The sequence below is a fragment of the Parus major genome, chromosome 7 (assembly GCF_001522545.3).
Source record: "Parus major isolate Abel chromosome 7, Parus_major1.1, whole genome shotgun sequence".
NCBI lineage: Eukaryota > Metazoa > Chordata > Aves > Passeriformes > Paridae > Parus > Parus major.
Window position 1 is genome coordinate 18,854,839 of NC_031776.1, and position 144,179 is coordinate 18,999,017.

The window sequence follows — 144,179 nt, forward strand, 5'->3', positions numbered from 1 at the left end:
TGAATATAAACATAGAATTTTGCTTAGCACAGAACCAGGTCTGGAGACTAACTGCATGTGTAAGGGAGTGGGAGAGAAGGGACGTTTCCAGCCTTTTATCTCGTGGGACTCCAGTGTGGGCTTTAGGCCAGGAAAGCTGTTTCCCATCCTGGCAACATATGCTTTTTGTGCCAAGAGAACAGGAGCACATCTCTTCCTTCTGACAAGCGCTGACCTCAGATCTTCCCACCAACATGTACAGAGTTGTGCATTCAAACTGCAATTCAGCTAGCTAGTTGTGATAAGTATTCTTGTTTTCTAGAATATTATCCTATGTACTATCACAGTTTCTTCTATTGCCCTAAACACCATTTGCGAATGGGAGTGGAAGGAGGAGCAGGGAAATAAGTCAGGAAACATAATTGAATTTTCTCTTGCTCACATTCTCTCCTGAGATAAAGATGTGTGCTTTTTCACATAGCTTGGTCCAATGTCACATCTCCAATTTTGGGGCTTCCAGAGCAGTCCTATGAAATTTGATTGTGAGCCATCTCTTCAGAATGTTTTTAAACACTGCTATTTCTTTGAGAGGGAATGCTGTGTGCAGCTTGTAAATGGTGTGCCTCCCCCTCATGCTTTTCTTTAATCAGAGATCTGTTTTCCTTTTCACCACCTACCTCTGCATAATGATGTTGAATGGTGAGATTGGCCTGTGCCTGAAATCAGTTAGCTCTGATGAGGGATCTGACACAGACCTAAAACACTGCTAATTGAGTGTATTGAAAATGCTGATTTCTGTTTAGCAGGGAGCAGAGGATGTTGCTGCCCAGTCCCACCTTTCCCTCCCAGATTTTATCAAAGCAGCAAAAAAAACCAAAAGAGAGACCTTGTTGATAAAAAATAGCAGTTGGTCTATTTTTAATCTGAATCGATTGTGATAGAACTTTATTCAGTCAATTGTTGTGGGTTTTTCTGCTGCATCACGTGGGCAGCCTTCCCACCCTCTTGCAATGTACATGTGCATGCACAAAGAATGCTAATTATTTTAAAATGAGAAGTTGGAAAAGCATCAGGAACCTACATCTTTGAGTACCCTGTGCATGAACTGCTAATGAACAGCTAGGTTTACTCCAACCACAAAAACTCTTAACAAAGTCTGGTTTTCTTGCATTTTATTGCACAGTGGCCCAGCTGATGAAATAATCCAGGCATATTAGTTGAGCATTGTGACATTTTAGTTATTCATTTTCCCTCAATGACTAAGAGTAACATTGCAATGCACATAAAAATGTGGTTTTATAGCTGCTTTATGATTGTTAGATTGGTGCTCATCAAGCTGCTTTCATAGTTGTGTTCATCTGAGATGTTGAATCAAACTCAGTTAGTTGTGAAGTTGTCTGCTGCTTATAACATTGAGAATATGGGCAATGGTGGCTCAGTGGGAAATTATAGAGACATGGAAGAGTATGTGGTAAGAAGGAGAAATGTAATTTTCCCTGCATAAACCAATAGGGAGGTAATCTTGTCCTTTTTGAGATATGCATATTTTGCCATCTAATTTTCAGGCGTGAATTTGAAAGGCTATGCTTGTTTATCGTCTCAGTAGGGTGTAGAAAATCACTTATGCAAGTGGATGTGTTTATGTAGAGGAGCAGCTATACAAAATAGAATTGGAGTAGATGGAAAATACATGCCTTACTCAGTTTTTTCCCTATGGGTATGCTTCTAAAAATTAATAAAAACCAGCTGTGTTTCAAATAAGGAAATATTTATTTATTTATTTATTTATTCTTATGGAAAGAAACCAGATTGTTACCTGGTTCTTTTTCATCCATGTAATCATTCAGACTCATTCAGGAAAGCTGGTGCTCAGGAGTAGGAGTGCTGAGGTTTTTTAGATTAACTTTACTTTTTTTTTGAGCAAAAAGGCTTTGCAAAAAGGCTTTTTGAGTGGTGTCACATTTACACGGTAGACCCCACCAATCTAGCTTTCTTTCCTTTGAGGACAGTTGAGTTATGACATCTCAAAATATATAGGAATGTGTGGTTATTTGGTAATACAATTGTCTTTTCACCTAAAAAGCAGTGTACGTAGCTGTCATCAACAGACAATTATAAGTAATGAAGCAGAAGGACCACAGCCTGTCAAGAGGGTTTGAGCAGGTGGACTTTGTGCTACTTGTGTCCTATAAAAATAAATTAATAGGCAAAAAGACTTAACCTCACAGTAATAAAACTGCTCTGTTCCGAAAGAAAGGCTATGTAGTTTTAGCAATTAAAGCAGTAAATTGCTGCTTTAAGGCATAGGCCTGCATTTGTGTCTTCATCTCTGTTTTTGAAAGCTTGGAACTGGTTTTATGAAGCATTCTGGTATTGGGGCGGGGGAAACCCACCAAGTTGCTTCTCCCCCCTCCAACCCCCACCTTTACTGTACCTGTGATGGTTTATAATGTAGAGGGCACGGAAAGCTTTTGAAGACTGTTACTTTAACCTTCTGGTATTTTGTATGAAGGTTGTTTCGTTCTGGCAAAATCAAAAATCAAATGGTCAGCAAACACAAGTTTTTCAGAACAAGGGAGGTGTGGGTATTAATGCTTCTTCTTCTCCCAGGCCTCCCTGGGGTTTATCAGTCCTGCTGCCCACTGCTCCCCTCCTGTGCTGGCTGGTGGGAGCAGACTCTTGCGCCATGGTGTACCAGCAGCTCCTGGCCTCACCCAGTCTGCTCATTGCTCCCCCAAGGAGAGCTGAGCTGAGGTCTTTGGCTCTGAATGTACCCTCCTGTCACTAGAGGACATGAAATGATTCACACAAACAGCTCTGTGTGAGAACAAAAAACAGTGTCTTTATTCTCTGACTCCAGTACTTATAGATTCTCGACAATGGCTAGGGATTGGATAATTAAGTTAGCACCTTCCCAAGCATACTGGTCATGAGAAATGTCCATCAAAGGACGTTTCTTAGAAGGACGGTGATAAACTTATGTTTTTTACTTTCATGGGAAAGTAACTAAAACTATGAAAACATTATCAGAATGGTACAATTTCCAGGGCAACACCCTCCTAGAGGTAAATTTATTATGCCTTTTTTGCAGGACTTTGTACTTGGACAAAGACATTGATTTTACAGTTTTCCATGTTGCTTCTGTTGCAGAGATCCTTTAGCGTAAGCTGAAAGCTGCAGCTTTGTGACAGTGCAAGATGGGAAATTTGTGAAATTAAATGAAACTCCTAGCCACTTTTTCCAGCTCTGTGGAAAGGTTTTTGTGAAGTGTTTGCAGTGAGGAAAAGTGCAGTAGTTACCTGGTTGAGGTTGTTAAACCTGAAACTATTGCCATCATCTCATAGAATCAGCTAAGAATCCTGTTGCATTCAGGATCTGTTTCTCTCTCTCTTCTCTCTCCTTGTTAGATCAACAACTGTTTATTATTATTGTTTGTTGTTTATTCCTCTGATTAAAACAAAGCATTGGAGCATTTACTGTATATCATGAGAAATAGGAAGAGGGTGGAGAAATCCGCCTTGAATTAGAGCAGAGGATCCAGAGGGAAGGACCATTATTGAAACCTCAGCCCTAGGAATTAATAATACTTCACAATAGCTTCAGTGGGACTAAAATTTCACTCCCGATCTGTGTCGATTATAAGCACCTCAGTTTACTCTTGGGGCTATAAAATGGAAAAGGATCCAATCGTGATTAAAGAGTAGGTGTGATTTGAATGGAAGGTGATTACTAAAATATCTCTAAAGTCTTCTACCCTGCTTGTGCTGCGAGCTTTTCCTATTTATAATAGCATAGCAGAGCTATCCAAGCAGAAAATTACACCAGCGAGAAAGAGTTTTCTGATTATCTCTGATTAGGTTCAGTGCTAACCTTGTAAATTTGCCTGTCAGATGGGGCACTGCCAAATCACCCATAAACCTGATGTTTTACGAAAGATGGAAGGGGTGAGGAAACTCCCGCACTTTTGTATTGCTTGATACTTTCTTTTTTTCTCTTTTCCTCTAAAAGGATTTTTGCAAAGATGAATCTAGACTCTTGGATGAGAGCTACTGAGCTACAATTTAGTGTTACATTAATTACTCATTTAAAAGTGCTTTATGTGCATGGATTTAAAAGGCCAGCAAAGGTCCAAGTCTCTGAGTTCTGTGCTGTTTGAAGGTAGTGTAGCTTGGATTGGCCTGTGGAAGTCAAAGAAGGGCTGTGTTTAAGCAAATGTGTGAGTGTTACCCTTTCCCCTTTTTTGTCATATTAATATTCTGTTGTCAGCTTAGCTGCGCTTTTTTATAGACAAATATTTTAATTTTTAGTAAAGTAATTGCAAAAGATGTCTTACAGTAAGGCTGTACGTATTTAAATCCAGGTAGGGGTTGTTGGGGGGGCTGTTATACTTGCATATGCCCTATAAAATGTTTAGGCAACATTAAGAGTTTATACTAAAAGTAACAGTTCTGAAGTTAATTTAACATTCCTTCCCTTTTCTGGTATAAGCTGAAGGCCTAAAAATACCCCTTGGAAGAGTCCTTGTGTCATACCAAATTGGTGTCTGAGGACAGCTGTTGGATACAATTACGGTAAAGTGAATTAAACATTCTGTTTCAGTTCAAAGAGTAAACAGGTTTGCTTCCCAGATTAGGGAGTGTTAGATGTGTGTCTTTAGTGTTACAGAAACGTGACAGTGTTTTACTTGTTTTGAAATTGGCATTTTGAAGATGCTTGGTACTGTTCTGGTTTAGCGAGGGATATACTTTGACATACTGAGATATGCAGATAATATGTTCTCACAATGATTTGAGGCAGAGTGTGTTTAGCCTAAGTTGAAATTTTGGCAGGTTAATAATTGTAAAGTCTCCTGTTTTATTGAATATGTGAGGTTTTGGTGGGGCTACCACTGATCAAGTATTCCTTCTTACATCTTTATTGTTATTAATTTCTGCCAAGGCAATGCATAGAATAAATTATTTATACCATATTATTTTGTAACTTTTATTTGGTGTTTTTGTGGCTGTGTTTTGTGGAGGTAGCTGAGCTCTTGCAGTGAAGGTGGCCCCAGCAGGACCGATCTCTCGCTGTCCATGGGGTGCTGGTTGCTGCAGATTGCAGAGCCTCGTGTACAGAGTGCAGGTGTGATGGGTGTGGATGGACCTCCAGAACATCACCCGGATGCAGTCTTGCTGCTCAGCCTGTGCTCATTATTTATTCAAAAGGAGAGGAGGAAATTCTGTGGAGCAGAGTGGCAAGTGCAGCGTTGCCAGTAGATGCAGGGAATATTGTTACCTCCTAGTTTATATTTAGACTGTAAGTGCCTGAGAGCAAATACCTGGGCTCTGATTCTCTCACCCTGCACTAGCATGTTTCTCTTGTACACTCCTTTATTTTCACTCAGTAGTTTCAGCACTCACTTTGTAGGGAGGCACATGACTGAAAACCTCAGGGTGAAGACAAAGATCCTGATAAACTATTTAATACATCCTCGAGGTTTATGCATCTTTTTTCTCCTGCTCTTGCTTGTTTATATGCTGTCCTTGTTTCCTATCTAGGAAGTGCATGGCAGCAATTTCATAAACAAACAAAACTCTGCTGTCTCACATACAGATTAAATTAGTGGCCTTTGATTTTTCCAAAAATTACATCAGTAATGTAGTTCATCTCTTTGTGTTATTTCTTTTTCTGTCCCAATTTATAGGTACATAAAACTGTTGTGAACCTTGCAGTTCACAAAATAGTTTGTTTTCTTTTTCCTCTGTTCTGAAATGTTCTTTTTTTACAAAAACATTTTTGCCTGGGTTCATGCATCCCAGCACTTGACATGAGAGAGGTGTGGGGCATAGGGCCCCTTGTTCTGTTTCCCTAGTCCCACTGTTTAATGAGGTCTCTGGGACCCACAAATGCCGTGTTGTGGTTCATGCAGAGGTGTATGTGCAGACTCTTTTCAGAACTTGTAACTACTGTTGCTTGGAAACTGCCCCTTCTAGAAAATAATTTCAGAACTTGCTCACTTGCTTTACATGATTTAGTTCTTCATAGTCAGCTCTGGAGCCCAAGGTGCAGCTGCATTAACTGTTGGGCTATTCCTAAATGTTCTGTACAACAAACTCTCCTGGGTCTGACTTACTCCAGCAGTCATTTGTGGGTTTTAAAGCTACCATTGCAACTGTGAAAAAAATCTAGCAAGGCTTTGATATCTGAAGTTATCTTTGGTAAAAACCCAGACCTGTTCTATAGCTGTGAACCTGACTGGTTCTCTCTTACCATATTGAGCTTTTGGTATTTTCTGTGCTGTGCTTTTCATTTATTGTCACCTCTGAATTTTTATTTTCTTACTAGAGGTGATTTATGTTTTTCTGTCAATACAAATTAAGCTAATGGAGCATTACTAATGCTTGACAAAATAAATCTGTGGAATTTAGAATTTGTTACTACTTTTAAAGGCATTTGAAAAAACAAACTAAAACCACTTCAATCCTGTACATGTTCTGATCTCAATGAGATCTTTCAAAAGCTTCTTTTGGAGATAAGTATGCTTGCATCTTAACATTAGCTAATATAAATAGGTAACAAATGGTGAAAACTAGGGCTTCTGCTGCTTATCTAACAATGATCACAATCCTTGTCTTATTCACAAAAGAAATCTCTTAACTTTGAAAATATTTTTTTATACTTAAATGCCAATTTACTGCCTTCTGGAGAGGATTTCAGAGCTGATCTTGTAGAACTGACTTTTTGGGACATCTGAATTTTTGGTAAGTTAACACTAAGATTATTTGTATATTATGCAGAGATATTGGCAGATCTTGGAACAAGGATATAAATGCACTTCACAAGACACAAAATGGTACCTATATCCATTCCATTGTAACAGTCAGTCAAGTGAGGCTAAGTTATTGGTGTATGCCATTTACATTTCTATTACTTCTTTGTGTTGTGGATGTTTTTTCAAGCTAGCATGGAAGAAGTTTTTAAAGAAAAAAAATTACGTAACTTCAGTAATTTTACCTGTTTGTGACATTATCTCGAGGAAATGTAATGTGGTTTATGCTGTGTTATAATTTAAATTTGGTATATCAAACATGTAATTTTGGCCTAAATGCAGTGATCTGAATTTACTGGACAAGATATTGGAGTTGTGGGAAGAAGACAGAATGTATACTACTCTTGAAAATGCTACTTTTCATCATGGTATGTGTCCTGATATGATTAAAACTGTAGTTTCACAAATATGTGCTTTCAGAATGGTTAAGATAAATCTGTTGCCAACTGTCTGATGTATTCCAGGCAGCTAAAAATCCCACAGATGATGATGATGTCTCACCCATTGTGAAGTATTGCTTAAAGCAAATACATGTCCTGGCATTACAGCAAACTGAGAATAAACGCGCAAATTAGACGCAGTAGTGTACATGAAATTTCAGAACATGTTTATTTTTCTAAAGCTTTGTTATCTGACAAAGGTGTCAAACAATGAGTATTTTTGTCATCTGTAGTGTATCACTCCCCCTAAAATTTCTGCTGTTTCCAACTACATAAGGCCCCTTTGTTCCCTCCTCTGTGTAGAGGTTCTTCACCTATGCATGGTGATGATTTGATGTTCTCTTTGCTTCCTATCATAGAATGGTTTGGATTTCAAGGGACCTTTAAAACATCATCTAGTCCACCCCCTGCAAGGAGCAGTAACACAGAATCATAGGCTGGATTGGAATGATTGCCCTAATCTCTCCTCATGAGCTGTCATTCATCCTCACAGTACTTGCTGAGGAAAATGCAAATGTTTCTCATTTTATTTCTGTATTTCATGTCCAAGTTGCCAGCCAGCCATGTGCATGCAAGTACAATTTTCCAGATGCTTTTTTTATGGTTTTTCTTTTAAAAGTTTGCATTACATTAAGCATTTTTCTTTTTTCCATTTAAACAAAATGCAGCTTTACAGAAATTGTGATGCATATAAAAAATAGTAAATTGTTAGGTGCTATTGAAATGAAAGGTATAGAAAAGAAAATAATGAAATTATTGCTGGAAAGGGGAAACATGGCCAGGTGGTAGTATTAACACTGACAATTCATATGCTTTTTAGTTTTCTTACTGATACATCTGTCCCAGCATTCAAATAAAATGTAATGTACTCCTTTGAAGTGGTGTATCTCTGGTGCTTAGCAGAAGATAAAAGTGCAGGCTTGTTTTCAATGACATTTCATGCACAGCAATTTCAAAACCATGAAAAATATTTAAAAGCACTTCATTTTAAATGTTCTGGAAATAGATGATTTGTCACAAATGAAGTATCTTTGTCTGCTAAAGTTCACTCTCCTTAGTTCATAGAAATCCTAAAATGTAACATTTTGGGCCACCATGATCTTTTCTCCAAGTTAAAATGAGCTCTAGTGTAAGCTTTGTGCCAAAGTGTAACCAAAGATCCTGGAAGGTTTTTGCCTGCTTATGCTAGAAAGCTTTCCTAATGTTGCTCCTACAGAGTTCAATGACCATTATTGCCCCGCAAATTTTGTTTGGCTAATACAGGTGTACTTTGCCGTGGTACTTAACAGGCTAGACATTTTTCTACTTGTTGACTTTAGGGGATTTGGGGTATTTCTGGAGTTCAAGACAGGAAGCAACATCTGGAGCTTAACCCTTAAAAAAGGCCTAGATATGTCAAAAGCTATTACATGTGCTTGTAGACCTCCTTCCCCAGGTCTCATGTTTCAGTAAATGTCTTTCTCCTAAAGAGGGAGAACAGTAATCACCCCACACTAGATAAATTGCACACAACCAGTGGGGGGTTTTTTGTTTTTTTTTGGTTTTTTTGGAAAATAAGGGTAACCCATTTACATTTGTTTAGTCTGATTGTTCTTCTAGTATATGGCTGGATGTATAATCTTCAACATTCACTTGTCTCTGAGATACAATTATACATCAATATCTATCATATTAGGCACAGTGTCTTGTGTGAATAGTGGGCTTTTTTGATCTTGTTTATGAACTGATAAAACAGCCAATAACCGTTTTGTCAAATACTGACTGGCAGGGCTCAGTTTGTTTTCCCATAGATACTACATGTTCAAAGTCCTTTTTAATGGAATCTGTGAACCACTGTGTAGTTTATTGTACCAATTAACACAAGCCAATACCTTTTCAGGTAATTAAATCAGTTTAAAAATGTTGCACAACTCACCCATCTGTTTGAAGTGACAGCTAAATTGCAGTATAATACAATTTAAAAAGTATACTTCCATAACCTGTATTTCTGTGGCAGCACCTGCACTTGTGTGCATGTATATTCCCCTATTAAAAAATGTAATTTTAATTACATGCTGTATATATTCTTTATTCTAGCCCATTAGTTTTATCCCCATGTGTAGAAATGCTGAATCCAAGAAACAAGGCAGTAAATAATACTGCCTCTTAATGACCAATTAAAGCAGCCTATCATCAACCTTGGCATCAGCTGTGTTACTAATTCAAAGTACAGCTATGCTTAGAATAAAACAGAGCTTGGGAAGTACAGTCAGCCTCATCTTTATGGGATACCACTCTCCACAGGCAAAAATTCTTCATTTCATAACCCATCCTGCCAAAGCGATGGGAAACACAGTACAAAGCCTGAGTGCACTTTGCGAAGTTTGTCCTGAGCGGTCTGGGCTTTTTGTGACCTTTGTGAGGGGAGCTGGTGTCCTCTGAAAAATCCATTAACTGCATGCTTTTACAGGGCCTGGGGCTGTAGGCACCTGTGGAGAAATGTCCCGGTGCAGGCAGCTGGGGCCGGTGCAGCTCTGCTGGAGACAAGACTGTGCATGGCAAAGGCAGGTGGGGCCACCGGGGCAATGGGCACAGGGACACAGCAGGAGCCGAGGCTTCCCCGTGCTGGGGCTGGGCAGGGATCAAAGCCCAGGCTTCCTTTGCTGGGGAGCGCTCCTCGGAGGCACCGGGGCAGCTGTTCCTGGGTTACCCCGCTCCCAGCTCTGCCTTGGGACTGCAACTGCCAGAGCCTCAGGAATGGGCGCACCGGGAAGTTTCCTTTCAAAACCTACCATGTCCATAGCTCCTGTAGCCTTGTATACTTAGTGTCTGTTCCAGATGCTAGCAGAAGTTCATTTTCTGCTTTAAATGTGATAATAGTAAGATAAGCTGTCCTGTCTGGTGAAACAAGTCCAATAATGCAGTTTTTGATACGTCAAAGACAGGGACAGAGAAAAGTAATGCGGTGTTTAACCTTCATGTGAATACTCTTGTAACAGATTCAGATGTCTACTAGGAATATACGAGGAGAGCAGAGGCAACAGAGAGAGCAGAAGCAGATAAAAAGGTTAAAACATTGAAATTGTGGAATAAAGTATACTTGATTAAATGGGAGTTAAAGTGAAACATGAAAAAAATGCTCTTTTGAATTCTGATGAGCTATCCAAGGTTGCGAGGAAAGGTAAAAGGAATAAGGAAAAAAAGCCAAACAACCTTAGATTTGAGATAGTGATTCTACAGACAGAGGCAAGGCAAAAGATGATAGATCATTTTTTTCCCCCATGTACCTGACCTAGGAAATGTCAAAGAAAAGATTTTTTGAAGAAACAATTTCAGATGTTACTTGTCCCCTGTGAAATCATTTTGCCAGGTATTAGACAGTGTAGGACTGTAAACCTGTCCTACAGGTCAGGGCCCTCTCTTCAAAACAACACCGTTTTTGTGGCTGGTTTGAATGGACACTTTTAAATGGGAGTGTGCCGAGTTATGAAAAAACAGATGAGGAAAATGGAAATAACAGAGAAATGTACCAAACTGAAGCAGATTAAAAGCACAGAAGAGCAGAGCAAGGCTAAGTGACTTCTGTAAACCAAGGAAAAAGCTTGTAATGATGCTGTAGGGTATTCTCTGCTTCCCCCTTGCTTTTACTGCTATCCTGAGGTACTTAGAGGTCCCATTTCTCTTTGAAGAAAGTTGTCATGTTAGAAAATACTCCAGAGAAAGAAACTTAAAGAAAAAAGGGATGCTTGATAGACACAGATATGGTAGGTGTTAGCCAGCACACCTCAGGTTTTGGTATTTGCTTCACTCAAATAAAAGTTGTCTGCTTTACAAAACCACTGTATTTAATTCTGTCCAACTTGTTAGGTAATGCTGCCTTTGCAGAATAAGTGCTCAAGGATACATCTTGCATGACAAATAAATGCCTCTTGCTCTTGGCTCTTTCAGGTGAGGCAGAGATATAATGTAGATTCAGCTAACATGCAGACCTAGCAGAAAAATGGATTTTTTTCCTGTGTTAGGCAAGTCATCAGAGGAGATATTTGACACAACTTAATTGCAGAAATAAGGTACAGTTTTTTTTTCTCCCCAGATGACCTCTTCCACTTCATAAATTCGTGTTTTTAACAAGAGAAAAGGAAGCAGGTGCTATTCAGTACAATGTTCCATGTCATATAGATCTCCTTTTTTTGGTGTGTTGCTGCTGTAATAGGCCAGCATCAGCACTTTTAAGAAGGTTTTCTACATACTATTTTCACTTAAGGCAGTGCAAATTTCTCTGGAAAATCTATGAGAATCAATTAAGTAAATGAGAAAATAGAATGCTTGTAATTAAGATAATCAAGCTACATGAAATCTACCCTGCTAGTGCTAATATCTGTATATCTCCAAGCTGTCTATTAATTAAACACCATGTAAGTGTTGCAATTAGACTCAGGCTGCTTTGGTGGAAACAAGAGAGATGAAAACGATTGGAAGGGTTTTACTGTATGTGAAACTCTTGGATGCTTTAAAGCATCTCATTATGCATCTCATGGACTGTAAGGTTGCTGTGTTGCTGCAGACACTCCTGGGATGCCTGAGGACTCTGTTGCAGGCTTCAACTACTTCTGGAATAGGTGACCCAAGGAAATAAACTTTGGTTTGCAAAAGCTACATTTCTTCTCAGGGGTGGGGCTATTTTCCTGTCCATTTAATGAATAAGTTTTGGATATTGAGCTCTAAAGAGAGTGGAAAAGAGGTTAGATAATTTTTTCTATGTAGGAAACTGCAAAGGGGAGAATGGGTAGAGATTAATTGTTTTGATGTTCTTAGAAGAAAAGGGACTTCCTACTTTTGTGTTATTTTTTTTTTTGCTTTTGTTTTGATATGAGGACCCTAAACTTGCCCAGACCTCCCTCAGAGACAAAATAATATTTTAAGATATTTGTGTTGGGAAACAAAAGCTATGTGAGATTTACTGGGTGATCTGAGTGTACTCAGACATTCAGAGTGATTCTTCTTTTATTTTCTGGCACTTTGCAGGGTGTAGGGGGAAGCAAAAGGCTCTGTCATGATCACTGTGTGTCTGTGAGAGACTGGGCAGAACTTCCCTCTGCATGGGTAACCCAGGTGGTCACACAGCAGCTTTGAACAACTTTATTGTGGTTTTATGAGATTGGGTTTTGGGACAATGTGCCTTTTCTCCTGTGTGTAGAGTTGATGGCTGCAAGCCCACATGTTAAAACACCATGCAAGTGGAAGAAGAGCCATGCTGAGGGTGTCAAAAAGCTTTGCCTGGAATTTGCCTGGTAATTTGCTCATTACCTGGGCAGATGGGCAAACCTGGGTCTCATTGGCTGGAGATGCCAAAGCAGCTAAATAGGGCAGAGCAGATGAACCCATCTGCTACTTTGCCAGATATTTCCATGGCTGCATTAATATTACTTCTTTGAAGTTCAGAATCTTCAGATGAACTATTTTACCTGATCTGAGCGGACATCAGCTTGATGAAGTTGTTGCACAAATAATTAATAAAAGTAGTATTTTGTTTTGTTTTTTCTTTTCAATTACTTTTTAAAAATCTGCTTTTACAGCACAGTCTTTCTCATGACAAGTGAGCCAATTCACTGACACTGTGTTTTCAGGTAATGCAATTTACATTTCTAGAAAGAAGTGAAGAAAACTTACAGGACGCCTTTCATTTTTCACCTGATTTTTTTTTTTTTATTATTATTTGACATTGATACAAAAAAATAGTATCTTGATTAACAGCTTTGCTGGAAATCCCACAAAACTGTAAATAATACATTAATCTAAAAGAATGCACTCCTACAGACACTATAGATAAAACAATATATACAATTTAGACAAATAAATACATAAGTACAGCCAGTCATATATAATGATACACCTAAATTTCATTTACTTTTGACAAGCTTTTCTAGTTAATTACACTTTTCATTTACAAATTGTCATTGCCATCTACATTATAAAGACAAAAAAACATCAAAGAATCAAAATTGATACTTAACATTATTATTAGGAAATGTGGAAAATGAACCTTGAGGCTTCTGTTTAAACACTCTCACGGTTTTAGCAAAATAAAAAAGAAATAATGCTTTTGTGAAAAAATTCCTCCTAAAGAGAGGCACTTCCTCCCCAGCTGCTTTGCTCAATGTGCTTTTTTCATCTGCATTTTGGAATAAAAATGTAATTACAGTCACACTTTAGAAGTGACTAGAAGCTAGCATGTTTAACCAAGTTGTCATTTGTCCCATGCCAAATGAAAGAAAATGACCTTTAAGTAATGCAAATATTTTTTTTTTATTAAAAGAAGTCTATTGAAAACATTTGTTTCTTAACGATATCCCACATGGCGCAAATACTACTGAGTGGAAGGAAAAACTGTCCCTATGAGTAGATGTATTGCTCTATATCCATTTTCAGTTTCCAATAGTGAAATTTCTGAGCAAAGTGAAAACAATAAATGTAAGTATAATGAGCTAATGAAATCTAATATCAAAAAATTAATAGAAGTAGAAAAATTAGGATTTTGTTGTGTTGTTTTCAATTCACTTGACAGAAAAAGAAAAAGTTTCTTGTACATTCAAAAGTTAGGGCACACATGCTTAAGGCTCTTGAAACACTGGACAAATATAATGCCTCACTCAGCTCCATGCATAACAGAATGCTACATAGCAAGCAGACTGACACAGATATACAGCTGAATACAGAAGAAAACGCGTTAGAAATATGTACATCAGTTTCAAGATGAGCATTTACATTTCTGGTGAAGGCCTATTTATAAATGGCAGGAAATACACTATTTCAGGTACTGTTTTCAAGGTGTACCTTGCAATTATTAATGCAGTCTACTTGTACTAGGAGAAGTTCAAGGCTACCATGCTACTTGAGCCCTGAGGTACCTGGATTGGGAGCCCTGCTGTCCTCCTGGTTACTAACCAAAGGCCACAGAAGCATCAGCAGAAATAAGGCAACCAAATCCATTTGTTTGTGATTCAGAACCCCTAAATTACTGCACAGTGCAGAGGGATAGCAGAAGTGATTGCAGCCTGCGGGTTGAAATTATTAAAAAATATGTTCTGGGCAGGATGGCATCTGTGCTATCTGATTTACCCAAGGGCTGGGGATGAATTCCACCGTCATTTCCAGTCATAAACAAGAATATTATGGGACTTGTGGAACGAAGTCTGAACTTACCAGTGTGTTATATTCACTTATGTAATTGTACCTTGGAAGTTCTGGATTTGATAGGGCATAGCAGCTTTAACAAAGACTAGATCAACTAGGGAAGGATAAGTCTTACTTATGCTGCAAGAGATTTAGTGTTTTTATAGAAATTAGTGGGGTTTTGGTTTGGGTTATTTGTATTTATGAAGGGTACACAAGCTCCCATTAACAGCAACTCCTAGGCTGACTGTTGTGTAGCTTCATCTTTAGATCTGACATAAATTTGCTTGAGATGGCTCCTGCTAGTGGCTTAAAAGCCAGGTACACTTTACCTTGTTTACAAATAGTTTTTTTGAAAAGATAGCACTGTGTCTGTGAACAAGACTAACAATTTGCTATGAAACTGCAAACCTTCTAGGATAGCATCTTCATTCCTCTGTTACTATTGTAAAGTGCTGTGTACATCTATGGCAAAATCAGGTCAAAGTTCAAATTCTTCTTCAGCTAATTTCCGACAACTTTATAGACATTCTGAATGACAGAATACAGACAACAATTTAGCATATGTTACACATGATGCCAGCTGCAATGAATGAGACTGTGTGCCAAGGATGGTGTGAGTAATCTACAGCTGATAATATATTTGGTTTTTTTGTAACTTCTGTGGGTTCTTCATTCTAAGTTATTTGCTGAGCAATGTCATATTTCACCTCCTTTTTAAAAGGTGGTACTGAATAGAGATGGCCTGAATTTATCAGAGTTTTCATGACATTTCATAGACATATTCAAAATACATAAAAGCATATTATGAAACTAGGATAAATCTTGTGTACTTGATTTCTGTTGCATGTCTGGGGGATCTTCTGAGTGGGATGTCAGTCCCACTGTATTGACTGGGATGAGTAAACTGAGAGCTTTAAAAGGTTTTTAAAAAGGCTAGAATTTGGGTTTAATAAATTTTTTAATAGAAATTTAATAGATTTTCTTAAAAAGCTCTCTATTTTGCTGTGAAATTTGTACATAAATGTTATGTACTCTCTTGTCCAATCAACAGAAAATTGATTGCATTCTTTTATTGGACTAAATTCCTCTTACTACGCTATTAAAAATCTGTTAGAATCTTGTTCCTATATGTACTGCAGCAAAAAGTAAACTTCCCCTTAAAAAGCTGCTCTTGTTTTACTTGTTTTTAGGTAAATAGTGCACTGACTGATGTTAAAGAGATATGCTGCCTATTGACACTTTTAGCATTCATTATAATTATATATTGCTATTCAAGATGTTTAATGGAGAATCCATTGATACTAATGACACACATTGCCTTGCTTTGAAATTAAAAGTTAAGATATTCATGCTTTTCTCATATTTTTAGGGATAGTTTTTCTTACATCTCCCCTGTCTTATTTCACTTACAGATTCTACTTAATTTTTAAGTTGTGTTACATATTTTATGGGCTATTTTAGGAAGTGTAAAGAAATGGGTTATTCTGAAACAATTTAAAGATATACCATTTGGTGGATGAAAATATATTTCAGTGTGTGGGTTTGTTTCTAAGGCCAGTGAAACTTTGATGTTCCTACCTGTCTAAATTCTGCTATTACACCATTAGTAAGCTATTTGGGAATTGTACACATACTATAAAATACACGTCAAAGTAGGTATATAAGTTCAGTGCAAATGTAGGCTGCTTAATTTATTAACAAGGCTCTAAATAGAGACAGCTGCAGGGTGTCAAGAGAAGAATGAAAGTATATTTGTAATTTTTAATTTGTTAGAGCCTGAGTCTTATCTCAGAGGCTGGGGTGTGAATTGTTAAGCAGCTCAGAATAGTTTATTACTGTCCTTTTACACACGCAAGAATAGATATGTGCAATAGATGATAATATACAAAATCTGAGATTTGACTCTAGATCCTTTCAGTTGGCATAATGTCCTTATGAAAAAGAGCCTGAAGTTTGTAAACCAGTAGTCAAAGCGAGAATGAAAAATCAGTCATTAAAAATCCTCTCACAGTTAATATCCCACAGTTTAACCTGTAAATCAGCAGATCACTTTGTCAAAAAATAACCAAACTCAAACAAAATTTTAAAAAAAGGTATTTACATCTGTAAAAATCTTAGCATCTAAGATGCTTCTTGCTGGACATGTCATTCCAAATTCTGTGCATTTCTTCTGGTGTTATCTGGTGCACTGTGATCACCCTGCGGTACCTGCACAAGCTGTAGGCCATTTTCCAGTGATTGAAGCCACTGTTTTGGAAGGGGTGAATGCCCAGCTTCCGGAGGCAGAGTCCAACGTACACATCTTCAAGATGAAGAAGTCGGGTATGAAGGGAGGTTTTGTAAATCAGTTCTGCTACATCAGCTGAAAAAATGTAGCCAGTGCCTGAACAGAAGGGTGGGTAATTGCTGTCGGGATACAAATCTCTGGGCATGTACCACTTACTGCGAACATCTCTTATTGGTCCTCCATTTATAACATAACCCGTGAAGTACCTTCTCCTTGGCTTGGTGTTAGGTTTGAGCAGCTTATAAATAAGATTGTCCATATTTACAAAAATATCACTGTCTGTCTTCATAACGTACTTTGCTTTTGAACAAAATGTTGCTACCCACCTCATCCCCATCAATGTTTTCAGAGTGAGGTTATGGTAAGAGTCGATAAAGTCTTCCACAATAATGTCATGAAAAATTTGGCTTTCTTGCTCTACCATTTGATTTAACACAGGATCTGCATTTTTTCCAAGAAGAAATAGTGTAGCGATTTTAATTCCTTTAAAGTTGTTTTCATCTCCCCACGTTTCTCGAATGGCTTGCCTTGCATCAAACTCTTTGTGAGTTGTACTGATAAGAATGACCAAGAACGGGGCACTCTTCTCACATTTGCTGGGTTCATTGATAAGGAAGTCAAAGGAATGTGGATTTATAGGTCGAGTTCTTATGTTGCCAAAGGAAACATTTTTTCTGGCTATGGATATGCTACTGACCTGTCTGTGGCCCGTGTAGGAAGAAGTAGGACGAGTTATACTTAAGTACCAAAGAGCGCTTGCCCAACAAACTACTGTCAAAATGTATAAACATGAGACCTTTGAAGCCATTGTTCCTCTAGCTCTTCTATTCCGTGTGATGAGCCAATAGCCTCTGTACCGTGAGTGCACCTGTGTCCTGGAGAGGCAGCATATTATTAATGAAACTTGAAAGTTCGATATAGAAAAGTAACTTTGTAATCATTCATGGATCTCAAATAGGAGCTATTAACCCTGATGATACTCAGCTTTTCTTCTTTTACTATCAGCGGCTTCCATTTCTTGTAATTTTCTGTTATTTCTGAAAAATATGAAGAAAAATTTTCCATTGCGGGATCATAAAAGCCTAGGGCATGAAAACTGAGCTTATATATGGTTGGCCATTAATAAGCTAAGTGTCTTAATGCATTTCTCAGATACTCCTTTTTTTCTTGTGAGGTAGCAAAATGCAAGGTAGTGTACTGGAATACAGCAGTGTAACTGAAGTAATGCCTTTATGATTGGTAATTTCTCACTGATGGTTTTATATAAATAAGATAAGCATGCATAACATGTTGAGCATTTAGATAATTTTAAAGGTATATGAAAATAATTTTATGCTTTCCAGCATTTTCTTGCTTCTTAGCATTTCTTCTGGTCAGTCTTTCAAAATATGCTGTGGAACATTGTAAAATTATCTAAAGAACGAAAAATTCTAGGATCAACAGCATCTGTGGCAACTACGTACACAAATACTTATAAATCTAATTTGGTCTAAATGTTAGTATGTGTCCTGCTAACAAGAACACACTTTGGTGGAAATCAGACAATGGAACTGACTGGGAAAGGTACAGAAGAGTGAGAGAGAGAGATATGTATACTGTCTTACCCATGTAAAGATCAGCTCTCGAGTAGACTCCGTAAAAGTCTAAAAATAAATTAACACAGTTCAGTTATTCTTGTTGGCTTCCTTCTCCTCTCCCCCCAGACCAATCTTTCCATGAGCAAACATGATGTGTGGACCATGTAAGATAAGTCACGATGGCAGCCTAGTGATGGTGGTACTTCACTGGCTGGCGTGCAGAGAGTTGCCTGCCTGGACAGGGTTCTGGAACTGGCAGCCTTACTCTGGACTGTCCCAGTCTTGCCTCCAGCATCAGGTAGTTTTGGGACTTTCCTGGATGGAGGGAATGTGCCAGCCCTGAACCTTCCATTGCTCTTGGCAATTTTTCTGGGAACCAGTTCTGTTTATCATCATTTTGTGGAAATGAGACAAGCTGCCTCAAGCCTGCCAGCTCAGTGCTGACTCCTCCAAGGCACATCAGTAGCTGGAGAGTGCCTGTAGGCTCTACCTTCCTGGTGTTACTTCAGAGCTAAAGGACAGTAGAAGCATACAACAGATGAGCTTTTTCCAAGAGTCTCTGAAATATTTACTTTGGATAGAACAAAATATATATTCAGATAAAAAGATAGAAGCCTTGTCTTAGAAATGTCCTCTCTGATTTCACACCACTGACATTGCAGTCAGACCACCCTCTAGGCAGGCCATCGGAATGAAAGGACTGTTAGGTACCCTGTGTCATTATTTCACACTGAGTTTTGAGAACAACAGAGAAACATCTGCTAAATCGATACAGACTGTAATCTCCTTATAAATTCTTATAGCTAGTACTGTCCTGCTAGTCTTCATTACACGCACTTTTAATTATTTAATGACCGGAACTAACATGCTGCTCTTCCCTTTGACAAAATAGGGTATTGTGAATTTTTTGCCTGTTTCAGAGCTTCATCACTTTCAATTGGTTTTGCCTTATAACTGGGGCAATTTAATGAGGTAGGGGTGATCTCCTTCATTACTTGTCACAGAACTCAGCATTTGCAATCTTTGCCCACCAAGCAGTAGCAGGAAATGTTTGGGAGCACTGTATTAAAGTAAGACCTTTAAATGCTCCACAGGGCTGCAGAACACAACAATCTTGGCAGGGCAGACACATCTACATCCTTGTAAATAAATATGGTTGTAATAAATAGATACACAGATGCTACTGTAATGTCCAAAGAGGGGAATGTATCCTGCTTTAACAAGCTGTTGTAATACAGTTCTGAGAAAGGCAAAACCCATCCCTGGTCTGGTAGGCTGGTTTTGTTTCTGGCTTCACTGTGAAGCTCTGCTAATGCTCCCACTGGAAATGCCAGTGAGGAAAACCACCAAGTGTAAAAAGCCATAATGTAATGAAGACACAAGAGTGTAAAGTCTAGAAAACTGTGTTAATAAAGAAAGAAACAGAGCAGTCGTGGATTGGAGCTATAGAGAGAGAGATATGTAGGTCAGTGTGTTTAATGGACTCCAGCTTTAAGGTCTCACAAATAAGTGTAGTATTCTGCATATGATGTATTATTTTAGGAAACTATATATTGCATTATCTAAAATGTATGATGTTCTACATATTTTCTTTCATAAGGATGGGTGCATTAGTTACCATGAACACTGTGCAGATATCTGAGGGGAAGGAAAATTGTAACCAATACCTCTTACAAACTGCAAAATTACATAAAATAGCTTTTCAGACCAGCAATGTCATGGCAATGTTATCCAATCTTGTGTGCTCTGAAAGGATTAGAAGCAACAAAAGCCTTACTCCATTTTGAAGAAAGATTCTGCGTTGTAGGGAATTTTTTTCTCAGTTATGAAATCTGTAGGTAGCTGTGAGGGATGAATGCTTCTTATATTGACCCTTGGACTGCTCTCCCTTGAAACAAATTTATCTTTTTCTGTTGTGTATCTGGTGGGGTTTTTTTTGTTTACTTTGCCTTTTAAAAAGAAAAATAAGAATTGAAATGGTTTGCTTTGGTTTGGAGTGTTTTACACCTGCCCTGTAGAATTTTTGAACAAAGTGCAGGTGAAGGGGAGGCTAAGAGATAGCAGGCTGTAGTTTTCCTGATGAGTGAAATTTTAAAGTTACTTATTTTTTAGGAAGATTGAGGGGAAGACCAAAATGAGAGCTCCCTCCTATTCCAGCTCTTAATAAATAAAAATTGGTAAAGATGTAAAAAATAATGTTCATATTCCTTCTTTACTTGAGCTTTATGCTATACATGGTGAAGGGATTTGAAACAAAAGAGCATAAGCAAAATTGGCAAATATTGTAAATGCCATACCAAATTAGTTGAGAACTCTTGGTCTGCAATTTAGGTGAGATTATTTTTGCCTCCAGGACTGATCTCGCTTCCTCTTTGTAGTATCACAGAGGGTTTGGATAAATAGCTATGTTGTGTATTTTTTTTGGCCACAGGGCAAATGCTCCTTCAGATAATTTCTGGTAACAGTGGCCCTGCCCAGCAATTTCAATAACGTGTAGCTAGCATGAGCAAGAAAATACATAGCTTGATTAGGCACAGAAATATGAACTAAGCAGTGAAATACTTACTTTGTAATGTTTTAGCAGCCAAGAATTTCAGAGGTTGCCAAATTCTATTATTAAAGATGATGCTAATTAATCAAGATCCTAAACAAGCACCTAACTCATGATTAGCTGCAACACAGGAATAATTCTAGGAATTTTGCAAAATTATTCATAGTACCAAAGTCTGTGACAGCAAACCTTTTTGTTGTCATGTGTTGTGACCTGAAACAAATTTACGGTCTTGTGGGACTTGTATATCAAGGATGTGAATTATAAGGAATGAAATCAGTGTAAAATTAATGTAGTCAAATTATAATGAATTAAAAATGGTGTGTTAATTACTCATTTGGAAAAGAGGAGGAATAAAGCATGTGAACTAAGATCACTGTGATCAGAATAATGACTGAAAGCACTTCAATGCCCACATTACTTTCTTTAGCAGTTTTCCCAGAATATTTTTAACCACATCAATAGTAAATATTTCGAAAGTTGCCTTCAATATTGAAGTGTGTAGCAAATTCATTTATATATTGTGTTTTAGTCCTGATGATGGATTCAGTATACAAACTCATACAAGTAAGGATGACTTCTTTTTTCAGTTGTGCTATCATCTTTAATTTGGTGTTGAAGTTCGAAGACCTTCTAACCGGGAGGATATGGCATGTCACAGGGAGAGTGGAAAGCTTTTATCAGCTTTGGATTTTGTCTGTTGGAATAAACTGTATCACATTTGGGGACAATTACATCGGCAAAGGAAGTGGTTTCCTCCTTTCCTTTCTTCTTTGGACTGAAAGAAAGCTTTCTAGCAGGGCATTAGCAATGTTTAAGCTCTTGGATCCTTGTTTTTAAAATTATTTTAATTCAGTCTGTCCCTTTTACAAACCTGGTAGTCATACTATAAGTAATAAAAGGCTCAAGCATTGAGGATAGACAGTTGCAAAAAGCAAATGTTTAGTATTGTGTTTCCATACTGTGCCATGAAGTTGTGCATGTTAATTGCACTATTCACGGCTCATGCTGTGCAAGCCAGAGAAGCCACCCATTCAGAGCACAGAAAGCTGTGCTGTGGAACTTCTGTAAGTAATTGTCTTGAAGAGGACTGTATTTGCAGCAAACCTTTTATGAGCTGACTGCACATCAAGAATAATCCTCTAGATAATGAGCACATTTGAGAATCTTGTTAACTGTTCATGGGCAATTTTCAGGCAGACACCAAATGAGTTCAGCAAACATTACTCATCAACAGCAATATTTTGTCAATATTTTGGAATGCTGCTGTCTCTGCTGAGAGGCTGTTGATCTTTCTTTTAAGAAAGCCTGTCCTATTTAAGTGCAGTTGCATTAATGTGTCTGGATCACAGTGGATGCCCGTGATTGAAGCCACAGCCCTTGAAGCCTGGCTGGTTGTCACAGTTGTAATCCATGCTGTGTCACTACTGCTGAGGGAGGTGCTGAGTGCAGGCAGTCAGGATGCTGAGTCCTGGGCATGACCCTGGGAGAGAAGCCAAGGGAGATCACAGGTGCTCATCCTGACACCCTGGAGTCTGTTAGGCAGAGCACAACTGAGTCAAATTAACACTGTGCATCTCTGGAAAATGTACCTTTTCCTTTCCCTGAAAAAAAGAGGGAATGTAGCTGCTAAATTACTTAGTAAATGTAAATCTCTTCTCATTTTCCCTGAAGAGAAATTTTTGTAAATTTTCTATGATCATGGCTTTTATCTGTATGTAGACCAAGATGCTGAAATGTCTTCACCATTTATGAAATCCTTAAATTACCTAAGGAAAAGTCTGTGATTATTACCAAATCTTGTTGAGAAGATAATTATACTGAACATTAAGAACACATCTACATGGAAAAGTGGGGATCTGTTATGTTCTAGGCTGTATGTTTTCATAGTAATTTCTGGAGGAAATTTTCAACAGATGGCACAGGTGATTTAGCAGAAAATTGCAACCTCCTTTCTGGGAACTTCATTTAAAGTTTCTTAAATATTCTGAATGCATATTCTGCCTGGGTGTAATGGATCTGTAACCAAATCAGTGGTGCTTCTTTTCTATAACATTGTGGAAAGGGGCTGTAACAGATGCAGAAGCCACAGTCTTGGGCTGAAGGGAGGAAAGTACAAGCATTCATATCAGGTCCACGTTTTTTAGAAAAATAAATTCTTTTCTTTAGAAGGGTCATAGCTGTCATATGTTAAAAGGAGCTGGTGTCCCTTCTCTTCCTCAAAAATAGGGAGGACAAATATTTTCTGAATCATCCCTTGTTCACATATATTGATGACAGGGTTTGCCCTAGGCAGCACCTGGATGTGGAAGTGCACATTTCATGCTAACGGTTCTCTTTTCATGGGTACTGATTTGCAGATAGATTTTATTGTAGTTCATCATTAAATTGAAGAATTGATCTCTGGAAATAAGTGTGGTATTTATAAATAATTTTTCAATATTTACTACCTGCTCCTAAAGTGAACAAAAGGAAAGAATGTACTGTCCCTTAGGGAATCTTACCAAAAGCTTCTATAGGGAAAATGAATTGTCAGCTAATGTGCCTGTGCAACTGAAACTTCCCTATGCTTTAAAGAGCTACTGTAGTCTTTTAAGAGTTAAATGTTGTCTCTATCAAAGTAAATCTGCTTGAGTGACTTCTCTGTATTTTCCACTTTAGATTTTTTCAGTGAACCTGTCTCTATAAAAACAGGATTTTCTCTTTGTTTTGAAGAAGTGCTGAAACAGCCCACATAAAACAACTAAGTGTCAATTTCATTGCTTTTTTTCTCATGTTTAAGAACAAATCATGTGACTTTTTTTTCTCAGCAAAATAATTTACAAGTTAGAAAAGTAAACAGTGTCCACCATGACTAAGCTGTTAAGTAAAATTTTCAGTTGTTGACAATGAAACTGTTGAAAAAAATATTTAGAAATATTTTGATTAACAAAACCACCATATTTACCATAACTGAGGGGAATGGAATACATCACTTATTAGGAAATGGAGCTTAGCATGAAGGACCGTTCCTTGGCTGTCATTGTATAGAGGTGGGATGTCAGTGTTGGTTTGAGCAGCTTTTCTCTCTGGCTTGGTTTGTGCATCAGGAGTATTATAGCTATAATTTCCCCTTCAAGTTTTGCAAAGTATGATTTTGTAAAATTTCATATTCACTGAATATTGAATATCATTGAAATGGGATTTTATCCCATTTGGCACATCTCGACATTACATTTTCAGTAGCCCTCTTACTGTTTTGGTCATATTTTAAACCCAAGTTTCTCTGTCATAAACATATGATGACTGTGACCACTTAGTCACTGGTGGTATCACACAGCTGATTCCACATGGAGGGAGATGAAAGGATGAAAGGACAGACCTGGCAGACACAAGGACTGTCTGTACAATGGATTTCTTAAGTTTTAGCAAATCAGCTGTGCTTGGTCAGATACTAATCTAGAATAGTTATAAGCTACGCCTTATCAACTCAAAATAATACTAGAACTCGAGACATGCCAGTCAGGTGTTTTGTCTTGCTGTAATGCTGATTGCAAGTGATTTACCTGGAGCCAGTGCATGGGAGTTTCGCTGCTGTCTTTAGTAGAAGGCGTTTTAAGCATGTATCATTTACACTAACTAAAAGGGAGAGAAAAGAAATTAGAAACAGAAAGTGAAAGAGCAGAATATTTTAAAGCAGAAATATTATAATTTTCTTTATCTTTACTTTTAAATCACCCATGAGATGTCAAGGGCCATATCTGTGCATTTTTCCCCATGAATGCTTTTCAGAAACAAATTTAAAAAGCACTTTGTGGTTTCATGTTGTGATAGGTGATTTGTGATTGCATCAATCATGTCCTGTTACATCAGTAATGTGTAAATTGCATCTCAGTATGGTTATAAACTGATGCAAATAACATATTTCACTTTGGGTTACCGTAGCTGCAACTGCTATTTTTTTTAGCTGTTGTGCTGTGTTCTAGTGTGAAATCTCACAGCAAGATTCCTTAGCTCATGTCACCACCGAATTGTTTACATTTAGTGAAAGTTCAGGACAAGAAAAAAAGAAAACAAGCTTTCAGTTTAAAAAAAAAAAAATTCAAGGGGGAAAGCCTTTAGAACTGCTTTGATATAGAATTTTTATTACTCGTGAAACAATTGCACAGAATTTAAGAGTCCATATCTTTAATTAGCTTTGAGTAATAGTGTTTGAAATCAAGTGTACTGCTGTTTTTGTCTTAGCCTTCTTAAATGTTACTACTATGTTTCCTTTGCATTTACAGTGATGCCTGTGAAACTGTGGTCTGAGTTTTGACACCAAGAATAGATGACAGTGGCTTTGATTATATAAATACCTACCCTAGTGGCAGTGCTTTTCTCACTTAATCTTTGTCAAAAAAGGAGGAGTAACAATTATGTGAAGACCAGAACATCTGAAATCACAGTGTCTGTGGTGATCATAACTCATCAAACTGGATAATGAATCTATTTTCAATAATTCACATGCTCTTGTGGGCACTGAAAATAAAATACAGTTAAAGCTTTTGGATTTACTGGGAAAAATCCTAAAATAGTTTTGAGTTTGCCCATTAAGGTATCAGTCATGATGCTTGAGGAACTTGGATTTTAACTTCATCAAAACTGGGGCTGCTTCAGCCTGGAAACAGCTATATATAAATAAATTGTAATAAGCTCATATTTATAGTCAGTAACTGGAAGAATTCCCCAATATCTCAGCCATATGTGTACAATACCTATGTTTATTGTAATTATGTATCTTTACATGTGATTGTTGGAGAGATACTTCTTTTTAAGGCTGAAAAGTAGCTAGAATTCATGTTATTTTCACATTTCTTCCACAGCAGTGAGACTAGAAAATTTTGTAACTAGTGAATTTAGCTGACCATATAATAGCATAGATTCAACTTCTCTGTTTAAGGAAAAGGTTAGGTATTATCAGATGCCCAAAAAAATTGTTGGATACTGTGACACTGTGTCTATGTGGGCTTTTTTCTTTCTTTTCCCTGTACAGTTTTTTTCATCTTTACATTACAGTAATTAATGAGAAGCTGTGTTGTAAATCATCTGTCCCCATGAGCTGTTTGTAAAGTCAAGCTTCAGGTTTCTAATTCCCATTGTGAAGTTGTGATAAATTTAACACAGGCTATTGCTTTTAAAATTGCATGTCTCTCACAGAATTGTAACTTTAAAAATCCACAACCAACAAATTACTTTTATCTTCAACAGACAAATTACTTATGCTCAGATATGTGAAAAATATTTCCTAGACATACATTTTTTTTTCTTCTTTTTGTCAGTTGATTAGTCATGATTGAGATCCCTCAGTTTATGGGGGCTCTCCTGGTCAGGGCTTTCTGAAAGCATTGTCTTAACTCTGGCAGAGATAAGCAGGTTCAGCTGGAACAGCAGGTGGGGCTGCCTGCAGCTGCCTGTGCCCCCTCCCCTCTGCTGGTCCCTGTTCCTTGCTCTTTGACTGAAGTGGAATTATTGCCTGGGATGTTGGCCCTAAATACCTGGAGTGGCACTTTCCTGCGGAAGCGCTGATGTGGCCACCAGCCAGCGTAGGTGCTCACAGACCCACTGACCTCAGTGCAGCTCAGGGCCAGCACTTCTGGCTCTTAGCTGTACATAATTGCCTTAGAGCAAAGAAACAGGTTTCTTTTCACTTTGTCATAACTAAATGATAGATGAGGTTTTTTCTCAAACTTAAATCAAAAACCTACTTTTATTGGGGATTGAACAAGAAAAATTTCTGCTGCAGACGAGGGAGCGTTGTTTTTGCAAAGCTGTTAACGTTTGAGAGCAAGCTAGCCTCAGACTCTTTCAGCTAGTAGATATGGAGCATTTCACAGACATGACCCCAGTCTATTTGTCAGCATTCAGTTTTCTGAAGCTTGCAGTTGAATAGATGGTTGAGCAATGTTACACTTAAACATTCACTCGACTCAAGAGGCCATATCTCTTGTGGCATGATTTTAAAATGGGCTCATAATAACCGGAGTTTTTTGGATGAATCAAATAAAGGAGTGCATGCTGTAGTTATTTGGTAAATATATATCCTGGTGAATCCATGGGAGGGAAACTATCCTCATTCTTCCATGGTATTTCAAAAGTGCAGCAAATTGTGTCTTCACCTGAGACACAAGTTTGAAAACAGGCTGCTTGGTATCATAAATGGGTTGCTGTCTCCTTAGCAAAAGTGAAAACCCATTCTGGGTTATCAGCTATGGCTATCTAGTCCATCCTCTTGCTCAAAAAACTGTTTAATTTTCCTGTATCTCCTTTACATAACAGTTCCTTTATGGAACTGTATCTCCTTTACAAAAGTTGTGAAAACTGTGTATTAATATCAGTGAAAGAAACTTGGTGTCTCTGTAGAAAGCAATCAGTTAACAGCTTGTCCATTTGTGCTCAGATGAGAATTTAACCTGACTTCTATGAGGATTGCTAAAAGCAAAGATTGAGGAATTTTTCTTGCAAAGTGTTATTGATGAATAATTTGTAAGAATTTCTTTATTAATAACTCTCATATCCCAGCTGGGCAGAATATAACTGATAATATTAGGTATCTGGTAAAGCAGCAGGAAGGTAACTAGGAAATTAGCTAAACAAACTTCTTCCTAATGTTTGTGCATATATACTTGTCTGTCTGGCAGTAAATGTAACAGGGGCCATTTCTGTGGGCTCATTGTGCTGGTAGCACATTCTGCTTTCTCTTTATCGTATCATGACTAAGGAAGCATAATCAGAACTTCCCAGAATAATTGGAAACTCTTCAGTTGGCTTCTCCACCTGTAATTGCATTGTCTGTAGTGGGCTGATGTATGAAGACTCATTTGTCCATACTAAAGGATTTCTCAAAACAAAGGCAAAGAACTGTTATATAAAAGATGACCTCGAGCATATACAGGATTGAAAAACAAGGAGAACAGTCTTGCTCCTCTGTGTTGACTCTTACTGAACCTCTGCTGTGGCATGGGTAAAGTGTGTGGCTACAGGACTGCTCCAGAGAGATTATGCAGCATCTTGTACACAGTGTTGCTCAGTGTTTTCTGTTCTAGCTCCTGGCCCTGCACGCGACACCCCAAGAGCTACACCATGTGTCTGACAGCATTGTCCAAATGCTTCTTATCCAAGAATCATAGCATTGGTGCTATGAACACTTCCCTGGAGAGTATGTTCCAGTGCTCAGTCACCCTCTGGGTAAAATAACCTTTTCTTGATACCTAAACCTCCCCTGACTCAGTTTCATGCCCTTGGGTCCTGTCACTGGTCCCGAGAGTGAAGAAACTGATGTTTGCCCCTCCAGCTCCCCTTGTGAGGGTGTTGAACACCACAATGAGGTTTCTCTGCTTTGGTGTCTTGTGCCTTGATTCTGATGCAGCTCAACAGACTAAATTGTCCTTGTATCACCCACTTTTCTTTGGGATGTGTTGGCGCCTGCTAGGATAGGAATGTAATGCACTACTGACAGAAATCAACTTTGTGAAGCAATGAACAATAAATATGTTCTGTCAGTATGCCCAAGGGAGTCATATGAAACCTTAGTTATCCATGTGTTCGAGGCCAAGCCTAAAGGAAAAAGAGGATACATGAATATACAGTGTAAAAATATAGATTACTTCCCTTCACTCTCCATCTGTGGACCTTCAAGAACTCTATAAACACAAGCTCGCTGAGCAGCTGTATACCCCAAGGAGGCAGATAATACAGTAATAAAATATGCCAAGCACTTTTAGGGTCCAAATCTTGATACATACCTCAGGGTTGAAAGAATTAAATAGAGTAGTTTTAACAGAGAGACATTCTTCTGGGAGGCTTTTATAGAAGCAGCATAAGATCAAACTCTCCTTTTGATAATTTTCCAGACTTCAGGGGTGCTTAGTCTGAGCAGAATCAGAAGAGATAGCTATATAAATAATGTGAACCTGGACCTCTGGAGGAAGGTGTTTGGCTTGTAAGGTGGCTGGAAACAACAGGGATTCTCCTGAGCTTGTTTTAACTCTTGTCTAGGGCTCCCTCAACATCCTAAACCCTTTTCTCACTTTTAGCAGTCTCCTTTCAGCATTATTTTAATCTGAAAGATCTCTTGAACAAAACAGATTTTTAAAGCAGTCTGCAATCTTCGGTTCCATTTATTTCCTGGCTACTCTGATATCAAAGGCAACATGAAGCAAAAGTGAAGAGAAATGCAGTAAAGCAGCTGTCAGGCCAACTGTTGTGGGATCACACAGGCTGCAGAAGGAGCCCTGCTTTGCTGTGTGACCAAGCGCTCAACGTGGGACAATGTTCCATGACACAGCCAGGGTCTGTCTCCTCTGGCACTCTCTCCTTCAAGGAAGAAGGTGTGCTCAGGTTCATTCTCCTCATGTGGAAAAAGACAGGAAATGTGACAATTGATGCAAACATCAGTAATGCTTTGTCCTGCTGCTTGGGAGAAAAGGATTGAGATCCTGGCACTCTCAGGAAAGCGGGGCAAGAGCTGCTGGAGAGGCAGGTGGTGTCTGGCTAAACCCTCCTGGGTACACAGAGGAAGACAGGCAGTCCTGCCTGGATTGCAAAGTGAAGCCTCCCCGTAGGGAATGGCTCAAGGTGAGAGGAAGACAAATGATCTAAGAGTGCAAAATTTCAATTTATTCTTTAAAATCCTTTCTTGCTAGATGTAATGAAGGGTAATGCCACAAAACAAAGGGATTTAAATATTTTTTTTTCCTTGTCCATGTGGTAACAATGTAACCAAAAGCTACCCCAGTATTTTTAATGAGAATTTCACTGCTTTGTTATTCTTTCTCATTCTTCCTTTGTGTTTTTCTTTGAAACTTCCTTTGTGTTTTTCTTTCTCCCTGTCTGTATAGCTCAGAGTGTACTTTGCAAAGATGCTGCCATCTGCCATTTACTTTCCTTTCTGAGCTGTGATCTTAGACATATATTTCACGGAAAAGGAAGTCAAGTGGTTGAGTTTATTTTCCTTTTGTGTGAACAACAATGCAAATAATTCCAAAGCCAGGCAGTAAGGCTGCCTGAAATGCCAACTTCAAATCACCTTTTCAGTGAGGCATTAATTCATTCTCTGAAAAATATGCTGGGTAAAAAATTCCGTTTCAATTCCTCCTCCTGTGCACTGGCTGGACTAATTAAATTCCATATAGCAAGTTTTTGAGATTAAGTCAAATAATTTTGTACTTTTTCTAGCCCTTATTCCAGATCATTTCCCTCTCAGCTCCTTGTAATACATGCCTCTTGCAGCAGACAGGAGAGCAGTGGCGGATGCTGCTGGACACATGGCAGGACTAAGGCTGCCTGTCCTTGGGGCAGCCTCTCACCTCCAGCCAGGACATGACCCTCCCAGAACTCAGGAACCCCTCGGTGGGCAAGGGGGATCAATGGTCCCCTCCTTAACAGGGAGAGTGACAGCAGGAGAAAGGGGCTCATCTTGCTCCTTCTCAACTATTCGTGCCTTGTCTTTGGAGAAGAGCACTTCAGGAGCTGAGAAAAATACTACGTGAGATCAAGCTGGAAGACATTTCTTTGCATCTGAGAAACTAGACTCAGTGTCTGTAAACCAGAACTGCCACAAAAATATCCATGCATTCATTAATACTTTATGATGATTTTTAGTCTGATCAGTTCCCTGGTCAGATGTGCCTCATGGTCACACAAAAACCTGGATCAGCACAGCCAAGGGCCATCCTTAGCTTGAAAAAAGAGAATGAGGCAAAATGGGCAGACCTGTTTTCATGACCACACTCCTTCCTTAAATGAGTGATAAAGAGCTGAGGGCCCCCCTTATTCCATTGGGAAATGTAGCAATAGCCCAGGATTTCCTTATACAAGAGTAGGACCAAGTACACAGTTCCTTTCCTCCTCTTGCATCAATTGCAAACAAGTAAAAAAACCAAAAAGCTTTTGCTTGCCTATTTAGGTTTAAATGTCAGTGATTACTGGAAAATTTTGGAAAACAATTCAAGGACTTGTTGAGAATTAAGAAAAATACTCTCCCTTTAAATTTTTTTTGTTTTCACAATACCAAGTGATCCCTTGGATCCTTTAACTCTCATGAGACCACTCTGAATTTAAACTGGAAACCTAATTAGATTTTAACAGGAAATCTGATCGTGCATCTAGCAGCATTAAGGGGCATGAATAGAATAGCATTTGAGAATGTGCTGCTATTTTGAAGATTGATGTGATTTTCTGATTTTGACAGAAAATAAAAACATAGTGAGAGGCTGTCATAAGCCTCTGAATCAGCCAGATTCTTATTAGAAGCCAAAGACATCTTGGCTCAGGTAGGCTATTCTCCCACACATGCCTTTGCCAAAACAGAGTGTATGCCGAGGCTTTTTTGCTGTTGGTTTTTTTTTTTCCCTCCAGATGGTGTAATGAGGGATAGACTGCTGGTTGCTTGCCAAGGGTTGTACAATATTGTGGCAAAATGCAATCCCAAGCTGCAGTTCTGAAGGGTAGCATATCAATCACTTACTCATCAGGTTCCTTTACTTCTTGCATGTGGGGTCAAACCTTTGTCATTGGGCCAAGCCTATTAACAAGTTTAGTCCAAATGTTTTGAGAGTGACACAATTTGGTATGTTTCCTCTCCAAATGTTGATTAAAGTGTCCACTGCTAGGAAGGTAAGAGCCAATATGCAGCTAATCCTTTTTAAAAATCTGTATCTCAAACCTAAATTGCTAGATCCCTCAGGTCAGCTAAAAATAATAGTGCCTGTGATTTTGCTCTATACACATCTAAAGTAAAAGCAAGAAGTTACTTGATGTCACAGATTATGTGCCTTTATGGTTGTGGTTTTAAACAGATTGAGATTTTTTAAGTTTTAAAAAATTTCTTGCACTTCAATGAAGTTATAATAATAAATAGAGCTAAAGATGAGGATTTTTTACTAAAGGGTGTGCTGTTTTTCGCCAGATGGATGATGCATACATCTTCCTTCTGTTGACATGCTTTTTCAAAATAAACCTGATATTAATTGCACCTTCACTGGGTAACACAATGGCAGAATGATCTACCTTCTGGCTGTCAGGTGTTTGAGGGGGATTACACACACACATCTAGGAACAAAGTTACCCCCTGAGAGTAACACATATGCACTATGAAGTCACTGTACTTGAGAAAACTTCAAGTCTAGATAGGGTTAGTGACCAAAACAGTCGAGGAAGTCAATCTGCCTCATCATCCTTTAGGTGTAACTTATTTTACACAAACCATTCTTGTTCTAGGTGTTCACTTGACCTTACAGCAATCCAGTATACCCAAAGTGATGGTGACATAAAATAAGTGCACGGGCAGTTATGATAATAAAAGCAATTTTAATATGGCAATATGCTGCCATTTTAATAAACTACTACAAGCAGTCTCTCCCTTGTAGCTGGAGAGGGCAGGGTTGGTATTGAATAGCATATTTGTAAAGATTTCAGAATGACGGCATGTATGAAAAACACATGTAAGAAAATTGCTTTACTATGAGTTATAAAACATAGGAAAAAGTTCTCCAGAAACCAAGATCAGTTTTTAAAAGTGACTTGACAAGCTAAGTATGAGAAAGCTTGCTCTCCAATTTAGGCTGTTTGGAAGAAGCATGGATGAGATTTTTAGTGTCATAGTGATATGACAACGGACAAAATCTACAATCACTCTTTAGGTTCCCAGTACACTGTATTTGGACCACCAAAATATTTTCTTCCTCAAGCAATAACAGATTATTATCCTGCTAGCAGGAAATAACCTGTACATTATATCTATATCTAGAACATATGGAACAAAAGCCATCAGATAGTATCATACATGAAAAATTGGTTGCCTTGCTCTAATAACAAAAAGTTTAGGCATAACATCTTTTAATTTGAGAAATGATGAAACCAGCAGTGGCAAGAATAACATTGCTATTTTCTTCAGGTAGATATATTAGATTGAGAGGTAGGTCATTTGTCAGCCACCCCTGTAGATAAAATGAAATGGCAGACAAAAACATCTGCTTAGTATCACAAAGCCAGAGACTGCAGCACAGTGTTCCGTGTCTGTATAAAAGATTACGTATTGTAAGGCTTCTACCTCTTTTTCTTTATACCTCTAGAGACACTGAAGAAGGCCTCAAATTTCAGCATGCTCTAGCATCTCAAGTTCTGGAGGGAGAGAGAGATTGCAGGGAGTTGTCTTATACAGCTGACATCTGTATCCTTGAATGCCATTCATAAATTAGACTCCTATCAAATAACAGTGCCCCTAGGCACCTGCTGCTTACAGACTGCCCTTCAGAGGGACTGAGCAATCTTCTGCAGCATGGATTAAGCATTTTACAGTGCTCATAAGAAACCAATCTGAAAAATAGGTACCAAACCAATTATATCACCTCTGTTGGTAGATCTCCTTCAAGTTTTTTCAAACTTGCTCTGTGCAGTTCTTTTTGCAGTATATTTTAGAAATTGTCTAGCTATAACTTTAAGTGATAGACACAGAAAAGAAATGTAGTGGGCCATTTAAATTCTGCCTTTCTTTGTTTGCCAGTTGATCTTGAGTGCCCACAGAGCCCATTAAACTCATTTTGCCATAGCCTTACTTTTGACATTTGAGATTAAATGCCAGGGTATGAAAGAATTTTTTAAGGACTTATTTTTTGTTTAAATACAGCATTGTCAGGACCACAGAACTGTAACAGCCTACTGTGGTGTATTATTTCAATCATTTCTTCTTGCCTAGGGAAAATATTTCTGATTAGCGTAGTTACTGTCCCTTTGTTAGAAGGTTTATACAAAATGCAGCAATGTTGCTGCAATTGAACTTAATAGGAGCTGTGAATGCTTGGTCCTGGCTTTTTCCTGTTGGCAGTGCTCCTCTTGTCTGATAAGCTACAAATCAGGATAGCTCCTTTACCAGAGCAGTGGTGAATTTGGTGCTACAACTCTACAGTAGAAGGTTTTTCAGTCCCAAAACAATGCTTTACACGTGGTCTTCTCACCCACCCAGTTGTTACTTGGTCTGAAAGAGATGGAGGCTGGAGACCCTGGGGTCTCCAGCTTTAGGGGCTGGTCCAAGAGTGCCCACCTGGACTGCCCTGCCCACAGCTGGCAGTGGGGGTGGGTTCAGAAGGAGGTCCAGAGCCTGTGTCTCATGGTTTTACCTCTCATGTTGGTTCTGGGGCAGCATCCCAGCACATCTGTGTTAAGGCCTGGGAATCTAATTCTGTGTCTTTCTACAAAATACCCAGGAAAGTCCATTAAATGAAACACGTTTTTCAGTGTTTTTTCATGGTCTGAAATGATCCAAAACTTTCAAGGGCAACACGTGGTAGAAGAGGTCTCATACGGTGTTTATATAATTGTGATTGTATGCAGCCTAATAATACACTTCCTGCTCTCCTGCTTGATGGAAGCTTTTTCTTCATGTCCACTGGCTATTAAGCAATTTAATGACCTGATGACTAAGAACAAGGTGATTGCAGAAATAGTCTCAGCCAGCTAAAAGTGAGCATGCATCTCTTTTGCTGCTCTACTTTCTGTCTAAATGGTGCATTTAATTATAGGCATCGCATTTGGGAAGACTTGTTTGGTTTGCAGCAGATACTTGACAATGTCATCTGGAGTTTTCTGTTACAGCAAAGACTTTGCCTGAGGGTTTTTCTGAACAATGTTGTATTTTGTATCTTACCCAGTGCACAAGAAAAGACCTTCAGGGGAGCAAACCCAGCCCAGGTTCAGCATCTATTGCTGAAGTCACCTGAAGTCACAGCTTGCATGCAGCTTGGAGTGCAGTGCTTTCTCGGTGCTTAAGAGAGGGGTTTTGGCCAAGATTGTGGCTGTCTTTCCTCTTACTTTTGTGAGGTTATTGCAGTCTGCCTGGGCCTCCCAGTGTCAATAGCATTTACACAAACCTTGTTGTCAGCTGTCACTTGAGGAAAGGTTCTTTGTTTTTGGTGCTCATTCATTCTCTCTGCTCCAGGTTTATGTGCACATACAGCTTCCAGTTACAATTTTGTTTTCTAAATTTATAAATGAGTGTCAAGCTTCTTGTACTACTGCTGTTGCTGTCATCTCTCTTTCATCTCTATTGGGATGGGTCTTGTGACATTTGCAAGCTTTTTGTTGCTTAGTCTCCTTCCTGAAGGATGCTCAAGACAGTATTAAATACTTCTGAAATGGCTCCATATTTTGTTTCTAGTATGTTTTTATTCCTCTGGTTTGTCTGTTTTTTTGTTTTTTAAAGTATTTTGAATAAAGCCTAGATTTGTTTGATAGATACAGTTGGAAAAAATAAAGTTGTTTACTGTGAACCCTGTCTTTCCCCATGGCAGCCTAGTTAACCACTGATGAGCAGCTACAGCTGTAGATTCCAAACATGAGAAATCCAGAATGTGTTCTGAGGAAAGGCTAATTTTCCAAGGATGATTTAGAAGTCCTGGTGTTGCCCTGGTTTTCTGTCTCTGATGTCTATAATTGGCCTGGGCAGTGCATGGCTGTTTGTATCTCATGCCATGCATGGCTTTATTTCTCTGGTAAAGGTTAACTGTTTAACTGATTAATTATCCAAAGCAAACTGACTTGATTTAGTAGTGGCATCTCTTGGATTTTGAGAAGATGCAGGACATTGACTTTATAAATGTAGCATCTGGCTTTTCCTATTTTATCATGTGATAACATTTAAAGAGCTTCTGGAATTTTAAATACCAGATGGGAATTTTTTATTCTCTGTATACTTTATTACGTCTAGTAAATACTGAAAGAAGTGGTGGCTGTCTCACAAATGTCCCAAATGACTGGGAATTTATTTCTGTTGCTACTTTTAGCATTCTCATTATCACCACTATCTCTTCACCACCCTAAGCCTTGTCCATGTCCAGCATATCTGCTTACTGCTTCTATAACACCTTTTTTAGGGGCAGGATGCTGCCTTCTTTTGTTGTCACAGGAGCTAAACTTAAGAGAAAATGGCAGATAGGAACTGGGCTGTGCCCAGATCAAGTTTCTAATGTTCTCAAGCATTTTAATATAAACACAATTACTATAATTTCTATTAGTATTTTTCAAAATTGAATTGAGGAAGACAGGCTTTTTATTGCTATATCCAGACACTTAAAAATAAAGACTCCTAATATATTCCTTAGTAGTGGTAAGCTCAGGAAGCATTCAAGGAGGACGAGAGTCACTGTAATGAGAATGAAGGTCTTGTCATCACTTATTTTATGTTTCTCTTGGAAAAGTTATTTTTCTGGGAGTGATTTTCCCTCCACTTTTCAAAAAGGAATATTAATAAAACTTGGAAATTTAATGTAGATTACGAAGATTTATATTTAAAAATTTAAAATCAATTTAATTGGGCAGTTCTGACCAAAACTGTCTTTTGTTTGGTTTCTTGATAAGAGAGTTTGGAGATAAAATGAACAGAACATTGCTTAAGTTGATGGATACAGTTTCAGATTTAGAATTCTTTTAAAACATCAAAATACCTCATTTTGCTCTTAAATGCTCTGATATCCAGTAATTATTTAAAAGTAGGAGTCTGTCTTATTTAGAATCAGTTAAAGTTGCATTATCCTTATTAGACACAGCTCTCACTGGAATCATCATGAACTTTGCTTCTGTGACTAGTATGAGACATTGACATTTTCAGGAGGCTCATGGTTATACTTCTACTTTGCTGTATCTTCTGTTCCAGTCCTTTATTGTGGCAGACCTATTGTCCAGTTTATTTTTGTTCCAAAAATCTATTGATTCTTTTTTTTTTTTTTTTTAAGAGAAAAGAAATAGAGAGGGAAAAAAAAAATCTCTGTATCAAAGGAAATGAATATTTGTGTCTCAGGGATTACTTAATTTTAAAAGTTCCTTAAAAAACTTCATTAAAACAAAACCTGAGATAAACTCTCAGTTGACTGTGATGTATAAATATCTGTATTTTGGCCCAATCTGTTTCAAGCAAGTCCATTAACAAAAACATAATGTATTTGACTATTACATTGGTAGAAAACAGCAATCAAATTAATTAGATGCTGAGTGTATTTAAACTGTAATTTCTCCTTTCAGTAGGTCATACAGTGAAATAATTTTTCCAGAGATCCCTCTCCCTGCCCTCTAACAACATTCTGGTTCTTGCTACTGTTAAAAGTTCTTACAGAAGAGCATGTGAGAATACAGCTTCATCTAACATCATAATTTCATATAAGAAGAGTTTGGAAAAGAAATTTCTCAATACTCTTGGGTACAAATCATGTGTTTAAAAGATACTTTTTAATGATACATTGAAGTTTTCTGTGTAGGACACCCTCAGTGTTCCAAGGATAAAAATTAATTGGTTGTCTGTCAAGCTAATCCCACAGGACCTAATCATCTCCATTTTTTGCTAATACTACGTTCTTCTCCAAAGGTGCTTCTTCTTTCAATTTTAATAAATGATTGCCATAATTAATTTAAACGTGGAGATTTGTTTGCAAGTTGCCCTTAGGCTGAAGTCTGTGGCATCTTTTTCAGGCCTCACTGGTGTTGCATACCTAAAATAACGTCTGTTCTTTTGTCTGCTATGTAATATCATCTCACAAACAGTGCTACCTCTCTCTACTAACTTAGGCTTACTTAGAAAATACACTAATTAGTTTCCATTATCCTTCTACTTTGCATATTTCCTTCTCTACTTATAGTTTGAAGTAATTTGCTTTGCTGGGCTTTGGTTTTTTTCATTGTGCTGTAGGCTTTTATGTTTGGGGATATAACTTAATAGGATCTGGTTTAATAAGATGCCGGCAGGTAGTACAGGACATACATAGTTGAAATAATTCTTCATAAATGCTTTAAATGCAAGTATATCTCCAGTACTTACTGTAAAGCATTTTATTTCAAATTTTCTATTTTGATCTAAAAGTTCCCTTTGCATTAGACTCTTGCTTATCCAGCCGTGTGAAATTAAGCACTGAAAGTTCTGCTGCTGCCAGGGGATCAAGGGGAGAAGTTGCCAGCTAAAAGTCTGACTGAGTGGTTTTAATTGCTATGTGTGACTGATTTGCCACATAGGACAGGTGTAATAGGACATTTATTCAATGTTTCCTAGCTTTCAGGTATCCCTGTCATGTCTAAACAAGGTGCCGACTTTGCTCTCATCATGTTTTGGGTTAGAATCTCAAACTTAAGCTAGTTTGAAACAAACAATTCTGTGAACTTTATGGTGATGATTAAAGACAAAAGAGGTTCTATCCTCTCCAGAACATTAATGACAGACCTGATAACATTTTCCATCCTAGAAATGAGGTTAAGCACTTTGAAAGCCAAGGCATATCAACAGAAGCAAAATTGAAGTTTTCAGAGCAGACTATCCAATCATCTCACATAGCAAGTGAATCACTGCACAGTGATTTTATAATGTGGAATGTTTTGAGTGCTATTGCAAACTTCATATCATCCTGAAGCATAAGCCACAATAGGTCTGCTATAGAAGTGACCCTATTAGGGACAGCTGAACAAGTGACAAATCTGCACACAGATTTCCAAATGAGGTGGTACAAATTCTGTGGGTAGCTGTGCTGTTTAAACCTTTCAGTTTTGTGAAATACCCATGAGGATGCTCATGTTGTTATTCCAGGCACAGATTACATCCAATCACTTCAGGATTTGAAAGCTTGTCTGGGAAAACATCAGAAAATGTAATTTATCGTGCATTTGCTGTACTGGTTGAATTGACACATATTTCCTCCTCCTACAGTCTTCTGGATCACTTTTTAAAATTTGGTCATGAATTTGGGTAGAGCAGTGCCAAGCAGTGCCACTCTTCCCACAATTGTGCTGATGTTTGCTATCTTTGTCAAAGGGGGATAGAACAATATTTATTTTTCCAAAATAAAGACCCACTTTAACAAATTACAACCTGTTTTTATACTTCAAACCAATCAGATCTATGCTGGAGCAAAATTCAGTGACCAGTCCTCACCAAACATCCCAGGTCACTAAGCCACTGGGTGCTTGGCTTTTTTAAGCCTTCTGATAAAGAAACAGTGACATTTCAGCATACATTATTTAAATCCAGGCTTGAGATGCAACTTCTCATGTTTTTAAAGTTTTCATATTTTTAAAATATTCCTCTTCATGGCCAGGTAATTTTGCAGAATAGCATGAAAGGATATGGCTGTATAGTTACTTGTTTTTACTTTCTAACTTGCCAGCAAAAAAGTGTCATTGCTTTTAGGATATAAAACTGTGCTGCAAAATTGGAGACTTGTGGAAGCTGTGGCATCTGTTTAGTGTTTCTCAGACAGATCTGGACTTCTGTTTCTACTTTGTGGCCAGCCATAACCATGTGGCTCCAGCACAGATGATGGACAGGGAAAGCTTAACGTTTGCCAGCAAAATACTGTTTTGGTTTAGCCATTTTGAGGTTGTGCCTGCAAGCTGACTTCTCCTTACTGTGACCTGCTTTATTCCTCCCAATTCTATCTAAGGAAAATGGGTTTAAATTCTGCATATGTTATCTAAAGCACTTTGAATGTTTGTTTCACATTGTCTTTGGAGCCTTACTGGAGCTGTTTTTAATCCTTTGTAAACATGGTTTAATAGAAAGCACAGAGAAGAGAACAAAGTAATCCAATCTCCATGAGGATTTGCATCAGTGATGTAGGATAGGCAAAGGACACATCCCCCAAAGCTGCAGATCCCCAGTTACATGACTCGCCTTGTGCATGCTGAAGCAGCAGGAGCTGTCAGGTCTGCAGCTGCCCTCTACATCACTGCTGTTGGCTCCCAGGGCAGAAGTTGTGTTTGCTTTGAGCCCCTCCTACAGTTTGATTTCCAAAGGGATCTTCACCCTGCAGTGTCTGAGAGACATGGTGGGTGGATCAGCTACTTCCTTGCTTCTCCTCACTCTCAGGCTGTGCCCGTGTTTGAAAGCACCAGTAAATAGATGTCTGTGTGGGGAAGGCAGAGGAATGTTCCCTTTAAGTGTCTTCCAGTTTTTCCATCACTGAAGGCTGACAGAGACTTCATTATTTATAATTACTGTAATTTTCTCTTGTTGAGCTATAATGCAAAATGCCTATGTGGGTATTTTTATACATTTACACTATTGTCTGGCAGTTGGGGACTTTGTAAAGATGTAACTTGTGAATTCTGGGTGATTTTATGAAGCCATTGTATCATGAATGCTGTGGGATGCATGTGACCCATGACAAGCTGTTGAGACAGAACAGGGCAGAGGGCTGGGTGAAGAGGAGGTGAGGTGGCTGCTCTTCAGAATGTGGGTGTGGGGATGTGAAAATTAAACCTCTAAAAATTGTCTAAAGAGCTTGGAGCAGTTATATCCTGTCACTGGAGTTGCAACAAGCAATTGTATTCATTATTTAGTATTCTAATATTTGAATAATATTCTTACAATATTTGAATGAATATTCTAACTTGAAACACTGTTTTATTGGTTAATTATATAGCATGCCTTTATGTGTTCTCTCTACACAGAAAATATTTCCAAAAAATGTCATAAGATTTCCAGTCCCTGATTTAAATTAAACAGGAGAACCTTAATGTGCTGTAGCCATCTTTTAACCTTGCAGCATAGCACTATGGTAGTGTTAATATTTTTTGTGAACTTGATAGTTTAGATCAGTACCAAATTAAAATGCTAACAAATGAAAAACACTAAAGAAGAACTCAGTAACACATCATGTGTTACAGCTTCTCCTTTGATGAAATTATCTTCTTGTTCTAATGTAGCAGGGTCAGCTTTACCTCTCACTCCAGAATGTCATCACATTGTAAATAGCACATACAGCATTCTGTAAACATACTGTAATTGCACTTAGACTTGACTTGTTCTCCTGCTCCATGTTTCACTGAAATCAATGAGGTTATGTGGATCAGTGAGAGCAAAATGTACTCCTTTCATTTAGACTAAAATGGCAAATTACAGCTGTGAATGCTTCTGGGAGCATAGTGGAAGTCACAATAAAATTTAAATATAATTTATCCATTGATCTGAAACAGGAAACTTTGAGTGCTCAGGAAAGTTGAGTGCTCAGGAAAATTGGAGTGACTAGTGTTGAATTTTGGTCCTGTTTCTTCATTGCATTTTCACCACCTCATTACAGCTCATTACAGAAATTGAGATCTGGTATTCCTTCTTACAAAAGAGGAAAGCAGCTTTTGTCTTGCTACTCAAATAAACATATTGGACTCACTCTTTACCGTAAGCAATTTTTAAAAAAATAAAATTGTAGGGAATAAAATTATTTTTGTAAGATTGTTTCTTTTTGAACACAGATATGTACTGAAATTAACAACATTTCATAATAAAATACCAGAACAGTGACTTTATCTTCATTATGATCGTGAATCATCATTATTTTAAATCTGAATGAAGAGGGGCTGTGATTTGCACAAGTCAGTACATGCTCATGCGCATCAGATGTACAACCAAGACTTGGCTGTTTCCTATCTCAGCTTTTCCTGTTCATACTATGGTGGTATTTTCTGCTGTGACACATTGAATAAAACGGAAGATTATATCCTCAGATTCTAACACCCAATCTAAGTGTGAAAAATCACTGACATGTAAGTTTTAAAGACCAGATTGTAGGATATCTACTAGCTTTTTTTATCTAGAAGTACAGAGCACTAGCAGCGTTTGTGATTTATCAGGCACTGCAAAGAACAGGCTGGTTTCTTAAACACACTACAACACTTGCCTGTCCTAGGCCAGAGCTGGTTCTTGGGCCGCTGCTGAATTTTCAGATTAGTGGGATAGATGCTGCATCCTCTGTGGGGACAGTGAGGTCAATGTCCTGATGATCAAGTGAGGAAGGCTTAGACAGCCTCTGAGAAGCACTGCTTGGTATGATGGGACAGGTGGTGCTCTGGGGCATGTGTGAGGGATAGCAAGTGAGGGGAGTCGTGCAATGAGGATTTTGTTTAGATCCAGAAATCTGGAGAGTGTGGTTTAAGGTACAACTTATGGTAAACTGAACTGAGATATGAAGATGAATTGGTGATGTGTCAAAAGTTACAGGGATTAATGTTGATTCTCAGTAGAAAGGCATGATTATCTGCTTTTCTTTATGTGTTTAGCTTGATGTAGAAAAAAGAAATTTAGTTCTAAATATCAGTGTAATATTTCTGCAGTAGTGAATATTGTGCATAGAGAAAACTGGACAGATCAACTGCACTGACTCACCTCTAGGTAAGTAACCACTATTAACACCACAGTGCAGGACCTCGCAGGGAGTGGCTGGGTGGGTAGCATTGACCCAGTTCTGCATTGTGTGAAAGTGGAACACAGTGTCCTTTGGGTCTAGTTGCTTTGTGCTGCACTCTCAGAAGCTGTGTGGAGCCTTCTGAATGCATGCTAGGGAACTATAGTTTTACATGGGCAACTTAGTTCCTTTTAAAAATTTGTAGAACAAATAAATGCCCCAAGCTATGGCTCGATTTTTCACCTCATAGAGACTAAAGGTAGGCTGGTTTAATGCATGAAAGGAAAATGTAGCTTTTTCTTGTAGCTTGGCCACAAGAAAAATAAGTTCTCTAATTGATTGGGTCAAGAGGACCTCAGGGACCTCTGTTTGGACGAAAACAGAATGTCATTTACATCAGAGATAGGAAATCTGATCTAACACAGCTTAAAAATATCATAACCCTCAGAGGTTGAAGTTAAAACTAAATTTAGAGGTAAATGTGAATAGCTTAAGCTGTGGAGGGCCAAACTTTGTATGCTCTAAGGCCATATTAATTCCCAAGCTGATAGACAGGCCAAACCACTTTAGTTATACTTTCCATGAAGAGCAGTTTTCTTAGGAAACTGTACTAAATGACGCCAGAATCTCTCACTGGCTCTTGTAGCTGATCCCTCTACTTAGCTGCCAAATCGGGCAGGCAGATAGGTAAAGTCAGGATCCAGAACTGATTTGTTGGCAATTTTTAGTTGAAATGAATATGAATTGGTGAGGACAGGTGAAGCAACGACAATAAAACCAGTCACATCTTCCTATACAATAGAGATTGAGGAAATCATGGTTTAAAGTTACAGTTTTCAGGGAATGCTCTTGCATTCTTTCAGCTGCATGTTGCTGAGGAAACTGAACAATATATTCTTTGTACACTAAGAGCAACCTGGAGTATTGTTGATAATATAAGCAAAAATCTAAAATCAGTTACTATGCCCATAATACCAAGTATTAAAGCCTTTTATGTCTCTCCTTCCCATACTAATGTTTACATATTTTTCCACAAATGGTCAGGTTCAGGCCCCCAGTAGGAGTCTCCTGGCAAGCAGAAACTGATGCAGCTCTTGCAGATGCTTGTAAACATCTAATGTTGGTCATGGGCTGTGGCAGGTGAGCAGGGTGGTTATGTATGCTGAGTTATAGTCTCCACTACTGATCTCGTGGGAGGACAACAGGCACCTGGAACAAATGGGTGCAAACTTCTGTGTTCCCAAGAGGGGGGGCAGAGACCCAGAGCCCACCCAGGGGTGGTGTAGCTACAGGGAAGCCCCGGCAGCCTGGGGCTCTGAGAGGTGAGGAGTGCTTTGCACAGCACTAGATCAGAAATGCAAGGGAGGGAAGCAGCAGCTACACTGATTCCAGCTTGTGGGTTGCACAGCTATAACAGTAAAGGATTAGCTTGTTCATATTAATTATCCACACATTGTATGGGACAATTTAAGTCACTAAACCTATGGGTAATTGCTTATATAACATACTTATATGTCTATGTACCTATAGAGCTCTCTGTAAGTATATAAATACTGATGGTTTGCTATGGCTGAGTGATGTGACCCTTTATTTTGAACTTAGGGAAAAAAAAATCCATTTCAAACTAGGATATTAATGATCCTGCAGGAAATTCTTCCTTTTCAGAAAGTCTGTGATTTTTAAAACAGTTTTCTCTGAATTAATTGGCAGAAACTGATCTTGACCTCATTTTCCAGACCTTGAAAAAAATTAAACTGAAGCAGTTGACAGCTACATAAAAATGACAGCTTTGCACAATAATTTATTAGTTATTTTTTCCTGCTTGGAGATGACTGTCCTTGTACATAAGGATTATTAATATTTTTCTGTTATCTGCATTTTCTATTTAGTCATTATAAACGTGCTATTAGTGTTCTATACATTGCTCTAGTCACATGAAACTTATTTTGTTTGAAGCTGTTAATTATTTTTCTACACAAGTTTTTAGTGGGCCTTCAGGAAAGAATGGTTCTGGTTTTGATTTATTTTGAAGTATGATTCCTGAGGGCTGGATCCAATAATACAATCCATTTGTCTTAAGCACTGCAAAGGCTCATGGCAAAGCTCTAAAAATCAATTTTTTGAGAGACAGAGAGAAGACGTATAGCTGTACAGCAGTTATAGTAGTCCAGAACTGTGAGGTGTATTCTTTTTTTTTAACCAGTCTTTAAATGTTTATAAATTTGTTATTTCAATAATATTACAATCAAATATTTAAGTCTCAGAATATAGATCCTGTAGGCAGAAAAAAATGGGCATTGTTTATAAAAGCAAATAAGATATTAATGAATTAAAAATAAAATCCCATTAAACCACATTGATTAGGGTCTAAGAGCTCTCCTACAGAACTGAACATAAAACCAGAACTAGAATGTGGCATTAACTAGAAATAATTTAATATTTTGGTTCCATTCTGACAAAATACAAAATATGAGTGGTGTGGCTGTCAAAAAGTGAATTTGGAAGCAAATTCTGGGATAATTTGAAAGGCTGGTGGCACAGCACACATACGGAGATGGGGATAGGGGGAAGGAAATATTTTAGTCTTGATGGTGTTGCCTTGAATTCAGGTGTCTCCTCAGTGTGGAGATGCTCTCAGTGAAAGCTCAGCTGGTGGCTGGGACAGAGCAGCCTCTGCATCCTCCTCAGGGTGTGTGAGAGGTGAGGCCCTGCCTGCCCATCTGCTGGAGCTCTGCCCATCTCCTGTCACCTCTCTGGGGCCTCCCATGCCACTGCCAGGGAGGAGGAAGATGCTGGCCCCTTCTTGGGGGCCCAGCCAAATGCTGGTGCACAAGTGGCCTTGCTTGGTCAGCAGCATAGAGTGAGCCCCTATCTCACAGGGTTAAATCAAATTATAGGGATTTATAAAGTAAGTCACTTTGTGAAATGGTTTCCAAATTTGTGATACAAGTTTGGGAATGAAGGTTCTGAGTCCTCTGAGTTATTCAGCCCTTTCTGCAGGGAAAGAAGTTGTGGTGTGAGACAGGTTGATTGTAGATTTGAGTAAGGCCTGACTGTAATAATCCTGAAAAACAAATGGTGAAAGTGTTATGGATAATGTTATGCAAAACAGAATGAGGGAACTGAAGTATGATTCTGACTTGCAATACAGCAGGGGATATACCAAAAGATGCAAAAGATTATGTTTTGCTTTGCTGCTGTGGGATGTTCAATATGTGTATTGGTAATATAACATAAATCCTTAAAATGTTAATTCTGGAGTGGATTTGTTTGAATAGAATAGAGATATGTTCAGTTCCTTGGAAGACTTTGCAATATTCATTTATAACAAAGCTGAAAAATAATTTAAGTAGACTTCTTATTAAACATGGGAGACCTAATCCAGGCTTCAAAAATGTATTTGCATGGTTTGAGGGAACTTCTGGGACCAAAAGATGGTGAAAAAGAGGTTTAAAAGTAAAGAATTATACGGTTGTGAGACTTTAAAATAACGCTGAATTTAATCCTATAAATCCTGTAAGAGTTACAAGACCAGACTTCAGCTGATAACATTTTTTGTTGCCCCATTAAAGTAACTCTTGTGTATTTATGGAGGAGATATGGAGGTTTATGTTTTCAAATTGCATTCCTATATAAAAAAAATAATCTCTGAATAAAAGTCTGTGATGAGGGATTTACCAAAATACAGGTTATATGGCACTGCTGTCTTGCTCTTCTTGCAGAGCTGCCCAGGGCTGAGGACAAGGATTGGACAGTGGAAGGGAGGGGAAAAATCAGATTAATTTGATAAATGATTAAAATCAGCAAAGAATCCCACCTTCAATTGGGGGTGGGATTTGCACTTGACTAATGCCTTAAGAGGCCTGTTACCATCTCACTTGGAGTCATGGGACACAATGATCACCGAAATCCTACTTTTCAAAACACCTTTCATGTCCTCAGGCCCCACTTCAAATGGAAAAACCTGAAGCATCAGGTGAGTCTGAAAGAATGACTGTTATACTATCAGATATATAGATCACAATTAGGAAGCCAAGAACAATGCAACTGTTTCCTGGGCAATGAGGCATGAGATTAAAGTCTCATGTCCAAATGTAAGAATACAATTAGTAAGTGACTTAAGTTTGTGGTGCAAAATCAAAATACTCCTATTTCAGTTGCATATTCCAGCACTGTGTAGGTTCCACTCCTTGTAAACTACAGAAGAATTTTTTGTGACTAGTTAATTGTGTATCTGGAATAACAATATGTGGTGTCATAAAGAAATGGCATACGAGAAGTAGTGTAAAGTGGTGCTTTCTTCCACTTCATGTTTTCCACACTGAATGCTGTACACCAGGGCCTTTTAGTGATACAAGTTATTATGGATGTTGACTGCAGTTTCATAGCTTCTGTTAAGTTTCAGGATAAGCCAACTCAGTAGTTACACATTGGGTAGGAGAAGCATGCTTTTGAGAGGATGCTGTCAGTATCAGACTGCAGCATTTTGCAATGGTAACCAGTTCTCCACAGTCTAATGGTGCTTTGGACATTCCTGTAAAGTTTCTCCTAAACCTAAAGTAAATAGAGGGGAAATAGTACTGTTCCTTTGTGATATGTTCCTTGAGGAGTGAATCTATGAAACTTAGATTACCTTATGAAAAGAATGTGGTCGTGTTAAAGACTTGAGAGATTTTGGTGGGGGAAAGATGAAGGTTATAGACTAATTTAGATAGAAGCTTATTTCACAGGTCATTTATTTGGATGATTGGGATTTTACAAAAGGAGTCTGGGGAAATACATTAATTTCTTTGAAGTGACTAAAGTGTATGGTTTTATGAGCTCACTTTATTGGGTAATACACCTTTCTGATTTCCTTATAACAGCTCCCCAGAATGTATTTATAATTTACAGGATCATGCCTAAGCTCAGTATCTAAGCACGCAAGTTCATTGCCTGCATATAACAATAAATGATAAAGGAAGAGGTTGTAGGGATTAGAAACCTCTTCTTTGATGACCAAGAATAAATCCAGCTGATGGAAGATAACTGAATTCACACATCTGTTTACCCTCACAGAAACACTGGGTATAGATAATGAGACACATATACACATAGAGAGGGGAAAATAGAGGACATATGCTGGCCTTTCAAACAATGTAGAGAATATGCATTTAAATATATACTTACATGTAGGTCTGAAAAATTGACCTAAACACCAAATAAAAAAAAAGTCAACCAGATGTGACCCTGTATGCTTTGTAAACCCTACTGAATAACTGCTTTTATTGCTTTGTACACAGTGCCTTGCTAAATATGATTATGGAGATCTTAAATCCACATTGGTTTAGGGTAATGCGAAAAGAGCTCTGTTTAAAATCAGCAAGTAAATACATCCCATGGTAATAGAACCTACGTCATCTAAGCATGGCCTTGTGATTTTTATTATCATGGTTGCCTTCATCCTAGATTTGTATAATTAAAATGTTTCTAATTACTAGCTTATTAGAAGGGGCTTTGAATGAAGAAATTGCGAAATTTGGATAAGAAAATAGAACAATTTCATGCTTTCATTGTTCTTTATTCTTAGTGATGCTTGGTTCTTCCTCACAAGCTATCACCCTTTGTGGTCACTTTGCTTTGTTGTAAGGCTCTGTTCGCATCTTGTCATGACATCTGCTCGCAGTCTGTGCTATGGGTTTCACTACAGTGTCATTTTTCCTGATGCTGTCAAAGTCTCTTTTTCTAAAAAATATAATTCAGAAGGTAACAAATGTGAGAGTTAGTGATCATTGTCTTTTATGTGAGGTTTTCTTTGCTAGATTTTCTGGGTTTATACCATGAAACAAAACTTCATTAGAGAGCATGTAGTTACTGTGACCTCTCCTGACACTGTTTGCTGTTTTACAGTATTGCTGCAAAAATTTACAGTGAATGAGAACCTCCTGGAAGTATTCAGTGTCAGTATTAGTTACCACAGTACCCCTGGCTCTATAAAGCTGCCAGAGACTAAGCTTCATTTTCCTTTTCTGTTTCTTTCCTGCTGCAATTGCATTTTCTGAAATTAAGACCACCAAACTTCTAGGGAAAATGTAAGATTTAGTTCTTCCACTCTTCCTATTATAATTTAGGGAAATATACTCAAGAGGTTGAGAAAGTGATTCAGGTAAGGTGTCAGAAAAATGAATGAAATGAAAGCCAAAAATTTTGTCTCTGAACTCATGGATAAGATTGCCACTCCTTATAGATAGACCGTATTCTATTGGCTTGTACTGTTCACTATGGCTTATAAAAAAGCATAATACAAAGGATGACTTGATTATTTTTTTAACCTTTTTTCCTTCTTTATAACTGGTACTTCATTCTTTCAAACTTCTTCTGCTTAAACTTCAACTTTTAAAATTCCCAGTAAATAATTTTTTTCTGCTAATTAATGTACAAAAAGTAGATTGAGTTTGGCTGTAAACTGCACGAATCCTTGTCTATACAGAAAAATTAATAAACTTCTCTGTAAAAGGAGGAGGGATTAAAACGAAAGATGGGGAAAGGAGCACAAAGTCATAGGGAAGAGAGAGGACAGACTTCTTGATTTAACCATCCAAAGTATGGGAGGTTTTGCAATATTCTTTGTTCAAGAGATTCAGTTCATTGTTCCAAAATGCCTGGTGCTGTAATATCTATGGTGGAGTTAATTTCCTTAATTTCCTAAGATTTCTGCTATTTCTTGAGATGTAGGGAAAAAAAAATCAATGCATTTTAGAATTTATATTTTCTCCATTTATTGAATAAATCATTCTGACAGAAGAGGAAATATCTATCTCCCTGCTGTGGATATAAAAGATACAATCATCTTTCTGCTGAACCTCTAGATCTCATGCATGTTATTGTAATAGACTTTGTTACTGCTGAGACATGGAATAAAGCTTTCACCAGAAGTTTATTTTAAATGCACTGGTTTTTGAAGCCTAAAGTAAGTGTTAAAGTAATGAAATATTTTATATTCAGCTTTAACAATGGATGGTCATGGCAAAAAGGAAATATTGCTGCATTCAGCCAGGTATTTTGTAATTCATATTACTTGTGCTAGTCAGGGAGAATAAGAGATGCAGAGATAGCATAGCGATATCTGTGATTTTCCTAGCATTTTGGTTTTTGGTGTTTGTAGAAACTAATGTGATTGTAATATTTTATTAATATTATTTATAATATAGTAAACTTTGTTATTATTATTATTATTGCAACTTGTAATTGTTCTGTTAAATTGTGAAGCTCTGATCAATTTCAGCTTTGTTGTAACTTAGGGTCAGATTCCAAGCTCTGCATAAAGTGCACATCCTTCTGCTAAACTGGATGGGATCATCCTTGAGAAATCCTTAATGTCAAGGTAGTTTCTATAAATAGCAACAGTAGTTGTTTGAACAAATGGAAAATGTCTGCTATTCCCTGGAAGTTCAAAGTAATTTTTCATTTATTGAGATGTTTTACCACTTCTTTAGAGAGGTGTGCTTCTATTCAGTTTGCCTGGCATCTAAAGGGTGTGTTATAAATGTTGTAAACAGTTATAAATGAACCTTTGGTTTAAGGAGAGATATTAGTCAGACTGAGAAGTCACTCCCATTGGACCATCTGCTACATAAAAACAGAGCTGAATTAATGTAGACTTGAGTAGCTGGACTGGCAAAAGCATAATTTATGAAAAATAAAATATAAACATTTCATTTTATGGGACTCTTACAACTGGAAGTGCAGAGAATACTGGGAAATGACAGTGCCTGGAGGGGCTGGTACCTCATAAGGGCTGGAGATTCAATGCAGCCATCGTTTGTATGACTTAGATTTTATTAAAATCAGCAGGCATTTTACCACTCATATTCACTACACTATCCCCTGTGGTATAAAAGCTCTCAGAAAAATATAGAGCATTTTTCAAATCTCACCATAAATTGTACATTTCTGTGAGCTTGTTGCAGCACATAGTTTCTTTAGAATTTCAGTCATCCATAGCAAACCAAAGCATGTTATCAAACCTTTGTCAAACGAGTATGCAGTGATGCACAAAGCATGTCCTTTAGATTCCAGATTGTTAGGAGGTTACGTAGGCTTACATGGACTAATATGAAAGTAAGCTCTTTCACATCTGTCCAGAAACTAATGTTATTGTTAAGTAACACTTCAGTATTCTTGTATGGTTTTTGCTGGCAGTGCCTTTCCTTCTGTTGCAGATATTTACAGAGCAGTCTTTGAGAACTGCAGCCACTGACTACTAGAAAGTGTGAAAAGAATTGTGTAGATCAGGTCTAGTAGGAAAAACACAGGTTACAGTACTAGAAGTGGTATGTTAAAGGAAGTAGAAGTTTAGAATTCAACATGCCGTTTTTCCTGGAAATGTTTAATTTTAAAGACAAAAATTAAAAAGTAAAAGTCCATCAAAAAAGCCAAGGAAAACAAGGAAGAGAGTCCTAAATGTTTAGGTACTGGGAGAGGCAAGCTGGTTTCTGTTACACAATTCATCAAAATAAATTTTAAAATTTCTTAAATAAATCCTTCTTTTCCAAGAACCTTGGAGGATTCTTCAGTCTCACCTTTAATTGCAGTCTTGCCTTTGACACAGATAGATTCAGTAAGGGGCTATAGTCAGCTACCAAAAAAAAAAGCCTCAGTGTATTGCTGTGCAGTGTGGCATCCCAAATTCCCACCATCAGGCTCATTCACTTGATTCAGTGCTTCTCAGTGGTGGTCATGTTCACATAGGAGATGCTGCACTAGAGGAAAGTTGCAGATCTCATATCTGTTCTGTTTGAGCCCTTCCAAGTTAAGATATTCATCTGATCCTTTCTATTCTAAATATAAAAGAAATAAATAGTCCTGAAAGTAAAAATTAAGAGCTCCCCGGTCTTAGATGACATGACAAAATCCTTTTCACCTTTTTCATATCCATAAAAGTCTCTGGAGAGTGCAAGAGTTTTAACTGGCCAGGTGGGTGCGGTGATCTCATGTGACATTAGAGACAAGCCTGGATTTAGGGTTGCTCTAATGTAAATCACTTTGGAAAAGCAAAAGTAGGCTTCTGGACCAAACTTAATTCCCAGGCTGATGTCCCAGCAGGACGAGCTGTTGGGCCAGGGCAGGCAGCGATGGTGGAGAGCAGGCCCGGCTGTGAGTGTGGCCGTGCTGCTGGCTACGGCGTCCTGCTGGGCTGGGGCTGCCTTTGTGCTCAGGAGCCGCTTCCTTGCTTGATGGCTGCCGTTTGTGGTGTGAGGAGCAGCAGAGGTGTGGAGTAGGAACAGAAGAGACCAACTTGTGAGAGCCATTAAAGCGGAGTTATCTGCCAGCCCCATGCTGGGTTTGTGTGCTCTGGGCTGAGCATCTCAAGTAGTGTCATGGCCTGCTGCTGTTAGGAATTGAAGATTTTCTCTTAGTGACTGAACCAAAACCCTGTTGTTAGCATATACCCATACCAGGCTTTCTCAGGGCAGACACAGCTTTATTTAAAAAGAATCCAGATAGGTGCTGCTCAAGCTGGTCTCATGAAAGGTCTTTGTTAAAAAATAAACTGAACCCTTGGTAACCAGAGTTGCCGGTGTCTGTCAGAAAGAATAATCTGAAAAACAGAGGTAGCTACTGCTTTAGTATTATCTTCCAGTGAAACATTTCCTAGAAGCTAAAACAGGAATATATTTTAGGAGATATTAATTGTGCTGTAAGGTTTCCTGCTGATTTGGTTTATGGCCTCTGCTCTTCTCTATCTACAGAACTTGGGTGGTCTTACATCATTCAGTTGTTCATGATGTTTATGTCATTAATAATTCTCAGAAGCTCCTTGGGAAAATTGCACAGTAGGATAAATCTTCTATGTATTACTGTACCGTTTGTCAACAGGGAATTCCAGTCTTTTTTAAAAAAGTATTTCTCTATTAAAATGAAGATGGGTCAGGAACACTGATTTTATGATGATGGATGCTGAATGAAAAGCTTTAGAATACCTAGAGATGTATATAAGTTATTTGTTGTTACCCATTTTCTCTTGCGTCTTCCTCCCCTCATAATTTCAGGATGGATCTCTTTGGCAGGCTCCCAGAACAGCAAGTATCTATACTAGGCTGTTGGATATATGCTGTTAAAACATATTGTCCGTGGCAGTGTTCAGACAATTTATATATTCTCTAAAACTTATTCTAAAAGGTCTTTTTGTTCACTCTCTATCTTAAAAGCCAGTTTCAACAAGCATTGCTGAGATTTTGATTTACTGTTATGAGTGATGTTTTAAATGTGCTGATGCTTTCACAGGAAGATGAAAAATACACTCTGGTGTTATTTTTTTCCAACCCTGCCTGCGATTTCAGGTACAAAAGGCAGATTGTTCTTTTGCTATTCAAAGACCTTTCTGAAACTCACAATGACATTTAGGTATGGATTAATATTTTGTTGATTATTTTTAGGCTAAGCATTACTAAATACAAAGTCTGAATGTGCTGCAAATCTTATTCAGTGATTATTAATTCTTATTATCTGTAAAACTATCTGTCACTCCATAATTTCATTACAGTAAAATAATCAGCAGTTATATACCTGAATGGAATTATAAGATACTAGGAATGTATGATTGCTACAGCTTTTTTAATAATAGGATTACTGAGATTCTGAGGATTGTGTCCACCAATTGTTCTATAGAAAACAACAGAGGTGACAAATCTGGGGAATGCTGAATCACTGCTGAAATATTTGCACTAGGAAAATGCCAAACTAAGTTTAAAAATATTTTGTATTCATTACAAATAAAGATATATGGGTATATATGCAGATTGGGTATAATAGAAAGATAATACTATTAACCAGTCACTAGACACTAGTGCCTCCTCCATCCTTTTATCTAAACCTTTGAATTACGGTCCATCCTGTAATATGGAGTTAGATATTGACCAGCTACCTTGTAAACTTGCCATGTCTTTGTCATGTTTGCTGAGTTTGCTAATAGTCTTTTTCAAATAGCCTCTGCATTCTTTGATAGAGAAGCGAATGCCTTTGTGGTTCAGTGGTGCAGATTTTTAAGTAATGAAATTTCTAATCTGTGTGCATTTAGACAAACTTGATGACTGATTGAAGTAGGAAATACACAGAAATTACAGCCCATTGAGTGGCCTAAACATCCAGTCACTTGTGTTTTTCCTTTCACTTTATTGTTTAATTCTAAATGCTATGTTGCTCCTGAAATGCACACAGAAAGTTGAAGTTCTGTGTGGTTTATATTTTTATAGAATAGATGTATAATATCTGATTCTTAGCACCTCGACTGACATAATCCTCTCATGCAGCAGGCAAAGTTTGATCTTTGAAGCACTGATTTGCATGACCTACTTATGCACTAACATGTAGCTAGAGATACAATAGATGTGCTCTGTCATTATAATGACAATATAAGGCTCCGGGTGGCCTCTTCAGACAAACAGAGCTTTCAAATTAACACCTTGATAGTACATACGGAATGAAAGGACCTTTCCTCTAATAATGTGCACAAAACCTGATGCTTTTAACTGCATACATGTGCAATAAAATGAGACCTAATGTTGACATAGTTCTGAAGTGAAAAGATGATTATATCATTGCAGGTATTGACTACTGTGCATTTAAATGACTTGCAGATGGCATTCTTCTGAATGTATTCTGCAACAATTCTAGTTAGTTTATGTTCTTTTAGATTTAAAAAGAAATTCCCATCATCTCTTTTCCTAGCCTGTTTGCAAAAATAGAAATATACCTAAATGCGAAAAAAATGAAACCTTTCTAGTAAACATGACCACATATCTGCCAGAAGCTATCCTGAGGTAGGACATATTTACATTATGGTTAGCCACAATGGTATCAAATGTTTTTAATCAATACTTTTGTTCTGAGTCAGTATTCCATTAGTGACTTGTGTGATATTAACTCAACTTTTTGGGTCAAGGAACCTGTGCAGACCTTGAAGTTTCCAACCCCTTTCTGAACAATTAATAATCTGTGCAAACCAGGAAATTTGGTGCTATGGAGACATGAAGTAGTGTTGCAAATTTTAAATTAGAAAATAGCAAACAAAAATTTTTATGTCAGGGTAATTAGGCGCATCAAGACAGATGAAAGATGTTCAATGCTCCCCATTCCTAATCTCACTGCTCATGAAAATGTTTCAGCACCACCTTCAGCATGTTCAGTCACCGTAGTGGGAAATGTTTTCCTTCCTTACTTTTCTATCATGCCCTGATGTAATTTTAATTCTATAGTTATAGTCAGTCCCTTCAAAACTAATAGCCATATTCTGTTTTCTTCTTCAGAATTATTAGACCTGGGACATGTGCTTAAGCCATTTCCATGTAATAGCAAGCAGGGCTCATGGGGTCTGAAGTATTTGGTAGCTTCAATGGTTTGAATAGTTATTGAAACAACATAACTCTCACAGCAAACTGGGAATGAGCAATGTTTGTGCACAGCATATTACTTAATTATTAATTAAAGGGAGATTGAAACTGAGGGGTATAATTGGTGAGTGGTAATGCCCATCCTTGGCTGCTGTATAAGGTTTGCTGCCCAGGTGGGAGTTTGAAGCAGGGTTCTGTGTGGGCAACTCTGTGAGTTTGTCATTGTTCTGCCCTTTGGTTATTTCATCCAGATATGCTGTAGATACGCTATGCATTTAGAATTACACCAGATGCACTAAGAATTAAAATTGTCAATTTTTAAATTTTTTTTTAAAGTAGACACTTTTCAATTTCCTGGAGCATTTGTTGATACTCTGGGGAAGGATATATCTTCTTCATCAAGATTGTTCTGTAAGTGGGTAGGTATTAATCTAAATGCAATTTATTTTTGTGTTTCAGGATCATTGTCTTTCACTGTCCACAATACTTAGGCTTTAGACTTCAGCTTTGGGCTTACATAGTAGGAGGCATTGAGAACACTATGATTAAGGTTCATGTCATACCTGTCATGAATATTCATAAGTTATGGTCTTGTGCCTTTTCCATGTACAGATGGATTAAGTTCATTATGTAATGAATGAACTAAAGATCCAAGTTCTGTTAGATGGTTTTGTGCTAGCTTTACCAGAGTAAAAATAACCATCTGCATAGAATTAAAAACATTCAGTTGCACTTTTATGTATAAAACTGAAAAGATTGAAGGATGTGCAATTATTACTACATCTAAAATGAGTCTTTGAGTGTCAGTGTTGAATTGGTTCAAATTCTCTTTTGTTTTTTCTAGAATTCTTCTCTAAATAGAATTTCTATTATGTATGTAAGAAAATACTTGGTTTTCCTTGTGTTTGGATTTTGAAATATTTACTGGTGGTGGTAGAAATACTAATTATTTGCTAAAAATTAACAGCAGCAGTAGTCCTGTGCAATTAATTTCACCATGGTATTTGATTCAAGATGAAGTAAAACTGAGTTAGTCACGTGTCCAATTTTTGCTTCCATTACTTTACTTCAAATACTTTATCATATATTGCCGATGCATATTCTCCTAGGTGAAAACAGTTAGTAGTTCAACATGTCTTAGCCTGAAAATATTCATTTGGGTGTGATGGATACGCAGTACACCTGGAAGGAATGTCAGCTAGTTTATATCTGAGCTGATGCATAGTCGATTTTTTTTAACATAAACTTTCTTTAGTGTCACTTTACTTGGGCCAAAATCAATTTTGTATGGAAACTGTTTTACAGCTTGTGTGGAATGAACTTGTGCTTTTGATTTGTTTCCTAATAAGGTGGTCTAGGTTAGTAACTGTGAAAGCTGCCTTTACCTGGCACATTTTATGGTCCTTTTGTGAAGATTAAAGAGATAAGAAAGGCAAATCCTCAGGGACCTACTAAACGTGCAGAGTTTTTCAGATTACCAGTGAGAGATGAAGTGGATAAGTTTGATCCTCATGATTACAGTCTGTTCTGTAAACAAAGAAAATCTCTCAACCATAGATGTATGTTTGGACATTTTCCCCAGAAGATATTTTCATATATGAAAACCCCTAAAATTTGAATGTATTTTCTACCTTGGCAACCAGAAGATGTGTAGGCACTGTCAGAGAAATGCTGATCCTACATTACATTATTCTGTCTTTAATGCAGAGGACACAGTTATGCTGTGTTGTATCTTTTATAGAGATATCAGGGTGCTTTTTACAACATGGGAAGAAGAAATAGAAGATTCAGCAGGACAGGAACTTTTTTATGTTAGTAGCCAAAACAATAAAATCTGCCCTAGAATTACCACTTTCCAGCAGCAGTAATTCCAACAAAAAAGTACAACATAAAAGTACTGGTGAGTGGCTTATATGTGAATAGACAGGGATATAGAATAGTCCCTTTTAAGGTAAAGGGTTGGGGAAAGGGGTAATGTTTAACGACTGCTTTTTACTGGCTGGAAGAATGCTGTATGTAAATGAATAGAAAGGAATAATCACTGGTTGACATGTTGCTAGGGGTTTTTTAGGTTAGTTGGCTGTGGGTTTTTTTGTTGTTGTTGTTTTTGAGGTTTTTTTTATTCTAAATGTGGAACCTTTTGAAATCCACTTGTAAGTGGTATGTATACTTATCCTATTATTCATTAAAAGGATTATTGAGTGTACCTCTTTTTTTAAGCTTTGAAAATGTGCCCTCTAGGTCCTAAGCCTCCTTTTTTTCTTTGTAAATTGATTGTCAACGTCATCTACATATATGCAATAAAATTGTGATATATGAACAGAGATGGCCTTATGCTGTCTGGCCACAAATTCCAAATACAATCTGCTACGAAGAAAACGGGCTGTGCCAAAACCTGAACAGTGTCTGAAAGGATGGGACAAAGTTGACAAAGAATTAATCCAAAATAGGTTGTAGTACTAGCCTGACCAGAGATCAAAAGTTCCCATGTGAGCTACCAAGCAGTTGTACGTTATCTCTAAGTGCTCTGGCACCATAAGGAAAGGAACAGCCTGGCCATTAGCATGGTGTGTTTCAGTGTGCCACCAATGGTTATCATGGATGAATATGCAGCCTTGACATTACTGAGACAATACTGGGTCTGTCTGTGCTTCTGTACTGCACATTTCTGCAGTTCTCCTCAACATAGAACAGCATACAGTACTCGTTTTGTATGGATGGATTTCAGTATCCTCTGAACTTGTATAAATAAACCAAGGAAGTGCAGTTTCTTTCTAGGAGATTATGACACTTGAGTCAAGTGAAATGTCACCTCTTTGCTCTGCAATGGAGGCATTACCATTGTATTGAACTGAAGATCAGTGCAGTTTGTTTGCCTAGCAAGCTGAAGAGCAATTTCATGCCAAATATGTGTCCCTCTGCAGAAGGCTAACAACACCATAAACATACATAACTGCAATTTTAGTATAGCTCCTCAAGTTGCCATCATGAAAACTACATTGGGTTTATTCTTTAATACCTTGATTACAATAGATTATTCAGTAGCAGAGAGACCAGGCACAGCTGAGTAATGTTTGCCATGCTTGTGGCATCTGGACTGTTGTTTATAACTTTGATAAGGTGCAAAATGACCTACTGGTAATATTGAATTGTTGCAGAAGTTGGAAAGGGAGAAAAGAAAATTACATATCCCTCTGATTATTGATAAATCCTATTTAATCCTTCCAACTTTTCTTAGCTTTTGAAAGACTATGTGAACACATTGTCAACATTTTCCTTTTTTTTCTTTAAATTAATGCAAGTAGATGGTTTGTTGCATCTCCTGCCTTGAGGATTCTCCTCTTTTTCTTTGCCAGGTTCTCCAAGTCATCATTCACACAACTTGCTTTATGTGATTACTGTTCTGTTCTCATGTCCAAGATGCCATTTCATTTGAACTTGAACAGGGAATTTTGCTTTTGGTAATGTAAACTAAGGTTGTTGCAGTTTATTTCCTTCTTGCCACTTCCCCCCTCTAAGGTTTGTATGTTTTTGAAATCAGCCTTCTGGAAGAACATGAAACACCACAGACAATAACTGTGTAATGAAGTTACTCGTCAGTGAACTAAAATTCTGAAGTTTTTTGTTAATTAAATACTAGAAAAATACCAAAAACTGCAACAAGCCATGCTATTTTGAGATTAAGTTCCATCTATTTGGATATCAGCTTTCAGTATTATTCAGATTTTCTGCATTAACAATGAAGTTTAAAAAACAAGAATGAATGAATAGCATGTTCTGATCAGTTACCCAAGGAAAGCTGGAATCTGGTAGTTTAGCACCTGTCTACAAATCAAAAGTCATAGAATAAATTTTCAGGTTGTGGTCCCATAGTGTTGCGTAGCTGGAAATTATAAAATTGCTGCTGTAACTATTTCAGTGCATTTTCTGTGATCTAATTTTAAAACTTTAGCTGTAAATGATTATCAAATTACCATGCCCAGTGCCTCCACTTAGACTTAGTTACATAATTCATTTTGCCCTTGCTTTAAGGAAGACCAAAGTGATAGTGCTGTTGCACTGAATCAGGAAGTTAGGACTGAGTGATTTATTTGAAACTCAGGTAAATGCTATTTAGGTTAAAGTCCAGCTGGTGTGAAATCTGTCTCTGAAGGCACAGACTTGGACTGATCTAGGCTGCAAGTGACATCTCTTGCTGCCATTGAGGGTTCCCTATATTTGTGTAAATATTCTACACTTCAGGGTATAAGTATATAGCAAACAGAGCATGTGCACTGTGTTGTGTATTTCACCCTAGGCTATGCTTTTTTGCACATGCTTGCATATTCAGTTGCTTCAGTTTATTTTTATCACAGAAAATGTATGTGCCAAAACTGAGGGGATTTAGAATAGTCCCTTTTAAGGTGAAGGGTAGGGGAAAGGGATAATGCTTACTGCTGCAACTGGCTGGAAAAATGTAGTATGTAAATTAATATATTTTGCCTTTTTCATTGGACAGACAGTAGTTTAAAGCAATCCTAAAGGATTTCTTCCCAATATGAGTTTTGTACAGCAGCACAGCAAATTGTCACTTGGTACACTGTTCTAATGGGACATGGTTTCTGGCTGCTGGGTTGCTGTGCAGCATTAAACTATGTGAATTAATTGCTCAGTGCTGTATCCCGGTGAATCAATGTTTACAAGTGCCTGCAATCATACAGATCAGATTTCTGAGTGACCCTGCCTGTGAAGAATAATCATTTCAGGCATCTTAATCTCCCTTCCTTTAGCACAGGTGTCTAAAAATAAATGTCATGATTGTGCTTAATTTTGTGCTTTTAACTTGGCTGACTTCTGTGGATCCATCCAACCACCTCTTCCTCCTGGCTCACAAAGAAAATAATTTTCCTGACTCAGGTCTGTTGTTGTCCTTCTAAGGGTGCTTTCCATCTCTGAGTGGCTGAAAGGTCTTCTGTTTAGTCCTTTGCCAGCCTCCTTTTGCTGATATATAAAGAGTTGCTATTTGCTCTGAGAAACAGCTTGATATGCACTTCTGTAATGGCTCTGGGGAACATTACTGTCCAAATACAGCAGCTGAGGTACGCTTTGAAACTGAGGAGCTTTAACACCCACCTTGGCAGGATTGACTTGGCATACTTGAAATTTCAACCTCAGTGCTGACCCCTATATTGTGTCAATTTGGGGGTTTGAGATTTAGCCTTGGATCAAACTTGTTTCTGAAATTATATTTATAACAGGAGAAGAAAGGAGAATAAAATTATATTGAAACTTACATAAAATTCCTGGGAAAGAATGGATTAGGTTGCTAAGTTTTCCCCAAGCTTCTGGTTTTTTCAATTATGAATAAGAAAGCAATATGAGCAGCAGCTGACTTGCTGATCCCTGTCTTCACTTACAGCTCAGGCATTAATTTAGAGGACTGAATGCTTTTTTTTCACTAGAGCCTTTACAATTCTACCATTCACAGTTAATACTGGTACTCTGCAGGGCAGAAAATTTTACTAGAGAAAGAATACATCAAGGCTCATTCTGCTTTTAATGGAATTAGCAGAAGTTTAACCGTTGCTTGTAAAAGGAGAAAAAGATCACTGTATTAAATATAAATCTTTATGTTACAGATTTACTCACACCATTTTGAGTATATTTTAAAAAGTTTGCCTCTTATTTTCTAGGGCATTATGTTGGTTTCAGTCTCTCCATAAATAGTTTCTATTTATGGAACAGATCTAGATAAGTAGTTTGCAGATGTCTAAAAGATACATGTTATTGTATGTGTTTTCTTGCTTTATCTTTATGCAAATGCATATTTATTCATGCTTTTTAAAGGACCACAGGAGGTATACAGGCTTAATTTTTTTTTTGTATGGTTAATACCAGCAGTTTAGTTCTTTGTTTTCATTTGTAAGTACTTCAAACTGCCATAGAAAGGAAAATCGGGCTTTTATATATTTAAGTACACATAAAGATTAAAAGAATTGCAATCCTCATTCTTCAGTCACCTACATCATGATAATGGATCTCTAATATGAAAGTTCTATTTTATGAAGTGCTATTACCAGCATTTGTTTTTATTTTCCATCTTGGAAAAACATCTTATTCCAACCTAAATTCTTACTACATATTTGTAGAGGTTCCTTATATCATAAACACTTCTGTATCTCAAGAGGTTATGTAGTTTATTGCTTTTGACTCAAAAACATTCTTACAGGCAGTTGTAATACTGAATTTTTAGTAAAATAATGTGTGGAATTAAAAATAAAAAATATAAAATAGGGTTACTATCACCAGGATCACTAAGTTGTGTGTTTAAATATGTGTTCCTCTGCACTGCATTTTGTGCTAGTATTGAATATTCTATTCTGCAAAAATTCAGTATCAGTTAAAAGACCTTTGTAGTGCAAATAAAATGCACCTATTCCCTTTTAATGTGATGGCAATAATGAAGTGAAATGCATAAACCAAAGTATTTAAGGCATGTAGGTATTCAAGGTACCACGTTTGTGTAGAAATGAAAGACACCATGAACACTGTGATGCTTATATTTAACATGTGAGTCCTTTTATAGAGTAACAGCAACCTCCATTCTTGACCTTCGACTGACCTCGTGTGCCACACTGCCTTAAAGATGGGATAATAATGGAAATAGCCTTTGCTTATAGTTTTCTGTAGAACAAATGGGTTTTAGTAGTTGCTTTTGTATTTGTGCTCTGCAAAATTTCCAGTAAATTCATTTCAGCCTTTATATTTTATCTTCCATTTTGGATTCTAAGGAGGGAGTGCTTTCTTAGGCTTTCTTTTCCTGTTAAACACTTACATTTAGTGTAAAGAGTGAAATCCAAGTCTTTAATCATTAACAGGCCAAAGAACTGCTGAAGAATAAAAAAATTCAGTCAACACAGTTTAATAAAAGCTATGTAATCAAATGACATTATGTATTAGTGTGCATTTTTACTGTTGTATTATCTATAAAATCTAAGCAGTCTATAAATCATAGAATTATGTAGGTACTTACCATTTTAAAAGCAGCATCAAGTGGAATTGAAAAATCCCCAGGGTGTAATCAATAATTGTTTAAAAAAATGAGCCTTTATGGTATTATTTTCAAGTGCACCATCTGAAATCAGAGGAAATTTACTGATAGTTTTATATTTTGTTGAAAAAAATGTTCAGACATGTATTAACTAAAGAATCCATGTCTGTTGCCTGCTACAGAGTACAAGAATGATTTATTTTGAAAATGTCTTTTAGCTGGGTAACTAGGTAACTTACACTGTGCTGCATGAAAGAGTTTGGACTGCATTTTGTGAAGCTGAATTCCAGTGCAATGAGTGAAGGAAACAGATGGAGTAAGAGGAGGACAGATGGGTATCAAAAAACTACAGCTGCCGTTTGCAGTACCTGTGCATTAACTGCCATAAATCAATTTATTTTCATTTACCAAAACAGAAAAATCATAGATTATTATGCCAAAGCACTACAGGTCCCAGAATCACTTATGTTGAAAGCATCTATTTGTAGTAGTAAGTTCAGGTCCTAAATGAGCTACATCTGAGAATAAATTTCTGTGGGTTAGAATGTCACCACCAGTCCAGTCATTTCATTCTGCCAGGGAGGTGTAAATGTCCCTCATCCCATGGGGGGAGGATTAGTGAGTTATTAGTTACTATGTTGGACAGCTTTTTCTTGTGGACAAGAGGTGGCTTGCTGCAGTGATGCCATGAGTGCTAAGGGACTGCTCTGCCACAAGGCTTCAAGCAGCCTGTGAGACAGCTGAATCTACAGAGCTTAGAATTAAGGCTAAGAGCGCAGGAGGCCACTTTCTCTCTCCTGCAGCAGCTTTGAATTGCAAGACATGAAATGGTGGTTGAGAAAATCAAATCACTATTACTCTATATTACTAATACATACACTACTACTATATATATTACTGTATATATATTGATACACCAACAGCCCTTATTTTCTGTGTGGCACAGCTGCTCTGTCACATACTTGACCTTGACCTAATTTGATCATCCCTGTGGTTACACAGGAAGTTCAGCTGAGAGTCAAGTAATTTTTCTATACCCTCACCCCACTGGTTACTGCTAGCTTGTTGCAGATACTGTTGAATTTTTACATGAACACTGGTCCATTAGAAATTGGATGGTGGCCATACAGACAATTTAAATTTATTTTAGAATGTCTTGCAATTAGAAGACTTGGAAAATTGTAAAATGCAAATAGAAATCACCCTTGTATTAGAAATACGTGAGAAATTAAGAAATTCAGGTTGGAATGTGTAATCTTTTGTGTTGAATTTATATCAGGGAGTTTTATGCCTAGAGGCACTGCATGAAGTTGCCACTATATTTTGGTGCAACAAGGCAGAAGTATGGAAAGGTACCTAACTTAAGTGTCTTGGAATTGGTTTTCTGTGACATTTTTATCAAAGTTCCTTTTAAATTTTCCTATGAATAGTTTAAATTTAAAATTAATATTTTTTTAAAAAAATACTACTTATATTTCTAATTGAAAAAAATACTAGGGCTTAGAATAACTACTTTTTGTAACAAAACGTAACTGAAATATGGTATTTTCTGATCATATGTAAGAAGATTGGTTAGGCATTGGCCCTCAATCTATTTAATGTAATTTAGAGCCTAATGTGGTAAACCCTGAAGCCGTTTGTAGATTACTTTCCCCATATTGCCTCATTCAAGGTAAGCATTGTATTGTCAGCAGTTACCTGTGCTGAGGCTGGGTTATAGTCTTCAGCCATCAACAAACCCTGTTCAAAATGCATCATCTCCCACTGTTAAGCAAATTTCTGTTGGATTAGGATGTAGCCTATGGGGAAATAGTTCAGAAGAGATGTGATGAGATGAATAGGATGCAAGATGGTTTGCCTTGGTTTCATAAATGAAGTGGAAAAGAATCAGTGGTTGGTTTCCTTCAATTAGGAAATATTAGCAATTGCAATTAATTTTCAGAATGTCTCTATTTATGTAGATTCAAATATACTCATTTTTATTAATTTTTTTTTTAGTTAAGCATCATAAACACAATTGTGTAAATAAAATCATTATTTTTTTTCAGTGAGGCTTCTTGCAAAATTCTGTCTCTCCATAGTAACTGAGTTCCTTCTGCTTCCCCAATCATTCACTTTCCAGTCTGACTTTCAAATAAGTGTGAAATATTTCCTTTGAGCAGGTAGGAGATAAACTGTAAACTACACAGCATTTTTATTCTATTCATCCAAAATATTCAGTTGAAAATCTTGACCAGGGTCAAAAGAATGAGAAACTAGTTCTGATTTTTGTAGTTTAAAGATGAAAAGGAATTATAACTTACTAATTTTAAAAACATAGAATTGCTTTTTGAACTAAACTCAGACTTGTTTTTATGATTTAGTGCTATAGTTCTTTTGAAAATAAACATCCTTGCAACACACAAAGTAGTGACTGTTAAATCCCTATTAATCATAATGGCCAGTAATGAGTCTGCCCTAAGAGATAACCCTTCAGCCCACTGAAATCTGGCAGTGTGTGGTGTCAGGAGCACCATGATACCGGTATGGAAGAGCAGTGTAATTATTTTGGTGTATATAAGGTAGACTTGAAGAATCCTGCGAAAGGGAGAAGGCCATGCTGCTGTCAATACTTCCCATCAGTAAGTGCAAGTGATGTGCAATTTCATTTATGTATTTGATTTGTATTCAGCCCAGGCTGAGATTGCCTTTTCTCAAACTGCCTGATCATTTTGAATTCCCTGGAGAGAATGCTTTTAGAAAAGACAGCTATCTTGAACAATGCTCTTGCTGATGATGAAATCTGGGACTTCTTGCCCTGACATAAAGACTATAAGAATGTGTAAGTACTGCAGAGAAGAGGGCTCTTTGTTAAAGACCTCCCGGCAGACCTCAGCTATTACGTGCTGAAGACTGTTACCCAATGACTCAGGCTAATCTAAGTAGCAGCAGAGGAAAACTCTCTTAAGTGGTCAAAACTCAAGTGTTTCTTCTTGTTTCTGCTCACTATGACAGATGGTGTGCTGGTTTAAATGTTTCCTGGAGCTCTCATCCCTGTGGGTTTTTGTTACACTGTTCTGCTCAGACAGAGTCCATCATAGAGTTTAGCTTGTTAAGGTAATATAAGGTGGCTGTGAAACAGCTGTGGGGCACACATGGCGAAAGAAAGGTCACAAGTACAAATGGGAAAGTACAAAAGTCTTACAGGTACAAATGGGAATAAATGCCCAGTATTCACTGGTTTCAGAGAATCTGTCAAGAGTTCAGTGTCCAGCAAAATTCCCGTACAGGGAATTACTCTTCCCAAAGAATTGTTTCTTCCTGTATTTTTGTTGAGTGTTGGATCATTTGTAGTTGAGCTTCGTCAGGTAATCCAACAGTTGAAACAAATGTATTCTGAACATTATGTGCATACAATATGTGTGAATTAGTCTATGGGACTAGTTAGTAAGTTAACCAAGCAGCAGATTTAATTCTGTATATGAAATTAGAATTTTATATTTAAGCTGTAGGTATCACTTTGAGATAATGAAAAAACTTTCAGATAAAGTACTTTAGTGTGGTTCTGCTTTATTATTTCACTGTTAAGTAAAAATGAAACTTAAAGTTCAATATATTTGTTGATATTGACACTTTCTGTTGTATCTTTGGGATTCTCACTTAACATTCTTGGTAACTTATTCCAAAATATTTGAAAAAAAAAAGCCCCAGGCAAGCACTTTTTCTCCTGACACTGATTGTTCTTGTCAAGACTGAGATTCTAACTTCTTTGTGAGGGGAAAGACAGAAGTATAAAGGCTTGAGGCAAGTTTTAAAATATTTAAGCCATGGCTTAAGCTAGTTCAGATCACTTGGCATGGGCTTGAATGAATGTAGGGACAAGCTGAGAGGAGATGGTTAGGCCCATACAGTGAAAAATAAACTTAGACAAACAGGAATATGATGAGGTGTAAATGAGAGTAAAAAGACAGACTGAAGACAGAACAGCGATTATTATAGCTTGCATAGCAAAAAAACCAAAAAAATAGAAAAACAAAATTCAAATGGAAAAAGGTTGAGAGGTTTTCTGAAGATAACACCTGACTTCTTTTGTTCCAAACTGTTTTTCTGTTCTTCTCCTTTTTTTTTTTTTTAATTTTCACTGAGTAGTTACATGAAAAAATTGCAGCAATTAATCAGAAAGCATGGAATTTCAAGCTTTTTCTGTGAAGAGAGGGAATGTAAGGGCAGTATCCAGAAAGATTTTGAACACTGAAGAAGAAATAGGATGGAGAGTCTGAAGATATTTTTATTAATATTTAGCTCCAACAGTCAAGTGCTAATAATTTAGAGTGATAGAAACAGGAATCAAAGCACCTTGTCTATATATGGTTAGTAAAGAACCACCTGTGAACGAGATAATTTTTTTGATATCCAGTTCTGAATATTTGACAATACTTTCCTCTGTCTTTACACAACTGGAATATCACACTAATAACTCATGTTGTTTTTCCTTGGATACTTAAAAAATTATTTAAATTAAATTTCCTACAAATACAAAATAATGGCTACAGACACAAAGAAGAAAGTGTTAAGCAAAAAAGCTTTGTAAGGAACCTAATTTTCTGATGATGAATGTTCTGCAGAATGGCTATCATGATACATCCTCCTAGTTAGCAATAGGAGAGGGATGTGTAACTAAATATCTCATCAGAACAGTGAAGATCACATTTAAGGCACATTAATTTTCCCCAGCCCTTTTGTTTTCCTCCAGACATCCAGCTTGGTAAAGAATTTATCACTGCAAAGGGTGATGCCTGGTGTATGACTTATTTTGTGCTAGTTACCTTTCACTGATCTTTGTGCGACTTCATTCCCTTGACTCCATCAAGAAGGAAAGGAGGAAGATCACATGCCTTTGTGTGCCCTCTCATTAGAAAGTAGGTGTTCCGATGCTTGGTTTTTGCCATGCATTCACTCAAGCCAGAGTAGTTCAGTAAACTTCAGTAGTAATATTTTTAGGCAAGCATAAACCAGCCATGACCACTATCATAGTTGCTATTCTTAAAGCTACGGACTGATGAACTGTTGATGAAGAACTAAAAACCAGCGGCTAGGTTAAAACTTTTAGAATGAAATGTTTTGTTGTTTCTACTTTCTGTAACTGTTTCTGTAAACCTAGAATTGAATCGCAAGTGTTGGTTTGTTCTGCTGGAATTTCCATTTGGAAATGTCGAGTATTTCAGGAGAAATTTTATTCCTAGAAGATCTTGAATTGCAGCCTTTTTAAGCAAATATTTTCCTTGTGAACCTGAATGGAATTCTAAATATATCCCATTCTAAGCTTTAAACCTTTTTTAAAAGGCTTCTATTAAAGTGCAGAGTTAAGAAAAAACCCCAACATCTTAAATTAATCTAAACTAATCTAATAGAGCATTTGTGTGTGTCTGTCCTTACATGACAATGTAAGTCTAACAAATCCAACTATAAATATCTATTTCTTTTGTAATGACTGTTACATATTGTAAGTAGGGCATCTGTATGCTGCCTAAGATGAAGCGTTTGCTACTTCATTGAGTAGCAGCAGCAGAATTTTGACTTTGCTTTTTAAATAGGTGTTCATTGCAAAGTTCATGCCATCTTCACTAAACTGAAGCTCTTCTGTGTTTAGATGAAATAATGACCAAAGTCTAGTCCTGCAGCCTACAATTATTTGAGTTATTTTTTCTTTGTGCTGAAGTCAGCAGAAATTTGTCACAGGTCAGGGACTTATAACTGGCTTTTTGTGTTTGTTGAGCACTGTAATTCCATGCCAGCTTCATTAACAATTGTGTTTCTGACATCTTGCTAAGCTTCTATCTGTTCTATATGCAGAGACAAAGGCCAAGTATATTTTAAACAGAGACTTACCATAATATTTTACTGTCTCATTAAGACTTTTGGCCAGTCTGATCTACAGTTTCATCTTTTCTTAATGCACTGCCATTTTTCCTATATTGCCTACTCATACTGATTTTAGAGGAGACTTCATGAAGTGTCTGCTTTTGTTACAGTCATTTTACACTTCTTTCATCATTATTGCATGTGATTTGTATTGAGTATATTATTTAGCTTGCTTCTTGCTCTGTGTTCAATCAAATCATGAATCTTCTGCCATAACACTTTCATAAAAAGAAAAAAAAAATAAAGAAGGCCCTTAAACAGGATAGGGTGTTTCAGCACAGTGTGCCAATGTGAAATACCATACTTGTGGATGCAGGTTTGAATCTCCTGAAGCTTGGCAGTGTCTTAAATTTCTTAAATGGCTGATGAGTATTTGGTTGTTTATGTGAAGAGTTTCAGGACTTCTGCCTGCAGTTCAAATCACAAAAGCTTCTGGCACTGTTAAGACCTTTTTTGTGCTGGCTGGAAGTCCCAAGGCAGAACAGGCAAGGAGTCAAAATTGCTGCAACAGACGTGAAATCCTGGCTATGCTGTCTTCAGTGGGAATTTTGCCATAGCTGACAGTGGGCCAAAGCTTTAATCCAGAAGTAGTCCTTCCTTGTTGATAATCCTAGTGTATGCCCTAGGGAAGCTTTTGTTTCGTTGCTGCCACCCAGACTGTGTTTGTTTGTGCAAAGATGTAAGTCCCTTATGGTGTCACACTGTGCCTTTCACAATCACGGCACTTCTGGGAATGAAACTGGGCAGAGGAGAAAGAAAACCTCAAGTGCGGACACATGCTGTCTTATTTGCTTGTGTCCTGAGTCATTCCCAGCAACATGGATCGAGCACTCTGACCTGAGGAGGATTAGCTTCTTGAGACTGCAGAGGAGGTAGTCATCAATGACTGCAGCCAGTGCATCTCCCAGTCCCTGCCTCTGTATCTGCAATTATCCCTTTAGTGATGCTTTTGGTATGTGAAGCAACAGTACATTCATTAATTCAGTCCTACATAGCCCATGCAGACTGAGTTATCCATGTAAATGTGATCTACTGAGCTATTCTCAGAGACACTTCATAAATTTTTATGTTAAATGAGAGCAGCAAATGGGAAGTGTTTGATACTTTTTTGGTTATGAGGAAGGTGTGTGATGCAGAACGTCAGAATTTGCATTTAATCGGTGCTGATTTAAAGTGGAAATAGTCTCAAGTTGTGCCAGGGGAGGTTTAGATTGGATATGAGGAAAGAATTCTTCACTGGAAGGATTATCAAGCACTGGAACAGGCTGTCCACTTAAGTGGTTGAGTCACCATCCATGGAAATATGTAATATGTAGATTTGGCACTTAAGGACAAGTTTTAGTGGTGGATTAGGCAGTAACAGGTTGATGGTTAGACTTGATGATCTTAAAGTTTTTTGGGTTTTTTATGATTCTATAAGAAAAAACCTAGCTAAAAATAGGACTCCTTGTCCTTTGGAAAAATACTTTTTATTATTTCTGTCACATGAAAGTGTTCCCATTAGAAATATTCTCAAGTTGCCTGTTTTCTGAAAGTATTTATTTTCTTATGCATCCTGTCTAAAATATAATTTTTCTGCTTCGTGAAATAGAGTCAGAGACTTTCAAAATTCATAATCATTTAGAGCTGTAAATAATGCTCATCCTATCAATTACAAAATAATAAACCATTACTGCTTTACAGTTCTGGAAGTAAAAATAATCTGTGCTATGTGTTACTGTCTTAAGTCTTCATTTTAAAAAAAAAACTTAGAAGAGTAATTAAAAACATTTTGGGGAGTTTTTGAAGGGTTGGTGTTTGCTGCCTATCTTTATACATCTCAGATGTATGAAAAGAAACTGTGTTGCTGTTTCTGTGGTAGCAGAAATTAAGTTCAAAGCTTGTTTACACCGCTAACAGTTATTAATTTCATACTGAAGGTGGAACTCAGTATTTTTATCTGTAATGAACTGAGAAGGCTCGTTAACTTCAAAGCGTTGCTACAGTGGTTTATCCCGTATGAATGAGAATTTATAGGCACAATACATGTATCCATTATGCTTATACAAGCCTTGTGATAATTTCACATAAAAAACCAAAATAAACAAGTGATTTTTCTATAATTAACAGAAAAGCACCACATTCATTCTCTTACTTTAGTCTTTGCAGAACTTATTTCCTTGCTACAAAGATCATAGGTGGTGGCAACCCAAAGAGCACTTGCATGTTGGGTAATCATAATTTTAAGGTCTGAATGTGAGATACTATGGTACCTGAGCATTATTCTAGATTTGGATCTTAATCAGTCTCCTCAACTACTCTTGAATCTTTGAATCCTTACAATATTCAATTCCTTCATAGAATTCAAGTATTAATGAAAAAAATAAAATATTTTTGCACGATACAGAACAATTAAGTGTGTACAAACATGAAAGATATATTCTGAGATAATGTTTCTGGATTCTGATATCTTTAGGGTGTATTTTGAGAGCAGAGATTAACTTCTGCACTTCACAAGTAGTTCTCTTTGCCTTTTATCTTTTCTGTAATATATAGGAAAGGTTGGTCTTTTGGATGACATCCTTCCAGGAAATAGGTTTTGCTTAGGGTATAAGACTTCTTTCTTGTCTATGTCTGGCTTTTGCTATTATGTATTTTTTAGTTTTGCACTAGTTTTTCCCCCAAGACTTATCTGCTTATCACTAATTTCTGTCTGAGCACCTTACATTGTATAATGACACTTTAAATCTTATTAACAAGACACTGGACATTTCTTCAGAATAATTCATTGCATTTTTATTGTGATGACCAGGGGGTAAAGCAGTTCCTTTTTCAAAATAATTTAACTCATTCTACTTCTCTCTTAATGTCAGTTCTGATTTCACATGCTTACTCCTTGATCTATCTGCATCAATTTTTGTACGACAAAGCACTGTACACTTCTGTGCTGATCTATAAATAAAAAGCTGACATCTTTTCCCTGTATCAGATGTATTTCATACCCTTTTTTTTCTGGTATGCTTGCTATTAAACTTCTGTCTCTTTATATGTATTACTTGTCTGCATTTCCCATGTCCCTCTGCCCCTTTTCTGTCAATTGACAGAATTTTCAGCTGCAGATGAAGTGTAGTACTTCTTCTACCTCTACGTTGATGGGTTTGCACACATATTGCAGACAATTTCTCTGCTGTGGTATATAAAATAAACTGTCTACAGCCATATATTTGCTTTCACACATACACAGTACTGCTTCTTTCAAGGAATATGTCTATATATAGGGAGAAAGTTGAGGATCTGACTAAAATCTGTCTCTGAAATGAAGACAAGGCTAAAAACCCCCCAAAAAATGGGGGACTGAGATCACTGTCAACTCAAAGCTCTCAATAACCTAATCAGGCCACTTATTACATAGCAGTATCTAAGATATTTTAAGTGTTCGTGTTATGCTTGTACATGGAAATTGTCCTATATTTATAAAATTCAGGTGGACATTCATGTAGTCTTTTTTAAATACTGAGCTACAGAGGTCACCTGCATGGAACTGGTCTCCCAGGATTGAAGAATGGTGTCAGATTGACTGATAGCTGCCTACCCACCAGAGCAAATAGCACTCATTGCTCTGGGACACTCAGCAGATTGCTTTTCTTTTACTCAGCCTGCCTGTTACTGTACCTTGTCCCTCTGCCTTGGATATCATCTCTGATTCCTGCTCTTACTCCTAGAGCTCCCACTTGCAGTGCAATTTTGCTCTGGGTTTTGCTCACTTAGCTCCCTTACTGGCAACACTCCTATTTCTCATACTCTAGTGTTTCATGATTTGTCCAGTTCTTGACTTAAGGTCATCTTAACTAGATCTCTCATCTATTAAACAAAACAGGAAGTTGAGCAGACTTTGATGAAATCTTTGTATAAGTAATTTAACTTTCTTAAGGTTATTGTTGTAAACCATTCTGTCAGTCCCTGTTAATGGTGCTTAATGACTCAGGTTTTTTATAACTTTAGGTATTTTGGCCTTAAAAAAGTAATTTCTAGGCCCTGTAACAACTGAAAGTGCACTTCTAATTTACTACCAAAAGAGATTAAGACTTGCTTGTTAACATGTTTGATTGAAGGATCTGTAAACCTAAGACAAATACCTTGTAAGCAGTGTGAGATTTTTAAGAACAACAAATTATGGTGACAAGTATGGTCTGTTACACCAAAAACGTGACAGGATTTATAAATCCAAGTAAAGAGTTATGGAGAAGCAAAGAAAGGAGTACATACTTTGGGTGTCAGCAGAAATAGCTGATGCATTCCAGTTTAAATTTTATTCTCATTTAGCAATATATATAAGTAAAGATGTGTCTCTGGGTTGTTTTAAAATGTTTAAAAATGTAAATGTGTCAATATTAAAAACAGTTTTATATAATATGAGAAGATGGACAAAAGGACAACAAATTCTCAGTGGTGAGGAAAATCAACATGCCCTCAAGTGGTAACAATCAGATATTTAGGGGTAATAGATCACTTCTTGTGTATTTGTCCTTTTTTATTTCCTTTTTCAGATGTTAGGTAAAATCCTATTAAGCTGGAGGCAAGAATAGTTCAACTGCAGAATCACTTTCTAATTTCAAACATCACATGGGCTGCTTTTGATATCAGTTGAATTCATGGCATTCTTCAATATTACCAATGGAGGCAATAACATAAAATATTGCAAAGCCTGGCAGTATACAGTGTATTGTATATTATCAGTACGGATGCAGTGCTCAGGTTTATCCTCAGAAACATATCTCTGAAGGCTCTGATTCTTTAGATTTATTTCTGTGATATGAGGCACTACCACACAAACTTCTAATCTGTAGAACTGAAATGTCAGATCATAATCGAAACAAAGAGAAAACACAAAACCCAACTCAGCTTAGTTTAGGGCCTGCTTTTGCTTTAATACTTCAGTACTCTGATGACCAAGTTTTTGTGTGTGTCTCTATGAGATCTAGCATTTACTGTAGGCTTGTTTTGTGTAACAGCATGCTGTATTGCTAATTGTTATTCTTAGTGGGTTTTGCGCTTCCTATTTTTCGGAAGCTGTTTGAATGGCAAATAGTAGCAATCATCTGTCAGATAATAGATAGGAATCTGGGATTGTAACTAAATGTAGCTATAGTACATGCACTTAAATACTAATTAAACCACACTGACTCTGAGGTCACAATCTGAGTGATTATAGTAGACTCAAGTAATGAACAGATCTTGTCAATATAAATTTTTTTCATTCCTAATTTTTTCTTGAATAGAAAATAACTAAGTAGCTCTTACTCAAAAGTGAATTTCTGTCTCAAAAATCTTAGAACATAAAGCCTTTTGAAAAAATTTTATCTTCTACCATTGGAATGCTATTTGAAATTGTTCTTGTGTTTGCAAAGTGTTTCATTAGGTTTATGAGGATTTTTGTAATAAATTATGTTAGATCTAAGGCAGGAAACAAGGCTATATTTACACTTCCCAGAACTTCTCATTGTAACAGTTTTCATTCAGTTGCTAGGATCTTAGACAAACTTTCAAACTATTTGGCTGAAATGTGTTGTATTATGATACAGACTTTAATTATGTGAGAGCACAATCTTCTTCTCCAACTCTTCCCCTGCATGCCTCATTCAGGTCACAAGATGGATAGTATTGATTTAACAGACAGTTTGCAAATATGTCACTTAAAGATGTGCTTCATTCGGTTTGTGACCCCCTGGCTCACTGCAGTATTCAGATCTTTCTCTGAATATGACATTGTTGATTTTCTCATAAGACTGATGAGCTCCATCAAAACTACAAATGTTAGTGTCTATATTTTAGAATACTCTTGTGAAATGAGTGTTTACTGTTATTTCTGTTTTACAGTGTGGTACTATGTGGTACTATGGAACAATACTATATCCTCAAAGTACAGACCAATTGGAGTGACTAATGTGAAATACTCATTACCTAATTTCTCAAAGAACACAATTTTTAATATTTGTCCAGAGCTGGATTTTTTTAATACCAGCAAGTCAATTTACTTAACTTGTACCTATGAATTCTTAAAACTTCTGCAAACCTAAGCCTTTGTGTGCCAGACTGTGTGCACAGAATACACAGCAGTTTTGACTGCAGTGGCATGAAGAAGTGGCAAAACTTAAAGAAATTCAGTTCTCCACTCTACTTTCTTTAGCATAACACCTAGACCTTCTTTCATTGCTGTAGCACAGGAAAGTGGGATTACAAACATCAAGGTCATTCTCTACACAGCTGGCTTTCATCCTCTGAATCTCATCTTTTCTGTGCACTGCAGTGACAAGATTTTTCTTTTTAAAATTATAAAGTGCTGACTCTTGATATTTCACAGATAAGTAGGAGTCAGCAAGACATGTTTAATTTTCAATCTTACACCCATAGAAGAAGCTATTTTATTTAAATAATACAGAAATGTTTCTCATAATCTCTGTTCTGGAGTTTAGCTTAAAACCCCCATTGGCATTTTTACTCTGGTCACTTGCAAAATGCTCATGCTTGGGATCTACATGCAGGGCAGCCCATGCCATTTTTGTTTTAAAGTTATATCAGTATTTCAGGTCCACATTGAAATACTCTGGATTGACCTGATGACACACTCCAAATTCTTATCTTGTGATATCTTCAAGACATCTTTACTAAAAAAGTGAGTTGATGATAGAAGCTGGAAATTTCTGAGTAAATTGACTTTTTTTAATTTCCTGTTCTCATGTAAGCAGCCTGCTTTTGAAAATTTTGAAATACAGAGCCAAGAGCTTCTTTTACAAGGTGGAAAAGTGGACAAGCCCATGCTCTGGGGCTAAAAGTCTGGATATGGGGGCTCTGCTGCTGAGACTGTTTAACCACCCATGACCATGTGGTCCTGTCCTAATGCGGCAAAGGACAGCTCTTCCAAATATACTGTTTAAATGTATACTATACTAACATATGCTTACTAACTTGGGAAAACATTTTTTTCTGGGAAGTTATTTTTAACCTGGATCAGTTCATGATACAGTTTATAGCAGAATTTCACAAGCATTTACAGTGCTTCAAAGGAAAGGCAGGATCTACTTAAGCCAGCTTTTCTCAGAAGTCCATTGAATGTGGAATTAGGAGTTAAGCATTGCAGTATGACACCAAATTAACATCCTAAATCCTGTCTATTTGTGTGGTTAGGTACAAATACTAGTCACTTCAGGTCAGGATTAACATTTTGTCTTCTCCAAACCCGCTTAGATGGAATCTGTGTTTATGGCAGCAAAATGGAGCTTTCTTCCTAGTTTTATGTATAAAATGGAAAAGGATGGAGAACAGAAATTGAATAAATCCACAGGCAGAATGCTGCTGTTGCTTGGTTTGTTTCTCTGAACAGAACATTAAATTAAGGGACAAAAAACCAGATGCACAAGGTAGTATACTAACTTAAGGTTCAGGGAAATGAGTACCAAGAACAAAATTAAGAATTTGTATGCCTTTTCACTGGGACAGTGTGAATATATGGTCAGCTGTGATCCACCTGAAAAGAAACCTGATCCATAAGATAAAAATGAGAAAATCAGTTTTATGTGTGTTTCTGGAAAAATGTATTATATACATCTAATTTATCTTTTAAGTTGTCCCACAAGACTTGGGAATAAGGCTGCACCCTACACTTCATTATGAACCACAATGCAGGGAGGCATGACCATGGTCATGAACAGAATATTTGATACTCTGTGAGTAAACTGAGCCCTGTGTCCTTAGAACTGGGCATTTCCATAGCTGGGCATAGTGGATGGGTGAAAAGACTTCAAAGTTACCTTTTTATTTTAGGAAATAATAAATTCTTTTTGGAAATCTCAGTGGCTAATTTGTTCCATTTGTATCTAATATGGCTTTTGCCATCTTCTATGGCTAATTAATGCATCTCTAGGTCACCAGGAAAAGGTACTACAGTAAATAAGTACCAAGGTTGTTCTAAACATTAAGTATCAGTAGGAAGCAAAGACTGGAGAAGTTACATGTATTAGGCAGAACAAACAATTTTCTTTAATTCTTAAAATGGCAGTGTGGAAAGATGGCTGGTTGTAAAATTACAGGAAACTGTAGAAGAGAAGAAGAACTGTAGAAAAGTTATGTGCACATCCTAACAGAAGTTACAATGCTATAGAAATGACAGGGTAAAATACAGTTGTTGCTCCCTGGGTGCAATGTGATTGGCATGCAGCTACTCCACGATGATTTCCCACAGCCACGGTGTGCAGCCATGGCATCTGCTAAAGGGGATGAACTGGAGAGGGGAGCAGAGTGAGGGCACCGTGGCCAGGCTCTGTTGAAATCCTTGCAGGGAGGGAAGCTTGGTGGGAAGCTGAGAAGCCACATAGCACCTGTCAGCTGGGGGAGAGAGGGGAGCATGTCCTGCTGCTGAGCCAACAGCTGTGGTGAAATCCCTCTCCTTTGGTGAACTTCATTCATTATAGCCTAACTGTTGTATCAACACACACCTCCATCCCAAAGTGCTCCCAAGCTACAGCCACCTCTCTCTGGGAATGTGTTCTATAGTTTTTACTATATCTTTAAAAGCAAAGTGAGAGAATTTTACACCAATCAGTAAAAAAAGGTTTGTATGGATAAAGTCACTCAAGCACCACCTAAACACCCAGAAATTGTATCAAAGTAGCTGAAAATGGGGGGAAAGTTAGGGAAGACTTGATCATAACTCTTGGGATTAGTCAACAGGCTGAATCTGTTTTCTCACTGGTAGGGATGCCTATTGTGTAAGAACCATGCTCTATATGTGCTAAATACTTTTATTGGATACTAGAGCTTGTCTGTATATTTCTTTGAATATGTTTTTGTGGTCAGATATTATCACTGAGAATCCTGGAACCTTAACCTGCAACATTTTCATTAATAAAGAATGTTATTCTGTCAACTGCTGGTGTCCTTCACAGGCACTGGCAGTCGTTGGCAGGGGGTAACATAAATGAGGAACACTTGCTAAGGGCTCATAAAGTGGAAAGAGCTGCTGAAGGGTTTCCCTTATGGTGTAGGTGTTTCCCTGAATAAATCAATGGAACCACCCTCCCATCCAGCAACTGCTCAGTGAAGGGTCTCCCTAACAGGACACTGGCAGACTGGTTGGGCACAAGGATCTCAGCTTTCCTGGGGTACTGACAGACAAATACAGAGTGGAGGAAAAGAAAGGGTAAAGGAAATCTCCCCTTTTCACATGACACAGTGCTCTATTCTGTAGTTTATTACAGCTAAATAGAGATGGTGCTACCAAGTAATAAGCAAATAATACTGAACTTCACCCTGGAGCAACTGTTTTACTAGCAGTGACTTTTAAACTATCATTCAAATTTTCTGCTATTTTTCAATTTTATGCAACTACTTAGTTTTGTAAAACTTCATGGTTTTGTTTGGTATTTATCCTTTGTCAGTTTTTGTATTAATATGACCGTACCCTTCATAAATCATAGAATAGTTCTGCTTAAAAGGGACCTCTAGTTTTAACCCCCTTCTATATATATGTAGATTAAAAACATTAAAAGTAAGCCTTCTTGCACATTTAGATAAACCCATTACTGAAGGTGAAAGAGAGGGAGAACCCTAATTACTCTTCCTCAGTAACAACTTTCATGAGACTGCCTGAAGGCTCTAATCAAATGAAGAGATTTTGTCCTGCTGAGCAGCTGTCAGTAAGAAGGTTCTGAACTAATATTAAATGTCTTTCAGCAAAATATTGTCTACATCTGAATAAGAATTTTTATTTTCTGTACAATATTGTAACAAGTATTTCTCTAGAAGTAATCTTTCAGCAGTGTTTAGAATTGTTCAGTAGATTGCCAAAAGGAAAAAGAAATAATTTAGACAATGTAGAATTGCAAGGTGACACACAATTATAGACCTGCGGCAGTGTCAGCCAGTTAGATATTATTAATTTTTGTTAACTTCATGGAGCTTGCTTTAATGGTTAGGAAAGAAGACTGCAAAATTGAAAACATGTAACTGTTGCAAAACTATTTTTTATAACCCAAGGAAAAATAACTCTGTCCTGGAAGATTAAAGTCCTAAATGTCTGTGATTCATAATACATAAAATACAACTGTTCTTTTTTACAGTGATGAATGCACATTAATTCTGTGTGTATTCTTCACCAGCAATTGGAAGCAAGCTTGGTAAAATTTTCTGTCTACAATCAGTGTCACTTATCTACATCTCTATGATGGTACTATTGCAGGTTTACTAAAAGGTTTTTGAAGAACTGCTGACAGATACAGATTGTCATGAACCTATCCTGGCAACACAGAGAAAAACACACCTCAAAGGGAGGTTTGATTCACTGGACTGCTAGGATTTATTTCAAAAGTAGCAGTTTTCCCTGCTAAGTCCTGCATTTCTAAAGTGAACCGTAAGTGGGAACAATCCCAGGATACGTATTTTGCTTTTAGTACTTTATCTCCACTGCCTGGTGACCTAGTGGTCAACAAATGGTCCTGGAGAAGTCTAAGCTACTAGACCATCGGTACCCATAATGTGTAAAGTATTTGGAAAGGAGATATAAGGTCTGATATCTTGTGACCTAATAACTGTTTTTTGACTATAAATCATTGTGGTAATTTTTCTTTTAAAGAACAACCATATTGAAGTACTTCAGACATTTTTCTTGATCTTATACAGGTGCTCACTAAAGCTTTTTTTTTTCTTAAATAGTGAAAGTGATGTGTCTCTTCATAGTATCTCAGAAATTCATTGCGAGATGCACTGGCATTCAGTGTTTTAAAAAATGTGGTATGAGCATTAAATCCAATGACAGCACAATATAAAGTGAAGTTTCTGTGGTGGTACCTTGCTATTGCTCAGGAGTTGATACCAAAATGGAGTTGAAGACACCATTGTGTTAGACAAGAAGCTTTCTTAATGAGGGTCCAAAAATTTTGAATTTTTAGAAATTGCAGCAAAGTGCATGGAAGAGTTTATAACATAGCTTTCACTAGCAGCATGTAGTTTCTTAACTGTGGCTAGCTCAATGACATGAAATGTGTTACAGTTCCCTGTGGGATGCTGTGTGTGCTATTGTCTGTGGCTTCATCCACACCAAGATGATGCATAAGAAAGGGAAAAATCTCATCTTCCAACCTGGTATGGAAAAGACCCAAAAATTGTCTACATGCATTATACATCTGAAGAGATAATAAGCAGTGTAACCAGTGCCTAGATTTCCAGCTGGAAAAAAAGTGTTAAGTGTAGTGAGATGTGAGAAGTGATGATGCTAAAATAATTCTTCATAATATTGGGGGAGAGATAAAGGCTATATGTAAAATGTGCAAGATTAATACAAAAATATATCAAAATATTTTGACCAAAAACCCCAAACCTAAAACAAGCAACTTTTCCCTCCTGGGTTGTTTTTTTTTTCTTTCCTCATTAAAATGTATTGTAATTGTGGTATTTTTCCACTATTCTGAATCAGTATTGTGCTTCAGATGCTTTCTCATTCTAAACCACTTTTCCCACAGCACCATTCCCATTTTGTAAATAAGAGTGGCACTAACACAAAGATCAAAGCACACTGGTAAGAGAATGTAATTAGCAATTCCATGAGAAAATGTGAGCTCTTTCCTGGAAAGGAAGATATGGCTAAGTTGTCTTAGTATCCACTAGTGGAAATGGAGCAAAATTTTTAAAAAATATTTTTCCTTTTTACATTTTTAAAAAGTTGTTTCTCAAAGAGCCACATCCTGAATGGTTCTTTAAAATCCAGTGGAACTCTTAATTCTAACATTTACTGAATTTTGAATCAGATTGTTGCTAGTATTAATAGTATTACTGCCTTTGAGTTCAGATTAAAGAAACCATCAAGGGGTGACTCAGTGTAAAATTCATCCTTCTGCAGAAAGGTTTTTGTGAGTTTGTGTGTGATTTTGATATTATTTCAGTCCTAATTCTTAGTGCTACAGTCCTGAGCAGTAATTTGATGTGTGTTGCTGGGTGACTGTGTGCAGTTGGCCAAATATTTTGCCACTCTCAAATTTTTAAAGGATCTCTGGAACACTACTGCCTTTCAACAATGGCAGGTCTCTTGTATTCATTGCTTATCTCTCAATACCTGCTGTTTACATTTAAGTCCCAGCTGCTAAATGAGGGTTTTCAAAAAATTGTTGGGTCCTTCAAACTGCAAGAAGTCTGAAGACCTGAGCAAATCTCTGCCAAGTCTCAAAAGTCTGTAATAAAATCAGGAAAACAAAGTGAACAGGCTTTAGTTTCTTGGCATGTGATGGGAATCTCTAAATATAGCTGGAGACCAGTTATGTGAGAATTCTGGGGCTCTGGAATAGGTGTGCGATGTGTAAATTGTACACTTTAATTTTGTAGGTATCCCTTTTCCTCTTCTCCTTCCCGGTAAAACCCTAGTGGTTCTAGAGTCACCCTGAAAGGATGTAGCAATTAAATAGATGATTGCCATATTGCTTTAAGAAGTGCTTGGACTAATTGGAAAAAGCAGGTACAAGAAACATGGAAAGAAAAGCATCTACTTTTGCTACTCTGGTGTTCCCTATTTTGATTAGCAGGAGAAGAATAGGGTCTTCTTGTTTGGTCATTTTAGCAGGTCAGTAATTGAAATTCTACTTTCTTTCTTTGGTAGGCTTAGCTTGTCCTGAAGACAAAATAACCCCCAATATTTATATAGATTTAAAATTCAGTTGTTTCATGCTGTTTGCTTTTGATGAATGTTTTAGCAGAGGAACTTTACAGGAGTGTTCATAGAAGAATACAATTTAAGTTCATACTTGAGAATAGGGTATTTGGAGAACTCATACTGCTTATAAGAATAATGTTCAGGTAAACACTGAACAAAGTCTAATACATGGCTCAATTAGTTTCACAGATTAAATTTTGAATAATAAACACTCACAATGGGATTGAGCTACAAAAGAGGAACTGTTTGCAGAAATTATTCAGCAAACAGTTGCAATGAATAATAGATATGAGAGAATTGTGATCCACTCATAGACATTTCATGAGTAAGTAAAAAAGGCAAAAAAATCTGAAGTAAATTATGAATGGCAAGTAAATTATTAATCATTTCCACAAATTTACTATTGAGATAATGTGCTGACTTTGAATCAGTGTAGGTATGTGATTTCTTCTCACTGGTTTTGTGTTATTTTAACATGACAGGTTCTGAGTTCAAAAGGCAGATACTGCTCAAAAGAGTAATAAACTCTAGTAAATCTTACATCCTAAGCACCGTATTGTTTCAAAGGCATTTATCTAAAATAAATGAAAGGGTGTATTTGCCTTCAAGCATATAGAAGTGCTGGTTGACTGTGCTGGACTATTAATATATCTGAAGGTAAGCACATCCCCAAGAGTGTGCTGGGATCTGGGCTGATTGCACACAGGTAGCTGGGACAGACTGGGTAGCCACAGCCAGTGAATGAGAAGAACATGGCCCGAGTTCTCATTTTTGAAGTACCACATAAAGTGTGGTACCAACTTCTGGTAGTAACAGCTGCATGTTTCACTGTGCTTTAACAAGAGGGGTTTACAGCTCCCATTTTCACACAATCTCATGATACTTGATCTCTGGAGGTCAACTGGTCCAACCTCAGGGCCACCTAGAGCTGTTTGCCCTGACCACATCCAGACTGGTTTTGGCTATTTCCAGGGATGGAAGGTCTACTTTCAGTGCAGTTGGGCTTTCATGCCAAAGGGGTGAGTGCTGCTGCTGGGTTACCATCCTTGGTGGATCCCTAACCATCATAAGTAGTTATATCCTATTTACAAACTACAGAGTGAATATGGTGATATTTATTGGTTGAAGATGATTCAAGGGAATTCAATGGAACTTTAGAGTTGCAGAAAGTTTCTTTAGGCTTTCTTGGCTTTTAATTAGTTACCTATAAATGGAATGAATACACACATTGTGGTGCAATGATTTCTCATTATTTATAAAATTTTTGTGAGAAATCATTCTGAAAATTAGGAATAGATATATATATATAAATAGATATATAAATATTTATTACACTAAAAACACTTTTCAAACAGAACAGCAGAAGAATTCCATCATTTGGAATTCTTCTGCTGCATATAAATAAATATCCATGGCAATGTTTATCAGTAAAAATTATTTATAAAATGTCTTACTGAAATAAACTATCCAGGAATTGGAGTTCTACAAAAATGAATAAATAGTAAAATAACGTTCCTTGGGAAATTCACAGGACTTATAGTTCACAAATCCATAAATTCATCTGTGATTATCAATAGCTGGTAGATTTTTGTGCTTTTCTCACATTTTTATATGCAATAAAGCCAAAATGCAGTTTTGAGACGATATTTCTTCCCACATGGCACAAGGAGATATGCTGGTTTTATAACTGACTGTATTACTTTCAGATCCCAGTTTGTATACCATTGAGAGTAAAATGTGTTATTAACCATACATCTGTATCACACATTTAGAGAGAATGATAAATGACACTTTACCACATGTCCTTGAGAACTGCTTTTCTCTAAACTTCCAGAAGCATTTATTGCATTTCAGTCCCTGAAAAGCTTTTTTGAAAGGCTTATTTTCTTATGCTTTTTATATCTTCCTATTTTTAAGGTAGTTTAGATTTCTAGATTAATGTGTTCCATGTCTAAGCTTTGGATTTCATGTCTCTACAGAGTTTAAGAAGGAAATAGGAATATTACTTGAGATCTTACTGTGCATTCTTACTGCTGTTATGCCTGTGAATGTTATGTTACGGTTGGATGGATTTGGTGTTTAATAGGAAGGATATATGTTGTTATTAGTGAACTAGAATTCTATTCCTGAAAAAATTGTTCCATTATGTTTAATCTCTCACAATGGACTGTGATCAAAATTCCTTTCTTCTAATGGAAAATCTAGTACGGGTAATGTTCATTACAAGACTGGGTTCCTAAAAATACACAGAATGCATGAAGAGGCAAATGTAAACTCTGTTTTTAAACATGTATGACCAGGGGAAAAAAAAAAAAAAGGCTTCAATTTAATATATTCCTGGACCCACTCCACTGTTAGGAGCACGAGAAGCAATAATCTCTTTTGACTGCAACAATGAATGAGATAACAGCTTTTCAATTCTGGGTAACAGAAACTGATGTCTAGAGTGCCTGGCAAGTTTTCTTATCTGCTAATTCCCAAATGCTGATCTTTTCACTGTCAAACTGTAACATTCTTACACAGAACAGAAAGAAGGTGGATGAACTTAACACCATTTTTGCCTCAGTCCCCAACTTTATCTCTTGGTGTTTGATAACATCTTAAATTTCCGGCACTGATCTTGGCAGTTAGAGAACTGTTTCCATTTTATGCTTTGAGACATCCTTGCTTCTGAATAAATGGAACAGTTTACCCACCTTTGCAGATAATAGTAAGCATTACTTAGGACCAGGGGTAACACAGTTTCCCATGCAGAAGACCAAAATGCCAAGTTATATTGAATTGTAAAGTTATAGAAAAACTGTATCATCTCTTAAATTTAGATATCAGTAATTGCCTGTATTTCTGTTGTTATGTCTCTGTACATAAGACCCTAAAAGCAGTTATTTGCCAAGTGATTTAGCCATGTTTTTGCCATGTTATTTAGCCATTTTAGCTAATGAAACTGTAATAATGTATGATGATTTTAAGTTTGGAAAAGGTTTCCGGTGCCCTAATTCAACTTAAATCTAGACTGATGGATAATGTCAGAAATCAATGAAGAACTTCCTTCATTCTGGAAATACTGCATTTTTAATTGAAGTGTCGTGACATTTAAGTTATTCAGTCTTATGCTAGATGCACTGTGTGAAGAGATGGTGAATGGAACACCTGCATGTTTCAGACTCAGCTAATTTCTATGTTTTAGCCTTCAGCAAGTTGCTGGCTAAGTGGGTAAATGTGCTGACAGAAAACGAGGGAAACTTCCTTATGAGAAGCTGGTTCTCTTAGCTTCCCCTGAAGATCTGCTTTTGAATTCTGCTATAATTTTATTGAAATCATTTAGTTCTCTACATAATAGTTTGATTTTGACAAATTGGCAAATTCTCATTAAAACCCCCAAGTTCTGGTGCTCTTCATCTTTTCTTTCTTTGATGCACTTAAAAGGGACAGCATGGTCTAGAGGTAGTGCTGCTTTCTACTACCACTGTTGTGAGCAGTAGTAAATATTTAGGTGGTAGCTGTTTTCATCAGTGCATACCCTACAAGACTTTTTCTTTTTAAACAGTTGTCAGAAATACATATTCTGAATATATACTGAAAAGTATAAAATTGCCAGCCAGACAAGGTGTCAATTTGATAAATAATATATGGGATATATTTGACATGTTTTCAAGGTTCCATTAAAAGGAAAAATGCTGGACTTCATAGCATATTATATTTGATGTTATGGCTATGTCCTTTTATATTTGATCTGATAATTTAATAACATATCTAATGGAAGTTCTTGGGAACATTTTTTATCCTAACATAATCAGTTTGCAGTCTAGCTCTTCATGTTCATGAATGACTGCATTATATTCCTGCTGTTCAGACTACGAGAACAGCCAGAGAAGGAACTGTCTCGATACTAGCCTTTAATTCTGAACCACGTACACGGGATGAGGGTTTAGTTATCTTTTGCAAACAGTTTTGTAATGCAGACCTGGTGTCAAAAGGTTACTCTATAAGTTTCTCGCTCTTGCATCTCTCTGCTTTAATTTAAGGCATTTCCCTTGGGATACAGCAGTCAGCTTTTCTCATTTGATATTTACTTTATTTCCACTGTGATTTAAAGCTGCCTACATGTCAATCTTCTTACCTCTTTAGAAAATTCAATGATTGCTTTTTCCCTTCCACTAAAATGTCTTGTTTCTAGGATTTTTTTCTTCTCTTGTATAAGTTGGCATGTTGCTAGTGAACTTCTTGGAAGTTTTATTGTTTCTTCAGTCATTAAAAATCTCTTAAAAGTTTGGATGTAGGACTGACTTGTCACAGTTACGGTGTGCTGAGAGATTATTTTCAGCACAGTTATTAAACTGATATTCACTGTAAACTCACAGATTTCTTTTTAATGCATATCTGGAAATTGTTAAATAAAGGAGAGACATTAGAGTTGTAGTAAATAATATGGCAGCAGTAAAATAACTTAAAATGAAGTATAGGCTTATTTGTGTAGGAAGGTTAGCTACAGTATTATCCATTGAGCTTGCTGTAAGGGAGAATGAGCTATTCTAAGATTCCTGTGAAACAGTTAAAATAACAATGTTGTTAATCAAAAGGTGTCTGAATACTTTCTTAAACATATCTACAAACACTGGTTGTGGTTTCAAATGAATTTTGTTGTTACCTTCAGGCTTGGTGCATTGCACTTGCTGAGGGTTATTCAGTATCTAGCAGGTGGATCGTGATACACTTTTTTGTCTTACTTTGCTTAAGTTGTTTAATTTGCATTATTTTTAAACTGACATCTTTCTATTTTACAGTTCAAATATTCCAGCTGATAAGGAAGTGCTGACAGAAATGTAGGTGACAGAACTGGTGAGTTATGGATGCTTTTTCCCTCTGGCCTTTATATTTATCCGTGCACAAGTGACTTTTAGGACCTAATGTTATTTACTCACAAGTTCTTACTGAGAAGTAGGTTAAAAGGTACTGCCATAGCCAGTGGAATATAGTAATAAATACTAGTTTTGTTTTGGTGCTGCTGTATGCTCTATTGGCTTAATGTGATAATTTCACATCTGATTTATGTATTTCCTTTTAACATCACAGTCGGTTTCCTCTCCCATTATGAATTTGTTTCAACGTGGGATTTGGGCAGATGTGTTTTCTGACTTTTTCAACCTTCTGCACTGGGCATTGTGTCTCTGAAATGGCCCTGCAAACAGATTCTCTGCATTTAAGAGAGGAGGCCATGTGGAAAAGGTATTCTGGAGATAGACAAGTGCCCAAGAGATCACGGGCTGTGAAGTCACATTGCTGACCCAAATGTACTATCACCATTGTTTCAACTAGTGGGCTGCAGATAAAGATCAACAGAATTGTTGTCAGTGAAGGAGATGGGTTACTGGTAATCTTTATAAATCTCCAAACTCAGAAGGAGTGGGGGATAAACTATTGTTTCATGACTGTTGATAACATTTTAGTGCTAGTCAGTGAAAGTTCCATTTCATTATGAACAGAATGAAGGTAAGAATTCCTGTTCTACCTTAGCTGCACAGTATTTAATAGAATCCAGACCATTTTCCTCCTCTTACCGCTAAAGTGAAGTCTCCAAGGCTGTGGAGATAAGTCTTTTCTACTTGCTGAAGGATGAGGCATAATTACATCAATTTTTTTTGGAGGAGGCTGGAAGGGTTTGGTTTTGTGTTTTTACTTTTTTTTTTTAAAAAAATCTCAGCACCTATCTATCTATCTATCTAAGCAGCTTTATGCATTAAGATGGTTGTAAAAAAAATTCACAGCAATTCTCTGTGGGCTTCTGCCCCTCTTATAATTTTTGCCTTCTCTACATATAGGTCCTTGCCTTATTTATTATTGGTTAAATAATCAAAACTGTCTGTACCAAAATACTTCATTGTTGCAAACTGCTATATGTCATGGTGATGGATTGCCAAAAAATTGTTTTCAATCGTGTAGTAATAATTTTAAAAATTACAAATGGGCATTAAATGAATAGCTAGCAAAGTTAAAAGATTGTACAGTCAAAGGTCAGAATAATTGTGGTGCTGTGAGTACTTTTCAAAAGGTTAACTCATCCATTTTAACTTCAGTGGCATTTTGGTGGCCTTTTAGAGAAGCAAGCGGGTCTGTACCAGTGCAAGATTAAAATATGCTTGACTTGGATTTTAGAATACTTTGGAAGAGGATCATGAAGGAATTTTTATATTCAGATTTTCATGTAATTTAACAGCAGTGTCCCTACATATTTCTGAAATTAATTTAACTTTCTTGGCAAGCTTTTCATGGAGAAGGGAAAAATTATAATTTTCATAATTGCGACTTGAGATTTATTTTCCACTCAAGGTCAGGCCTTCTGTTCTTTAGGAAACAGGTTTTGGTCTGACAGACGCTAAATCTTGTAATTATGATAAAAATCATTAACTGGTTGCTCGACCGGTGCTCTTGATCCTTAAGGAAGCTGTTGAGATGCATTTTTAAAAATAAAGCAACACAAATAGGTAATCTCAAGCTGGCTCATTAAAAATGTTTGTAGGTGCTTCTTTTTTGGCATCATTTAAATGATAACAAAATTATCATATTAAAAATATATGCATTCTAAGAGATCTTAAAAATGTACATATATATCTGTTTATAAAGAAGAAATGAAGCAATAGGATGAAGAAAAGTAAACCCTTTAAAATGCATATGTTCTCCTTTCCAGTAGAACAAATGAATTAGGCTTCAACAGACATACAAGTCCTGGTTTTGACTGTAGGCAGACACAAAGAATCTTTATTGTTAAGACAGAAATAATTATAGCAGTTGTGTTGACACTTTTCCTTACTAGGGATATCTTGTTAAAAGGAACAAGTACTGCACCCAGCTGCAGATTTCAATTAGGAGTGAAGGAGAACTAGACAGTTTTCTGAGGTCACAGAATTTCTTGTAATCTTGCTATTGTTTTGAATGATATTTAAGGAACTGTCTAAATTCTCTTTCTGAGCTGTCCTCATTATTTGTGTAATTCTGCTTGTGGTCTGCAGTGATGTTGCTGATATTGCAAGTGTTGGAGTGGATTAGCACTGATTACACAATTAATTCAGTATGCATGTCACAATATCAACGGCAAATAAATTTCAATGCTTGCTGAAACATTTTAATTAGAATTTTGTGTATCATTAAGAACATCGTTGCTTTTTCTCCTGTTTTTCCTAGCTCTGCCTCACGTGTCACTAGAGACCCAAAACTGGAATAGTTTTTCCTGGAAAGATTTTACACTTACATATTCTTAAGGTGCTTATTGAAAGATGGTTGTTATTCCTTGGATGAGTGCTCTATCCACACTGCATGGCAGCAAAAGGCAGTGACTGCAGCCTGTATAAATCTGCTGTTGGGCACTCTCTGATCTCATTTGGCCACCTCCCTGGCCTGACAATGGATGAAGTTACAGACCATTGGGAAGCTGAGAATGATATGAGCTCTTCTGTGTGTCTGATGACTTCCCCCCATATCCAGCTAGGATTTCAGGGATTTGAGTTTGCCTGGGGTATAAGCTGGAGGGCGGCATAGAAGGTTCAGCAAACAGAAAAAGTATTCTTTGCTGCTAAACCCTGTATAAGCACCATGGAACAAGAAATGTGTGGGAAGCCACTTGACTTGGGACATGTTGGTCTTCCAACATATGGGTGAGGTCTCTTTTATCTAAGTAGCAGTAGCTTACCAAGCACCACATGAGATGGTGCTGATGGTGTCCAGTCAGCAAATAGTGAGTCAGGCCTGTTTATCCTGGACAGGAACAAAGTGTAAGATAAATATATGTTCCATGAATTTCATACACTTGCAGTATTAGCAAGCAAACTCTCATTTGAATGCTGTCTTTTCTGTGTTGTGCTTCACATTCAGTTAGTGTGTTCCTGAATTTAACCTGGTGTTATAGCCAGACTATCCATTAAAATATAGGTCCAAATAGACATGGGTAGCTATAGGATATATATGCACTTCCTCTATGTCCTGTCATCATCACAAACCCAGCACATTGCAAAGCAAAGTTCATTTGCCCTTCCTCATGTTTCACTATCAGTTTTTATTTCCAGGTCTGCTGCTGGCTGCCTTGTCCTTTTTTCTGACCTGTCATGACAGGACAGTTTCTTGTATTTTCTTGTCCCCCCTACTACTGAAGGTTTTTTTTTCTTCTCACTTGTCTTCTTGCTAACTTCAAGACCAAGCTCTTTTCTAATTCCATCTCCCCATCGTGTCATACCTGCCTACAAGAGTTGTATTTCCCTTAGTTTTCTTCTCCTGCCTTATTTATTGCTTGTCAATCCTCTCTCCTTCCTTCTTCTTTGTTTTTTTATTTTTTTTCTATTCTCTTAAAATAGACATTCCTGGGTCACAGAGGGAATGGAGCTAGTGGCAGCTCACCTGAAGGGCTTGTGCTCAAGCTGATGCAGCAAGGCATGGCCAGAGCAGAGTACTGTGTAAGCAAGGTAGGCTTGGATGGAGCTCCCTTAGAGCACGGGCAGAATGAGCCCAGGCTGCCTGGGGGAGACCCAGCCTTTTGTTTCTGTATGTTACCCATGCTCAGTAATGTGCTCAACTCATGACTATGCCTTGCATCAGATGGGCCTAACTAGGAAGGAGAAAAAGGAAAAAGAAATTTCATAATCAGTGTTTTGGAAGCATGGCCACACTGATATGACTGTAATGCTTCTGTTCTGCCAGGCAGCTACAATTGCTTTACCTCTTACTGCAGCAGTGCAGCTTTATAAACACCCTTGCATCCCACACAGCAGTCGCTTGGTGCACTATGTACCTACTGGCTTCAGGTAGTTACCAGCTGTGACACATCTGTCTAATCCTTGTTAGGTCATAGGTTATCACACTGGAACATAATTTCACATCATGGTGGAGATTAGTCTGTGATAAAATAATCAGTGTCATTGCCCTTCCTCAAATGCCAATTATGAACATTTTCTATGTCCTTGTAGCACAAGTCACTTTTTACATTAGCAATCTCAGCTACCTCACAGAAGCATTCTTCTATTTCATCATTTTTCTTTTTTTTCCCAAGGGATAATGGAAAAAATGGTTCTGTGACAATGCCATTCTTTACACCCTTTGAAAGGAGGAATAGAAATGCTAATGTTTACTGTAGGTGGAAATGTGTCTAAGCCTCAATCTCTTGGTGCAAAACTAAATCTCTTGTGTTTGTTGTAGAATACTTGGATATAGATTGCTCTGGCAACTGCTTAATTGAAAAATCAGAAATTTTAAGAAATTATATAAACTGAAGATTTGGTCAGTTTTTTATCTGATACACTTATGCAGTGTATTTGAAATGTAGATGACAATACACTTTTTTTTTTTTAAACTGTGAGCTAAAAAAAGCTGTAAAATAGCTGAAAACTATATGAAAAGATAATTTTTCACAGTTGTAAGTGGACATCTAAAGGAGAGAACATGTTTAGATTAAATGCTTTTATTCCCAACAAAATAGAAAATTCTAACTTTTGATCTAGGATGGGTATTTGTTAGAGGAGGCATGTAGGCATGACAGACTGGATTTTAAAAATACTTGCATCCCTCTTTTAGCTTTTTACCTTTAAATAATTGAACAGTCACAGAGGGCAGAAGGTGAAGGATGATTCAGATCTGGGAACTGGAATGTGGAGTGGTCATAAAGTTACCCCTTCCAAGTGAAATGAGTACTAACAGACAAATGGAGAGACACTGCTTTAAAGTAGCCATTACCATGGTGGCCAAGGTGATGTCTGGAAGGGAAGGAGATGACATCAAATAAAGGTAGTGGAGAGAAGTGAAAATTTTATTCCAACAGTTTGTCCAACATCCAGCTAGTTGCCCTGTTTGAAGCTCTATAAGTTCTGGGGGAGCTTTGGGCAAGGGGATTGACACTCATGAGGCTGACATTTCACTAGTTCTGATTTACTTGTGAAAACAATTAGATGATTTTTATTTTACAATCCAGGTGTGGACACAAAGTTAGAATGAATTTGTCTGAAACTTCTTGCTCTGCTTTACTCAGGATCACTGAGCAACACATCAGTGTTTTTCAGAGTTTGTTAGTATAGATCTTTTCAAAACTTTCCTCTTTACCTTCATGTGATTTTTTTAATATTCTTTTATCAAATAATCAGATATATGCCATGTTTTTTCTTTCTGAATGTAAAACTCTTTATTCATGTGTTTTAAACCAAATAATATATATTTTAGACTTGACTCGCTAACTAAATCTTGAAAGACTACTAGCATTAAATCTTATTGGAGCATATTGGAAAAATAGAGATTAGTGAAATTAGATGGTGTTTTGAATATGTTACATATTTTCAGAAATCCTAGTTGGCCTAACAGCATATGTTGTGCTACTGATTAATTATAGTCATGGAACTACAGCTATCATGGAAATAGTATTTAGTGTTGAAGAATCATCAGCTTTCAGGCACTTAAAATCTTCCTGTCCATAAATACTACTCTGGATTTTTAATTTTCCATCTTTCACCTGAAAAGCGAGGTTATTTATGGTTTTAGGGCCATTGAAGCCATCTTTACTATATCTTTTTCCCTCAACAAATAGCCAAAATTCACTTATCCTCATTCTGTTCCCTACATATACTTCCAGATATTTTTATTTGACTCTCAGATAAAAGAAAACAGATTTTTCAGAAGAACAAGGGGTTCCTTTATGCATCTGAAGAAATATACTTAAGTATTAAAGTTGGAAAATTCAGCATAGCACTAAGAGAGGTAGGCTAGGCCAATTATTCACAGTCTAAGTGACAGTATGGGTTTTCTTTGACCATGTGGCTCTGTTAAATTGAATGTTTGGAATATAGCTTCAAATAACTGTGTACCTGCTGCAGGCTGATTTTAATGCAGAATTCCAGGCAACGAGAAAATGAAGATGATCTATAGAGACAAATTATTTCTTCAGCTCTCAAGTCCTAACTGTCCAGTTAGAAAAGCCAAGACAGCACTAGAGTTGCATCCTAGCAAAGGTTTCTTAATGAGATATTCTGCAGAGCCATCCTCTTCAGTCTTTTCTCTGGAGGTCCCTGAATGCAAAGGAATGCTAAAATAGCTACTTTCCTTCAATACAAGGTCTGTCTTACACTGCTGGAGCTTGTAAGGAGGCCAAAATGTCATTAATACTGACTTATTTATGATCTACAAGTAGTTTTTATACATTAATTGCTACGTTTATGTAAATTCTTATTTAATTCTCAGCAAATTCTGTCAGGATCCTCCAGCTGACTGTGCTGTTGGATTTTTAGGAGTTGGATTTGTTAATTCTTTCTTTGTAGAGACAAAAAACAAATGCTGTTTGAAGGTACAGAAATGATCTATGATCTCCATTTTTGTATTGAAGTAGTTGGCATCTCTTGCCTCCCTTCTTCTCAGAGTTAATCAGTCCCATACAAGTTACAGTTCACTGGTCCTCCAATTTCTCTGCCCATTTAAGCACAAGAAACTCTTACAAAGAACAGTCCTTGTGCTTCATTTGCACAAATTGCAGCCACACTAACTGGACAATGTTGGCATTTAGGAGCTCAGCAGAGTTGGTCCCTCTGGGCTGAAGGATGTTTGTGGCTGGTGGGAGACTTTTGAGAGACTCTCCCATTGCAGGAAGGTTCACTTGTTGGCAGGGATATGATGCACCCTCAGAAGTGGTGGCAGTTTTTGAGGTTAATTGTCTTTAATTGTATCTGGCTCTGCATTTTTAGATAAACCAAATAATATGTTCATTTGAATTTGCTATCTAACTTCTAATTCTTGGTATAAAAAGCCAGAGAAATTGCATGAGACAAAGTCCTGTGTTGTAATTACTGGTGGCATTTAAGTAGAGTAAGGGAATTTAATTCCTATTTCACAGATAAGGGTTTGTTTTTCTTACAACAGAAACTTGGCCATAATGTCTATATAAATTTAACTCATAGTGGAAATAGAAGAGCTTGAAGACATTTTTAGACATAAAAGAAAGCTTATGGGAAACACAAAGACACAATATTAAAATATATCATAAAAAGATAAGAACAAGAAATTAGACAAAAGACAAAATTGTTGCATTTTTTTCAAATAAATTGACTGTGGAAAAAAGGAATGTATTGGAGCTATAATATCTGTGTATAAGAATTCATGCAGTCATACATATGAATTACTTTTGCTTTCCCCAGTAAATACAGTTTTATGCACTGCTACCATGGAAGTAAGGATGGAACTCTCATCATCTTTAATGGCAGTGAAGCAGACCTTAGTTGTCCTTCATAAATATTTTCCAGCTTCAGGCATTAGGCTCAGGGATGTATGTTTATAGTGAATTATTTCTGTATCATCATAGCCTCAGAAGTCAGTTTAGCATTATCTTTAAGCATTTGATTATTGTTATTACTATTTCCTTATTTGAAGCTTTAAGGAACATGTTTTCAAAGGATAAAGTCAATGGGACTTCCAACACTTGTAGCTGCCTGCCAGTTCCACACAAGCAAGCCCCCCTGCATGTGATGATGAGGTGTTTTGTACAGCTGAAGGCTGTTGGAATGGAGTCACTTGCACCTTCCCCAGTAGATGAAAAACTCTCATCAATGTTTATGGAAACAACAAGCCCATGGCAAGTCCTGCTGCTGTAGGGAGGGAAACAGTAAACCTATGGGAAAGGGCTGTAGAAACTTGTGCTGCAGTACTTCCAGAAGTGTTTTACTATCTAGGTATTCAAGGAAAGTCCCAATGTAAATTAAGGCTTGAAATGCGTACCCTTGCTGTATACAAGTCTAGCCTTTTCCAGTCTGTTTTCTTGGCCACCTTCACACAGGGAAATCTCATATTATGTTCATTATCTAGAACTAGAATAGTTGAATGGGGCCAAAGTGAATTTGTTTTCTGCAAACACTCAACAGCACTTAGTGTACCTTCTGTCCAGTTTTTCTGTATGGTGGTAGAAAATCGTAAAATTTTGCAGGGGGACTTGTATTTGCCAAAAATGCTTTTCTTGCAAAATATTCTCTCTGAATTCTCTCGATAAATGTATGCTACCTCAATACAGGCAAAACCCAATATTTATGTGTGTTACCATGGCATCATCACTAGTTGAAAATGTTCATAATGGTTGTGTTTTATCTGTGGCAATCCAGAAGGTGAGGTTCCAGGAAGAGAGGGTGTATTTTGTTAAAAGCAACTGATATGGCTGGGTAAAATAGATGTACTTTTGGGAACATAACATTTTCTAGGTTGTTGATTTTTTTTCCCCCCAGCTATGTCAGTTGGTCCAATAAATTTATTCTCTCTGCCTTAATACTTTCCCTCACATGTAATGGTTCCATCATTCACAACTCAGTTTTTGCTAAAGGAAGTCCCAGTGGTGCATGTTAATTTATGGCTAAGGGTAGTGTTTTGACTCTCTTAGCATGCTGTGTGTCATGTTATTAGATTGATAATATTAGAGTATATTAGAAGGTGCTGTACTAGATATCAAGAGAGAACTTTCCTAGAGGTTAGAATTTAAGTGGAAGCTGACAGGCTGCCATAGCTTTTATATGAAGCAAAATCAGACCCATAGCGTCCGATAATGTAATTCAACTACAATGATGAGAAACCAGATTTCAAGTTTTCTATCACTAACTAGGTTTCAGTGAAGAGTATTGTGAGGCTACTCCAAGTAATTCCAAGTATTTTCTTACCCAGACCTGTAATTTTGTTTTACACTGTGCATGCCATAGGGATTTCTTTAGTACCTACCTCAAAGGTACCATTCTTTTGCTAAGGCACAAATTACAGTAAATTTTACATTTGCAGATAAGTGCAAGATAGACATGGAATTTCTTTTCTATCTGCAGGTAATCATCATCCCTTTAGAAATTGCATTGTTGATTTGTACACACCAAGGACATTTCATTGCTGTCTTCCAGTCATGTGGATAGTTAAGGCAATTCATCAACAGCATGCTTTTGCACTCTTTCAAATTAAACAATCTGTTACATTAATTTTCTTGCAGAACAGGAAAAATGACAGATTGTATTTTCAAACTTTGCAAATTATTTTAGGATCCTGGTGTAGAAGGCATTTATGGTCACAGTGGAAAAATAAGTTTTTACAAGAAAGCAGAATTTTAAAAAATGTTGCAGCTGGACAGTTCAGATATAGTTCTGAAATATAATTAATGAACTGTTTTTGGGCATGTAAGAGCCCAAACAGAAATCAGAGTTATAACTGAAAAAGATAAAATATTGTAGGAAATTTCCCAGAGCCTTATAGAGAGGTAGAATTAAATCTTGAATTCTCTTTGTAGTTCCATACTTGCTCAATGTGCATTCAAAAATCAAAATATTTTTCTGGCCCTTATTTGAAAGCCATAGTAACAAGAGCCCACCAACTGAAGCCCCTTGATGTGAGCATTTATATTTCTCAGAAATAGTTGCTGTTGTCTGGTAGAGATATACAAATACACAATGTCAGAACAGACTTTGGAATATTTCTCTCCTTTCTCTCCTGTCCCTAGAGGTACCACAGTTAGTAGGCAGACCTTAGTTAAAATGTTTTGGTGTTTCCCCATAACTTTCATTATTTATATTAGTGTGTTTTCCTGGTCATGGTTTTACTGTTCCTGTCACAGATGTAAACACTGTATCATCATCTGTATTAAGCCTGGATACTTTATAGAGATATTGCACAAAAAGGTACATGAAATTCAATGCTGGCATGGCCATCTCCAGTGAAAACACTGTTTTCTATAATGCCTATTTTCAGAGTATTTGATACAGTCCTTATTTCTGCACAGGCATTTTTTACTGTAGAACAATAATTTGTAACTTGGTACCAAAAACCCTGTGATTTTTAAAGAAGGATGAAGACTACAGCTCAATGGTTCATTCATTTATCTATCTTATGCAGGATTTTTTGACATTCCTTGAAGCTGGAGCAGATTGTTTTTGAAAGCCAAGCCATTTCAAGAAATATCTCCAAGAGTTACAGCAAAAGATTAAAATTATTAAAATGATAGTCTTATATACATCTGACTTAAAATACCTGTTATTATAGAGGCAGGAGGTAATTGCAATGGCTTGAGCATTGTTTTACACCACCATGCGGTGGAACTTGATGCAAAAATCCCCAGGACAATCTGATGCATTAGTATATTTTTGCTTGTTCCTGCATGGAGATTCTAGTCCAAACCCTGAAGCCAGCTTCTCTTCAACAAGGCTAATTATTTCAGAGCCAGCTGTGCATCTTCCACTTTTGAAGCCAGATGAGCAGCTAGCAGAGATCTCTTAGCCTATAGTCTGTGATAAGGAGTGTGTATGCTTGTTGTCCTGGAAAACGCTTCGGCTGCTCCTAAATATTGTCACTCAGTTCTGCCTTGAGGAAGACAACACTAGGTTTACTTCAGAGGCTTCTTTAGTAGTTTCACTAAATATTTGTTTAATGCCAGGTTTTTGAAAAAGTTGAAGATATTTAAACTCGTAAATTTATATTAGACAACGTGAAAGACTATAAAGAAATAAGAGGTATGTGCATGCAAATACTTTATTTTGTACCCTGTTTTTTTCTTATTTTGGTCCATTAACACTATTGCAGTTAAAAAAAAAAAAAGTATGCCAGCTCTTTAACCTGTCTTTCTGTGGTCAAAGGCATCAGGTAAGTATAAGATGACCAATTTTACATACTTTGCTACATCTTATTTAATTTCCATGGGCAGTTAGACATATCAGCATGTGAGAAGGCCACCTTCTTTTAGAGCAGTTTCTTAGGAGGGGACGCTGTTTCATAAATTGTCTGCAGTTGAGGCAGCCATGGGTGAAATGGCCTTTCTTATTAAATGTCACAAGATTTAATGTCACAGTATAATTGGGATGGAGGGATAACTGAGCGAGGCTCAACATGGCTTTTTCTGCTAACACATTATTAATCCACAGGAGTGTTAAAATATGTCTTATAAAGGCCCTATTCTATTGAAAATTGTTGGCTCATGGGAAAAAAACCACAATCTATTTTATTACAGAGCTCATGAACAATTATGGACTTCCTTCACAGAGAATTGAATTTGTAAGTAAAATATAAAGCAGAATGGGGCACAATAAGGAATTTATGAAACACTTAGCCTTAAATATTTCAGTTGGAGTATAAAGTTGAAAAAAACCCCAAAATTCCCATACCCCTTTGTTACTGTGTCTCATTTGAAAAAAACATTGACAAGCATTTAAAATACATTTATTTTATATTCTCTCAGAAAACATTCTTACCAAAGAAAGACTTTGCAACGCAAATGCTACTTTTCTACACTAAAAGTCAGAAATGTTTCTGACTAGAAGTATTTTGTGATGAAATTATACTCTAAACAAAACAAAACAACTACTTGCACTGAAAATTTGAGTGCCACTTCACTGTAATTCAGAGGGATACAAGGTCTGCATGCATTGGGATTTCGTTTCTTGGTGGGAATATATGAAGTTCTTTATAGCCAATAACTTGAAGCACTTAGGAAGCAAAATCTTTATAAATGTTCTAGAAAAGCAAGTCCTATGATGGAAGAGTAGGCACTCTAATTTTAAATGAAAAATAAAAGAAGTTTAGCCAAGCAATATATTCTCTATCTTCTTCCCTTCAAAGAAGTAAAAGAAACAAAGGGTGCCTATACTGATTAATCAAAATGATAATAGACAGTAAAAATGTTTTGAACTTGAATTCACTCACTTTCCAGTTCTCTTTGCCAATTTAACCATTTTCTCATCAATTATGTTCTGCATAATTTATCACATTACCTTAATCTATATTTGCATTCTAAGTTTACAAAATGTCTTAGTCATGCAGAATGGCTGAAATAAATTGCAGAGAATGTCAGAGTACTGCCTTTTCTAAAATAGCTGCAGTAGAAAAATATGAAAAAAATAGGTCCATCTAATAGTATTTACTAGTACTATACTAGTACTAATACTACAGTATTTACAGAGAGGTTTATCATGAGGAAATCCTTCTTGCAAAGTAAATGTCTGTATTAAAAGACTTTTCTAAATCTTGCTTCCAAGAGGAAAGAATCAGAGACCACCAGCCAATTTGAAAGCACTTATCACTATGCTTTTTAATACAGTATCAAATCAAATGTATTCAGGCCTCCAAGGAAGTGGGATGCCAGGCAGAGCACGTAGGTAAGCTAATGTGTTATTCTGCTGAACTGTAGTGCAACTTCCCCATCTGTCAGTTTTTTACAGGCTGAAAGAACTGAATAGAGCCAACCTTAAATGACTAATTTCAAAGTGGTGATTCTGAGTAATGCACATTTAACAGGTATTCTGTCTTTATTGTTGAACTGCCAGACAGTAGCCCAAAGTTTACACATACTTTGCCTAGGATGCCTATTTCTGCAAAAAGTAGCTGAGGGGAAATCTCCTCTGTCAGACATCTTCCAGTGATGTGGTTCATTCTGAAATACTGCATAGCTGAAACTCAGAAGTGTAACTCCCTACAGAAGAACCATATGGCAAACTCAGTTGTTTCCAGGTACTCATAAATTACTCTGCAGTTCTCCTCCTGATACTTGCAGCTTAGCATTAGAGAAGATGAAGAACTTTGCTTCAAAAAAATGTAAAAATACTAAAAATCAGCTCTTTTATTACAGCTGGCTAAAAATTTCCTTCAAAATTTTGGGCCAGCTTGTGTCCTTGTGAATTCAACTGGAATAACCCTTTTCAAAATCAAATCCCAGTGAATTATAGACAAGGTTCAAGTAGTTTTGTTTGTTTTCATTGTGTTTTGTTTTGTTTGGGTTTTTTTTTTTTTTTTTTTTTTTTTCTATTTGTTTAATCTTGGAACAATCTAAATACTTAATACAAATTCTTTGTACTAAAAAAGAGGAGGAAGAGCTCAAGGTGCATATTTTCCTATAGGAAGGGAAAATATGGCAAAGTATCTCAGCAGTAGCTCTTCTGTGAAATAAGGGAGACAAAGTGAGAGTTGTTCTCAGAATTAAATTACTGCTAATTAAGCTCCCTATCTAGCATGAAAGAAAAAGCCTTTTATTCCCCTGGGTTCTTATCTCTACTGATAGTCTTACAAATCATAAAATAAAATCTGCTCTCGTAGAATCAATTTGTAACTGACATAGGCATATCAGGTAAACTTTATAAAGCTGACAAAAATTCCTGGCAAAAGTTGTTGAAATTGCACTAGTTCTGTATCTGAAAAATCATCTGTAACTTCTTTTGTTTGGAATGGGTTTTTTCTTTTGTTTGTACGATGACATAGCTGCATTTAAGCAGTAATTTAAAGTACCTCTTAGAGGTCATTCTCAATGTTATTTGAAAACCAGATATGAAACGTGGGAATAGTATGCCTTAAAATCTTATTAAAAGAAGGTTTCCATTTTTCATGAATTAATCCCGGTTTTTCTCAAAACATCATACTTGCTCAGACCTAAAAAAATCTGAAACATTTCTGAATCTCCTAGGGCAATCTGTCAGGAGTCCAGACAGTGATCCTATCAATGTGACTTCCATTCAGTGAAAATTTGTAAAATCCAAAACACTTCAGGAAAATCCTTCTGGTTTATGAAAACAGATCTTGGTAAAATCTGCTCACTGGAATTTTTCCAAAAAGTTCTGTTTATTGTGGTTTCCAAGATATCTGGGCATAATTTGCTTAATGCACATAGGTGTCAGCAATATTTCTAGTAAAAATGGTAAATTTTTACAATTTTTCTCTTCAGTGTATGCATGTAAATGTGAGCCACTGAATTAAGTCCGGGCGAGTGATGACAATATAGTCTTTAACTTTCTAGGATGAATTAATTCAAGTGTTAATTCCTAGCACTGACAAGACTGGTTAGTTGTCTCTCACCAAGACTGTCAGTTTCAGGAGAGTGTAAGCAAAATTCAGATGAGTGATTGATGAATTACTGTCTCAGTTGTAGTCATAGGTACAGCCCCTTGTAGGAGTGGATAAATAGTTTTTCCATGAGAGGAGAGGGCATACTTGCCAGTGTTTGGTGCAAAGAAGTCATTCTGGTCATTGATACAATCAGTGAACATCAAGTCAAGTGCCACCTACAATAAAAGTCAAATCTACAGCTCCTTCTCCCATGTGCCAGGAAGTAATTTGACCTGTTTAAATATGTGTGTGTTTTGAGTCCATGTTCTTCTAGGTTAAAGCCATAAAATTTATTTTCACTCTTTAAGAGACTGAACTGCAAGTGCACTAATTAATTACCTATTAGCAACTGATGTATGTTATAGTGCTGGAGAGGAAACTGCAGAGAGTATAGAACAATTACCTCCTGCTGGGATAGCTCAGAGAAGCTTTTGTCTGCTTATTAAATGTGAGTTATAGAAAGTAAGAAGGACGAATCAGAGAAGGCATATGTGTGAACCCATGCATCTGATAAGCATAGCAATGATGTTAATGTAGAAGCTGTGATACAGACATCTATTGAAAACTTAGTATAATTGTGTGCTCTTTCCTGCTGTGAAATTATAGCAAATACTGATGAGCCTTGTATTGAAAATTGTAGCAAACTCTTCTTGATGTTTTTGGGTTTTTTTTTTTTATGTGTAAGGCAGAAGGAGGGGAAAGAGAATTTTTACACTGACAGTGTAGTCTAAAAGAATCTTACTTCTTCTGAAGGGCAGGAATGAAACTACAAACTGTAAGCATAAACTTAGCAGCAGTAAAATGTTAAGGTTTAAATTTATTCTATTAGAGCAAATTCTCCAGCACTACATTCATTACTTACCATTAGTAAAAAAGCAGAAAACCTACAAATTCTAAAAATGCATAGGTTTTAGAGGTAAGGTTAAAGATGTCTTTATCTCTGATGTTATAATCTTCCAGAGCACAGTAATAAGGGGGAATTTATTCCCACTTTATAGTAATATAATTAGTTTTCTGGGCAGAGTCACTAGAATATACAACATCCTCTGAAAAGATAGAGTAGCTAATAATTTAGTGAGAGCTTTTCTAGCAGATGCTTTGTCCGAGTTTATAAAATATACTCAGACAACCTCAATTTCATTTGAACAAAAGAATATTTGTGTGGCCTATATTCCTCTTTTCTGCTTCCAGCTTATGTTCCGCTTGGCTTTGCTGTGCTCAATACTTACAGGTGCTATTCATAGTAAAAAAAAACCCAAAAAACAAAACAAGCAATTCTTCAAAGCAGAAAATGTGGGTTTCAGCTTCTGAATTTTTGCATACATATTCTGATGAGTTTTGTGCTGTTGAATATATGCATATTTGAATTATCTTATGGCCCAAGGCATACTAAAACTGGTGGGTACTTGAGAAGGAGCAAGGCATACAGAATCTGGAATCTACACCCTAGAGTTTACTTAAGGAAATATTTAGTTCCCTTATGTGTTTATAAGACTGTATTTTGAAAATAGTAATTGAATTGCCAATATATGATGTTACCAGAAGTTCCTAAGAGATTAAATAAGGAAGGCACACCCAATAAATTCAGTGTGGGATATGGGACGCGTCTTATGGGACTCTGCTGATATTATCAAACCTGAGAGTTACTGACCAGTGAAAATGATTTGTCTGAATAAGACATTAGAATTGTATCTATAGGTCTTGCACTGCCTGAATTTGTGTTTTACAATAGAAAGATTAAAGTTTCATTAAATTGGATCAATGAATAGAAGTGAATTACTTTTCTGAATTCCCTTGTCCTTTTCCATCAGATTACTGATATATGTGCCGTGTACTTTGTTCTTCTTAGTCATGATGTTTATGTAATAATTGTGAATTTAATTTAATAGCTTCTTTTTTTTTTCTTTTTTTCAAATTTCATTTTCCAAATAACATTGGGGATTGAAAAGAAATTATGAGAAAAACAACTGGTCTAAAAAGTTGCCTGATCTACACTTAGCCAAAATTTGCTTTGGGAATTGCAAAGCTGGTTAGTTTTTTATTTTAGTCCCAACTTATTCTGCCCTTGGTTTCACCTGGTCTATGCAGTTCCTGCCACAGTAGAAGAAATGGTTATTAGAGCTGTGAAGTGCTAATATGCAACAAATAAATAATAGTAGTATAATGAAAGCATGAGAAAAAATATTTCTGAACAGATGATCTGAAGGCCACAAGTAAAGTAAGTCAGAGAGGTTTTACATGTATCTGTATAATCAACCAAACTTTCATACTATGATTTTTCCAATGAAACAAACAAGTACATCTTTGGAGGTTCCCCTATCACCAGCAGTAATTTTCTGCTTTTGAAAATCTGCACAAACTTATCAAATGGTAATAAGAAAGGTCTTGATCCTGTTCTCATTGACTTCATTCTGAATTTAGTATTGACTTGGAAATGATCACTGCTGGATGGAAAATCATTACATAAAATAGAATGTGTAATGGGTGGTAGCTTTGACTTGGAATTTTGCTAGAATTATCATTCTCATTTTTACTGTTGACTCCTTAATTTAGTTTGCTAAAACAATTCAGTGCTTTGTGAGATACATTCTCATTTTACCTTGTATTACACTAGGACAACTTCCTTGCTTGGAAGAAAATGACCAGATTGAATTAGTAGAATATTCTGTATTTGGGAGATAAGTTAGATAATTTGTCTAAGCATAAACTAGAAAAGTAAAATTATCACTAGATTTTAAGAGCATGTTGAAATAAAAGAACAAGCAGAGGAAACATTTATTCATAATATTCTCATACAATTGGTATTCTCTTTATCAGGAAATTGAGGTCAAGGAGAGTCCTATGCAAAAGCACTAATGCAAGTGAAATCAGTAGGTGCCTTCCTAATTAAGTTAACTTTATAAAGATCTTTCTCTGCTTTGTTTCCTTCTCCAGTTTGTTAAACTTTACTGAATGATATGTGACTTAGCTCCTGAAAATATAGATATCTATGTTGTAAATGTACTAGCCTCCTGAGTGGCAGAATTTTTATTAGTATACTTACATTTTCAAGATTTATCTTATGAGCATCTTAAACTTCAAAGCCTGCTGCTTTCTCAGTTAAAAAACTTTAAAAATTGTTCTATTAAGTTTTTGTTGTCACATAAAAAAAAATATACCTTTTCCAGTCTCTCAGATCAAACTGTGCACCATTTTGTCCTGAGGCAGACAACATTTTCAGTCAACTTTATTTTACATAGCTCTTTCTCTGTTGTGGGCTTCTCTCTGCCAGTCATGATTCCTTCTCCCTTCCTGTTGTGGGGCTTTGTGTTTTTGGTTTTTTTTTTCTTTTTTTTTTACCTTTGTTTCCCCTCTTCAGGCCGCATGAAGTCTTTTTTACTGGAGAAATGGCCAAAGGTGAGGACACTTCTCAAGTTTGGAGTTGATTCTGCAAAACCTGTATTTTTCCCTTTACTGAATATTTCCCCTCCTCTCTTCCTACCATTCTGGGGAATGATCTGATGAGACATGCCTGCTATGTAGAGCCCAGCCAGCTGTAGCAGGACACTTGCAGCTGCATGGCTATCCCAGGTGTCATTCCAGCTGGTGCTTGATACCAAGGAGCATGAACTGCTTTTGCATCCCTTAAACATTGCAGCTTGCCCATCAAATACTGGGGCAAAACCAATGTAACTGTTATTAAAAACCATCTTTCTGATAAAGACCAAAGCACTCTGTACTTTTAAAGAAATGTTAACATGTAATTGAGTAATTCTAATGAGTATAGAAATTGTAATTCTTCAGATATACATACATGTAATGGGAGTGATTACCATGCAACAGTAAACCATCACTGCTATTATAAAACCATAAACTGTTATTCAATATACTATAAAATTCAAAATCTAATTGAATGTGCTAGTTTAGCATAATTCCCACAAGCCATCAGTCTTTAATATTGTGAAATGAATGGGGGGGTTGTGGAGCTATTCATTGTTTCTGACAAGCAATAACCACTGGAATGAAACTCCAATTATCAGCAACCATTAATCACATTTACTGTCAAGTGCAATGTCAAAAAAAATATTCTAAACAGTTAAAAGGAATTTATATCTCTTATGTTTTAATTCACTTTATAGAAATCAGATGTTTTTTTGCTGGGATAAGCAGGGAATTATAAAAGAGTAATTTCAGTCCTGCTCAGTCTTGTATTTTCCAGTTTAAAAAACTCCTCCCACTTTATTACATTTTGAAGGAGGCTTAGGTGCCGTGCAGGTTTATTCCTACACAGTTATGTATGATTTATACTACAATTGTTGCTAGCATGATGTTATTGCAGTCACTAGCTTTAAAAATAAGAAATTATAGAGATCATCTGAGCATGCAGTTCACTAGTCTGTTCCAGGAAAGCAATTAATGTTGCTTTTAGGATGCACTTGATCAGGTGTAGTGTTCTTGGAGATGAGGGTGTAAACAAGGGTAGCAGATTCTTGCTCAGAAAACACCATTCAATATTTCTCATCTTGTTCATTTTTCAGATTCTGTTGTTTACTTCAAATAATTGTTTTCCCTCAAACCTACACAGTATATCAAAACCACAGATGCACATCTCTGGGAATACGGGGATAGGAAGCTCTTCAGTACTAGTGAGTGGATTGGCCCTTTGTGAAGTTAAAACGCCTCACTTGCAAAATGGGATCTGCTAACCAAAAATTTCCCCTAAAAACAGCAAATAACATCACTGGGCTGTTAAGGGCACATTGTGGCCTTACTCTCAAATGATATTGAGGTTTCTACAGAAACTCAGAAAATCATCCTGAGTGATCAGGATTTGAGACTTTGCCAGTTGTTTACCTTGAGAGTCTGTCAGCTTTTGCTGGCATAAAAAGACTACAATTTAGAATGAGGAAGTGTTTTGGAAGCAGAATAAGGAAGAAGACTAAAGAAGAATTTGGAAGCACTAGTCCACAATATGCTGTGAATAACTTCATTTAGAAAAAGCACTTAAATCCTAAATATTTTCTTTTCTGTATTATTTTTCACTCATGATTTCAACACTTCATAACCCAGTGAAGATACAAGTACTCAACACAAATCAGCGGAGTGGGTATAACATCTGTTCATGATGTAGTGCAAGTATCCAGCAGAGTATCTTTTTAGAAGAAACATATGAGAAATGATGACTGAACTATATATCAAAAGAAGCACTAAATATACACAAATTGTATTTAGCTAGGTCTGAGGCACCTCTAAGATACTGAGCAGTCGTTTATTTTTCAAGTTTTTGAATAGAGGTGTATTTATAAAATTGAATATAGTAGTGCCTCTGGAAGTGAAACTCAGAGGTTGACTGTACTAACAATTTTATTATTCCAATTATTATTTATATAACCAGTTTCTTATTTATATAACCAGTTTTCCAAATTTTCTAACACTGCATTTTCACTAAAACCAACATGTGCATAACTGACAGGGTTATATCTTTAAGATTCTGTCCTCTCTGAAATCCTCTTAAGATACTGTCACTTGTCAGCCTTGATTACTTAAAAACTGTGGTTGGATAAAAATACTTTATTTCTGATTTTCTTGCTGAATGTAATTGAATGTTCTTCCTCTGAAACACAACAAATTCTTGGCTTACCAGCATTTTTCTTAAACTAACTGAAGGCATTGAAAGTGAACACATCTAAGATAATCAATATTATACTACAGTACTGTCATGATCAATTAATCAAAAAAATTAAGTGCCTAAATGAATTGAACTAGCAGAAAAAACAACATCATGAGAAAAATTTCGAACATGATTCTTTCCTGGACTTCAACTCCCAAACTCTCTCATTTATAATTTTCTTCATGTTTTTCTGAGTTGTTCAATGTGAAACTTGAATACTTTGTAAATTTAGTAAAAAATAATAGTAGAAATAATAACCATGCTATGATAAGATTTTAGTCTGAAGAATGCATACTGAAATTCTATTTCCCATATTTAATTAAACATTTCTATATTTTCAGAAGAAATTACTAAGTATTTTAAAAAGTTATTTTCCATTTCCAATTTAAAACTGCTGCACTAAAAATTTATCATAACTAGCACATTCATTTATGCTTGTTGTCAAGGTGACAAAGTTTATCAGAATAGCAGAAATCAAAGTATTTAGAATGTAGTTTTAAATTCTTAATGTAGTAGGGTAAACACTAATTCTGTCAAACACCACTTATCTTTCATTAGTATGGAATTGAATTCAGTCTTGGAAGAAAAAAAACATAAATATTACTCTGGCATGTAATAATAAACAGACTTCCTTTAAAGAAAATAATAATAGACAATTTGGTAATTTAGCAAGTTTATTTGCAACACTGTGTCTTTAAACTTGAGCTGTCAGTTAACTCATATTCAAGATTCCTCCTCACTTAAAAAAGGAAGAACACCCTTGAGTATAGTAGTGAGAAGTGGCTTTTCCCTTCCCTTTATATCTCCCTTTCTTTCTTTATCTCTCACTGAATAATAACCCTCATTTACTGACATCAGTCATTTCTGCCATCAGCCTTTTTTATGGCTGGAACAGAAGTATGAATGGCACACATAGAGAAATGTCTGAAAACTTCATAGATTTTGATAAGAGACTGGAGAATGTGTCATGAGTTGGCATTATCATTAGCTGAGAAATGAAAATGGATGCAGTAATTTGCTCAGCAGTTACAGCTTGGCCCCTCCTACCATTACTGGGCAGCATTTACAGATGTTAATCTGCAAATTGTAAATCTGTAAAGTGCAGTGGCAAACCTTGAGACTGGTAAACTGCACCCAGTGGGTTTTAGTAGCGAGTACAAGGTAGCAAGGTCCACGCAGCCATGATCCTCTATTCACTTTCCTGTGAGCTTCTGTTTTCTTCAAGTGACATTGAGACACTTAAATGTCTTGTCAAAAGAAATTTAAAAAAAAATCCTAATAGCTGCTAAAAAGTAACAGGAAAGCACAGTGTGCACAGGAAACCCATAATAGGAAATATTTGGAGTTACTAGAATTTATCTGATTTAATCCTTCTAGAGGTCTGGCTACATGGAGCAATCTACTTTTTGGTTCCTCAAACTGAACACTTGCATAGATGACAGATTTGAAGATGTCATCTGAAATACTGCACGATTATCATGAATAATTTGAAAATATTCTGTTCTTTAAACAGATCTTAAAATGTCTTATTCAATAGACTGCAGCATTTAGAGCCAAACTACTCCTAAAACAAGCAGGGCTGTGTATTTCTGGTATTTGGTACCACAGTATTTGTCATTTAAAATTTCAGTGGTGACTGAATAATAGGTCCCAAAGAATGATCTAACCTTGGCTGGATTTTGTTTCAGTCAGAAAATTCTGCTTGTGAATTCTGATATATTGTGAGGAGAAAGCCTTTTTAAAGTTGGAGTTGTTGTTTGTTTTGAAATTTCTTAGATCCTAGGGACAGCTCATTTACCTGATATCAAATGGACACAATTATTATTGTTTAACTGTTTCCAACAAATATTCTCCCACTTTATTGTTTTAATAATTCATGTATTGGTTTTATTATAGCTGTGCTTATGGAATCACATTTAGAGATTACTGATTAAATGTTTTCTCCAGCCTACCCCATGTAAAAATTATCTTTAATGTAAAACCCTGTTTTGGGAATATGTGTAGCAATGCACATAGCATTTCCTGACTTTGGAGTCAAATCTGCTTTAATGCTGTCTGTAGGTCATTACATATCACAGCTGGCAATTTCTTCCTGTTAAAATATTCCTGATAGAGTTTATTACTTTTTAGTAGCTGGAAGGTACTGTATTGCACTTTCAGCTCTTTATTTAGTTTCATCTCTGTTTCAGTTACAGACCTTACTGATATAATTAAGAACTATGCAATTTGCCCTCATTTTTCTATATGCCTTGAGTGTGTTCTTTCACTTTTAGTGCCCTCCCCAAGGTAATACAGAATAATAACATACCATATGGCAAATGGAATCTGCTGTAACACCAGGCAGTGTCTTTTATCATGCAGCTTTTACAGTATGACATTCCCAAGTTTGTAACTGATGAATATTGCATGTAGTAGAGAAATTCTAGATGTATGATGCTGCTTCTCCCATTCGAGGCATCCTTACTGATACTCTGCAAGCATGCAGCACCTATCAATCAACAGCACACCAGGAACTGGCAGAATGTCTCAGTGTGTGGCAGTCCTACCAATCTGCAGAAAGTTATCATGAGCAGAGTATTGTGTTATCATGGATTGTGGAACATAATTGATATGTTAACAGTAATAATGGGTTTTGTATAGTTTGTGAGGCTCGGCTAAGGATTTTTGTATGTTTTAATATCTTTAGATCTCTTGGGAATTCATAGAAAGTGTTTTTTCAGTTGTGAATTTCTGTGGGTTTGGAGTCAGTATTCTGAAATATGTTGTCTGGAAGCATTAGATGCTATGATAACTAAATATTAGTAGAAGTAAGGATTTTGTAGATGAGTTAAAGTACTTCTACAGGGCCAAACTTTAAAGGAATTTCTGTTTTGTGGATATACTAAGTGAGTGTGATAAGCTGATGGTATTATTTAGGAATTCAAACACCTGTAAGTTACCATTTTGTAATATTTCATGTGTGTTGCTATACCAACATCTTAGGTTAGCTTTAGTTTTGTGAGTGGAAAGGAGATTTATCGATTAAGTAGATAGATCTGTAATGTTTAGCTATGGGGTTTATTCCATCTTCTGTTTGTGGCAAAATATAATTTCAGACTATTCCAGAAGAAAGTATTGCTAAAAAGTTTATAGGATGTTTCTGTCATGAATAGTTCCATCAGGTGACATGCAGTTAGCCAGTTTGTTTTAGGGACTAGAGATTATATAGTTCACTATGTTTATGCTCTCACTGTGACACTACAAGTGGTGCAGCAACTTTTCTCCAAAGCAGATGAGCAGAAGAGGAAAGGATGAATTGTTCTTCCTTGTTCATCCAGATCTGGTCTTTGGTAAATATATTTCTACTCCTCTCTGGTCATGCTTAGGAAATGTAAGTGTGACCAAGCTCCAAACACTTTACACCTCTCACTGTAGGAAGAAAGGGGTGGGTGATAACAGATGGTGCTTTTCTGCAGTGTGCTTGTAACACCCCAAGAGATCAGTTTGAGGACAGTACATTGTAAGATTTGAGAACTTGGGGCTGTTGAGAAGGAACAGGAACACACACAGCACAGCTCACTTTCACTCCTCTGTCAAACCACTAATCAATTGGCTTCCTGTAGCAAATAGTACAATGGTTTATTTAAAGGAAATAAAATTAAATATAGGAAATGGATTCTATTCAAAGAAATGTAAGATACCAGTATAATAAATACTTGCACTGAGTGTAACAGCAATTTTGCTCAAAAAGTAAATTCACTGTGTAAGTTAGTAGGGTATGTGTATTGTGTGTACATATGTCCTAGACACATATAGAAGGAATTCTCAGAAATACTGGGAAGGGAGGGTAAACTATTTGGCACAATTCTTTGTACATTTTACATTTTATAGAGAATCACCTGAATTCCTTACCTGATTTTTTAGAAACAGCTCCGTCTTTTTGTCCTTAATTTTTCTTTCTTGCTTATCGGTGTCGTATCTACTGCTGTTCTCCAGTGTTTGCTTGTCTCCTCATCACATATGAAACCAGTGTGGACTCTGTACTGGAAAACCTGCATTGACAAAAATGCATGAGTTACATATGTGTAAATGACAGCCTTCTTGTTTCACTACTTTTTTTCTGTCTTCCATGAAAAGAAAGGAACAGTTGGAGACTTGGGGTCAAGTACTGAAGTAATAAGTTTATAGATATGAATACCAAAATAATTTTATACTGCTAACCACTTAAATCCATGCACAAAATCTATTTATATACATTTTTTGCACAAAATATATCAACACAAACATGTAGAAATAATGTGCGTCTTACAACTGAAAATTTGTGCTTATGAGAAACAGAGAATACAAGTGTTTGTCAAGTTGTCCTCTGGAAACCCAAACAACACCTTTAGAGTGACCACTCAGAGGTGTCACAGACTAGTTTACTTGCAGCACTGACCTGATTTCTTTTAGGCCTGGTCTTGAAGTTTACAAGGTGCCTATCTGAGACACCTCTGCAAAGTCCAGTGATTTTAACAGAATCCTGATCAGTCTTGGTAGAATTATCCTTAGATTGCAAATGGCAATTTTGTAAACTGTTATTTTAAGGTTTTTCTGTTTTGTTTTCTGGTTTATCACTCTGGTGTTTTTTTGGTGGTGTGTTTTCTTTTGGGGTTTTCTTTGGTTGTTTGATTGGTGGGAGTTTTTGTTTCTTTTTGATGTGATTGTTTTTTCCCACAGAACTTATATCTTGGCTTTTTCCAGTTCCTAACAATTCCTCCTCCATCTCTTATGCATCTTTCCCCACCTTTGCTTTTGAATAATCGTGACTTTAGGTGAGAATTTGTAAATTAAAATTGTCCTGTGTAACACTGTCCTGTGTTACGACCTTAACTTTTTACCAACATTCTTATTTCTAATCTTCTGACTTCCTTAATTAGAGTCCAAGATAAATACCTCTTTGTGCAATCTGATGATGATTATTTGAAAAAACACATTTTTGTCATAAAACCAGGTACAAAAAATAATTAAAATTTGGGAATGTACAACAGTGACAAATAATTTCAATTGTATTAAACTATTGGATATTGGGATACTGTTTCTAGAATTAAAAAATTATTTTGAAATAATTTTTACATTTATGGGGAATTTATTTGCTTGAGAAGGACAGCAGCTATATTTTTTGACCCTTTCCCAGTAGGATTTGTTTCAGAATGAAGACAAAAAGCATAGAAATACTTAAAATGGCTTCCTTTAAATGGTTCTACCTTTACAGCAAGGAGTCCTTGAGTGTCCAGTCTCAAGGACTGTACAAACCTCTGCAAAAGTGTGCCTGACAGCTGAGCCTGGACTGGCAGGTTTCTGTGGCTGGGAGACACACAAATATTGTATAGTGGACAGAATAAAAGATGTAATTATCTTTAAAAGAGTAGAATTAGGATTCATGTTTCCCCTTGTCTCATTGCCAGAAAACTTTACATACAATAAACATAGTCATCAAAACTCACTTATGACAAGTAAAGGTTGGCTTGTGCATCATTTATCACAGAGTTCTGCCACTCTCATCTTCATACACTTTAACATGTAAGATGTGTTGCCTTACAGCATGCCACATGTTATTAAGTATCCAGCTTTTCACCGGGATGATATTAAATGAAAAGCATTCTTATTTCCCTGGAAATGTATGCTATACACCAAATACTGTTTTATCTGTGATTACTTAGCAGGAACCATCTGTCACGTCCCCACCCCCTCAGTGCTGAGAAAGGCAGAGACTGAAGGTGAGAAATATATTTACTTCTGACAACAAAAGCAGCAGCTGCTGTTACTTTTAGCTGTAAGGCAAACATGCTGGAAAAGGTGACTATCTGTTGTGGTTCTGGTGTACTGGGACCAAACATGTCTGTTGATGACGGCAAACCTCTTAAAATTTGGAAGAAAACTGCTTTATGGATTGTGTCAGGATGTACAACCACAGCTCCAGCTGGGAGGTGGAACCAAGAAGAAACTTTGGGCTAGAAAAGTATCAGGGCAAAATCAAGAATTTCTCCTTTCTCCTGCTTTCCTTTTGGTAGATACTGCAAAAGACATTATTTTTTCTAATGATAACACAAGATTCTGAAATTAAGCACAGCAGGTAGAAACACCCAGCATAGAACTAAAAAAAACCTAAAACTAGAACTAAAAAATAAATAAAAATTTGCATATATATATATATGTGCCAAAATCTTTTCCAGGGCTGACCGCTAACTATTCCGAGTGGAAAATGTACAAACTCTGCTGTTCAATCTGCCAATTTCCCTTCTTAAAACTCTGGCACTCTATTTTGAGGGCTGGGTATTCCAAACTTTTTTATTTTATTCCATTGAAGGCTAAGAAAGATATTTACAGAGACAAATTTATTTTTTTTTAATAGGATTAGAGAAAATAGGTATACTTTTAAATTTATGGGAAAGGGGTATTTTTTCAGAAAATTAACTTAATTCCTGTTACTTTCTTTCTTAGTGCTCAAGGGGAGCACTGTGCTAGGATGTAAATGTACTGAGAGTATATTTCAAGACCAAAATATAAACACTAGTGGAAAAGGGCACTTTATGCAAATATGTTTCCTGAGTGATGGCTCTCCCTCCCTGATGATTCTAGTAAGACAGAATAATTTGGGAAAATAAGTGGAGTGCCCTGCCCTTTCACTCTTTTCATGTATATCCCCTTGCAAATATGATTATGACAAAATAACAGGTTCATTTAGGTGGGAGCTTCTAAAAAATTTTCATTATATCCCCATAGAAAATGTAGAGATAAAGTAGAGCTATAAATGACAACACTTATAGGAAGGGGAAACAGATCAACATGCCTTACTCTGTATTGCAGTCGTTTTCCTTTTACAGCCCACCTGTCAGTCCTGTTATCGTTGTCTAGAAAAGAATTTACAGCAAGTCTTTGCTTCAATCAGTTTCCATGGTAACTTGGTTCTGTTTTAAAACCTTTACATAAAGATGGCTTGGTTAAAATGATAATGAGCTGCAGTGCTCGTCCATACCTGAACTACCTTTGCCATTGCTCAAAAACAATCAGATAGGGGTGTCACTCCATCTGCTCTAGTTCCTTTGGTATCTACACCACTGTTTCAGTAACCTAGTCAGATCAGCTTGCCATCTGGAAATCTCAGTTTTCAGAGATGTAGGGGATTCAGGCTACTGGCTAATGTTTGTACATGACTTTCTGTGAAGCAGAATCATGTTGGGGTCTGGAGTCTTGAGTTCACTGGGGAAGGATCCCTGTGCATGTACAGTACCTGCAGTGGGGCTGAAAACTCCAAGCACCATGGTGTCTTCTAAAACATGAACCTAAAAAGGCAGGCTGACTCCCTTGCAGAAAACACTTTTCTCAAAGGAATAAAAAACCTTCAGACCACATCAAGGGGGAAAAAAGTTCAGGGAACAAAACCAAATGAAAGTTTTAATTGATTCTAAGAATATTGTGATAATACCCCATCATTGTGGATTATGTATATTTTATCCAGCCTTTAGTTATCCCTTATCCTAGTTTCAAGCTTATCTATTGCACTCATTTCTGATTCTCTGGCCCAGTTTGACTTTGTCCTTGACAGTCTTGTTTTTCATTCTGATTGCTTTATACCAATTCTCATCTTGGAGAAAAATCAGCATTTTTTAAAATGTAACTTAATAACACAAGTTTCAATTACAGGGAATATAAAATGTCTAATGTATATCTGATAGAGTTCTTCAGCAATTACTCTGGAAACTTGCTGCATTCCACAGAAGATGACACCTTCCATGTGCTATCAGAAATTCTTAAGATTCTGTACTAGATCTGCTCTTATTGTATTGGGTAGCTTAATATTCATATAAGAAGTTTTTGTTCCATTAGAGGCACTGATAGAATTTATGAAGAATATTTTACACATCTGTGTCTGCCAGGCAGGAATTAAAAAAGCTGCTGAATGCAAGTACAAAAAGCTGCTGAATGTATGTATACACCAGTTAACTTATACTTGAGTTTTTCCAAAGACTTGGTAAATAGCTCATGTTTCAGCATGGGACATGATTTTTCCATAGTAAGTGGTTGTTCAGCTGGTCCATATTAAGCATTTTAAATAACAGAGTCAACTTGGTCATCTACTGTTTCCTTTAGGTAATGTAATCTTGTAGTTTAGTTGCCTTTTAAAAATAGTATCCTTGTCCCAAACTAAATAATATGGGTGTACTAGAAGTTTGATTTAGACCTACAAAATTCCTCCCCAAAACATTGGAGAAAAAAAAAAAGCTTTCAAATGTATTTTTTCCAGCTCTTATTTTTAACTAACAGTTTCATTTACTCCTGATGTCCTAACACTGTCCTGTAGTCATTAATTTCTTAGGGAAGAGCATTGTCAAATCAGGGTATCATAAATCTACTGAATTCCTTTCATCAGTCATGGCAGTAACATCTTCACAGTACTCCTGTGTGTCAGTAAAGCATGACCTTCTCTGACTGATCTGGGCAGACTATGCTTAATTGAACTGTGCTTTTCCAGTGAGCATTTCAGCTTTCACACAATGATTTTTTTCAACAGCTGACATCCAAACAACTGGTCTCTGTTTGTTGGATGAAAGAATAAATAACATCTGATGCTTTGTCAGTTGAATAAAATGTCATTCATATTTTTAGTACCTTTAATATCTTTTATCTCAATTGAGCAATTCTATCTGCTTAAAATTTCCATGTTTTTTAATTCTTTTTATAATCCTTTCTGTTAAAAAAAGAGGACTGATTCTGTGCCTCTTTGCTTTTGTAGAATTATGGATTCCATCCTGATGAAAAAATAAGCTCTTCAGAAATACTGCACCTTGATATGAAAACTGAGCATACCAGTTGGCTGCTTGAGATGGGAAATTCCTTGTTTTACATGGGCTTGAGTACAGTTCTTACTTCATTTCATTCATCTTCTTATTACAGTGTAATGCAACTATAAGCTATACTTTATTTTGCCCTGGAATTTTTTCATATGTACAGCAGATGAATTGCTATCTGCAAAACCATCTCAGTTATATTATTTGGTATTTCAGCTTCTGATTAAAAATTACTGTTAAATTTAGAGGGTCTTATTCCTTAATTTTTAGCTCATTATGCTGACTTACATTTTTAGAAGACTTTTCTTGATTCATTTTTATTTTGCAATGTCTTTTATTATCTTATATCAATTATTACCAATGTTTGAGACTACTAGTATCTATTACTAATCTAATTGTCTGCTGGTAGGATTCTAAATAGTTAATCTCTGAGCTTTAAATAATTACATGATTTTTCCCCCTTTTTCCCTACCCTCATGTGCTGCTCTACACAGTTGTTTTTTTTAAATTTTGTATACAATTAATATGATTTCATTTGATACCGATTTTCCCCCTCAGTGCTTTCTAAAGACATATATTTTGAAATCTAGTTAAACTGTGATTAAATAGAACAAACCTGTTTGGATAAAATAATTACAGCTCACATATTCATTCATCCATGAAACGTCATATTACAAATCTCAGACAGCTCTGCTGCTGAAGGCTGAAAGGGCTATGTATAAACAAGTATGTAAAATGAGAATTAGTAGGGTAAGAAGTTAACTGTATTTCCAGTTCCTGTTGGTACATGCTTTTGAGCTCCCTGAACTTTGCAGTGGTAGTGTCAGCCTAAGTCTCCCTCTTTCCTGGGTCCTTTGGTCCTCTTACAACCTACGTGATGAGTCACCCAAACTTGCACATTATGTCATAAACTGAGTTTCAAAATACCTCTCTCTGATTTCATTCTCCTTATGCAAAGGATCTCCTCTCCCTGGTTACATGTGAGAAATCATGTTTTGAAGTGTGTTACACAGGAAGAGATTAGCAGAGGAATACCATTGTGAATGTTACCGGCTGGAGGTGCAGAGAGAGTTTGGAGAGTGTGAGGAACAGGGAATAGCAGCGCTTTGTTTCTCCTTTTTGCTTGCTCCATCTGTGAGTAGCACAGCCAAGATAGGAATTTGAAAGCAAGTTTATCAGGATCACAAAGTTGTTTTCAAAGTAGAAGGGCCAATAAAACTGAATCAGACACTTTCCCTTTGGCATATGTAGTTTGTTTGAGTCAAAACTGCAGCACATGAATAATCTCAACACTCTTTCCTTCTGCTGTTCTCTTGAATCCAGTCCTCCTCCTGACAGAGGTACTGGCCTAAATGCTACAGATCCTTATTGTTGTGAATAGTAAACTATAATTATTTTATAATGGTGCAGGATAGGACAGAGCAAATAGTTGCAAGGGACAGAAGAGCTAAAAGCTCAGACCAAACCTTCAGGCACAGTTAAGAGACCACCAAACCCTGTTCTGGGAAGACCAAAAAATATTGTCAAGAAGTTTAATTTAATTTAGCTTAATTAAGAGATTCTTATCTCTAGAAGCCCTTTGTGATGACTATCGACACATGGAACTATCAGATCAATTATTTGTCTTTTAACAGAACTGTTTTAAAAACCATACCCTTTGAGATCACATTAAAATTTTAAAAGTTCCACCCTGTTTGGTAGATAATTGATTATCACAAACATAATATTTTCATGTCTTCTAATAGCACTGAATAGGTATGTATAGTTTCAAACTCTGTTTGCTGTCTCAGTGTGACAAAGACATAATTAACCATTACGTCTGGAATATAACAGAGTTAGGCTAGTGAGTAGGACTCAGGAAAATTCAAATTCCTTTCATAGCTTCTAGGCTTTTCTCCTTCTTCTATAAAAGGGAATGAGTTCCAAATTTTGTGCAGTGGTAAGAAATACATTCCAGACTCTGTGATTCCCAGCTCTTATGAGGAAGAATTAGAATGCTGCAGTGTATGTAAGATCCTAAACAGGCAAAATAAAATTAATAATACCTAGTTTCTCATCAAGTGTCATAATTTTGACTTGATTTGCTTCATAATTGGAATTTCCAACATGAAGATTTTCAATGACATTGCATAAATAAATCTAGTGTAATGTGTCATTCTTCCAAAATTTATATTAGGTCCCAGATGATTTCATTTCTAGAAAGAAATGCATGCTTCCCATATAAACTTTAAAAGTATTGTATAAGCAATTAATTTTTATCTGTGTACTGAGAATCTGGGGTTTGGGGGTCTATTCATAAAATCCAAATTAGCTTGTTTGATTTTTCCTTTTCCTTTCCTTCTTTAAAAAAGTGTAATTTGAAGGAAGCACAAAGTCAGATTCAAGAAGTAATTTTTGACTCTTGAGATTATATGGCAATTATATTTCCTCTTAAAAAGGGAAAAGAATTATTCTTTTCTAAATCACGGATGTGAAAAAGAGTCAGCTGTGGAGGTATGTCTTGAGCTACAACAAAAAAAGCAGGGTCAATCAACAGAATAACAATGTCTGTCTGGGTCTGGCAATGTTCTAGAAAATGGGGCAAATATCAATCCAATTTAGAATATTATGAATTCCAAGGTTACACATACCATAGCTATGGGTCTGATTCACCATCTTTGAAGTCCAAAGTGCCTTATGGATGACTGAGCTTTTATACTGGAAGTGAAGCTCAAAGGGAAATGGGTTTGATAATTTTTGCTAAGATGTCAGTTTAGTCAATCAGAAAATAGCCTAGAAAAATAGGATTAGGATGAAACAGATTTTCACAAATCTGTCAATGTGTAAATGTGTAAGCTTCTCTAGTCACCTGTATTTCTGCCCATCATCTCCAAAAACACAAGTATAAAATCAAGACTTGAGACAGTTTAATGAAGCTCAGCTTTAAAAAGGAGAAAAAAAGAAATCAAATAAATTCATGTGAAAAAATTAGGGCAAGAGTCTCCAGAAAAGCAGAATTCAAAACATATGCTGAGGAGATGCATGCTGATCTGAATGTAGTAAAAACATTTAAAAAAAAAAAAATAAAATCTGTAAATCAAGTAAATGCCATTTGTACAAGTGATACTCTCATCTTTCTGCTGTTCAGGATTGTTTTACCTTTCTCTCTATCCTTTTAGAAGGACAATAAATCTCTAATGCTGCCTTTAATACATACAAAATTACCCATCTAGCATCTCTTTTATACTGTTAAAATGCCCAGTCCTTTATTATCCATATTCAGAGATTTCAATAGCTAAGTAAATGGTTTATGCATTCAAAGACGCTGTAGTTAGTGCTTAGTAGACCAAAAGCCCTCTCAATCACTACCCAAACTTAATTGTTTTGATAGAGGAACTTAATAGGCAAGTATTCTTTTCTAGCAATTTCCTTTCAATAGTAGTATAATAGTGGGACTTGTTGAATTGTTATTAGTGTGGGGGTTTTTGTTATTTTTTGTTTGATTTTGGGAAGCAGAAGTTGCAAGACAATTTTTTTGACTCAAGAAGCTTAATCACTCATGAGAATGTTACCTTTACTACTATAAAATTTACAAATTCAGTCATTATCAAAGCCATGAAAATTAAGTAAAATCAACCATGCTAGACTTAAGATACCTAAAATATATTTTTTTAATACATAGGCTCTTTTTCATTTCTAAATGATGGCTGTAATGTTCTCAGCAATGCAAAATTTAGATTTTTAAATTTGGGGAGTGGGAGTTAAGAGAGAACAATGACGCATGCTACAAATACAGTGCAGGAGCTCAGCATTTTTTAAGGCCACTTGTCCTTGTTATGAATATCCCTGATAGCTGCCTAAAATCAATTAGATTTAATATAGTCTCAGTAAATTTCTGCTCCTCAGTACTACAGTAACATATTTTACTAGAAGCATGAGAGGCAGTTTCAGAATTTTTAAAATCTAGATTTAAAAGAAAGATAATGAAAACAAATGCTGCTTTTCTATAGACACAGTCGTTTGTTGAATTACGGGGTTTTTCCTCTTAGGTTTGCTTTTCATTTTTATGAACATTACACTGGAAATCATCTGTTTGCTATTTTTTTTTTTTTGTATGTGCATCTGATGCCCAGGTGGTGTAAGTTAGCTATATTGACTTACATTGGTGGAGTATGGATTTGTATCCCCATGGAATGGAGAGCGTGGACATGTAGCATAGCCTAGCATAAAGCCTTTCTCATCTAGCAGAGATTATCTAGCTACATGAGACTTTTCAAGTACTTAGTATCTTGGACTAAGGACTAAAAAACTTGGTGGGAGCTTTGCCACTGCCTTCTATGGAGCTAATGGGAAATATTCACATTACTCTGTTTTAAGCTACTAGCTCAGATCAGATGATTACACAGAACTTTAGAAAAGGTAAAGTTGATTTTTTTATGGTCCAAATCCCTATTTAACAAAACTGAAAGAACTATATTCTGTTAAGCTCTTTTTTGAAATTCAAATTATGTTGATACCTTAGGGAAATGTCTGACTAGAGGCTAACAGGGTTTGCATGAGCTCTAGGTGATTAACCTACTTTATAGTGCTCTCACCACCCTGCATTGGTTAATCATTATCTTCAGCAGTGTCTTCAACAATTAGATAAAACATCATTTATTTCTTTTCTATATTTAGAAAACCTTAAACTAATCTTGTTTTTCTTTTATTTTCCGTCATGCTTGGCATATGATGGAATGTGTATAGTAGAATTAACGTAAGACAAAACCCCCACTCTCTATCCTTGACTAGATTCAGATGAATTAATTCTTTACTGTCCCTCCAGGCACAGTATCCATTACTGTTGAATCAGATACTATGAGTTTCTAACTGGCAATGAACAAATTTTAAAATTCAGTCAGGCATTTACTCACCCAGAATTTGGTTTATCAGCTGTTTTGTTTTGTTTTTTTTTTTCCTGAAGCGTTAGACAACTGATTGAGAAGTCCAGTAAAAAGAATCTAGTCTGTTGTTATGGTAGTTTTGTGACACAGTTCTGAGTATGTGTGATGATTAGATGGTGTGTTTCCACTCAGAAAACAATTACACTAATGCAGGAGGACTATTGTGTTGCCAGTTCTTACAGATGGGCTTTCTAATGGTGACTGTATCGTGGAGGTAAGAAAGAGTTTTTCAGGTTCATTTCCAGTCCTACCAGATGCAAGCCTGCAGCCCCAACACAACTAGAAATATGTAATCTATCTACTCTTCCATTCCTCTAGTTGAGGGACATAAATTCTGGTTTTCAGCCTTTCAAGACAGTGTTTCAGAATCTTGTCAATTACTGGTATTACAGTGATTTTTTTCAAATTACATGAGATTTTGCAATGGCCAGTTCTGCTCTAATTGCAATATATTTGCAATTCACAGAGGAATCTAACAAATGGACTTACATTGGATCACTAGAAAATTGTATTTCTGTATCCTCACATTCTTCTATAAAGTTCTAGTATTTTTGTAAGAAAAATACGCTATCTGTGTATGTGTTAACAACATCTGCAGGTTTGAACCATAGTGTCACATGTGGTATTTTCAACTTTTCTTAAGGTGCTAAATTAATGACAATTCCAAAGTATATTCCTTAACACATTTGCAAAAAGGCCATATGTAAGAAAGGAACATACTGCTGTGCTTATCGGTGTGCCTCATCATCTTAAATTTTTTTTTTCTGATAGAAAACTACCAGGAATGCTGGTAGGTGAAAGTGCTCAAGTGGCTGAGAAAGAGACTTGTACCACATGCTGCAGAAGGATGCAAATGAAAATCAAGAGCCTATCTGATTCTCTGTTAACAACTTCTTCACCTAACTCTGATGATTGATTAACCTTGAGCATGATTCTCTTGTTGCAGACCTAGGTTCCTCTTAGGCCCTGAAAGCATTGCTGCACTGGGCTCAGCTGCCTGTCCCTGCAGCAGGATGTGAATCTGAGCCATGCACAGGTGCCTGTCAGACCTGCCTCTAGATGGCCAGTGCTAAAAGTACAGCTGAAGAACTAGGACATCTTTGTGATGGGAAAGACTGGATAATTTTGGAGACCTTTTATTTATGAGAATCCCACCACAGTTAAGAAAAGAGCTACATGTTGTGAGCATTTATTAAAAAAAAATAAATAAAATAAATCCGACATGCAAAATGGATGCATAATATTTTTTTTAAATACAGCTTCTTCAAGGAATTCAGTGCCACATTTTTAACGTTTCCCAAACCCATGTTTCAGAAGCTAGGTATTTAAATAGCTCTTTCATAGAACTGTAGTAATAGTAGATTTCATTAACAACATTTAGGAATTTAAATTATTGCCACAGAAATTGATATATTATAGTGCACAAAGGAAAAGAGAGAATAGTTTCCCTCCCAGCATATTCTCACTGTATATTATATGATTTATAAGGAGAATAATCACATAAATAAACTATGTTTTGCTATTTGAAAAGACACAAAGCTAGATTTATATCCAAATTAAGAAAGTGTTATCAAAATAAAATAGAACAATTTCACCAGCAAGAATCCTACATGAATACTAAGCACATACTGTATATTCTGGGTGCAAGCAATTTAAGCAATTTGTATTTGAAAAGGTTCAAAGCTATGGGGTTTTAGAAAGAAACTGTGAGGAGCTGCTTTAAATTCTTGAACATAAAAGGTTTTCTAATGTGCTGTAATAAATACCTTATGATCCTGTGATTTTTTTTTTACTATTTCTACACAGATTATGTACTAAGATAAATTTCCTTATCCATCCATCCATCCATCCATCCATCCATCCATCCATCCATCCATCCATCCATCTTCATTTTACTTTGGTTAGATCGCCTGCTGGGTCTCATTCATTTAGTACAGACTCAAGCCTTCTGCTTCCCACCCAGTTCCATGTTCCTTGGTGGTAGTGTGTCATGTACTTGCTGAGCAGATCCTCTCCTGATCCTGGACCATGCATGCTGGAGGTGGTGGATCTATCTACCTGGGACAAGTAGTTTTGCTTGCAGTTTCTTTTCCTGGAACAGAATAGAGGCACCAGCATTGCATTTAATGGGATTTTTTTTGCTGACTGTTTGTTTGTGCCACCACCCTTTCAACCATGAATAAGAGATAATATTGCCGTGGTGTTACTGACTCCTCTGGTCAGATTTGCAGAACAAAGGAGATCACTGTGCTGGATTTGAGTATAGCCTTTTGAGCCATGCCAATATTGTTTTAAAATTACATGCTTACTATTTAACAATTAAGACACTGTAAGGCTATCTATGCATGAGCTATGTAATTTTATCCTGCCCATGACCTCTTGCACCCATTTGTGTACTTTGAATTGCAGCTAAAGTAACTTTATTTTTGACAATTCAAAACACTGATGGTGCATCTTATGTGGGATAAGAATCTGTGTGGGAGCCCATAATGCAGGTGGTCAGTTCACAATGAATTTGCCTGAACTACTGCCTTCCCCTTGGTGAATTGATGCAAGCTGCAGCCTACTTTTAACTAGTAGACCTGTTATAACAAAACTCAAAATTTGAAAATCTACATGGTCATGTTTCTTTTGTGCTTCAGATGTTACTATTACACAGGCATAGACCATACCTTCACTGGTAGTTTTCATCTCTAAAATGCTGTAGAAATTCCTGTTGGATGAATCCACATAATCCTGTGTAATTTTTTGTGTTTACACTGTGTGATATGGCTCTCTCAGTAGTTTTGATGTGTTTATCAAAGGTGAATAAATACTAGAAAATTTTCCAGCTCAATTCTCAGGTGGAAGAGACAATCCAAACAAGCATACTCTAAAACTGGCCTTAGTACAAACTTGTATTGGCAAAATGAGACACTTCTAGCTAGCTAAGATGGTGTACCACAGTTGCAACTATATTTATTTTAGTCCTCCTTGTTGAGCAAACAGTCAGAAACTCTCCCTTCTGTTAAGCAGAATTTAGTTTGTGTATCCCACTGTCAGAGTCTATTGATCAGATCCAGGGGAAAGTACACATTGACTTTTTTGACATTTCATTCCTTTCTATGAAACTAAGTTTCATTACAACTGAAAGAAACCGAAACTCCAGCAGTGAATCCAGAGTATGTTTTAGGGTTCTGTAGGTATGAAATGTAAAAAACCAAAGGTTAGTAAATTCTAGTTGTAATTCAGTGTGTTAACCAATACTCTGGGCGTGGTCTGTTAAGGATAAGTGGTCCTTCAAGCCAAAGAAGTAAAAAAAAAAAAAAGTTACTAGGACATTTTGGATAGCTCTGAAGACCTAACTGCTGGCTTGGCCATGCCCTCATGCTGTAATCATAAAGTGTATTTCCACTGTTTCAAGACAAAAGAGAAGTTTTATAGGGTATTTTCAATCTCTTAGTATTTTTCTTTTGAATTTTATGACAATATAATACCAACATGGTGAAACTGAACGATGACATTTCATGGAGTGCTCTGACTGGATTAAACTTTGTCCTCTCTGAACTTGTGTCTGTACTGAGAATAAGACACAAGGTATTAATTGCTGGAATCTGAGAACTGCATGTGCCTCTACCCAATACCATTTAATCTCTTGCAAGTATTTGAGTATCATCATGTTACAACTCAGAATTTAAGCTTACATGATCTGGGACAGCTGCTGTGTACTCTTTTTCCCTTAATTTCCATGGCACAGACTCAGCTAATGCATATCTTTCTGTTCTCCCAAGTATAAGTTTATCACTGAACTTTTAAGATTTCACATCCTGTCCATAAAATCATTGCAGCAGCCAGGTAACAGCAGTCTATACAGATTATGGACTTTTTGTTACTGCAAATATTAATTGGCTTGATAGAAAAAGATTTATAGATAGCTAGAAAAAGCAAAAAAAATAATTTGATTTAATAAATAATTCAAACAAACTCACTATTGGACTATTTCTGAAAAAGGTTTGAATTGAGAAAAAAAAATTAAATATACCTATTTGCTATATAGTACTAAATATTAAAACATGCTATAGCATCATTCATAATGTACTGCATAATGAGTGGAAGGGTAATTGGCATTGGCTGTGACTTCAGATCATTGCTAGCCACAGCCATTACTGTCCAAAGCTGAATTTTAGGCTGAATGCTGACTATTTTGTCTGTGGAGAAACTTTTTGTTCCCTCTAATTAAACTGGATAATGCAATTCATGAACTGTTTCTGGATCAGTGCTCTCCTTACTTTAATGGAAATCAATGAAAAATAAGTAGGCTTCCGCAGGAGGAAATAAAAGTACAAATTCAATCTCAGAAAAACAGCCCATGAAGATTTGTCAAAAGTAAAGCACATTGGTGACCTACAGCCTTTCCTGGGCTTAATGCACTGTGCTTGCCTTGGAAATGCTAAGGGCCAGATGGAACAATTTCATGCTACTTCGAAATGAGTTATCAAATCCTGCTGCTAGTACATAGCCAAATAAGCCAGAGTTTTGAAATAAGTTTTCAAATCTTGGCACCAATGCACTATCAACCAGTGGTTTTGCAATAGATTGCTGTGGAATGACCAAAACAAATCTCGGTAAAAAGGAAGCCCGAACACTTCTGTGACTATGATTACAATAAAAATGGCTGCAGTTTGCCCAGTGCAGCAAATCCACAACCTCTAGAAACCTCTTCTTCAGCAGGTTTTGCTACTTCAGCTTCTTTTGAAAACTGGGAAATATAACAGTCCCTACTAAGAAGAGAAATACAGCATCAGATTAGATTTTCCTAGCCCTTCCCCAATTTCTTTCCCATTGCCTGTGCAGAGGGAATTTAAATAAAATTTCTTCTGTGACCTAAAGCATTCTTCCTTTAACAGAGAGAAAGCTCCCTGTATTAATCTGGAGAGACATCACTTGGCTAATAGTGCATGATGTGTTGCTTCTAGAGGAAACCAAGGGGGATTTTGGACAGTAAAGCAGAAATTGGGTTGCTTTTCTACTTTTAATAATGTACCTGTTCAGATATACGTCTCTTTCTTATTTGTTGGCAAAGGGTGTGTAGGTATTTTTAAAATATTGTTAGAAGATGCAGTAGAGGTGGTTTCCAATTTCTAACGTGATGTAATTTGGAGAATAATATTAATAGGTTTTGGTGTGAACCAATATTTTCATAACCTTGTAGTTGCTATGATAAGACAACTTTGTTGTCTGGAAAGCTAGAAAAGCCCAAACTTTGTGTCAATGTTCCAAATATGTACTGAAAAAAATCTGTCAAAATTCTAGTTTTAACATTAGTTTTAACATTCTCCAAGAATCTTTTATATGCAGATTATCTCAGAAATCTGAGTATTTATAGCTCATTTAATGCATGTACTTTATAACTATCTAGGATGTTTAATGATGGTACTTATGTTTCTATGGAGATTAAAGCATATTATTGACCAGCAGCAAAAGTCCTTCAGTCCTGCTGGGGCAACAAGGTGGATGACAATAGTCAGGTGTCAACAGCATGGGAATGATGCACATCATTGTAAGGGGCTAGCAGGGAAGTTGACCAGGCCTCTATATTTAGCTACAAAGCACAAGCAAAAAGCTTTGAGAGGGCAAAAAGCTTTTAAAAGCTGCTAATCATCATGTCTCAGATTCTCAGCTTCATCTCTCTATCCATTGTTGGTTTTGTCCATTCCAACTGTTTTCCCCAAACTATTTCTCCTCTGTGTATTTTTTCTTGCATCCTAAATCTCAATGAAATTAAAATGTTTAAAACCATTAGTTGCAAAGGTATAATATGTTTTCCATGATGTGAAATTAATTCTTCCAAACATAGACTGTCTATATGAAAAAAAAGTCAAAATTATCTGTTAAAATGTTAAACACAGTAAGTCAGCCTTAATATTGTACATAACACATACTTCCTCAGTATTTTTGAAATTTTCATAATAACTGGGTATTCATCCACTTGAGTTAGCTCCCGTCTCTTCTGTGTAGCAGTAGTATTTGTTGGCACCTAAGAACCCTCTCAAAAGAGGAAGAAACTGCTTTTTAGTGTTGAATTGTAGGGAATTAAGAAATTCTCATGCAATTTTTTTTTTTTAAAATTATGATGACAAGATGCAGGTGAAATACTGACAAAAGGGTTTCTTTCATGAGACTAAGACTTGCTGTGCATAAAGAGCTGCACCAGAGTATGCCTAAAATGGATGTATCTGCCAAAGGTTACCAGTAATTCCTGGTAAGATAAGTAAGAGGCTCCCTGGTGTTTCTCTTAGCATGGATTTAACGCTTTAGTCAGAGTCTAGGCTCAACAGTCATCATCTACCTTAGTTTTGTCACCTCCAAATGATCCTTTAAATATTTATACATAAAACATTTAAATGTGACAAGTACAAGCAAAATCCTGTGAAATTAAAAAAAAAAAACAAAACCAAAAAACCAAAACCATACAAAATTAGAGCTAGGCTGCAGATTCCTTAACAGTATGTAACTGATCTTCCCAAGTGAGAGATTACTTAGCATACCTTAATATCAGACTCAAGAGTTTCCTGAACTTACTCAGTTTTGAGTGAAAAAAGCCCCAAAATGAAAACCATGCAGAATATAGATTTCTGAACCCTTACTCATCTATGCCCCTGTATTTGTCATCCTCCTACCAGAAATAATTAGAGCCATCTCAAATTCTGCCTCTTAATCTGACTAAATAATTTCCATGTAGATTTCCCTTCCAGGGGTCTGTTTATGATCTTCAAAGCTCTTTCATCTTAACAAACCCTGTATCTTTGATCATTTGTTTCAAAATGTATCCTATCATTTCAGTAAAAGGAATTAACATTTAGAGGACACTTTCAGGTAATTCAGAATCCTAAAACAATATAACCATAATTACTTCGAGAAATACAAATATAAATACTTGGAGATCAAAACAGGGATCTATTCCTTTCTTATTAAGGGAAGATTTTATAAACAGAAGAGCTCTTTCTGAGATTTCACATATATCAATAAACTATGTGGTGTCACCTTTCTCTGCCAGCAAATATAGATTGTAAATTTTGGAGAATTAGGAAAAAATCAAGGACATTCTTGCAGATAATTTCAGTGATATCTTTTGTCCTGCATAATTTCACCTCTCTTTTTGTTCTGCCTGTAAATCTCAACAAGACTTCTAAGGCTTGGGAAAAGCCCAGAAAGAGCAAGGGGAACATGCTGTGTGTCATCCCCATTGTGCCCCCTGCCTGTGCCTTTGCTCCCTGAATCCATAGTGTTGTGACCTACAAGGAAATTTCCTTCTTTAACAATGGCTTTATGCCAAGAAAGACACAGCAAATAGTTCTGGTGGCAGCTTGCTTTACTCTGACAGCCAGGTATTTCCCTCTTTCACAAAGCACAAATCTGTTTTGTCTATCTGGGAAAAGAGAGTGAAGCACTAAATTGTGGGATTCAGTGTGGCCACATCAGTGCAGTCTGCAGTAGTAATAAGGTAGCCAAAATATGGATACCTCCCTTGCAGCTAAGAAAATCTGACTACTACTTCAAAATCTCAGAGCAAACAGAATCAGAGAATATGCCAAGTTGCTGCTTTGCCTCTCTATTTTTTATAGGAATGATATTGTCCTGACCACTGAAACTCATTAAGGTACAAATTACTCACCAGTTGTGAAGGAAAGTCATCCTTCATTGACCATTCATGCTATGTTGTAGAAAGTAGTTTTATTTATGATGTTTCACTGCTTTTTCAATCTACCATATATCAGACAATTTATCAGAAAGTTGTAATGAACTCATGATTTGATGCCATTAATAGCTGCACAAACAACACAAGCTGTAGATCTTCAGTTTTGAAAATTCAATTTTAAGTTCAAGTCACAGATTATATAGAGTTTAGGCTTTAAGTCATCCTGCCAAAGGCTATTTCTTTGTGTAGTATATCTAGCTGATTCCTAGGATACATTCTAAAATTAAAAATATGAGACTTCTGAAAGAGTTTCAGATTTGATGCCTCGGTGATTTATACAATTATTCTTATATAAAGAAGTACCAAAAAAAGGCTTTGATTGATTCTTGGGGACACTACAAAGTTCCAGCTCTCTCTAAACTCAGTTACCAAAATTGTACTGTCTATATACACATCCAAACAGGAATGGGAGGAATACCTGTTCTGTTCTCTCCTTTACTGTTGGACAATACTAAAACCTATTCTATATTCATGATAGCAAAGGCAAAGAGACTTGAAGTACTCTTTCATAAATCTTATTTATTGCTCCCTACCTTAACATTTGAAACAGTGTATTTTTATGAAAACCATTTATTTTGTTTCTATGATACACTGTAAACAAAGACTCAATTTTAACCAAGTTTTTGTGTGAACTAAAAGAAAATAGTACAACTATTTTGAAAAATTCAAAGAATTGGAAATGATGTCACTTCAAAATGTAGAGAGTAGTAGTGGAAAGTATTTGAGATAATATTGTAAATTGAAATGACCCCAATACAATAACTGTTCATAGACAAATAATGACTATCCCCATAGTGCCTTCTGGACTTTAAAAATTATTTTATGTCTCCCAGTGAGTAAACAACAACTGTGTGAAAACAATGTGATGGTATTACGTTTTGTTCTGATCAGTCAGCCTTTTTTTATGCATACTTTTGAATAAGGAGTTCTAAGGATAATACTTTTTGAAATACTGTATGCACGTGCCAGAGAATCCATTTGTACCACTTTGTGATTTTACCCTGCCAGTAAGACATAGCACTTTAAATTCGCTCTGTCAAATACGCCATTTGTCTCAGAGATTACACAGCACAACCTTTCTTTTTAAGCTTGTTAGTACTAAGTAGCCTTCAACACATTGGGGATGGTATTTAACACTTTGCCTCTTACCATGAAACCACTCTCTGAAGAGGGAATTGCTTTGTCACAGATAATTCATAATAGATCCACATATTTTAATTTTAAAATGTGGTAATTTACAGCACAGAATTACCAGTACCATCAAATATTTTTTTCTCTAAGAACAACTGTGATGTTTGAATTAAGAGTACGTATTTGCTAAAAACTCAAAAAAACCTTATATTTGAAAGTAAAGGAAAGATCAATTATAAGAAGCTATCCTTGTATCATGGTTCAATGAGAGGAATAAGAAATTTCCTTTGGTGCAAATGAAAACCAAATGTGAAAGTGTTACTGTGAAGGGCCATAATATTTTCTGTCCCTATAGGAACAAAAGGCAGACTGAGAAGTGACTGTTTCTACTGAGAGCTTGTCATGAGACTGGCCATGGATTTGATGATATCACTAGCCATGGTAGTCTTCGCAGGTACCTCAGTCACCTCACTGTGGCTTTCTTCCTTCCTGTGTTAGCATAGTTTAACATCTTTCAAAGCCTTACTTCAGTATTCTCTCTTGAGATTCCACAGCTCAGTATGCAGTTAATCTGATAAGGGTGCTGCTGCTACAGGACTCTGCAAAGCCACTGATAAGATATATAGCAAGGAAGAGAACTAACTTTTTTTTCTCCCAACACATTTAGTAGCCTAAATTACACAGAAGAATTACACACACAGACTATATTTTTACTCTCCATCTCATGTTGATAAATGCAGGAAAAAATTAGGAGCTTGATTCAGTAGCAGATGAAATCCAGGCTATCCTTTGCAATCGTCCTTTTTCTTTTGCTCTCTGTGCTCAAATAGACAAAATGCTGGCAATTAGAAATCAAATTTGAGCTCTGAAATATAACTTTATACTGAATCATATTAAAAAATTAAAGATTATGAGAAGGTGTTTGTAATTTTGTTATCCAGGTACTTAATTCCTTACTCTTCAGTTCTAAGTATTTGGTATAGCTCTCTTGCCTGCTTTTTTCACAGTTTTCCCTTTTGTCTCTTTGACTGCGATAGTAAGAGAATAACCATTGTATTTTGTTCAGAATGTATTTTTTGAGAGATAATTCTGTTTTTCAAGATTTCATGCATCTCAGTGTGTTTTTCTGTTGGGAAAGAACCCATCGCTAATAAGCGATAAGTTAAAATATTTTAGCTAAAATAAGCATTTTAGCTAAGAGGCCTTTTATTATTCTGAGTTCCAACTGTGTAGTGTTCTATTTTTCTTGGACAGCAAGAATAACTAGTTGTTAATTGCATCCTTCTCTTTTGATTTATAATCCTTATTGTTTTTGAAAGTTGGGGACAAGTTAAGTAGCAGAGGAGAAATATTACAGGAAAAACATAAAAGGTTGTAGGGGAAAATAAAACTAAAAAAACCCAGAAAATGAGAGAAAGAATAAAGAAAAAATAGAGAAAATAGAGATTACTGCTCTTTTCTTGAGACTTTTATAGGAAGTCTCAAAGACTGAGTATGATCCTCTCCCCTTTCATGCCTGTATCACACCTTCTGCAGAAGAGGTTCCTAGACCATGCAGTTGTAGCACAACTCCAGTCCTGCACCAGGATCAAACATGCCTGAGTCAGCAGTTTTCTTTGTCATCTGTCAACCACATCAGCTTCCAGGCTGAAAAGAGACCAGTGCAACTTTGCAGCCACAGATACTCTGCCAAACATTGCCTTGCTAAGAAGCACAATCCTAATGATGTCAGCCCTTCTTTCTCATGTGACAAGGCAGTCACAGCACTTCTGATTCATGGGATTGAATGCCTGCATCCAGCATGGGGTGAAAGCTAACAGAAACCCAATTCTGTTGTGAGAGCCAGTGCTGAAGTTCAGTGCATTGAAGGAAATTGAGAATGCAAACCTTCTGTAAGGTCACAAAATTCCCAAACAGGGATTATTCCTCACTGAATGTTTGGGGCAGGAGTTTTGCATGCACCGTTGGTTCAATGCCACTTCCACATGGGATCAGCCTCTTACTGTTTTCTTTTGCACCAGCAAGTATCTGCTATTGAATGTTTTGGGAAGCTCACCTGAAAGAGAATTCTTCATGCTCATTATGATATCTGAAGTGAAATGCAGGCAGCATTGGCATACTTCTAAAGATGACTGTTGTGGCTGAACTGCAGAGCATTCACATCCTGGTAATTAGAGTCCAAATGCATTGAGAAGAACAGCTAGGCAGCTAACAGGTTTGGGGTTCTTTTGAATTTTTTTTAATTTTGCTTATCTCTGCCACATTCCTAGCTGGACATATAGCAACCAGGTTATCAGTCTCAGCAGATTCAGCAAAGACTTCTCTTGCAGGGAAACCCTACCCTCATTTGCATTAGAATTAATTCCTCCAGCTCCAGATATTCGGCATGCTGGTAGAGTGTGCTGGGTCCTTCAGTTTATAAACAGCACACTGCTCTCAAATTAGTGCATTCTGAAAAACACAAAATTCACTAGGGAGGAAAGGAAAACACTGATGTGTTCGGGTTTTCAGAGACACACATCTGATAATTCTCATAGATTTGGGGGATTTTTAAAATTACAAAATACAGGTATTAAAATGTTCCACAAATGGCTGCGGGAGATGTTAGAAAACGCTGGAAACTTTATGCAGTATGAACAAAGGCTGAGGTTTTTCTTCTGTAATGAAGTCAAAGCTGTTGATGTATTTTGAATATTTCTACAGATTCTGTGCAAAGTTTGTCTTCAGCCATTACACTGGTGTGATACTTCTGGTGGCTCTCTGTTTCCTTTATTTCTTTAGTTGTACATGCAGTTCTCAGTATTACTGCCTCTCTTTTCTTTTGTCTTTCTTATTTATTTTCTCTCTTATGATTCATGTTGCACAGTATTCTGGTAGAGATAGGAATTTCCATTTGTTCTGTCATGCGAAGGCTGACTGTACGATATTTCTTTGTTCAGTCCTCCTACTGATTCATTCCCAAATTGCAGAAACAGTGGGTTTCATATGTATTCAGCTATCTTCTTGTCTAAACTATCAATACAAATGCATTATATTTAGTTGTTAAAGCCAGTAATTAATTCTAGTTTAAACTGCAACTTAACTACATTTAACACTAAGCTAAATTTTAAATGAAGAGTTTTTGAGATCCAATATGAAAAACAAAGTGTTCTGAAATTTGTCATGGAATGAATCCTTATCCCTTCCAAAATCAGTTGGGTTTAATCAAAGCATTTTTTATCAATAAATACAAAGGATTTTGACACTTTAAATGACATATTTTATTTACTAATTTCTTTTAAAAAAAGCTGTTTCAAAATATAAAATGCACAGCATTTTGTTTGGCTTTTAAAAAAGTGTTAAATTAGGGCATTTAACTACTTCCTAGCTGAAGTAGTTAAATCATAAACTCTAATTTTAAGAGACATCAGTTTGTTTTCATAAACCATATTTTGCAAGTATTTATTGTTTTACAGATTATGATGAGCGTGTATTTTCTTCTCAAAAAACCATTTTGACAGAATGCTTTAACCAGCTCTGTGGAGAGCCCAAATGATTAAGATGTTTCTTAAAACACCCCTAAGCTAGACCAGCACTCACAGGCTCATAGTCCATATCAAGAAGACAGAAAACATCCTTGCTGAGACAAGGACAATTTCTCTAGCACTCACTTTTATATTTCTCTAGCTCTGCAAAGTAACTGTGCCAAAAAGCAACATCAGAGGTATTTTTTGGAGTTACACTGTCAAAGAGATGACAGGCTGTGTCCCAACCTTCTAACCAGGTCATCTTTACGGCTGCTCATGCCAGGCTGCCTGCTTTTAGAAGCTGTTTTTCTTATGTTGCCTCCAGGAAACAAAAAATCAGAACAAGATTTTTTTTTTTCCTAATTAATGATTTATTTTTTTTTTAATTGTAGGCTGCTAAATTACATGGAAATATATATAATTTTTAATATATTATATATTTATATATCTATTATAGATTTTATATTTCTAACATACTTTTATATTTTTAATGTATAATATATATTTATATGATGTCTTCCAGTTTTATACTGTAAATAACAAGACTTCATGGTAATTGAATAAGTAAAAGTTGTTGGGTACTTTTGGAACAAGTTACAAATCCTGTAAGGGTTGTGTATGCTTTGATGCTTATTTCAAATACTGAGTTGGCAAAAGGGTTGTGTTTCACCACTGGTCTTGCACTTTCTAGGAAACTTTACCATAGCAAGAAACATCACCATACTCTTAATGTTCTGGTGTTCTTATTTACTTAGCAATATTGTAAACTCTGTAAGAGTTGAGCATGTGTGTCTTTACAATGCTGTGTCATGGCTTCACCAAGGCAATGAAGAATTGAACTGTATTCTCAGCTACCTCTTCAAAATACGACATTTCCTTCAGCACAGCTTAGTTTGGCTAAGGAGAAAACCAACTCATCCACAGTGTATCAGGAAGCCTCTATGCAACTGTAATGATGCCAGCAGAGATACTTACTTGCATCTGCCTAGACATTTTTTGTCTCTATAGTGATAGTTTAAATGTAGTTTGAATCAAATAATTACAGCACAGTGCTGTGATTAGTGCCTTGAAACTATTTTGATATGGAGACAAAATAAACCACCTATTAGAATTTACTCTTCCCTTAAAAAATGTGAAGTATTTTCATGTTGGACTAATTGGCAAGTGAGGACCCATTTTTCCATGAATGGCTGCACTCTCTACAGCCTCATAAAATACAGAATCATAAAAAAAAGACAATAATTGTGTTCCAAGTATGAGCTCATGGTATTTTAAACACTGCACAGCATGTTTTCAAGTTTTCTCTTTTATCCAGTCCTCCCTGTTTTGATATATTATTTATTGAGAAAATTCTTATTTCACTAATGTTGGAATTCAGAGTATATTTTCTACGCTATTCTTGCTGCTGCAGCATCATAATAAAAAACACTCAAGCTTTTAAGGGAGTTGAACTGAAATGGTAATGTTCTAAGACGTAAGTTCTGCCCAAGGAGCAAACTATTGTAAGACTTTTAAACTCTTGTCTCTTGTTAGCAGCAGGATTCTGCTACTGCTTCAGAATGTCTCTCATCTCTGAGTGTTCAGGCTATGGGAGAACTGGAAGTTTGTATGTTCCAGCCAAGAGTTGCAAGTTTTCTAAATATTAATAGCATTACTTTTTTTTTGTGTTATGAAGTCATTCTTCATTTTCTGAGGAGTTAAGAAATATCACCCTAGTACTTATCTGTCATATGGGGAAGGGACAATTGCAGAAACTCTGGAAAGGCACATTGGAGCACAGTTTGAACAAGAGCACCAAATCCAGGTTAGGAATTGGCTAAGAAATGAACCATGGAAGCTTATTCATGTCTCACTTTGCTTATCTTCACTGCGATACTCCATCAAGTTACATAGGCTGTGCTCACAAGGGCCTGTACCTTACAAAAGATAACTGTTACCAAAAGAATGACAAATACTCAGCCCTGATGCAAATTGTGTTGGATATATGCTGTCGATATGAAATCAATATTTATTATGTTAAAACGTATCCATTAAAAAACAGTAATGTTTATTGAATCATAGAATAAGATGAGTTGGAAGGGACCCATCAGGATGATCAAAGTCCACCTTCTGGTCCTGAACAGGACAAACCCCAAGAGTCAAAAACCATGTGCCTGAGAGCACTGTCCAAATGCTTCTTGACCTCTGTCAGGCTTGGTGTTGTGACCACTTCCATGTGGAGCCTGTTTCAGTGCCTGACCACCCTTCGGGTGAAGAATCTTTTCCTGATAACCAACCTCAATTTCCCCTAACAAAGCCTTAGGCCATCCCCTTGGGTCCTGTCACTGATCACCAGAGAGAAGAGATCAGTTTCTGCCCCTCCTCCCCTCCCAAGGCAGTTGTGACTGTAGTGAGGTCTCCCCTCAGTCTCCTCCAGACTGAAAGACCAAGTGACCTCAGCTGCTCCTCACACGGCTCCTTCTCAAGGCCCTTCACCATCTTTGTTGTACTTTGGATGCTCTCCAATAGTTTAATGTCCTTTTTATATGTGGTGCCTAAGGCTGCATGTAATATTCATGGCGAGGCTACACCAGTGCAGAGCAGGAAAATCACTTCCTTTGGCTGGCTGGTGATATATTATTTATTCAAAAATAAAAATAATTTTTACTTTGAAAAGAAAAAAAAAATTATTTACTTTAAAAATGCAATTTAGCATTTTTTAAATGTTTTGAATATTTATAAGGCCTTTTGAATCATTACTAGGTAACAGAAATAGATGAAACCATCCTCTAGTGGATTTAAAATATGGATGCTTGCACAATGCAATAAATCATACATTTTTTTAAAAAAATTGTTGACAGACATTAATACCTGTGTCTTAATAGCTGCAAAAGTAGTGTTCTTAATGTGTTTTTTTTCTTTAGCTTTTAGTGTTGGCATTACACTCTATAACTTAGATTCATAGTTGACAATAGAGATTATCTTACAACATACATGCTATGGATTTACTTTGCGACTATTTCCTTTACGGTTCCCTTAATGCTCTTCTGTCTGTGCATGATTGTATTCTCTTTTTTCTCATTTTGTTGTTCTTTTTAACCATCCCTTCATATTTCTGTATTCTTTTTTGATGCTTTTTTTGTCCACTTAAAAAGTTTATAGAGATGCAGATTATAAGAACTCCATCACCTGCAGTTTACTAGAAACCCTGACCTGAAATACTGAGTATCTGTTAGCCGAGTGCTTGTTCTGCCTAAAGAATATATTAGGAGCTCTGCATGAGTAAAGATGTTTTCATATGATCTGTATACTGCATACTCATTTGGAAGTTATTTATAGATGTGCTGTGCTGTTTCCATTTTCCATCCCTTTATCTCTCTCTCAAGATTACTATTGCTTTCTGTCTCCCTCTAAATGTGAGCATTTCTGTCACTGTAATTCTGCTACTCTGATCCATTATTGTTCTACTTCCTTTATTTAATACAAGTCATTAATCGAACTTCATATGTTTGGGCAAAAGGAATAAATATGATACAAATGGATCCAGTTGCTGTCACATCAGAAGAAGGACAGAGAGTATGTTACAGTTCTACCCAGGCGAGTAAAAATTTGAATTTGTTGTGCACTGCCAAGTGTTGGGGGAATATATGGGATTAACTTTGTGGTCAGTTGACCTCAGATCATCTCATTCTCCCTTCTTTCTTTTCTCTATCAAGGCATGATGTTGTACGTCAGCTGTAGCTGGACAGTCACCTTGACCTGTTTTGAGTGCAGCCTCTGACTGGAAGTGTGATTCCCATTGCTCCCTTAATTCATGGCCAACCCTACATCACCCCACTATCATTTGTACAGCCAGATGATGAACTGGATCATGGACTAATCTGGCCAAAAAAAAACCAACCCCCAAAAAATTATCAATAAAGCACAAAAATCAGTTGGCTCAGTCAGACTTACTGCACTGCCATGAAAATCTGGGAAGAGAAAGTGCAATCACACTTATCAGCAGCTGCCTATATATCTTGCAGTAAAGCAGCCACAGAATTGTGTCAATCAAGCAGTAGTCCTAGGGGAGGGAAAAACCCTATTAACTGTTTGAGCTAGATATCAGTGCTCCCTTTTTCAAAAGTTTAGGTCCTGAGTTAAATCAGGTAGGTGTTGAGAAACATTGGACTTGCATGAAAAAGGTTTTTGCATTACAGTTGTCAAAAAACCTTTTCCAAGACAATACTGTGAAGATCCCTTTTTATTTTTTTCACTTAAAAAAGTATTCAGCAGCCCTTACTAAGGCAAACAGAGAAATAGTAGCATAATATAAAAGAAAATCTATCCCAAAAGATTTAATATGTGGGAGAAGGGGAAATGACATAGTACTAAGTTCATTTTAGCTTGAAGTAACAAATTGTTTCAGCAAAACTACATGGAGGAAGGAATTTGGCTGAGTTCTAGAAACCGTGGGAGGGGAAATAAGCTGCTGGAGGTTGAAACGAATTGGTTTCTGGGGCTCTTGGGATGTCATGCCAGCCCTGTGAGCAGTACACTGTGCATTGCTTTTGATATTAGATAGTCTCTTTGTAAAAAGAATCAAATACCCAATGAATTTATCTACTCATTTGCTTCCAAACAAGTAATAATCCTTGCTAGAGCCCAAATTGTCTATAGGACTTGAAAGTGATGATAATATGGAGTGCATTAGTATAACCAAATAATCATAAATAAAGCATTTTATGATTTTCAGCTGAGTGCTTTCAAAAAAGCTGGACACAACTTTTCCAACATTCTGCTTTCAGTAATAAAAAGAAACCCATTTGAACTTGGCCAGTTCAAAATGTACTCTTGGCAATGGAAACTTTGAAAGATGCAGTGCATTTGGCATCATTTGTATCTGTTGGCTTATATTACTTCTAATACAAGCATTTCAAACAAAGATAGGATGTTTTTTTAGCTCTCTTGCAATGTTGACATTAAATCATCCGTACCACAGGGATACTTGTCTAAGGATAACACAGTCTACTATGCACTTCCTTTGAAGAAAGAACAAAGATAATGCTAAATCTGGTGGTTAAATAGTTTAACTTAGACACAGCAGCAAAAGATTAATTCTGTTTTTTGGAACCAAAAAGCAATCGGTAATAATAAAAACAACAACATAATAAAAATAAAATAAATAATAAAAATAAAAATAAAATAAATAATATAATAAAAATATTAATATCTAGATAACTAGAATGGTAAAAGGACCAGGAAAATGATGAATATTAGGGAATAGTAATGCAATTCTATTTTTGGGGAAAGAATTTCAGAATGGGATCCTGTGGAATATTTCTAGATCTGAATCTTAGCCTTGTAAAATATTTGATCATTTTATTTAATTAGTTACATTTTATATTAGATACATAAGTCAAGTCTACATAACTAATCTTAATAACATTAAATACTTCTAATAATATTTTTAAATTCTTGTGTGCCTTGAAATACTTCATTACATTAACAGAAGCCCAAGTGCCAGATTCTGTTGCCAGTCATGTTGGAATCATGTAGTTCAATGGATGGAGATACCCCAGTTGCAACAGGATCACTGAAATTAAAATTGCATCATGCTTTCTTGCCACAGTCAGTTAAAAATTAACTCTAATATTACATAGGCAGCATGGATTCTTTTTCACCATAACGACGATTGAGGTTCCATACAAGTGCTCAGGTTCCAGAGGAGAAAAATATTCAAAATTGTGTGAGTTTTTCGTTGAGGACAAAATTAAAGAAGCATTCCCTACTATAAATAAAGGGGATTTTTTTCTCCCACTCTTGATACATTATTCATTAATAACTTACCCCTGCTAGAACTTCTACAATTAAGGAAATGTCAGGATTTGCTCATACCTCTTTTGAACATAATACTGTATTAGTGAAATATAATAGTAGATAATACAATATTAAAAATGAAATATAATAAAGTATATATAATCAAAGTATAATATATATAATAAAATAAATATAATAAACCCCATAATAACTGCAACCCTCCCCCCCTTCCCCTGCTATTACAGAATGTAGTAGCATTAGTAGTTTAAAAATACTAAAGGATTTGTGCACGATAGAGACGTTTGAGAGAAAGTCTCACCTTTTTTCCTGGTGTGATTTACTTAGATTGAAATGTCAGGTTAAAATTTCACAGAAAGAGCCCAGCTGCTCTCAAAGCAGGGAGAGGCAGGACCTGCTTCACACCTCGACCTGGCAGCCTCCTTCTTCAGATAAATAGGAGAAAAGCAACTGAATGCCAACACTTCCATAAGAACATTTTACAGCTTTTGCTCTATGTGCTTTTTGCACAAGTTTTTGTAGTCAGATATGGAAATTTCTCTTCAGAATATGTTTTCGAGCATCTTTATACATATTGGTAGTTCGATGCACATACAGTTTCCATTATGGAAACAATTTCATGATTTGGTTTTCAGATTACTAGCAGGTAGTATAATATATTTCCTCACAATCTGACTAAAAAAATAGGGAAATGTAGAGAGCTCATAGTGACAGAAAAGGGATACACTTCTTCAGTTGATTTCAGTTGATTGACAAGACTCCCTTGTTTGTCAATATATTTATGCATATATTTGTATTTTTAAAATTGATACTGTATTTAATTTTGATATGATAAATAGTCTTTTCTCTAAATATAATGCTTAGGATAAAACAGTGCATCCAAATAATTTCTGCTTTTTATCCTTTTTCAGTGCTTTGTTAACATGTCTAGAATTGTTCTTACTATTTTCCTAGAAGTGATGCATTCTGGTCATTTTTATAACTACTTCAGAGGAGCTTTCAATGAAAACCTTCAAGTCAGAATGTTTTGAGAGTAGGCAGTATTCTTGCTATCTGTGTGAAAAGCTTTGGGACTCCTTGCCTTTTCATTCATCTTCCAAACCAAATATATGAGTTTTCATGGGCTAAGACTTGTTGTTTCCTCAGCAGCTTTGTTAGTAATATCTTGTGGAAAAAAACCCTGTTTTTAGCTCTGTTCTATTCATCAAATGAAAAAAAAAAATAAAATATTCCCTGCCTTTATACAATGGCAGAATGATTACAGCCATTTCCAGCAGCTTACATGGTAACAAGATTATCTATATATGGCACAAACCCACATTTCTGTAATAACTGGAAAAATGGAGTAGGGTAGAATTTATGCTGAAGTTTATTTCCTCCAGTATTTCTGTGTTTGCTCTGTAAAGCTGATTTACTGATCTGTTTTCTGCTGCTGTAGCTAATGTTTTTAGGTGTCTACCAAAAGGAGAAAAAAGAGCAAAGAGAACTTCGAAAGACAGAGAATCTAGAACCAAACCTCAATAAATCCATTACCTAACCGTAAATATAAGAGGGCTTACACATACAGCCTATCCTACCTAGAAAAGCTAAACTGTATTACAGTCCCTTGATTTGTTCTTGCAAGTCCTCCTGTGTTCTGTCTGTGCACTTGCATTTAAATTTGGGAACCTTTGCATAACATGCTGCAATAATTTGCGGCCTATTAAAAAGTAGTTCTATCTATAAATCTTTTCCTAGTAATACTATCCTTCCCAGCTGTAAAAAAATGGTGAAAGCTTCTTTAGAAAGAAGGTAGTCATAAAATAAAAAAAATAACAATTGTCTTAAAAAAATCACACTGGAATGTCTGTTCATTTAAGAGGTGCCCCTCTAATTTCATCATCTTCCTTTTTCTTTTTCTTCTTTCCTTTTAAATATCATTATTGAAACTGGGAGCAGTTCAATGATCATCTTGAAAGATCAGTGGCACTAATGAGTATTCAAAAAGGTATTTTTTCATATACCTCATACCTGTAAGCTTTCTTTTGAACAGACAGACATAATCTGGGTTTACTGTTGTCCACAAAACATCCTTGTGGGTTTTCATTTTAGCTCTGTGAGGAGTGCCCTTGGTCACAGAGCTGATCAGACTTAGCATATATTTTTGTCCACAGTAACATTCTGCCTTTTACAGTCACAAATACTGCAACTGTAGTTTTAGTCTCCTTTCCCTTGAACTTATTTTTACAACAGAAAATATAAACAATGAAATGTACAACTGAGCTAGTGGTTTCCTTAGGAAAACTTAATACTGTCAATTTTTTCTGAAAGTTGTACCTTAATTACCCATAGAAGTCTATAAGAAAACAAGTGTTTTAGCAATTAATACTAATTAATTGTAGTATTAATGCCATACTAAACTATTTTTTCTTTTCAAAGTGGGGCTATTACTATTCTTATTTTACTATCAAGCTTATGCAAACAACATTGCACCAGCCTTCAGAAGTTATTTTCTGCAACAGGTCTTTGCTATTCAAAATTACTCTGGCAAAGCAACTAAAATCTGAAACCCATCAACTGTTTTTCTCTGTACTTGGGTTCCTTCAGTAATAACAGATCAAACACAAAATGAAGGTTTTAGGTGCATTTCCTTTGCCTTCTCCTAATGGTGAAAGCATAGATGCTGTTGTGTTTGCCTTGGCTCTTGCAGATGATGTTTAGTAGCCCATTTCCCTCTTGGAAATATGTTGCCTCGTGCTCCACATTTTTTATCAGCATTTACATTCTAAAAGTTACAGTGGTTGAAAGTCTTGCTGTCAACATGATTTCCACTATACAGGACCTCTGTCCCTCATCTGAACAAGCCTGGAGATCCCAGAGCAGCAACTTAGGCACATGGAAGTACCTTAGACCAATTTCTGCTTGTATGAAAAGATGTAAGTCTAGAAAGCCAAATCTTCCAGGTTTCTCTTACCATCAACATCCTAGTGAATTGTGGAGCAGAGTCTGGCATCCATTCTAAACGTAACAACTCAAAGAACAATTACTGTTGTAGTATCTTTATCTCTTTTCCTATGTGCTATTGAATCCTCTTGTAAGTAACTGATTAGCAGAGAGCTGATGTTCCCTTCAGAGCATTGATGTGTATCCATAAAACCATGATGCTAGGAGTTCTATCCGAAATGAACTTTGGAGCCAAAGGCACCTTTGAATACAAATATTTTTCTCCTTCTGGATTCCTCACATATTCTGATCAAACCCGCTGCTTTTACTGGGTCTTGCCATGTCATGAAGGACCAAGAGTACACAAAGTGACCCCAAAGCTTACGGTGCCTCTTTAACAGTGTGTACTGCAGCTGTCACATCTGCTAGACAGCAGTATTTAAATGACTGTAATGTTACTGCTGAGTCTTAGAGGAGTAATGACTTCTTTAAGTTGCTAATAGTTTAATACTCATGGTATTTTTTTACTTCTTTTGTAATGTCTGGTGCTTGACACACATAACAAACCTCCAGTGCTAATATAAGTTACCACACTGCTCCTTCCTTTAGAGCTCTATTGCAAGGCAGGACCCAGATGTTTTTCTCTGAGACTTACTGTTACTGTTAGGTCCTTACCTGGAATAATGTTTGAGATGTGTCTATTATATCAAGCTCTCCTTAGTATTGATCTTCAGGATCAAACTTCTCAGTGCTAGGGTTAGTGTAATGCTGCTGCTGCCTTTCCTGTCATCTTTTCCCTCTTGGGTCCTGGCTGTGTATGTTTGTCTGAGAAAACTTTGTTCAAATGTCAGCACATTGAGCGATGGCACAGTTCAGCCTGAGACAACGATTTCTGCATGTGGGATTGTGAGAAAATAAAATTGAGCAAATATATTAAATAACTCTGTTCTCCAATCTGAATAAATAAAAAAACCAAACTTTTTTGATATGTGTGGATCACATCTAAACTGTCCAGCATTATTGCAGCAGTCAGAGCAAGCCAGCTGCTTTACCCGACTTCACTTCTTTTAGTGCAGGTCATTTTATAAATAGTAGTATTATTGGTCAAGTTGTCAGCAAGATTAGACAAGCATTCAGTGAAGTTGTAGGTTACATATTACTGGGTTCAATCAAACTGTGTTCGGTAGTAGATGATTTATTTAAAATATTGTGAACTGGTATTCATGAAAACCACTAACATCTTCACCCCCAGACTCATGCATGACCTTGGAACTAATTTTATTTGATAAGAGATATGCCCTGACTGTCCCAAAAATGTGTACATACAAAAATCTCAGCTCTTGTATTTCCAGCATTTGCAATTACTAAATCCTGTTCTGATTCTAGCCAATCAACAAAGACATTCTCTGATTTTACTCTCAACCACCATAAAATGGCATATAGGAAAAACATGCTTCTGGAGATCATGCATCCTTGGCATATTATATGACTGATTTACATTCTATTTCTTGATCCTAGAAATGATTCTTTCACCCTGACAACCAAAAAGAATATATGTATCTATGTCTGTCTTACTTGATTCTCAATTTTGAGCTGCAATGATCTGATAAATCAGTTTTGCACAACTGATGTTTTTATATTTTTTACTGGCATGCTTTAAATATACACTTTGAATCTGATATACATCAGCTGTAAACATTTTCATTTTTTATTTTGTTGTTGCAGCACTCTAGTAATTTTAAGATTAAGGAATAATCTCTGCCAAAGTTATACCATATTTGGCACAGCTCAAAACTGCAGTTTCTGTAAGTTTCGAAGATTTCTTCCCCAAACCCCAAACTCTCCTACTAAGCAGGCAGGAAACTAGTACGGATTAAGCTGAAGAATTATACAGGAGACTGTATATCTTGACCCAGCCACCTTCAATTCCCATCCTCTGTTGCTCTGTCACAGTGCTGACATTACTGATAAGCTCTGTGCAACATGCATTTCTTCCCAGTTCTTCAGTGAGCCACAGCACTGCAGTGGGAGCTTGAATGTCTCAGCAGGAGCAGCAAATGGAAATGGATGGAGTATCTTAGGACTTTTCCCAACAAAATCCTTGTACCTATGGGCCCTCCCGTGCCTTTGTGAGGTTATAGGAGCCACACATGCATACCCACTAGCCTGGGTAACAAACCCATTTGTTTGCCATCCTGATGCATGCCAGCAATCCTTGGGACAGCTGATGCCCAAGTTGCTTCTCTCATAAACCAACTTTGCCCAATCCATCAGTTGATAAAAAACAAACTGTGTAGGAGCATGTAAGCTTAAATATATACTATTATTAGTGACTACCAGGCTCATTTTGTTTGACAGCTTTCTTCACCAAATTGCCAGGAATTTTTAAAACCAGGCCCCATTATATTACTGTGCTAATGTACTTAAATTTTCATTAATAATCTGAAGCTAATGGTATGCTGGGCCAGCATCTTAATTTTACAAGATAAAGACTTGACTGTTCCAAAACACTGAAGTTATTCACTGGATATGGAATGAATCTAATTCTCTTAGATCAGAATTTACATGATATTAAATATATTCTGACAGCACAGTGATAAAGAACATTAAAAGAAAATAGTGTGCAGAGCTGTAGTGGCTGCATCCATCTTCATATTACTTTGGGGAAGATTTTTTTCCCACTTAAACTTTTACTTTAAACAATGTCCCACAAAATGCAAGTAAAAGGAGAGGGGTTCAAACCTAACAGGTATTGTTTGTTACTATGAACAAGCCTCTGATAGTCATCAGTCATAACAAGTGGTTTGGATCTATTATGAATCATCAGATAAGAATTCAGGCATATTATATTTAAAAAAACAGACATTCAGTTCATAGCTGGAATAATATTGACATGGATCAAAAATTTTTTGTACAGTAAATCTCCACATACTATAATAATGACTTATTAATATGAATAAAGTACCATGCTATGATCCCCAAAATGTACAGTGAGTTTAGCCAAGTGCCCTTACAAACAGCAAAGATGTCAGACATCAGTGTGAAATAGCATTGCCAAATTCCTGGATATCTTTTATCTTTGGCTGGTTTTTGACCATGGGCTATTATTGCACAGGCCAAGGACAGATAGTTGTGATTTGTGCTTCTTCACAGCTACCCACAGCTTTCTGAACTGGAAAATTGCTGACTGGACAGCATCCAGCAACTGCCCAGGGCTGTGCTAGAACAGCCAGAAACTTGGGAAGGTAATCATTAATGTGTGCCCGTGCTGCTTGGGCAGATACCAGGCTCGCTCATGACCTGCCCAGAGCATTGAAGAAGCAGGATTTCTGACAGAGGCTCAGTGTTGGAATTCGCTGGCAGGGCCTATGCCAAGCACTGAGCTGTCAGTACAGCACACAGTAAAGAATCCTAAATAGAAGTGAATATAAGAACAAAAGAAGAGTTGGCAGAACTCATTGTTTAGGCCTGATAGTTTTGTCTCTTTGCCCTAGCTTCCTACACACAATATTTTTTAAACCCTTACTATGCTTTTGAATGCTTTTACTGTGCATGTTGTCAGTGTTATAAAGGTTTCTTTTATGTATTGCTGTCCCTTTTGTTCATGTTCCAGCCTACTGTAGGGAACACCAAGTTTTCTTCCTAGTCTTTAGGCTAGAGAAAGCTGCAGATGCCTCAAATGCAGTGTTCTCAGCCCTCCTACTAAGTACACTGTTGTGCTTCTCTGTAGCATCCCATCACTTCAAGGGATTTAGGCCAAGTGCAAAGGCACAGTGAGCTGCAACTCAATTTCTTTTGAGGCTGGACCACTGTCACCTCATGAACTTGTCCAGAAGCTTATATTACATCATTAAATATATATGAGCTTGCAATAGTCTGTTGTACCTGAGCAATTGATTAAACGGATTCCACAGAGAAAACCTGGAGATTCAGGCATTTTGGACTTCAAGCAATTGTATGTATACAGCAGGAGTTGTTATTCTTTCTCTTACGCATAAGATTTGAAAAAAACTTTTCACAAAATGAAGCTGACACAGGGGAACACAGGATTTTTTTTTTCTTGCATGTATTAAATTTCTTTTTTTAATCAGTTGCATTAATAAAGGATCACTGGCCACCTAAGATCACTAGAGACTTAGAGAAAGATCACTGTCCCTAAGTCTCTAGGTTTAGAAAGCTATTCATCTCATCTTATAAAACATTAAGCTTGTGATCTTTGATCACTATATTTTAATAAAACAGCTCAACCCTTCTTTCTTCTATCCTCTGCTTCCCTGCTCCTGGAGTAGTTTTTCTAGTTCACCTTTTCTTCTAGTATTACATTATTTATGTAAATAATTTCCATTGTCTAGATTCATGGAACTTTCCTTCCAGTTTAACTTCCCAGGAAATTACACTCTTTATTAAATAAGGACTAAAATCAGTTCATTCAACAATGTCCACAAGACAGAATATGTAGAAGTTCTGCCAAGCCATGATGTCTCCCTGATCTTCTCTCTCCAGGTTACCTTGTACCTTACAACCAAGTTGTGGTGCTGGATCTCCACACATGTTGTTGCCTGCACACAGACCCTCACAGTAAGGACTAAGATCTCCCTGAAAAACCTGATGTAAAACCCATATGTGTTTGCTCATGAAATAAATGTGAGTTCAAACTCAAGGAATGTCTTTACAGAATCCGCTAACAAATCTGGTTAGATTTAAATTAAATGTGATTAGATTAATTTTGAACTGTAATTTCTGATTCCTGTTTCTGACTTGTGAAAAGGTATATATGAACAATTCTGGCAGATTTTTTCTGTCCTGTCCATTCAGAAATTAGATTTTACTTTCATGATTTATACATCGAGCATTACTGGCAATAGGATACATTTCTTTATCATACCTTAAAAATCCTCCTTACTGCACAAAATTTGCTTTTCACAAATGTT

General features: G+C 36.5%; 1 protein-coding gene across 8 annotated transcripts; it reads right to left on the reverse strand.

Moving 5' to 3' along the window:
* Positions 1–12,884: 12,884 nt before the first annotated feature.
* Positions 12,885–120,262, reverse strand: B3GALT1 (beta-1,3-galactosyltransferase 1). 8 transcript variants are annotated; one of them, XM_015634545.3, is made up of 8 exons: positions 120,052–120,239; positions 108,315–108,454; positions 61,351–61,452; positions 61,153–61,207; positions 28,561–28,686; positions 24,343–24,415; positions 18,274–18,312; positions 12,885–17,706 (listed from the first exon to the last, which is right to left on the reverse strand). In XM_015634545.3, the coding sequence occupies exon 8, from the start codon at positions 17,475–17,477 to the stop codon at positions 16,497–16,499; it is 981 nt and encodes a 326-aa protein (XP_015490031.1). In that variant the 5' UTR covers positions 17,478–17,706; positions 18,274–18,312; positions 24,343–24,415; positions 28,561–28,686; positions 61,153–61,207; positions 61,351–61,452; positions 108,315–108,454; positions 120,052–120,239; the 3' UTR covers positions 12,885–16,496. The 8 variants fall into 8 exon arrangements, 7 of the variants coding, with proteins under 7 accessions (XP_015490031.1, XP_015490032.1, XP_015490034.1 ...); XM_015634546.3 differs by lacking the exon at positions 28,561–28,686; XM_015634548.3 differs by lacking the exons at positions 28,561–28,686; positions 61,153–61,207.
* Between the last annotated feature and the right edge of the window lie 23,917 nt (positions 120,263–144,179).

What these genes read in the sequence shown, in the direction of transcription:
- B3GALT1 (XM_015634555.3), bottom strand. Translation starts at nt 17,477, where the DNA reads ATGGCTTCAAAGGTCTCATGTTTATACATTTTGACAGTAGTTTGTTGG.